General features: G+C 43.5%; 1 non-coding gene across 2 annotated transcripts; it reads right to left on the bottom strand.

The window, feature by feature from the left end:
* Positions 1 to 28,157: 28,157 nt before the first annotated feature.
* On the bottom strand, positions 28,158 to 116,724 carry LOC118312954. Of its 2 annotated transcripts, XR_007031395.1 has the most exons (5): positions 116,498 to 116,724; positions 112,839 to 113,170; positions 73,054 to 73,109; positions 39,643 to 39,692; positions 28,158 to 28,710 (listed from the first exon to the last, which is right to left on the bottom strand). It is a non-coding gene; the product is annotated as an uncharacterized LOC118312954 (transcript). The 2 variants fall into 2 exon arrangements; XR_007031396.1 differs by lacking the exon at positions 39,643 to 39,692.
* Between the last annotated feature and the right edge of the window lie 17,067 nt (positions 116,725 to 133,791).

The raw sequence follows: 133,791 nt of genomic DNA, 5'->3' as shown, positions 1-133,791 counted from the left end.
CCTCCGATTCTCATATCATCTGGGTCCTTCTCCTTTCTCACTCTCCATATCTGGATTTTTGTTGTTGTTGTTGGCATCAATCTACTTTCTTTCTACTTTTCTCTGTTCCCTTCTTCCTCATGCCTGCATTGTTTTGAGCCCGCTCATCTCCGCTGCCTTTCAACTACAAAACCCCACTGAATGCGCTTCCAACGCCAAAACACTCCCTGACACCTTTCCTGTGCGCCGTCACGTCCCCCTTCCTCGCTGCTTTTATCACATTCTTGCCACTGGTTTTTATTTTGACGGGAAGCCAGAGGAAGAGACAGCCTCGGTTACCCCCCCCCCGCTTTCTTCTCTAAACCAGCCCGTCTTTGTGTTTAATCATTGTCCCACGATAGCTTTAATTAAAGCTTTGCATCTGACAAACAACGTTCTAATGATGTCAGGTCGCAGGAGCAAATGGAAAGTTTCCCAAACTAAGGGGAAAAAAACAACTCACGTGTTTTGTCTTAATTGGAGAAAAAAAAAATCACAGAATAAAGCAAGATGTTACAAATCTCAGTTTCGTTGTCAAACATGACAAATTATTATCGTTGCCATCACTCTGGGTGCGACGCTCAATCAATAGTTGCTAGAATAGTGACTCAGATTGGGTAAATGAATGCTTTTAAATTGAAAAAGCTTTAACAGATAATATGTTGGAAAGTCAGAAAGTGCAGGGACGTCACTTGTTCACTTTGGTTTAAAAGCATTTACCGCAAAACCCAACACCACAAGCTGTCACTTAAATAAATTGTACGTCTACCGAAGCAGAAACACAGTCCCTTCAAACTTGTGTTTGTTTTTGTGACACTTATATAACACACTTAAATATAAGTGAGGGGGGTGACACTGAAAAGCATTTACAAAAAACAACAAGAATGGCAGTGGTTTAGTAGATTCAGACCAAGAATTCCATTTGCTGGACGGGCCACTAGCCAAGGCGAGGGTGACACAGTATCACCACACGGTAAAGACTGACCAGATGCAACTCGTCTACAGGGCCACTGGTACCTTTCTCTTGTCAGCCTCTGAAGCGTTCGGCCTAATGTTCATCAACATATTTAAACTGGAGATGTCTACAAATGTGCCTGTTGGTTCCAGCCATATGAGGTTTAAAGGGCAAAGTCAACCATCTACCATATAGGGCAAAAGTTTATGCCCTCAGATGGTTTTTATTTCATGTTTTTATCTGCTTCAGGGGCTGAGAAAAAAAACGTTTTTTGTGAATGATGACAATTAAAGAAAAACCTCAGGTTGTAGGACCACAAAGTTCTGCATTTTTCTTTTGATTCCAACCGCCTACATTCCCAGAATGATTCCCAGCCATCATCTGGAGCTTAAAACTAAAGTTTCCCTTAAGCAGGAGCTGTGAGGAATCTATGAAGTGGAATTACCTCCCAAATCATCATAGAATCACTTTTTTGTGTTAAACATCCACGTGATGCTCCGTTTCCAGCCAGAAGGGGGGAAGGATATCAGCTAATATTAGCAAAGCACTGGGAAGTGAATCTCTGGAACGGAGAACTGACTTGTCTGACTGAATTCTAATGCAACGCAAACATTTGTAGACGCATACCGTTTAATTTGTTCATTTGCTTACTTATTGCAACTTTCATTTTCTTATTCAGATTAGCTGAACTCTCTCTACGAACTCTATCCGCCCGCGCATCAGTGAAGCCACTGCAGGTTGTTGGCCTGATTGACAGCGCAAATCTTACAGCAAATAGGAATGACTTTGTTAGGTTTCCTCCTGAGGGAGTTTAAGATAAGGTAAAAGCTTAAAAAGAAGTGGGAAAACATCTGAAAGGCGATTTGCAGCATTTCCTTTTATGTAATTATAAAAATAATGCTGTGAGTGATTGAGAAGGGGACAAAGGATCATTACTTGGGTATTCAAGTTTGGGGACATGCACCTAGTCCCCAAAAGGTTAGCCATTTATTTTACGATGTTAAGTATTATGAAGACGATAAGATTTTTTAATTGCGTTTAAATTAAGGTTAGGGAAAGGGGTTAGGATGACAAATTTAGTGGTCGTGATAATAAAAGCCTTGGGGAGAGGAGAGTATGAGTCAATACAATGTCCTCACAAGCGGAATTATGCAATCCTATTGCTGCCCAGAGTCTGTGCAGCGAGATTGGAGAAGAGGACAATAACAAGGAGGACAAGCTACCCTGGAGACCAGGTCATGACCCTTTCCACTGAGTGAGAAAAAAGAAGAAAAAAAAGAAAGACGGACAGACAGGATACAGAAAATAGTGGCATTGTCGACAGAGCGAAACACTAAGGGACATGACACCAAACAGATTTGTCTACAGTTTGTCAGCGGAGCCAGTCAAGCGGTCAGCCAATGATTAAGGAATCCAGCAGACCATGGCCAGTCGACCAGTGGGGTCACTCGGCTAGCCTGGCCAGCCAGCCTCTCGATTTGTCAGTCAGTCGGCACAACAGCAAGCCGATCAAGAACGTAACCAGTTGGCCACACACGCAGGCAGGTCAGTCTGTAGCTCAGCCAGCCAGTCAGTTGGCCGGTCATTCATCTAGCCAGGTAGCAGTGAGGGAAGCACCGTGGAGGCGGAGATCTGTGGGGCCCAGCTGGCCTAATACTTTACCTTCAAAGCTCCTGCACTGCTCTTTCTAATCCTGTGCATCCTTCTCTTGTCTCGTCCCATTTCTCTCAGGTTTAATTTTTCTGTTTTCTCTCTTTTCCAGTCTGCACCTCTCGCCTCCCCTTAGTCCAAAATAAAGGTTGTGAATTTCATCCCTGGTGCTGGTCTTTTTGCTAATTAAACAGAGTATTAAATTAAAGATACACAATGGTGTTTACAACAGATACAATAGCAACTGTAATCAATCTTCATCTTGCTTTTCTTTCATTTCCTCTCTTAGCTCAACCTACACTCCGTCTCTTTCTCGTCCACCGAATTCTCTCCACTTTCTGTTTAGAGGCTGTGTAACATCTGCCGCTGTCTACCAGACAAACTCCCACAGGAAAAGAACAGACCAGAGAGGAAGTTGTCAGCTGTTGAGTGCTTTTAGCCTCTTGCTTTGTTCTGCGGAAAAAACAACTTGGGTGGATTTTTCCAATACAAACTGTTGGACAAGTGGAGCATCATGGGACAAGCACAGCGAGCTGCCAGGCACACAGGCAGGGAAGTTCTAGGTCCAGTTGCGTCAATACCGTGCTTACACAACACAGACTCTACTTGTGCGAGTGCATGGCTTCAATGGCCTTCGCCAAAATTAGGAAACTTTTTTCCTCACCACATATATTTGGTTTTATTTGCTTATAGGTCTATCTATCTATCTCAACCTGTGAGATTTTATCACGATTAACAATTCAAAATCAAAGAATGTCTCCAGAAATAAATCTCACGTGGGAAATTTTCATTTGAACTAATTTCTACTGAAATAGTCTCTGATCTTTTGAAATCCTTGGATGAGTTGTGGGTTATTAAAAAAAGAAAAAAATCACCAAATTTGCAATGATGTCCAATTTACTTAATTGATTTACCCACTCAGACCTAATCGGTCTCATTTACATCTTCTACAGTCTGTGATTTCCTAAATTTCCTACAACACATTTCGGCAGACCTCCTTACACAAGACATGGTTATGAGCTGAGGGGGCAGAGAAGATCTGAACTGGGGTCAGACCTCCTGAGGCCTCATTCACACCAGTGCTAGACGGCAGCTTCTCCAGCTGCTTGCTCAGTCTTAATCCAAAACATGGATGCTCTTTGGTCTTGTTTGAAAACCGTGACCCCCCGGTGAGAATCTATAACAAGCCTTTGATCCTGTTGTGTCTCTGGATGAGGCTCAACCGACACCTAGTTGTGTTCTCATAAACTTAACCTGCAGAAAATTGGCGGGCAGTATTCTCAGTGATTTGAGTGATTTGTGTGAGTGAAGCCTACTGTTCCTCCATCTTTGTGAGGTCCAAATTAGTTAAAGACCTTAATATTCCAAAGGACTGTTTGAGGAGCACAACTTAATTTGAGCATTAATGTATGAGTAATGATTTTGAAAATAAAAAGGTGTTTTCAGCCAAGTCACGAAATTATATATTTTCCTACCTACCACCACAATTTGTTTCCATCTTGCTTGGATTAAGGGTCTACATAATGTCTCCCTGATGATTTCTTTGTCAAGCATGAGAATCGATGCCTCGCAACTTTCAGTCAATTAGGTTAGCATGAAGTATTTTTCAATACCCACTCATTTCTACTGTATCACACCGACACTTAGATTGTATATAAAGATGGACGTAGTAACCGGATCCGGGAAAAGAAGGCCAATGCGGAAGTGCCGGAGGCAGTCTCAAGGCTTTCAAACAGCAGCTCACTAACCAACCAACAAACCAATGCAGTTTGACTTTTAGAAACAACGTCATTGCTCCTCTGATGAATCACTCTTCACGCTAAACAGTTTTCAATGGGGCCATTTCCTCCTGAGGGCACGTCGTGATCAAAACAGTTCTGCCATCTGACTTACCTTCCTTTGAGGCCTACCTTGTGGGGTCTTTCACACTAAAAAATACATCAAATTGAATATTCACAGCAGCCTCCATTATAGCGGGTTTCCGTGCACGAGTATGTGTCATCATGCCTGTGTGTATACATGCCCGCTATACCTCTTTGTCTTAATTACTTTTTGAAACCCATGCAGAAGCTCTTCCCCCTCAGCTCTACTCAGCAGGTGTGTTGAAGAAACAGCCCTCTACAGGAGCGGCTCTCCTTGCCCACAAGGCAGGAAGGAGTGACTGAGTTAAACAAAAGGAGAGACTAAGACGGAGAAGGGATAGCAAATGAGAAGAGCGGATGAATAGAAGAGGGATTGTAGCATGAATTAATTCCTCACTTGTAATTCCACCTCTGTGTGATTCCAACAGGTTAACCCCACTGGGGTTTGAGGCTCTCTTTCAGGGTTGACCTTTCCATGGAAATGAGAGATGAGGAGAAGAGGATGATGGAGGGGAGGTGGAGAGAGGGTTTATTTTTTTCAACCTTTGTTTAAGGAAGCAAGTTGGAAGAAAAATGCATTTTTCCGACGAACCCCCTAGATTGGATCCTCTTCCAGAGAGTCCCTTAGTAAAATCTCTGAAGAAGTGGGCAGTCTACGCCGGCACCGCCCCTCGCCAGAATGCTCCGGGAATGTTTCTACTATTGTGAACGCGTCTGACTCGGACAATCTCCTGGTGCGTTCGTCATTTTTGTGTGTTTTTGAAGCATCGTAGGAGAGTAAGGCATGACAAAACATTCAAGCTGTGCGCTATTAGCATCTGACTACCTACTGTGTAAGTAAAGCACTCTGACGGTTGTACACAATCCCCCTGTAAGCAAATACATCACCTTGACAGCAAATGAGGAGCTTTCACGCTAGTGGAATCGAGCGTTTTCTACCGACTGTCACAAATCAACCGCTGGCCATTATCTATGGATAATGAGATGAAATCATCAGGAAAAATGTCAGGAAATACGATCAAATCAGCAGGTACTCGCTAGATATAGAGCTCCAGTCCAAAGACGAAGGAGGGGACACGGGCATGCTCGGATATACCAGGAGACACTGATACATTCAGAGACACGATGGGCTGTGAGCTCGGTGTCATCAGTCACTGTAATTGCATTTTAACAGACCGAGGTGTTTTGTCTTGTCCTGCTAAACGTGGAGCACTGACAAATGCAAACACATTATTCTTCACCAGACTGCATTCTGGGGAAGAGAGGAGAGAAGGAATGACCCCATAGGAAGGAGGATTTAGGTATGTGTCTTAGTATATATATACTGTATATCTAACTATTTTTGTAACCTGCAAGGACACTGGAAGATCGATGCAGTTTTCCATCAGATGCCAGGTCTTCTCCTTCCCAGATAGTGAATTCCTGACCAAAATAATCCAACAGCGTCATATGTCCATCAGGTGTGTGAAGATTTTGGTCTTACCCAGTTACAATTATGTATCTGTTCGCATGAAGGGCTCCTTGGAAATGTGCATTTTTGTGCACAGTAAAGATTTCTTGCGTGGTTTGAAGAAAAAAGAAAAAGAAATACCCCAAAACTCCAAAAACCAAAATCAGACCATGGTCTTTGCTGCACTTGAGATTTTCCATCTCAATCTCTGCTTTTACAAGCTGCCGTATCTTTGATTTTGTTTTATTCAGGACATGAACTCGAGACTGTTAGACTTCAAACCAGGGAGTAGTTTCTTTAAATATTAGAAACTGACTGATGTCTGATTATCCTTCACATTTCACTGTAACTATGTACTAACAGCTTTTTTAGCCTCGTTCAAATAATATATGTTGTGCATTCAGCTCTCAGATGATCAAAATTATGTAGTTGAATAACAGCAACACAGTGGAATCACTGTTTGTATAAAAACTGTGTTTGACTGATTAAAAAAAACAGGAAGAGCGTATAGCCACTGGGTCCGGAAAATGAAGTACCTGAAGCCTGTATTCTAGAATAACCCCTGTGAGGCGACTCCACTCACAAGAGTTTTGTGACATTGCAGCGACATTGTACTGATTCATGGTGCAATCACAAATATGTCCATGCACTCTCTTTCGTATTATTGCAATGTATAAGACATTTACTGTTTTACAAGAGGAAACAGAGAGGAGAAGAAGGTATGTTGTAGGGCTTTAGGTCCACAGGTGCATAAGTACCCAGAGTGGTTTGGTAAATTATAGGGAAGTGGACGAGCTTTGATTTGCAGATTCATAACCTGGAGCTTGTAGGAGATTGTGCATCCATGTTTGAGTGCGATGTGCATAGCAAATTGAGGTGAGGCAATACTGCGCTGCTTAAGTCAAGGCCCCAATGTGGTAATGTGACATTTGACTAGAGGCTTTGCGTGTTGGCAGCTGAGCGACAGAGACTTCTCATGCTCTGCTGTTTCACTGATTGCAAACCTTTTCGGTATTATGTATTTTTTTTTTTTTTTTATCTCATGCCAAAATAGATGCTTTGAACTGAAGTGGATTTGATTGGGAAAGCGCCTGCAGAAAAGAGACGAACAGACAAGCCCAGCATCTGCAGGTTTCAGAAAGACAAATTCAAACTTATAATGCAAACACTGACTTTAAGAGACTAAGAGTCAAAATAATGAAGTAACATTGTTTTGTTGTTGTTGGCACATTGCTAATGAATGTGATAAAACAACATTGGCTGCAAAATATCAGAAAATACGAAGTAAAATGCTTAAGAAAATAAGAAAAACTTTTCAACTAAGTAAATTATATTATATTATAATATAATATATAATATAATATATAACATATTAGATTCCTCCAAAATGTAATCTAGTTATGAATGTGAACACAGAAATCTGTGGATGCTCGGTGAAACACAAGACCTCTAGTGACTTGAAGACTTTTGAAAATATTACCCTTTAAAATAACTTGTATAATTAAAGGATTATCTAACGAGACTAAGAGGCTATACCCAAAGAGCATGGCCGTGATTTGAGCTTAAAGCTACCATCAGCACAGCTAAGGCACGCACAGTGTCAATGCTAACATGCTGATGTTCAGCAGGTATTTTAACCATGACAGTCATTGAAATTTAGCATGTTCGAATGCTAACATTTACTACTTAGCATTAAAAAAGGAGTACAGCTGAGGCTGATGGGAATGTCATTTGCAGATATTTGTCCATAAAATAAAGTATTGGACAAGTTTGGTGCTAGAGAGGGTCACCAATATTATTAAATATTAAAATTAAGTTTTATGTGGAGTCTTCCAATAGTTGTTAGTGTTGAGGAATTTCCGTCTATCCTTCCTGAGAAACTCTTGAGATGAGTCTTCTCAGGCAACAAGCAAGGCGATCTTATCTATGGCAAGCCGAAACAATCATTGAGCAGCTGAAGTCTCCCTCGAGGTGTCATAGTCGCGGGGAGATGACGACATTACTCAAAGCTAAACACTCTACAGAGACCGGGGATGGGCAGACTATCTCGGGACGCTGAACACTGTGAACCTGTTGATCTGTGTAGCGAACCGGAAATCTCCTCAATATTGAGCTCTTATAACAAATACTTGTGCTTAAGACGTCCACGGTTTCCGTCTTCCTGATTCAGCATCCACTCCATTAATTATTCCATTTCAGTGAGCAATGTTAGCTAAAAAGGTCATAACTGAATCTGACAGAGCAGTGAACACGACTTGCGTGATGTCACACGGAGGAGGAGCAACGAACCGAATTCTGGGAACAAGTATTAAAACACAGAATGGAATCCGAACCGGAGTGTGTGTTCCTGGCGGTGTTGTGTCCTGGACGACTCAAACCGTCCGTCTACTCCAAAGTTCCAACCTCTAGCATGAGTAGCGACAACATCATCCCTCTTGTGCTTCGCCGTGTTTACAGTTTTTGTGCAGAAGTGCGCTCTGTGCTCGTCACCCAACGTGTCGAGAAAGTTCTCATACTATACGAGAGAAGGTTAAAAATCTCTGACATGCTAGTGTTTGTGTTGGGATGTCATGCTACCTAACTACAAGACAGACGATCCATTGTTGCATCCAACTTCTATTCAAGTTCCAAAAGCCATCAGGCCAGGCTGAGTCTGAATGCTGGAGGAGCATGCGTCTAGTATTTTTGGTTTATCTCAATTCTTTATCCCTGTGTACTTTTTGACAACACCCCCCACTGTTCTACATCTGGGCCCTAAACATGTACTGTTCCTCCTTATTTTATAGCTCTCTGCAGCATCCTTCATCCTCGCCTGAAGACTTCTTCACTTCTCCACCTTTTGCGCTCAGCTTCCATAATTACCCCCCGTGTCATCTTAGCCTCAAAATTCATAACTCTTTTTTCTGCACCTCGTCTCTTTTTCTTTGATTCCCTCAAAGCTCCCCCCTCCCAAAAAAAATACACTGTTTTCATCTCGGCCTCAAATTAGGTGATGCTAACTTTTCCTTACAAGTATCACTCTTCTGGCACCTCCTTGGTGCCTGCTCCTTCTCCTCTTCTTTACTTCCTTCCATCTCTCCACAGCTTCCATTCAACCCTCTTCCCCTCACTCTGTTCCCCAAGAATCGGGACATCCCTTTCCTTCAACTGTTGCTCCTCTCATTTCCCTCTCTTTGTACCAAGATTTCTTCTTCCCTTTATCTGCCCGCCATTTAACCATCAATATCTGAGCTGCAATTGTGTCAAACAGCAGCTATGCATCTGTGTTTTGCTCGTTTTATCCTTTGTACACTTCATGTGAAATCCATCTCCAAAAAACCTATATTTAGACCGTCTTCATGGTTGCCCGGGCTGCCCATAACACAACACACACTAAAGCAGAACTCTCTTGCATTCCCTTTTCTTGCAAGTACAAACTGTAAGTACACTTTCCCTCCTTCTCCCCACCTTATCTCTCTCTCCATACAGTGTTTAATTTATTTATTATAATTTGGTCTGGGTGTGTATGAAAAACCTGACGTGCCAAAGTAAAGCTGGAGAAAGGCTGGAGCCTCGTTAGCGTGGGCAGCAAAGGGTGTAGCAGCAGTCCCCGCAGTCTGCTGAGTGGTCTCAAATGGGGCAAGAGAGATATGAAGGTTCTTGGCATCAACCGTGTACAAAGAAGTTTTTTTAAGAAACAGAACTTTATGAGAGAAAATTGCTGCTCTAGCTGTCAGACAGAGGATCTCGCTGTCAGCAAACCCATTCACCTTGATTCTTCGGCAGAAACTGAATGTGCTTAAGTACGTGCGCCAGCAGGTGTACGGTTGAGGAGCTGTACAGCCGACTTGGACAGCATCACAGGATTCCAGCAGTTTTGCTGTATCTCGTAGTAGGCTGGAAAAAGGTTGGATCCATTTCAATATTCACAAATCACACTTTTTCATTCAGCATATTGAATCCAGGCAGCAGTGTGTTGGAGTTCTGGGCCACCGCACGTATTGGAGGTCAGTAGTAGTAAACGTAGCAACGGTGATGCATTTCAAAAACGAAAATGTAGTAATGTGGATGTGGCCGAAAACGATAGAAGTGATTTCAATTCAATTTTGCAGAGGGGCTGGGACACTCCCTTCCAGTTTTTCCATGTTGTAAAGGAGATATTTTATCGTTTACTAATCTCCTTATTGAAACCGAGCCAAGATTTCATCCCTGTGAACCAAATACCCAATCACATTAAGTGGAAGACGGAGAAAAAACACCAACCTTAAAGACAGAGTCCAGGGTGGATCGTTATCAGGCCCTAGCGACTCAGATGTTGCCGTGCAGTTGTGTTGGATTCAGCTCCGCTACGCCACAGGAAAAGCTGAACATCTGGGACCGAATGAACAGCTGCTTCTCCGGTCGCAGGAGGCAGACCAGACTGGAGTCGCACCATTTCATCTTAAATGTCTGTTACTTCGGCCTAACGGACTCTGAAGGCCACACATGCAATCTGACAGCATTCACTTAAGAGGAATGGCTGCTCTACAACCGTTTCCTGGAGCCTGTAACCTTGTCCTTGGCCAGGGGCAGACTGGCAGGACAAAGGCCCTTCAGGCTGCTGTCTGGGATGGTTGATGACGGCTGCGAGTCCCGGGTCTGCACCCGCGTTTCGATTGCACGTCTGCGGAGTCGAACAATGCGATGACAGGGAGTTTTTCCCGTATGTCACTCCAGCTTTTTCAGAAGAGGCAGGAGGGGGAAAAAAACAACCATTTCCTCGTTTTACTGCTCAGTTCTGCTGGAAAGAAAAAAGCTGTAGAGTATCACAGTTGCAGCGAGATGTCACGGTAAAGGCTTTTCAGCAGGTCTAAAGTCTAAATGCTGCTGGTGATCTCGAGGAAGCCATCCATAAAAAGCTTTGCACATGGACCAGAAGATTGTACTGCTCTGCTAACCAACCTGAATTCAAAATGACCAACAGTCTTATCCCGATCGAGCAAGATTAATCGCTATGCACCTGATCTAAGATATATGATTACAAGCTTTTAATTCTCCTACATCCTTTTGATCCTCAGTAGCTTTCTGGCCTCCATGAAATGAATCTAACATCTGACATCCAGGGTCATCTGCCACATGCTTTCTGATTATTCCAAGCTGGCAGAGAATTAAGGCTGAAATATCATACATCAGCATTACTCAAAAGTTCAGACATGATTGCCCCTCAACACTGTTTTTGTGTATATTCTTTTCTGATGAACAAACGGTATGTTCTTTGACATGCCTGAAACGTGCTTGCTTTCTTGAGTGTTACTTTCGGGATTCACAAAATGAGGAGACGAAGGGAAAAAGGTCCTGACTCAGACTCAAACTTGGGGATGTTTCCATTTCAGGTTAAAATCCCCATTTCACCAGGAAACCCACAGAATACTGTTGTTTGATCGCCGCAGTCAAAAGGGCACACGCGGATCACACCTGGACACCCGAGCATCGCAACATTGCCCGTGCAGTCTTTTTCGCACCCTGACACCCCGGCTCACTTATTGGTCCTCTGTCCCCTGGTAATAAAGGTCAGTGGGAAAGACATTTACTGAGCTACACAGCTGCTGTCAAGACTAAAGCAGAAATCACCTCATTATATTCTTCATTTTGGGGCCAAAAGGACCAGAAGCCACAGTGAGGAATCGTTTTTGAGGATTTAATTGCATGTTGCAAAAGAGCTAATAGGGAGGCTACGGGAGGACAGAGGCAGTCTTATACGGATAGTCAATGTCCAAGCGATCCCTATGTGTGGACATATTTTCCTCTGAGGACAGAATCAAGTTTGCAGATTACTGCAGGTACCAGTGCTTAGAATTTGTGCCTTTTAACAATTCTCACATCTGCACTGCTTTAACACATTAATTAATTTATTCATTCATTCATTCATTAAGTTCAATCATTAAGTGTCATTTCTATCTTTCATTCTTGCATTTCCTCTTTGCTGAAGAATCCTCTGTGAATCCTATTCTCAAAAAGTTGAGTGAGCAAGGTGTTTATTGTTGAGCACATAGTTGAGTGCGAGTATTTGTATTATTTGTGCGAATGCAAATATCTGTGGGAACTATTGACACAGCAATGCGGATGAGGGAATAATTGAGCAGCACAAACACAAAGATGAATAACTAAAAATGACATGTTCAAGAGAAATCAGAAGCACGGATGGACAACCAGAAAACTACATAGTGAAGCTTTTGAAGGAATTTCATGAAATGTGTGACCAAAAATGTGTGTGGTGAGGTCATAGAAAAGCTGCAACAGCTAATCGATTAATCGATTAATAATCAACTACTAAAAGAATCGCAAACAATTTTGATAATCGATTAAAGAAGTTTTTGTGAATTTTTTTTTTTCCTTTAGCTTCTCAAATATGAATATGTTCTGGTTTCTTTGCTCCTCTATGACAATACACTAAATATCTTTGTGTGGACAAAATAAAACATCATGTTGGAGGTTTGGGAAACACGATTGACATTTTTCACCATTTTAGTGTTTAAAAATGTAAATAAAAAAAAATTGAAAAGATTCTCAATAACAAATGACTTGGACGAGGATGAGAGACAGAGACAGAAACACTCAACCAAGACCTCCCCAATCTCCCTGCCTCACAGTGGGATGAAAAACACAAGTGAGTTTGCCTGATGATAATCATCATTTTAATCTAAAGAACAAAACTGAGATAAGAGCTTTGGAGCTCAAATTTTGCCAAAACAGCGTCACAAACGTCTGCTGAACATCTGCTTTCACACAGGAGGCAGTGTGATGCCTCAAATATAAAAAAAAACTCACATTGCAATGAGCAAACAATTAAAATGAACAAAACAACTGGAGACAGAGTACAGGTTGAAAAGCAGGTTATGTGCACCAATATGCATTTTAACAAACCGGGGGTGGGAAAATTGCAAACATTCAAGCAATTGCAACAATTTGTGCAAGTTCAATAACAATAACCACACAAAGGTGGAAGCACTTTTGTTCAATTGTCATGGTTTTGGCATAAAATGAAAAGTCAAAACAAAATGTTAAAAAAGAACTCTTCTTTAACTGCGAGTGTCTCGGCAGTAAATACAAGAATTAACCCACTGTTTGGTATGATTTTTTTTTTAAAGGTTTCATGTATCAATATTCCGGCATCTGAGGAATTCTTTGTCAAAACTATTACTCTATGTCAATGACATTAATTATTCAAAGATGAACGTACAGCTGAAGTCATTACCAATGTCCTACGAGTAACACCTTACACCAGATCCACATGGTAGAACTCTCAGAGTCAATGATTATGTGTCAATGAAAAAAAACGTACAAACATTTTTTTATACACTGTTTGCATGCGTTTGCACGTATGCACGCAGTGAATGTGCATTAGGTGTGAGTGTGTGTGCACCTGTGTGTGAAGATATAAGCTGCATGTATCCAGTGTATGAGGTCAGTATGCTCAGAGAACAACCATGTGCAGGATTTATGTCTGATTATTTCTGTTTTACATCTGTAAATATGTGGGGGGGTTTCATGCATCGAAAGGCCCAGTGTGCATTCGTGGATTTGTGTATGCTTTTTCTTCTTATGTCACTTTTACATCAACAGGACAAACGTGTGTGTGTGTGTATGTACCAGCTGAGGGGCTGCTGCCTGGATTGCCTGAGGTGAAGTTTCTCTGCATAAACCAGCCACTCAAATGTCAGAGTACTTGGGGGGGGGGCTTTTACAATGTGTTTACATTTTTAAACACATTCCTTGAAACGCCATTAGTTTTTATTGTCAGTGTCCCACATATGACTTCTTATATTGCCTCTCACATTTTAATTTTGATCCAGCAAAACCACTTGTGCGTACAGAGTATAAGTAAAAATAAATTTAAAACAATGCTGGCCATTGAGGACGTGAATGTTTGAAAAGGCTGAGACGTTATCGCACCGACACGGTGCACAATTTAACATAAAAACAACATTACACTGAATAACATTTGTGGAAGAGATGTCCAGGTGTGCGCATCATTCAAAATGTATGTGCTAGAATGTTCCCAGGTTACTGTATGATGCCACACAGTTGAACACGCATGCGATGATCTAAGAAATGACGATATGATCATGTCAGACTGCAGCTGACTGCTTGTTACAGCGAGCGGTTTAACGTGCAATATTGTCCCCACTGCGAGAGAGAGTTTTGATTGCTTCGCATATTTGAATCTTAAATGTGTGGTTTCCCCGGAAAAGGCTCTTTAATGAAAATGCTGACATTATTTCATGTTTTTATTACCACTTTCAGCAATTCACACGAAAGGGCAAATCGAGAAACCAACTATGAATTCATCTTGCTGACAAATATAGAGTATCGGAGGCTGATAGTCAGTCGAGGCCTCCGTCACATTAGGAACAATTGCCACATATCCCTCCTTTACGGTGAAAACATAAAGTGAAGGTTATTCCTCTCAGATCATCAAATCTGGTTAAACCACATTTCAAAGCACATTACGTATAGTCGCATGTGCAAAGGGAACCATTAAACATCACTAGGCTTCCTGGCATCAACACTAAAGGGTAAAAAAAAATATGACACAACTTAAGAAACTTGAAGACAATTTTAAATGGCAATGATTCCTAAGATGTAACCATCAAACCCAAATGACAAAGGAATGTAATTGGGGCTTGATGTCTTACAAACTATGTGTCGGAAAAAAAAAATGCAACTGAAAATATATAACTTGAATCAAGACTTTTTTCTTCACATGAAATGTAAACATGAATGCACATCTTTTCTGATTTGTCCGTAAAATAAAAGTTTTCGTATCTACGCTTGTTTGCAAAAAACTTAAACACCAAAACCTGATACCTCGTATCATCCGATATTACTGGCCAACCGATAAATATGTATAGCGCTGTATACTACATAAATGTGTAAAAGTATGTTGTTGTATGTGTTTATACTATTCATACGCTCATAATATTTAGAAATAAAAACTGTGATTCACTCTTTCACTTTTGATATGGGGATGGATGATCCATCACGGCATTAATGCATCAATCCATACTTGTATCGACCCTCTCGCTGCAATGCATGGTCTGAAAATCATATATTTCCTTTGCATGTAGTTAAACACCGTTGGGAAAAAAAACCTGTGTGCGTCTGTGAAATCAATGTTTGTGTCTGAGATACACGGGTTCCCACAATATATACTTGAACACACGGAGAGTAATCCCGGTTTTTCAGTTATGGACAAATAGAAACATTGGGGCTGCGGCGGCAGAGATGAGTGCCCGTCGAGCGAATGTGTGATCTGAATTTCTCTCTCAGCGGATGTGCTTTGTACGAGAGCCAAGCTCTCAAACCAACAAGCGCCGCCGTCTTCTGCGGGGATGATTCACTGCTTGTGTGTGCATGACAAACTGAGACATTAGCCGAATGGCAGATGATCTATATCTTTGTGTTCAGATCAACAACAAAAAAAATTTATATGGCCATTTATAACCATGACAACATACATGATCAGACATACCGTCATGCTCGGTTACACTCGCACAAGCTTGCACACACCAACCCCACTGACACACACACACACACACACACACACACAGTCAACTCACACACTCAAATGCCCCAGAGCTTCGAAAGTGAATCATAGATGGAACAAATCACAGGTTCAAAATCGAATCTACCGAGCAGGAAATTTTAAAAAGTGGACATGCTACTGAAAGTACGAACAAATGGCTTCGAGTAAAGACATTGCCCGGAGCAACAGGTGGACAATTCTGCAAATTACTAACCTTGAATGAGGTTAATACTCATATTCATAGAAGAACATTAGACTGCAGGAAAAAAGGGGCATTTGACCCGGTTGATTCATAATTCATCCTGTGAGCTAAATAATGTAGCAAAACAATGAACTGTATCTAATAACAATAAGTGTTTGCTGCACAATGAAGAGAGAGTGATATTTTTTTTTAAAGTTACAGGACAACCCTCAGTTCACTTCACCACTAGTCTTCTGCAAACCCACTCACTCATGTGTTTTCAGAAAATCCAGGTATGGGGCCGTTATGAAGCCGTCACCACAGAAAGAGAAAGCCCAGTGAGCGGCCTATCAATAATCCAGGCGCTCCCGGGGAGAGAGGGAGGCGTTGAATATTCATAGCCGCATTCATGAATATTCTCAGGGCGATAAACAGAGGAGTGGCTGGAGTGATGCTCATTAGCAGGCATTGAAATCACAACCAAGCCACGTCGGCGAATAGAGACAATAGACAAGACATTGACGGGCAGGGAGCTGAGTTCTTGTCACTTTATCTTTTGGGATTTTAATAGCAACGTCAATACAGTGTGCAAATTTATTAATTGTAGCATTGGATACGATGCTGCACGTTCCAAGCAGCTTCACAGACGATTTGTCTGATTCTTGGTTGGCTAATAATCCATAAAGCATAAACATGTGTCATTTGGGGGAAGTTTTGGCAAACCAACATTCTGCAAGTGTCTAGTTTGAAAAACTCAGTCTGCCGTTCATGTCGTTGCGAGTAGCTTTTTGAAACTTTTCATTAACAATGTTTGGTAAAATATTGAATATTTTAATTTGGTATGTGGCTTAAAGTGAACAAGATCCAAACACTGAGCGGTGGCCATGGTAAACTTTGCAGAAGAACAGTGAGACAAACTACCAATAAGGCTTTTCTCACTATGTTGTTGATCAAAGAACAATGTAAACAAAAAAAAGCAATTCACGGGGAGTTCCACAAGGATCTTGTCTGGGGCCACCATTATATTAAGTATTCATCCAAAAATTGCTTGTTAAAAACATGTGGACAATGTTAAAAGGCAGATGAAAAAGCACAATTATACACAACCAGCTGGTATAACTTAGTGGGTTACACCTCGGACTTGGTACAAAAGGCCGGGGTTCAATCCCTGGATCCTTCAGTTTCTCCAGGTCTTTAATGACCCACCTTTTTTTAAGTTATCCTCATGACTGACAAAGCAAACGGCAATGAAAACATAACCTCCGGTTAGAACTAACTAACTGGAAAGTTTATTCAACAGGTGGAGAGTGCGATACTGCTCGGATTAGTCCCGTACAGTCATTTATCTAAATTTATCTTAATCAGAACAGATTAACACGGTTTAACGGTAGGTCTCATCAATTCATCAGTCATCTCTCCGCTGCAGATTCTACAATAAAGGCATGAAATGCCCATAGAAATTAGCAAAAAGGCACACAGGCAACAAATAGTGTTAGCGATAATCACTTGTTTTATCTTCCAGATTGTGGTTAATTTAATCTCATCCTTTGCTGTCCTGTAATTTATCTTCTCGATAAACTAATGATCACCAATGCGATATATTAATCATAAGACATCCTTTTTTGGAATTGTACTTTACAAATGTTAAATTATAGCTGATTGCTATAGACATCTGAGACTGGCCGTGGACGGCTTCATCTAAAACTGTGCAGCCCTTGTCGCCTTCCTCGATACCCCGCAGAGTGTACGCCGCCGTCAGCGGCTCGAGATTAACTCGTGAACGCTTGGCTGGCCAGGGCCATCTCCATCATACCGAACTAATAGAGTGACAGAGACGGAGGGGAAGAAGGAGAGAGAGAATAGACGTTAGAAAGTGAGAGGTAGGAGGTAGGTAAGTCATCAAATGACTTTCCGTGGCTGTTTTCTGGAGTACAGTCTACCCAGACTGCAGTGGTACATAGAGGGACAAAAAAAGGGGCATGAGATTAGTCTCAGGCAGAGATAATAAGAATGAGAGAGGGGAAAATTAGAGTAATGCTCTGAGAGGTTGACGGTGGGTAAGAGAGAAGCTATTACACAGATTCTCTCTTGCAAATGATACATCTAGATATAACAGGAAGCTGATGAAAGAATAATTGGTCAAGAGAAAAAACGAGAGTTAATTTTAGAGTTTGACATGGGTAGGAGATGTCTCGATTATTTTAACCCCTTTCTTGGAAACCGATGTAACCAACCTGGGAGATATTTCCGCGTATGTAATCTGATTAAAAAGGGGTGAAGGTGACCACACACTAGGGAGAGGAAAAGAAGGGCCGGGAGATGAGTTCTGCTTTAATGAAGACGACAGGAAATGCCGTCCGCCGCGCAACCGAGGTCTCAGGCTCTGGGACTCGGTGCGCGACGGCACTCCCCCGTCTCATTATTGGACAAGATGAACGAGGTGGGCTGACGAGAGAGGGGGACGGAGTTTGAAGGTTACCGTGTCAATTGGTGGTTTAGCCGAGTCAAGGAGGGAGAAGGGCGCAGACCCCGTCTGTGGTCTCCCCACAGAAACCGGATGACGGGTCGCGAGGAAGACGGAGCGCGACTAATAAGGAACAGATTCATCTTCTAACCTGATTCAGTCTCTCTGCCTGTTTGTCGTTCCAACCGCGTGTGATTAATCAGGTGCAGCTAACCTTTTTAATAATCTAGCGGTCAGGAAAACGTCAAAACCGACCACTCTCACATAAGTGTCTGGTGTTTCGCAATTTTGTTCATTCATTTACAGCAAATGCCTGAAAGGAACAGTCGTTATTTTCCGGATTAGGTATCGATAGTCTGGCAAAAAGTTCACGTCTGGCACATCACTGAACACAACGCGAGGATACGCAACTGTCAAAGAGTTTTTTTCCTCGTGATAAGGGAAACGCTATCAAGGCGCACAAAGAGGGACCCAAACCAACCTCGGCACGCCCTGTGAAGGAGGCTTACCGCCTCCTTCCCTTCCTCCGCTGTTGCCTATTTTTCTTTCTTCATTTGGGTTTGTTTGTTTCCCTCTTCTGCTGCACACTAATTATGGCAGCAAAGTGTCGTTTTGATTTGGTTATCAAGCTAATTAGGACAAAACCTCCTCCAGTACAAGAGCCCATCCCCATCTCACGGGCCAATTAGCAACTGGAAGGAGGATTTTGTTTCCGAGTGTTTGTGGGCATGTGTGCTCATTGATTTCCTTTTTTTGTACGCGCCAATGAATATCTTCCGCAGCTGCAGAAACTACAAATCCTCTGTCCGTCGCTGGCTCTCTTGAAGTTATTTGATCTCATCCGTTTCGTTCGTGCTCGCTCCTTCGGCCGCCTCCGTTGCGGTCATTGCACGCCGACTTGGCCTGGCGCCGTTTTTTAGCCGTCTGTTTTTGGAAGCCTAAATTCACGACTGTTGAAGAGAACGAGAAGCTCTTGTTTTTCTGCCGCGGTTTTGAGAGATTGCACTGCGGCTGTGTGTGTCGGTCAACCCCCTTCAAGCAGCAGAGGGATACATGACTGAGAGAGGAGCTTCAGAATAAAGTGGCTGCAGAAAGAAAGAAAAAAACTGATGCTCAGCTGCAGAAAATCTGCCTGGAGGGGGGGGAAGATAAAGTTAAAGTTACTGTGCTAAAATGTCATCCAATAATAGTAGAACGGGGCATTTGTCTTTCTTTTTTTTTATTTTTGAGATGCAGAGATGATGATGGTTCTGAAATAAAATGCCCGGCAACACTCCCTGGATCCATAACGACCACGGAAGTGCTGCAGATTTATACCCATGTGAGCGAATGCCGTCTCCCAGTAGAGCAATATAGGATATGATGGCCAAACTTAAGATGCACTTATGCTCAGCGTTGCATATCAATAAACCGTAGATTCGGAGCGAGGTGTGGGTTTGGAATTCGTTCGGCCTTGTGTGCTTCCTTGTTGCTGGTTATTAAAGGACTTTTTTTTTTAAAAAGCGTCCGGGAAGCAAGTGTGTGAAATTACTCATATTGTACTAATATTTGCAAATGTACACACATTGAACAGCTTTCTTTTCGCGGAACATATGGTCCCTTTTAGATAAAATCTCACTCTGAGTCTGTGGCCGCAAGACTCTCCCACATCTTCTATCTCAGACGACCTCATCTGAAAATTTTAAATCTGAGAATGACAACCCTCGTGTTTTAGAACAGAGGCTGGGCAAAAACGGGAAAGTGCCTGCTGCGTTTTTAGTCACCTCTCGCTGCAGATTTATTTTTCTCCCCCCCATAAAGCCTGAACAAATTTATTTGTTGCATGAATATGATGGAGGAGAGGAGACTTATTTAGGCGGGCACGCAGCGGAGGTCGTACCTCATTCTCTTCACGCTCGCTCTCTTTGTTAACTTCACTCCCCACATTAATGCCCAGTGCAGATCACGTCTTGCCGTTGTCTGCCGGCTTCTGCTATACAGTCTGCATACTTCAAATCTGTAAAGCATTTCATCTCGGCCCATCGCTCCATCTCTCCCTCCCGTCTGCCGTCCCGCTCCCCTTTTTTGAATCAACTCTTGGTTTGACTTTAACCGAGGCCCCCCTGGTCAGAGCTGGATCCTTTGGAGAACTGACACACATTTCAACAGGTTTGGAAACCTGACTTAGTCCGCACGTACCAGTTGGTCGTGGTACTGCATCCATTTTGTTGTCAAGCCAATACCATACAGAAGTGCCTGAAGCCTGTGTTCTCGCAAATAACCAGCAAAGGGCGACCCCACACGTTGCAAAAAGAAGTACGTTTCTACAGAAGTCTTATGAGATAATGACTCTACTTGTCACTTGATTTATAACGTCGGTAAACATTTTCCCGAGGGAGTTTATGGTTCAATCTCTAGTTTCAAGTCGTCTTCGATACAGCACGATGTCGATTTTGTTCATTATGGTCCAATTTAGAGTAAAATAAAGATGATAAAGCACCGTGTGATTGACAGCTGGCACCGTCCAATGGTTGCTGTCGCAGGTGTAGGGTGGGGGTTTGGGGGGGGGGGGGGGCGCAGTGGATGAGGTATGTTGTATGTGGTAAAAAACGGTAACGCCACAAATATAATTTTTTTGCCTCAGAGAATCTTGGACCTTTATTTCCTTTAACGACAAGTGGTTATTGAGCTTGTAACGGTACAGAACATAAGCAAATCAATTGAAATGCACAAACTTGACGGACTTCCCAGGTCTGACCGCTGACCTCTAGTGGCCATGTACACAATGACCACTAGAGTTCTGCGATCTTTCAAACGACCACATACGTCTTCACTTTGGCACATTCGTTTCTCGGTTGCTCTTAACGTCATCTCAAAACTCTCCTGATTAAATCCTTTGTTTTTTACAAGTCTCCATTCAGAGAAAAAAACGCAAACGTCCACACACACTGTACACGCAAAAAAACTCGAAAAAACACCATATGCTTCCGTCTCCGCGTTATCGCACATCCATCGATCTGTCCCTCTACTCAAACAGCCACATTTCATCCCCGCGGAGAGCTAAACATCTGTTTATCCATCCATCTCAGTGGCCTATTAAATCTCCATGTATCTCTGTCAGTTCCCACATTTGCAATTCATCAGTCACCCACGCAGCCATTCAGTCATCCACCCTCCAAGGCCTCGCCCGCCCGCACACACACACTTAATATACTCGCCTGCACACATCCACATGTCCATGGAAGTCTGTATCACATTCAGTAAAAAACATCCGATTGCAATGCAGATAGCTTTAGACACCCGTACTATTTTAGTTTTGTGTTAAAAGTTCAACTCATGTACAGTCTGCATCAATTCCTCCCTCATCTCCAGACACCCACTCAGCATATATGACGGATCTACAGATATATACGACTGGCCATCCGTGAACCCTAAAAGTGTGAATGCTCACGGGAACAGGAGCAAACATCTATTGAGACCATCTCATGTCAATTAGAGAAAATGATTTGGGTGGTTTCTTTAGCCATGGAAAAAATAAAGGGAATATCTTTCTCTAGGAGCCGCATTTTCTGTTTGTATATACCCAGGCTATATATATATATATATATATATATATATACACTTATATTAGTTATATGTACATAACTTTGGCAATCTTAATTGTGCTTGTTAAGAGTGACAGTGGATACTGTCATCGACAATCAGTTTCAGCAGATTAATGGGATCTGCGGTTGAAACTTTTAGCCGATTCATGTACTTGTTTTGTATTTTTGTGTACTCGTACAATACAATTCTCAGCAACAGTGAACCAGAAGGCTTTTTGGATGGTTTTTTTTGTTATTTTTGGCAAGAAGGCTTCAAAAATAAACTTTGGTCCGTATTTTAGCCCAAAAACAAGAACTTGGGAACTCAGGGTTCCCTGAAGAGGAGCTGTGATTACAGCAAGCAAAATAGCTGCATCCATCACTGTATGGGTAAAAAAACAAGCTTTGATTTCGGACAGACTTGAAGGAAACGAGTTGAAAATACCAGGCAGATCTAATAATGACAAAGAACCAAGCACCAAGAGTTCTTCCCGTAGATCCGAGCTCTTCATTCACGAGTCAGCCCGTGTTCCATCAACCCATCTACGAAAAATCATCTCAGGGTGTTGAGTGAAAAAAGAATGAGGTCGCAGCTGGAATCGGCTTCCTTCGCTCAGTCCTCGGGGACGACGTGAGGCGGCGGCAGGTCGTGCAGAATGAGATACCAGATATCAGAAGGTGGTTTCCCTCTCGGACTCCGTCCACCGCTGAATGGCGGTTGCACTCACAACGTGCCGTCAGAGCGTCACGACCCACTCGGAACCACAAACGTGAGTTTTTGCCGCGTGGTTTTAAAGTCGCACGCCGGGTTCAAATAGAGAAAACTGTCTGCAAGAGTGAAGGAAAGGTTGGGGGAGATCTTACGCAGGATATTGCTTTCCACCGCGAGTGCTCCGGCAAATCTCTCGCCCCGCAGGAAGCTTCACAATGAGCCTCCGTCGAGCTGACGCGCGTCAAGACGCTTGCACCCCTGTCGAGTTGTGGCCACTCATGCCTCCACTTGCAAATCAAATCATTTCGGAGGGACGGAGGCGAGCGCGTTATGAAATGTTTCCCCACGCGGTTATTAAAATGTCATCTATTTCCCTTCCGAGAAAACTTTTTTTTTGTAATATTCTCCTGGCGATGTCAAATAATGCAGTTGAAAAAACAAAAAGGTGCCGGATTGGAAGTCATGAAATGCGGCGGGGAGGAAAGATTTTTTTCTTTTTAGAAGCTATGCTAAACATGTTTTTTTTTTTTGGAAAAAACAAAGTCTAAATCCTTTTATGTTAAATTTTATTACCCAACCTGATTACCCAATTTTTCCGGCAGTCAGCGGGGACGGGGTGGATAATCAGATTTCGGATAACTGAGCCCGGACCTCGGCTTAATGAGGCTAAAACAAACGATTTTGCTGCTTGCGAGCGCCGCCGTCGCTCCTGGATACGCTGCACGGGCGTCTGCTAATGAGCCTCCTCCGTCATTAAGGAGCTCTCACGCGGGCCGATGTAGAGCGGCGGCTTCTCGCCTCTGATCAAACAAACGTTCGCGCGTTCAGAGGGAGAACCGCTCGAGAGGCAGTTGTGAACTCTTTTGGGCCGGCCGAATGTTTTTACATTTGTTTCGGAAGCGGGCGTGCGGTGTTGCGCTCAGCTTCCTGCCGGTTTTCCATTCGAGATGCCGCCGAGCTGCAGGGTTTTTGTACCTTTGCCGGACGAGGTGCTGCTCACGAACAACCGGCGACACACCTGCACTCGGCGGCTGGAGTCTGGTTCCACAGAATATGAACTCCCAATATGGATGTTTAGGCATGGACACGAGAATATACAAAAACAATACCTAGCCGCATGCTGGTGGTTTATCTTTAGCTTGCACATTATGGAGGTTTATGGAAAAAAATGATGCGCAAATGTAAGAATGTACAACGGCGTATTAGGGCCATTGCAGGAAGTACAAAATGACGGAGCCAGGGGAGGGGGGTAATATTCAAAGAAAAATACTTTTCCGAGAAAAAAAAAACTTGGATATGAAATTTAGAGTCTCCAATGAACCTAACCCCATTCTGCATGTCTCTGGACTGTGGGAGGAAGCCGGACAACCCGGAGAGAACCCATGCAAAACTCCAGAAGATGCAAGCTCCACACAGAAAGGCCCTGGTTGATTCGAACCGGGACTCGAACCCAGAACCTTCTTGCTGTGAGGTGACAGCGCTGACCACTACGCCACCGCGCAGCCCCCTGATGTGATGAGTTAGAATTAAATCATTAAAAACCTGCAGCCCATTGGGTGGATTTATGCTTGGATTTAAGATATTTTGCCACTTCTCAATCTGCCGTTTGATCCCAGCAGGTGATTTAAAGAGCGATACGAGACAAACGAGAAGGATTAACAACATGCCGGTGGGAATCATCCGCCGAAGTCAAACACGGAGCGTATTTCTTGTTCTTCTTCACGTCGACGGAGCAGACTGTTGCTGCAGCTCCTCTCAGAACAGATTCAGCCGACGGCTAAAGTGGCTTCGTTGGAGTTGGTTAATTTTATATGATTCCACTCCGGATCACTATCAGTAATGTTTTTTGGCGCAAGAGCAAATGCTGCTTTCTAATCCTGTCAGGTGTTTATCTCCAAATTTGGGAGTAGAAACATACAAATAAAGCCGTTCTCCTACACGGCCAAACTAACAAAACCTTTCAAAAACTAATTCAAATATTTTTATTTAAAACTCAACCCCAGTGTGAACATGTCAAAACCTTTGGAGGGTTTCCGTTTTATAACTGAACGTGGTCATCTGCTCTCAGGAGACGTTGGCTGAACAGATGACATTTTTGGAGGAAACAAGGTTTTCGCCCAAAAACAGCCATATGTGAAAATGGACACTGGCAAATTGTGTCTTTCCCTCCTCGATCTCGCTCAGCTCCTCTCTCTTTCTCTCTCTCTCACCTTTGACAACGTGGCGGAAGTGTGAAAAGCGTTGGACTGTGAGATGTTTGCCTTTGAATTCGCGAGCGAGCGCCATCTGGGGACATGGGCGGCGCGGCCGCGCAGATTCCCCAGCGGATCGCGGTACATGTGTTGGCCGCGGCCGTTCGCTGCCCTCGAGGAAGTGAGGGGAAGGGAGACGAGGCAGAGACAGATGGAGTCGGCGAGACAGTGACGGCGAGAAACAGAACCCCCGAAGATTTATTTTTATACTTTGTTTTTTTTTCAAAGTCAAACTGTGCTCGAGACGTCCATCAGAGAAATAGCAGCTTCATGGTAAACTTTGAAATTGTGAAGTTTTTAAGTTCGAGCAAAGTTTCAGAGCCTGAAATCTTTTTTTCCTGTACGAACACAAACGCTAGTAATACGTCCGAAGCCGCTTCTACAATCCCATTCTCTTGGACTGTCGGCTTTACAGGAACATACATGTCTGCAGTCGGATTTAGTTTAAATGGGGGCGGAAATAACGAGAAGGTTGAAACTCTATGGACCATAGCCTGTAAATAAAAATGGACGCAGTCGCCGGGTCCGGAAAAGTGAAGCCAATCCAGAAGTACCTGGAGCCTGTGCTCTCTGGGATGACCAGCAGAGGGCGACTCTACTTCTCACTTGATTTATAATAATAATAATAATAATAATTTTATAACGTCAGTCAACATTTTCCTGAGGAGTTCATGGTTCAGTCTCTAGTTTCAATTTCTTCTTCAAGACAGCGTGATGTTCATTTTGTAAATTGTGGTGTCATCTAGAGTCAAACAGACGATACAGCACTGTGGCGTGGATACAGCGTGACTGACAGTTAGTAGCGTCCAATAGGTGCAGCTCACAGGTGTAGGTGGAACGAGCTCTCAGTCAGCCCCCACCCCCTGCTCCTACAAATATAAGCACTTCTGGTTTCAAAAAACCGAGATGGCGCTAAACTGGAGGCTTCAAAACGAGCTCACGTGATCGATTGTACAGTAGATTTGTATTTCCGTCTCCTTCTTATTTCTCTTTTAATCAACAACCCTTTTAAACACCAATATATTCTTCTTTCGTCGTTTGACATCTGCCCTAGTCTGCAACAACGACCCCGACCCCGGCCCTATTGAAGTTAAACGCTTTCAAAGTGTCAAATCAAAGTATACACATGAGATGTTACGTCGTCGCCATCTTTGGAATTCCAGGAGTCGTGACAACGCGCATGCGCAAAGCGCCGAACCCACGAAAGACCTCATTCTCATCGTGTTGTCGGCCTCAGACATACCACTTCAAATCCAATGGGCGGCGTCGCGGTGGAATCGCCACTTGCTATGGACCAATCGAAACACAATTATTCCCAACAAAGTCCTGAAAGTGCTCCGTGACAGATCGGCTGCACAGTAACGTTGGTGAACTCCGCCGCGTTGGTGAGACTTGAACGGAAACAGTGTGCAGATGGCTGCGCTAGAAATTTACACGTGTTAAAAATATACTGTTGATAATTGGGTGGTGGGGGGTGGGGGGGGGGTGTTGAAAAGGGAATGATGAATTGTAGGAACAGTGGCCTGTTGTTCGTGTGTGTGTGTGTGTGTGTGTGTCTCTCCGTCAGATCCTAAAGCCGTCGCTTTGCCTTAATGAATGTCTCAATTTGCATCTAATGAAGGTGTTGGCTCGCTCGCTGTTTCCTGGTTCTCGTACAGAGGACGTGCGGCGGCGGCGGGGGACAAAAATATACTGAATAGACACAGCCCTCCAATTATTATTTAATTCCCTACAAAACTCCCTGAGAGCTATACCGTTGGCAATGTGGTATGAGAATTCATATTATTTTAAAAGCGCATTTTCTGTAAATGTAATATGTCCTGTTGACTTTGCTTGTTTTTCCCAGGGCTGAACTACCGTACATTAGCTGCTGTGCACATAATAAAAGCCATATTAATATTTGGGGGGAGGGGGTGGGTGGGTGAAGCCACTTCTGTATGCAACTCGAACACAGTATATCAACAAAAATATGTTTGGAATAAGATTATTTCGCAGCCCGTCACTATTTTCGCTCCGAGACGCTCCGCAGGTGCCTGAAAAGCATCGGGCGTATCCGCAATGCAAATATCAGATCTCACAATGAGATGGTCTCACTTGCTCTTTGGGAATCGCGGTCGTTGAAGTGTGTGGAATGTTGTTTTTCTTTTTTCTTCATCTCGACAACAACCTGAAAATAGAGCGTTTAATTATTTTCTAACGTAAAAATGTTTGTTTTTTTTAAATTGACGAATAATGTGATTCAATAACAGTCCCGTGTCTCTTTCGCTTGTCACTGTAACTGGTGTGTGTTACACGTACACTGTGGAAGGAGCTTAAACAACTCTTTTCAGTATTTACTCTCTACAAGAACAGTGTGTGTGTGTGTGTGTGTGTGTGTGTGTGTGTGCGCGTGGCGGCCGACGTGCCTACAGGGATTCTGTGTAGGACTGATTGGGTTGGTGGCCTCCTCTCTGAGAATCTGCTGTAATGGTGCCAGGATGATTTATACCAGGCTGAAAATGGCTGTTTCACGAAAAACGCACGCACGCCAGATAAGCACACCCACACACACACACACGCACGCACGCACACGCTCACACACGCCCGCACAAACACACACACACACGCACACACACACACACGCTCACACAGGCTCACACACGCCCGCACGCCCGCACACACACGCACGCACACACACACACACACACACACACACGCACGCTCACACACGCTCACACACGCTCACACACGCTCACACACACACACACACACACACACACACACACACACACACACACACACACACACACACATCATTGCGCCTTCTCCTTTCTCTTCCTCCCTGCTCCTCTCTCCCCTCCTCTCATCCCAAAGAACAGTGATTTTGGGGTTCTGGCTCGCAGAGACGTGCCCTCTATTTTCCACTTTCTCCTCCCTGACATTTTAATCTGCTTCTCAGTCGCTCACTGACCTTCTTCTTCTCCTTCTCCCCACCTCTTTTCTCTCCCTTCAGCTCTTTTCTGCACTCCCCTTCCTCCCCCACATTAATCCTTTTCTCTCCGCACTTCTCTCATCATCCCGTCATTGTCAGTATTCCTTTATTCGTCTCTGATCAGTCCACCGTTTCCCTTCCAGCCTCTCCTCTCTTCCGCTCATCCCCTTTTCCACCGCCCAGTTGCACACAGTTGAAACTGACTCTTTCTGGCCGTCGCCTCCTCCTTCTCACACCGGCCTTTTTTTAACACCACCGCCGCCACCTGTGCTTTTTTTCTTTCTATACATCCTTTTCCTCCATTGCTCCTTTTTTCGGTCCATCTCCGATGTCTTTCTTTCTTTCTTTAGGTCCTCTGTTCCGGGCGCACTCGTCTGACAGGAAGATACCTCACTTGTTCAGAAGTCAAAATTTGCTCTTTGATTTTCAAATGAAGGTATGTGATTTTGAGAGGGATATATATATATATATATATATATATATATATATATATATATATATATAAATGTTGTTGTTGGCTTTGTAAATATTTGGATTATGGTATGAATGTAAATAATTTGGTATAATTTGGTGTAAATAGGTTTTTATAGCTGCTAATGTTGGACAGAAATTAAGAGCAGTTGAATAACGGGTGTGAATAAATCAGCTTTGGCTTCCTCCTGCTTTATGTTCATTTGTTCCAAATAAAGAATAAAAGGAAGAAATAAGAAAGACAAATGTCCTCGACCCCTGACTCACTTTCCGAATTCACCACCGCCAATACTGTTCCCACGTGTCCCCCCTTTCTTCTTCTATATCTCTGTTTCCATTTCATCCTTTCCTCCCTTCACGTCAACTAGAAAAGAAATGTCTAAATTCTACAATACCAGAGAGTTTTACATCAGCTGAACTGGACGTGCGGTGCGAAGGGCGGTCGGACTTTCCGAGGCCAGAGGCGTGTTTACACAGCGGAACCGACCCGGGGCCTCGCGGATTCGTCCGGCCCGAGGAGTGGAAGCTCTTCTCTCTCTCTTCTGTCCCGTGGCGCTGGCCGCCGCCGTTTCTGGAGCAAAGTCGAGCGACTTGTACCAAAGTGGGGCGCCGAGCGTCTGCGGCAGAAATCGGGGGGGGGACAGAAGGGAGGAAGCAACGAGAGAGAGAGAGAGAGAGAGAGAGAGTCACTTCTAGCCGGATCTCACCTCCGATCTGGTTCTTCTTCCCTCACAGAAGTTTCACTTCAAAGTTTTACTCAGAAACTCTCGGGGCCGCCGTCAAATCAAAATGCGTTCTGCGTTTCATCATCTCGAACCATTGTGTTATTTTTTTATCTTTCGCCCCCTCCGCCGCCGCCGACGTGCTTTGATTTTCAGCCAACGGTGGGGATATTTCGCGCTCACGACAACCAGCACCAGAACTGCCTTTTTGGACAGTTGCTTTTTCCTTTGACAGCACGCTGTCGGAGTGGATTTAAAGATTGAGATCGGAGTCCACCCTTTGAAGATACAGAAGAAGTTGAGCCCCCTTCGCCGCTGATCGGCGGCGAGACCAGAAATAGACACAGCAGCCGCTGAGCATGGCCGGGAGATGGCCGGGCTGGAAGCCGCCCCGCAGAGTCGGGCCGACACCGCCGGACTGCTGACGGGGGGGGGGGGGGGTGGGTTCTGCTGTTCTCACATTTGGACAAACTTATCCTCGTGTTGCATCTCCGTCAGATCACAGCTGAGCAAGATCTTTCGGACCGAGACAAATAAACTGCTGACGTAATAAAACATAACATGAAAAAAAGAAAACGGGAGCTGACTCAGAACCGACTGATTTATCACAGCCGGGGGCCTTCGCTTGGACAAAGTGCGGGAAAAACCCTTCAGCAAAGTCAAACTGACCAACGTGATGTCTAGCGGGAGGTTTTCGGTTCGAACAGCTCTCTTCATTCATCAAGTCAACGTAGGGACGGATGCTCTGCCTCGGTCTACCGCCAGTGTTGCACTGTAATCTGTGTGTGTGTGTGTGTGTGTGTGTGTGTGTGTGTGTGTGTGTGTGTGTGTGTGTGTGTGTGTGTGCGCACGAGCGAGCGTGTTAAAGAAATCAAAGTATATCCGCAGCAGCGCCGCGGCACCAGGACGAACGAACAGCCGCCCGGAAGCCAAGCGCGCCGAGCCGACACGTCCGATCGGCCGTTCCACCCACTCCAGTGAAGGGACGGTGTAAACTGTAGTGTGCCACAACGGAGGACGAGACATACGATCCTTCTTTTTGTGGCTCAATACTGTGCTCGTATAGTTGCTATGCGGAGCTCATTGGCGGAGTTCATATTTGATATTGATTGTTGTGATTATGGTCGATGCTGTACGTGTTAAAGCCTGCGGTGTCTCGCATCGGAGCGACCCAAAGGACGACGTCACCGATGAAGACCACAATGGAGAATGACATGAACTTCAAAGGGGCAGTAAGCGGTTCTCAAGCGACACACGTTTTGTAAAAAATCTGTGGAAAGTTCCTCGTCGTCCGCCAGCTGTCGGTTTCGCGCGTGCGCCCGGAAAAAAAATAAATCAGCCCGGAGCGCCGCAAACCAAAATGCGCGGCCCGGTGAGCGCTGCAACTCCGTGGTTAGTGCGTTGGACGGCAACGACTAAGAGAGAAAAAAAGCTCTCTCGGGAATCGCTCGCTGTCCCGTTAAAGCGGCATGAATTTCAATGGCAAGAGTACATCTCTTTGCTGATCACACATACCAACCGGTCTGGACCTGCAGAGTTCCCGAGCCGCGAGTTTCGGTCGAGAGTACAATGTTTTCGCAACGTTTTCATCCGGAACAATGGGATTTGTTGGGTTTTCCCTGTAATATTGGCATCACTATGTAAAGTGTCTTGAGACAATGTATGTTGTGATTTGGGCGCTATACACATAAAGTTGAAATCAAAATTGAAATAACATTGGTCTTCAGGGCTGCTGTAAATACACAGGGGCACGGCGGCTAAAACTTTTACTGTACAGGCCGTGATGGACAAACTGTTATGTAATTTTTGGCAGCATGTCCCTTTAATGATAAATTACTGGTAAACCCTAATGAAGCATCTTAAAACAAGCACAAAATGCTGTCTCGTGATGCGTACACATTTTGAAAATATTTATAAAAACTTCAACCTCCAAACAGCCTGATTCATTATTTACTGGACACATAAGGAATAGGCTTGATGGTTTATTTTTTCTCCCCGACCTTGACGCGTTCCCTCCTTGCTTCTAAGGCTCCGGTGGAAAGTGTCCAACCTTATCAACTTGTTCAAGATACGTCGCGAGCGATTGCGGTGCAGAGGTGTAGCGTACAGGCTTATCCTCCCTTATCCCCTTCCTCTCCTATCCCTCCTGTTATCAGCCCCCCAACCCCCAGGGAGGGCATGGGATTAACAAGTCCCGGAGAGAGGATGGTGTAAGTGCAGTGGAAAGGAGAAAAACTTGTACATTCCCAAACGCGCTTATCCGGCTGCTGGCTTTTGTATCAGATCTGCGGATGATTTATGCCGATACCAAGTGGGTCAAGCCGGAGAGAGGAGACCTACATGAGTGGAGGATGAGAAAAGGACGGATGACGAGGGGAGCGGGGTTAAAAGAGATGACTTCAAAGTGGAGTTCTATTTGCAGATGGTGAGAGGGAAGCGTGAAGGAAGGAAGCCAAAGAGCGAACCAACTAGGAACTATAGGGATGGAAAAAAACATTGGGCCATGGCAACTAAAACGGCAAATATTGCTCGCCGGGCCTCTTTACTAACATAATGATACTGCAATTTTTTGAACAACAGAGCTATTTCTCTCCCCTTCAGCCAGACTATCAGCGCTCTGATGAAGGAGCTCTGAAAGCATCGACTCACCTCGCGACGGGGAAAACAAGAGTGCCAGTAAGGGAGCTGCTGTTGACACAGGTCGGTCAGTCTGACATTCAATCCAAGTCAAAATAGGTTTGCGGATTTTTCACATGAAAACATGAAACTTTCTAACAAAAAAAAACAACAAGGCCAGACAAACACGACATGTGTTCTTTCTGCCCGGACCGTCGCAACCGCGTGACGTATGTTCCATACGTCAACAGGGGGATTTGTACTGAAATAACATTTTGTACTGTTGTATTGAAATAACACTTTGCACTGAACTAACATATAGCTAACTAATGACATATAGCTAAATAATGGAATAACATATAGCTAAATAAATACTGACACACGTTATACTTAAGATTTTATAACAAATCTTGCAGAGCCTGCACTACGTGCATTAGACTAATTAACATACAGACAGTAGATGTCACAAGATGTTCTGTTCAGACCAGACGTTTCAAACAGTCTCCGATTTGAGAAAAAAGACGTCGTAATTTTCTTGTGTTCCGATTAGGGTGATTAATCGATCAGTTGATTGGTCCGTAAAATGGTGAAAAGTGTCGGACGTGTTCGCCAAACACCTCAGTGTGATGTTTTTGTTTTGTCCACACACCAAAGAGATTCAGTTCACTGTCACAGAGGAGCAAAGAAACCAGAACATATTCACATTTGAGAAGCTGAAATGGGAGAATTAATTTTTATTATCATAAAAACTACTTTATTATCAAAATAGTTGGTGATAATTCAGTCATCGATGTGTTAATCGATAATATAGATAGATGGATAGTTACTTTATTTATCCCAAGCTGGGAAATTCCGTTGTAACAGCAGCACGTTTCACACAGCACACTTTAAAAATATATAAATACAATACATACACAAATGAATGTAAAATGTACAAATTGCAAAAAAAATATAGAGAATAAGAATAATAAATATAAAGAATTTACATTAAATGTTAACAGTGGAAATAGTGCAGTAGATATCGATTAACTGTTGCAGCTCGTGTTCTGACTTTAAGGGATAAATAAGAATCATGTGTGATGTATCAATTCAACCAGAATGTGAAAGACTATGTTTAGTCTTGGAAACCCCTTTTTTCGTGAGGTAATGTGAAGGAAAAAAAAAGCTTTGAAAATACTCTGCTAGGTAATAAAACATTATGGTTTATTACACATAAAAAAAAACAAGTTAAAAAAAGTATCCCACATAATAAATTCTTTGTGAAAGATTCAGGTTCACCTCAAGCACATAAGATGATATTAAATCCTGTTTTCCATATTATGACTGTTGCATGCATCGCTGTGAGAGAGTTTATTATTAGTTGCATTTTATTTAATATTTATTGTCTTCTGGAAATATTCTGTGCTGATGCAAAGATTGAAGAAAAAAAACAACAGGGACATTTGTCTTTTTGTCCCTCCCGAAAAGAACGAGAGTTCACATCCACTCCATTTAATGCCAATTTTAGCGTGGAGGCTTTCAAAAGCAGATTCCTCGCAATGGCTTCAGTAAAATGTGAACAAAAAGGTTGACGGCGAAATTTTAATAGGACCGACAGGCAACGTACCGAAGAGGTAAACTGACTCATATCGTATCCTCGCAAAAGAGCAAATCAAGAAACACATGACAGCGGATGTTCCTCTAGACCTTTCTATGCTCCTGTTTTTAAGTTGTCTTTTATCAACTTTGGCAAGATCTACGTGGATTTGGTCTGCACATTGTTTTTTTTCGTGTGTGTTTGTCAGTTAATGAACCCCCTTGTTCCCCCTACTGCTCCTGATCCACAACGCTGACCTTCGGCGAACTCCCCCCACGGCTCGTGCAGTCGATGTCAAAGTTCCCTGAGACCACGGAGAGGCCCGTCGCCTCCGGGCGTCAACACCGGGTTGCAATGTGGAAAAAACTCGCCTCGGAGTGTGAAATGCTGACGAAGGTCCGCTGCGATGCCACGAGCCTCTCAGCCTCGAGCGGCGCTTCCAAAGGCGCCAAGTGTTTGTGCGGCGATAACAAGTTGAACTTGTGAATTGACCTGGGTGTTTAAACATGCGGGGGTTATTATCCTGGGTTGTGGGGTTCTACTGCTTAAGGCCGGAACACACACTGTATGAGTAGACCACATTCTGGAAACTCTCGATCGTCAGCAGGACCCTCACCCTTCATCCGGAGCAGATACAGTAGATGTTCCTGTCCCAGCACTTCCGACCCCCCCGAGACTTGTCAGTCATCTGGAGGAGCCGTCTGCCTCTTAAAAATAGGATCAAGCCCGCGGCCGAAGGCACCGGCAGACACGGAGCCAAACAGCAGCAGCTCCGGGGGGGGGAAATGGTAAAACCGAGATAATCTGTGAGTGGGAATCCGACAAAACCTGTCGGCTTCCAGAGTTTTTCAGTCCATTTTCATTTTGTCCATTCGTGAGCAGGACTTTAAAAACTTTATAGAGAAATTTTAACACAAAGTTGTGAGAATTTTTTATTTTTATGCAGATCTACATCCGGGTGCGATTCCAGGAATTAAAATCTTTTTTTTTCCAACAATTATGACATTAAGATTATGTGTAGGTTTTTAAAAAAGTGTGGCTATATATATATATATATATATATTCATTGTTTTTTTGATATTTTAATCCACATGCTCTTTTCTCTGCAATGCACAGGTCATAAATTAAAGGAAAAGCCTGAATTAAAAAACATGAGAGTTCAATGAGTGTGTCCTGAGTGACACAGAGTTTGTGTCTCTAACACATCAGCAGTGAGAGTTCTACACTGGTCTCACATTTCTGTCCGAACCCGACCCAAGCCCGAGAGAGTAGCAACTGAACACGATTGGTGTTCGGACTTTTCCCCGATTCCCCGAGCCCCATTGCATTTCATAAGTTTGCCACCCTGTCACGCAGTTGGTCCATTTCGCACCGTTTCATTTACTTCGCACGAAAGCAAAATGACGTGATCGAACCATGAACAGATCATTTCACATTCATGTTCCAAACTCGGGTCCCAGCAGGTTCCGTCGGGCCCTGGCGGGGGTCTCCACGCTCCATCACAAATGCAACATATTCCAAAAATTTCTTTTGGTCGCCATGGGTGGGGCGGGAGGGAAAGGTATGAAAGGAGATATTTTATTTATGGTTATGAATGAATGTACATATGTGTATGTACTGTATATGCAGGTTTGTATATGTATGTGTGTGTATATGTATATATAAATTTGTGTTGGACCTCCCCATAATGAAAGCTACAAGAATGTCTGCGACGGTAAAATAGAAAAATAAAATTTAAAAAAATGGATAAAAAAAATCAGGGATCAAATGTTGGTCAGTTCAAGTTGGAAACAACGGAACAGACTGCGACTGCTTGAGCCAGTACACGAGGCGTCACATATATATATATATATAGATATAGATATAGATTATAGACTGTTTATCGTCCCTCCATATTATACAATATATAAAATAAAAGTCTGCTATAAATAGCTGACCTGGATCACACTAACCCACACCGCTCCTGAACCCCTGCAGCTCGCGGGGAGCGATATCGACTGGCGGGTGCATCTCGTTAGCGCGGCCCACTGGAGGCCTGTGCTACTTCGCCAACACCTCCACCACGCTGCCGCCACTATAAATAGAAACCAATCTGCAGCCACGCCTAATGAGCACGATCCACGAACCAGCCACGGAGTGTGTGTGTGTGTGTGTGTGTGTGTGTGTGTGTGTGTGTGCGTGCATGTAAAAGATACAGCTGACCAGGCTGTTTTGATCCCGGGTCTATACCGCAAATCACTTCGCTGCCAAGAAGAGAGAGCGTGTGTGTGTGTGTGTGTGTGTGTGTGTGTGTGTGTGTGTCAGCTGTAAAGGTGGGTGTGTACGTGCATTAGGGCTCTCGCTATCTTTTGTTGCTAAAAATAGACAAAAGCAATTTTCTGAGTCGCCTTGGCAGGATGGGGGGACAACAAGCAACACCATCCCTCCTCCTCCACCTCCTCCTCCTCACTCCGTCTTTGCTCTCCCTTCTTTCTTCCTCATCGCCTGTTTTTTTCCCCAACTCTACACTCAAATCTTGCTGACCTGTCTTATCTTCGATGCAGGAGCTCGTGTGCGGCTGCGGAAGTTTAGTGCAGAGCCCGCATGTGTTTATTGTGTATTCACATAAGTGTGTCATTGCGCAACTACACTGTAAAACGTCAGGATTAAATTTAGTGAATTCAGCAGCCAGATTTTTTTTTTTTTTTGCAAGAACTAGATAAATTATTCATGACCAACTTTCAGAAATCATGACTTGAATGCACAGTATGTAAGTCCTTGGCGTCTCCCCATCACAGCCATCACAAAAGATGACGTATTGTGATATCGTGAAGAAAAGCGTGGGATCACGGGGGGTGGAGTCTTCACCACCGCTGTCGTCTCTGCGTTCAGCTTTTGCTTATTAGCATTAGCAGTGTTGATCGTTCAGGAGGGTTTTTACCGAAAGACGATGAATTGATAATGCAATCCAACAAAATTAGAATTTTTTTACAAAATATTGAACTTTTCATGCAGTTGTTCACTGTTCGTGACAGAAACATACAACAAGTACTACGGAAAAAAACATAACAAACCTGATGTTATTTTGTAGCTACAAGCAGAAGATACTGATCGATTAAACCACTATTTCCCAGCGAGATGTTTGTTCAGAAGCTCTGGTAAATGTGTTTGTGTAGAAGGATAATAGATCTCCCCGTGTTGAGATGAAATTAGACAGGATTAAAAAAATTGTCAAACGGCGCCGAGGCTCATGACTTCAGAAGCTGCGGCTGGTGGCACAAACAACCCACACGGGGAACTTTGGACAGACCTGACTAGAATGTGGTGTCAGTCAGTACCATCACGTTTTTAAGGAATTAGCTTTACTTGTGATTTTTAAGTAGTAGAAATAGTGAAAATACAAGTGTTTTGCTTGTGACACACTAACCGGACAGGATCTGTATTTCCATTATATTTGCGCCATGTCCCATATATAAGACACAGGAGTCCCCAGACCAGAAATACGTCTTTCATCAGGTCATAATAGTTTGACATTTTCTACAATTATGTCGAAGCCTGTATTCGCCTCAGGCGTTTTCCTTTCCGACACCCTCAGTCAACAGTAACATTGGCCTTCCTCATCTCCACCCAGGCGGTGAGATCCGATTGGCCGTCAATAGCGGACGGTCGAATTTTCTCTTCCCATCTCGCCTTGTCCTTTTCAGTGGGCTTAGCGTTTCATACCATCGCTAATTAGTTCAGTCGTGACTCCGTAGCTGTGGATCAATGGTGCTCAGCCCCCCCCCCCCCCCCCCCCCGACAGGGAGCAACAGATTCCACAGATCTCTTCCCTACGGGGGAATACGACACAACAGAAGGCCCGTCAGCCCAGGTTACGAAATTAAAGGGAGGAGAAAAATAATAGAGATCACTGTGACCCATTCCAAAAGACCACATATAGGCAGAAAAGGCAGCCGTCATGCTTATTTCGCGTATCCGCTTTACACACTTAAAACGGTGATCTCTTAAGATTCTTGCATCTGCCATTTTTGTACTGTGACATTGGTAAACCCCCAAAGATCACTTCCTTTTATTGGATCTGTCGGCAGAATTTTGTTTGTTCAGCTTCAGCGGTCGTCATTGTGCACATTAATAACCTAGGAGGTATTGTTACCTGCGCCAGGGAGGTTATGTTTTCATTGCAATTTGTTTGTTTGCCTCTCAGCAGTATTAGTCAAAAACTACTGGACCGTTTGTCCTGAAATTTAATGGAGAGATGGAACATGACGCAAAGGAGGGACCCATAACATTTTGGAGTGGATCTGGATAAACTGCCATTTTTTTTTGCACTTTCTTCAACATTCAACATTGCAAGATTCTAGTTTGTGTATTTTTGTAGTTTTTGTATGTGCGTAGATTGGTGGTGGACCAATAATTGTTGTGGAACATGTCAACAACTACTGACTTGATTGCCAAAACATTTGGTTCCCATAATCTTTTTTTTTTTTTACCCTGACTTGACATTGTTGGTTTAGTTCAATTGCCAATAAAATTGGTACTGACATTCATGTCCCCAATTGTATAAATTGTGACGTATTGTGACCCTTTTCACTACCAGTGCCACCAAGAGGTCAAAATTTTAATTTGTCAAATTCTTTGCGTAATGCGTAACACACTAAAATCGTGTACATGTCACACCGCCAGAGCATATTAGCATTGTCACTGAGCTGGTTAGCATGCACATAGCACGTGTGCATAAGCCTTGATTTAAAATATCAAAGTCAGTATTAAACTACATGGATTAAAATAATACAAACAAAATAAATACATAAAAATGTATAAACATAAAACTGCTGCAGTGTAACACAGCCAGTGTAGTTTCAGTTGAAATGTATATGCTGTACAGATTATCTGCGCTATTCATTCATACACTGCATCACTGTGCAGAAATCAATGTTTTGCCTGTGGAAGAAGTCCCAGAGCAATTCAAAACGCATATAGCACAGTGTGTTGGTTTTAATCAGTGCGCAGATTTACACAGATGCTCTGGGAAATACGTTTCCTGAAGTGCTCAGCTGCCACAAAAGTCTATTAACACTGTAAATGTAATCTGTGTGTTCTCTTCACACACATCTCTCCCTTATCGCCCTCCTTTAAGTTCGTCTGGCTGGTGAATTTCATCTCATTAATTTGTTCTTCCCCTTAAGAAATGTATTACATATGTATATATGTACGTATATATAAATATATATAAACTGCAGGCGCAGCCCATACAAAGTTACCAATATGGTTTAAAGCCAAAAGTAAGTTTGTCTGCCCCATAAACATTATGCTTCCATTGTGTGCGAGCGAGGGGGTTTTATTGTGGCGCAGCAAATCCGCAGTTCAACTTTGGATAACTTTGACCGCCAACATCACGGCCTCAACCAATAGCAACAACGTTTGTTTGTGTGGTTGACCCCCACTTGACTGTCATTGGCTGTAGTTTTCGTAAAGACCAAAGATGGAGTTTCGAACCAGCCGGTAATCTATGGTGTCGCATATAAAAATTATAAACTGGTCCATAAAAGAGAGGCCGCCTGCAAATGGATTGTGAACGTTTTTCACAATGATCATTTTTACCTGATTAAATGTGCCAATTCCAGATTGAAAATCTGTCCGCATTTCGGTTTACTAATACTAATAACTACATTTTACCCCCCCCTATTTTATATAGGGTGCGGTTTGTTGTAGAGACTTGGTGACCACATAACCACCGAGGCGTTGCAGGACGACAGAACAGAGCAAGAGTACGATGTGGCGTCACCGAGGCATGCAGATTCCGGGACATTTCCACGACCCGGTTTTATTTGGGCGCCGGTTCAGGGGAAGATTCTGCTCCTGTCAAAATATTGACCTTAACTTGGCTCTCTACAGGAAGTATTCATAAAAAGAACAGAGCTTTTGCTGCCAGTTGACATCACCCTCGCAATTTCTTTTTTAATATTACAGTACATCGGAAGAGAGAAAACCCACTAAGAGCTAAATAGATGACCAGCTGGTCAAGCACACAATAAGTGTCTGCTATTAACTGCCCCAGATAAAGCTCCAGACTTGCCAGAGGCATTCGAACAGCGTTTCAGCAGAAGGACACATTCTGCATGATATTTTTTAAAAGGGTTTTTTCATTAAGATGTATTTCAGATTTTTTTTCAGACTTTTTTTATTCTGTAATATTTCTACAAGCTTAAAAAAGGCCTCTGACATCCAATTTGATGAGCTTTTTTGTTTGCCGTAGTGATTTGCAACAGCTGTGCCACCGTGTCGTGTGGCACGAACAAACGACAGGAAAAGTCAGTTAAATGCCCGATCAGAAAAATAAGTTTTCAATATTGAATAGTTTCAATGTGGGAAAAAAAGGCTCCATGCTGTGACCTTCAGTGATAACTCTCTCACAGATATCATCAATACCAATAAACAATGTGCAGAATCAGCACAGCCGCAGGGGCTGCCATGTGTTTTGGTCAAAGACACTGACAAAATCAAAATATAAAATGGATGCTCTGGCTTTAAGTCAGCAAGATGGTGACTCTACCCGCAGACGCACATTGCTTTCGGTTGGTGTGCACCGTGGTGATGTCTGTGTGCAACGCAGGTGTGTGCCTGTACAATCTGTGGAAGACAATGGGAATAATTACCTCGAGTTTCAATGTCCTCAGATCGTCTGCCAGTCGTCAGCGGTGGCAGCCTGCGGTAAACGGGGGGAAAAAAGCCGGAGAATAATCAACCATCGGCGTCACACATGGAGGAAGGGGGCAGGTCCCGCACGACGGCGAGCGGCGGACAATTAAAAAGGAAATGTCCCTGATTGGTGCGTTTGTGTTCATCAAAGGGAAGCTGAGTAAATGAAGCAGCTGTGCAGGCTTCACACGGTGGACACAAAAGCAGCCAGAAAGAATCATGGAAATATTGGAAAAGCGAACAAATAGATTTTCCCAGGACTGAAATCCGCCTCACACTTGAACCCGCAGCTTAAAAAAGCGAATTGTGACATTTAGCGAATGCCCTTGTGTTCCTCATTTATGGGGAACGTGTCAGTTCAAGCCCAAAAAAAGTTAAGAGGTTGTGGGGGGGGGGGGGGGGGCAGCAGAGAATGACTATAAAAATGGGACTGTGACGCAAAGAGCTTTGGTCGCGCTGTGAGGCATGCTGGGAAGCTCCGAGGCTGGAGAGCGAATGCGTAATTCGGACTTGCTTTTCCCAAACAAGCACCGTCAGACTGCTCAGTGTGGGGCTGTGGCAGCGGCGAAACACTCGCCAGTGTGAATCAATGAACTGGGATCAGTGTGAGACAGAGCGAGAGGGCATAAAAAAGTCTGAAAACACTGCACTTGTCCTCCTGAACTGCACATTATATGGGATTATTATTATTTTTTTTTAAAGGCTGATGAGGCTTAAATGCTTCTTTTAAGTATTTTTTTTAAGTTTTTCTCAGAGTGGATTTGGCTGTTGAAGGTCTCAGTTGAACGTGGTGTGAAAGCAAAGCGTGTCACGACCGCAGTCCAGAATGTTGATTTCGAAAAGCTGTAAGGACATTAGTGAATTTGACAATCAATCAGTGGTATTGTGGCCTATCGGTGCGTTCCATTATACCTCGGAACTCTGAATTACCAACCTCTGAGTTCACAAGTTGCAACTGGAATGCCCCCCCTAGTCGGAATTTTCGACTTGGCAGTTTGTAGGAGCTTCACCAACCCCCGAAATCCAAGATGGCTGCTCCATGTATCAAGTGTAACAAGTTTTTTTACTGTTTATTAGCACTTCTGTCTCATTCGTGTCTCATTAAATTTGCCGTACACACAGTACTGTCCAATTACCGTCTGTGGACGTGTTACCACGGCGTTAGCATGCCTGAAGTGGCGCGTAATGCGTTATAACTGGTTTTGCCAACAACAGCTAGCTGGCTAACGTAAAATGTGTAGGTTGTTACTCGATCTTCCGAATTAATGTGCAACTGAAGTGCAATCAACTCTGGTTCATCGGGTGCGACGCCATTCCATTTTTTTGTGCAGAGATCATAAACTTCTTCATTAAAATGAAAGCTGCGAAACCCTCATTTGTCACACAATGATATGAAACGGGGTGGAAGCAGTTGGTGTCAGTCAAAAGACCCGTTTTGGGCAGATTTATTTATGGTAGCCTGAATTAATTCGTACTGGTCCGGGTTGGTGAGTTTAATCCCATCTGTTGAGCCTATGTGCGTAATTTTTTTAAGCACCAATCCGGAGCAACGTCCTTGTTATTCAGAGTGGATCTCTTAGGGATTTTTTTTTTCATATGAGGAGCTGCTTATCCTTACTTGTCCTACTTAAGACAGCTAACTCCCAAAATTATTGTCAATCTTGATTGAAACATACTAAAACCAACGTAGAAGCCTCTTTAGGAATCGGTGTGATGACAATATAAAAACGAAGTCATGAAGACGGCAAGATTTATATTGTCTGTGTTTTAATTTAGGGGTGACGTGATATGCTGTCTATTTAGAAAAAAAAACGTCTTTCCCACTTTGAAAGTAACGATAGTAGATCACGTGATTGACATGTGTAACCATATATCATCTCTCCATTATATCCTGTTATTTCTCAATGGTTACAGTGCCGCCGGGAACAGTGAGTTCAATTACCCACTGGGCACAGTGAATAATCCACACCTTCCCCGGCAGTTTTCGCGCTGCCTGAATGGGGCTGAAGTGAGAGAGTTGAAAGCTCTCGAAATGCCATCAGGTGCAAGTCAATGAGACGGCTGAAGCTGAAGCCGAGTGGTGGTGTCAACCCCTCTACAGTAGTTCTGAATAACGTGTCGCAACACACAATAATAACAAGGTCATCTTCTGCCACGGCACCAGTGCTGTGATTTCACAAACTGTGATTGAAACCTTACAAAAATTAGCTGCCATATCTTTAATTTTAGCCACTGTTATAGCTTTATCTTTCAGCATCAGTTCTAGTTTGTTGATGAGGATCCAAGTAAACATGTATGTAGTCAATATGTTGCTTTTTTATGATGAAAAAGGTTACTTTCTGTGAATTAGCTTTTTAAAAATTGTATTTTGACTCTACTTTGAAAATATCTAATTGTGACCAAAACGCAATATTCTTTAGAAATGTAAATCTATGGAGAAAGTGTTTATATTGTTCCATTGAAACCATACACTACACAATAGTAGTAAATTACATTACATTACATTAATTTTGCTGACGCTTTTGTCCAAAGCAATTACAATCGAGGCAGGTAGCATTAAGGGCCACACACTGGGATGACCTGGAATCTAACCCCAAATCTTCTGTGCCCAAAGTCGGCGGTGCAACCAACTAAGCTTTACCAGCTGCTAATTATGTTACAAATACCCATTAGGCCAAAAATCCACACAACTTCCATCGGGTCAAATGCTCCAACCATGGTGGTTGGGGATCAGTCACTGAGTTTATTGTAAGACCTCATCAGCAAGGGACGCCGCGAATGGATGGGTCTATATTGAAATCACCGATCAGTCATCAATCAACCGGCGCCTGTCGGGCCATTCGTCAATGAGACTGAGTGGAAGCAAATGCGGAGTGCATTTGTCTTCGCCGGACTTCGACGTGAGTTTGACATGTCGGCGATTTGAGCAAACACAAGATGAATAGATCTGAAACACTAGGAAACACACACACACACACACACACACACACACACACCCTAACGACCTTACAACTCTACAACCTGCTGAACTGCTGCTCACATTGGCAGGTGATCTGTTACATTTACTGCCACTGTATTTCACCTTGATGAAGCTATTTGAGTTGCACTGCTAATCAGCAAAGGCTTTGAGATGTTAACAAGAAGTGGCAGTTGTGTGCTTGTGTTCTCATACCTTTATCTTTGTGACGATCGACTTTAGACCTCAAGAGTGAGGAGGGTTTGCAATGTAAGGACGTGTTGAGGACATCTTCAAAGTACTATTTAAGGCAAGATTTTAGAATGGTAGAAGCAGGTTAACCTAACCTTTGCCAGTGACCGTGTTTATACCATCTATGTGGATAACACAAAGTTTGTTTTTCCATTTACACAAAAATTACATTTCTGCATCGGTCTACTTCGGGCTCTTTCAACACTTCCTCTATTGTTCTAATGAATTCAGTTCATACATGAACACTTGCAAGTGTCCATTGCTTTGGCGAGAGCTTCAATAAATCTTTAACCATTTCTCGTTATTGATGTTATATCTTTCATACGCTCAAACTGTTGACCAGTTTTGCTTTGAGTTAATTTGACATGAACACGTTTAGCAAATTATTTATCTCTAGCACAGTGTGAAATGTGAAAATTGCAGGCGCTGTTGAAGACTGTTTTGATAGTAGCGATTGATAAAAAGCTGCAATTAATGCATGAAACATGTAATTTACTGCTATGTAACACGAGTTGAAATTATGTTATATTATAATTAATGTTTGTGTTTCCAATCCAAGCAAGTATAAGATAGCATTCGAGCTACTTATTGAAAAAGAGAAGCAGTTCGTCAATACCGTGTTTAAGAGTTAGAGAAAGACTATTGTCATGGTTCAATTTAGGGGTTAACATTGCTTTCAAGGTAGAAAAGGAATCCATTATGACATTTAAGTCAATCAATAAGGCTGGCAGAGTCTGTGCCTTCTTTTAAGTCACTTTTAAAAACCCATTTCTAAAAACTTGCTTTTATGTGATGTCGTCTTTTTATATCTTTTTTTTTTTTACAGATATGTGACCTGAAAACCGTATTATTGTTGGAATGCTGATTTTAATTGTCTGGTTTTGTGAAAGCACTTTGTGAAGCTGCTTCTGAAATGTGCTTTATAAATGAAATTATTATATTATTATTATAATAAGAACACGCATAAAGAGCATCTTGATTTAAAGCATCCAGATAATTGATAAATCTTAAAGATTATCTTATCTTTTCTTATCGTAGGATATAAAGTGGTTAGCATCAGAAAATAACATTTATTTAAATTGCCACAGGTAGTTTTTGTCTAAATGATAGAAGGTGTTCAGCTTTTGTCTCTTTGCAACTTTTTTCACACGTTGAAAACTTCAGAAAGAAACTTTCTCAGTGGAAGAGTGTAACTTTCCCAAAATGTTAAACCCACATTATGCAAAAACAATTTAGTGCACTTCAAAATAATCCATCCGAGTGTGTGAGAAACAGACTCAATTCTTTGACTTCCCCGTAAACAAGTGAAACAAGTTCCGAGTCCGCTATAGAAAAACCTCCCGCAGAGCCGAACATCACGTCGACACCGTCGGACGACTCCCGCTGCGTCAAACTCATAAACCGCCGGGGTCCCGCAGAGCTGTGGGTTTGTTTCTCCCTTCGCTGAGCCATCAACACAAACACAAACGCACAATTTGTATCACCTTACACCTTACTCGGAAAACTCATCTTAACCTGGAGCCTCTACGTCAAAGTGAATCCAAATTCCTAACTTGAGATTTTGACTCGAGGACTTGAAGAGTGGCCAAAAATCTCCTCTTTTGATGAACATGTGGCTTCCGTTATTGATGTGTGGCTCATGAATGAAGCAGAGACTTGGCAACAGATGGAGCTGTCAAGGGGTTATGAGCTGACTTTTTCTTCCTTCTTAGCACAGAGCAAAGCAAATTATTGCAGGTATATTACGGTCACAGCTTTTGGTTTTAACTGATTGTCCTTCAAAGATATTGAGAGGACAGATTTATTTTACCGGATTTTCGTGCCCATTTATTTTTTATTTTACCATGTGCCCGAATGTTGCATTTCCTACTGCAAAAGTCTTAATAAAAACGGTAACACAAATTTCATTCGTAGTTGTGATTTGTTCAAATTCTTTTATCCAACTGTCCAAAAAAAACCCAAACAAAAATAATCATCCCCATTTCTATGACTTGTTATTTCTTAAACAAAACAAATTCTAAAAAACACAGCGTCGTTTTTATTTTGACCCCTGCTTTACTATTCCAAATGTCTCCAAAAAATGTTCCACATTGTGTCCGATCCAGTCCATTTAACAAGAGTCCTACTGCCGCTGTGTCCATCAAAATTTCACACAGCCACCTAATGCGTCTGTTTCTCGCCAGCTCGAGACTCCACTGTGTGCTTCGTTCCCACCTGCGGGATCTAATCTACGACCGGGGGGGAGACCCCTTCTCATTGAAACGAAGCGCGTAAAAATCAGAGAGTCAATACATCCGAGACACATTTAAGAGACGTTTAATGACATCAACAAAAAAACTATGAGCACCGAACCGTTTCCGCTTCAGATACAACCGCCCGACGGGAGACAAACATTTGTCCACATTAATTTTTGTTTGCACGCTAGGGATTTTCACATCAGTCCATTAAAAGAGATAAAGAAAATTTGAAGATTGGATAATGTCTTCTTTTTTTTTAGGTTTATGGATGTTTTAGTCGCATAGCAACAGCAGCTCCATACAAACAGCTTGTCCGCTGGCTAAAAACACATTCATTCGGTGGTAGAAGTAACAGCAAGCAGCTCTGACCCTCACGATCTCCTCCACCGTCTCCGAAATATCAGCAACAAATAGGCGAGGACTGGAAAACTTTGACGTCCTATAAGACCTCCCGAGGAGCGGCGCTGGAGGGAGGTAAAGCCGAGGCAGGTACAGCGTGAGGTGAGCGCGTGGGGCATAATGACTGGAATTCAACCTCACCTCCTGGGTAAAGTGAGTGAGGGCGGACGTTTAAAGCTTGAATCGATGAGGGCTGGCTGGGGGGGGGGGGGCCAAATTCATGGGGTCAACGAAAGAGAGAGAAATGGAGGGAGAGCGGTGAGAAGAACGACGTGCGGGAGAAAGTACGAGAGCGTCAGATTGGACGGAGCTGGGGGAACGAGTGATGGACGCAAATAATATGGTTCCCTAAAAAAAACTCATGGCCCCCGACAACACACACCCGTCCTCCGCCGAGGTGATCACAGTCACGCGCACGCACACACACACACACACACTCCGGCACGGCGCTAACATTAATCACTGCTGCAGTCGAGGAGGGAATATCCAGCAGTGTATTTCCCACAGGGCAACAGATCTTCCACAGTTTCAGCTCAGCGCCCTCACTGAGCAAATGTAGCTTTTTCACCCCTTTTCGTAAACGCAAATTGGGGGGTGGGTTCTGACTCAGAGCTCATCCACACCTACACCTGCAACCAATCACCAATTGGACGGACAAGCAGCAATACAATCCAGCAGCTCCCCTCCACGATCAATACTGCGCAGACTCCTGCTCCAAATGACGTCACCCGCGCAAAATCGCAGCCACTGCATCCTGGATATTTTGGCAATACATTGGCCAAATTGTGTGTCATTGTAAAGCTTTTGGTTTTTACTCCCATATGGCATTTATGTGGATGGACTCTTCCCTCCAGGTGGCAGCTCAAGACGGACGGGAAATTCAAACATCCGTCAGATCCCAGGCGTTTTTTTCCTAAATGCAGCGGTTTCCTGTACTTTTTCACGGCGACACCACACTGTGAGTGGAGGAAAATTATAGAAAAAAAACATTCAGCTTTGTTTACCCCCGGAAAGTGCAGCGATGCGGTTTCTCGCCCAGAAACCCGCCTCCACGTTTTGACACTGTGTTTGAGGAAGAGGGCCAAGTGGAGTGTGGTAGTTCTTAACCTGCGTGTCTCGCTGTCTCCAGCTGCCTGAGTTGTGTACTCAGAGCTCAGGCACTTCCTCCTGAGCAGGAAGGAGGGGGGAGGGCGTATTTGTAATGCATACACAGCCATAAGTGTACAACCATGTGCAGAGATAAGAATTGGATGCACTCAGACATTGGCCCGGACATAAATCATAAACATGGAGACCTATTAACTGGCCAGTAATGATGTGACCCCCCCATGTCAAGATGGCTGAGCGGCAATGTTTGGGTACAGAGACACAAATGAGACTAAACAGAGTGTGATTTAGCGAAGCAGCACAACAGCAAACAGTTCATGTTAGTTCATTATTCGCGAGGTTAAGGAGGCTGGCCCTCCAAATTTCATTGGCAATGCCCTGTGAATTTTAAAGACAGCGAGTCGGACAGTAGCTGCTCCGGAAGTGGACAGCGGCCGCAGTAATGACTTCTCCGGGGTCATCCCCTCAAGAAGTCGGCTGTCAGATTGTGGAGAGAGATGGATGGTGGGAATTTGCAGCAAAATGCTTAGCGTTTTTTTGTGAAATGTGTCTGCTCAATAGTGGCAGATAACAGCTCACCAACGAGGTTAATCAATTTAACACTATTCAGATTTTATCTATACACGTTCTCCTGTTTTTTCTTCACACATTATATTATTTCACAATTATTCAGGCTTTGTAACAGTTATGCTTATGCATTGGCGCTCACCAAGATTTCCATCGTCACCCATGGCCATGAGCTCCGGTTGATGACAAATGAGGGCGAGACCACTAGCAGTACAAGGACTCGAGGACTCGGATGCTTCCTGAATACCTTTAGATAGAGGATTTTACATGTGCGTTCCAATGGGAAGAGAACCGTGGGCAGATACAGGACATGCAGGAGGAGCGAAATTTCTGATGCAGTGTGGAAACACCTCATTATCCCCCGGGGGGAGCGGAAGGACGTGACTAGAAAGGATGAGGTACGGGCAACTTTTCTTAGCCTGTTGCCACCGCAACCTGAGCCCAGAGGAGAACATGGAACGGATGGATAGTTTTTCTCTACCAGCAACTCCACCAGCTAATCTCAGTCTTCAGTCGATGGCCCAGTGCCTTGCTCAAAAGTAGCCTCCAGCTGCCTCCAACACAATCTGACCCCCAGATGTGCCACTACTGTTGGTCCATTGCAATATAATAATCTGGAATCTTCGAAAAAACAGAGGCAGAATGAGTCGGTTTGACTGCAGAGACCAAGTCCCTGAGGTTCCCTGCCGGTTTTCTGACATGCAAATGCTGCCTCAGACTCTATATCCTCTCACTCTCTAATTAGGCTGTAATTATGAAGTGCAGTGGCTGTAATTGAAAGTGTCAACTCATTTTCCTAATATAAATACGGCCGCTATTCAGAATGCAATGAGTGACAATCCTTTTGAGCCTTTCCTGAATGCGTGTGACTGGAACTACTCCAAACGTGCGTTGATGGCGCCGGTAAAAGCGCACGGCTTTTGAAAAGCCTGACCTTTGGATCTGTGGGCAAAAAACAAATACACGCGAGTATTATCATAGGGTGTGAGCACACTCACACATCTCAGACTTCCGCACACACCATGATTTATGGCCTGGGGCTGCCTGCTGTAAAATACGGCGCAATTTTCACTGAAAGCGATGCGTTGCCACGGCACAGGTGCACTAGCGCTGCGTGGAGCCCGGTGTAATGAGGAGTGAGAGCGGATTAAAAAAGTGCCGTGTCGGATAATCCGTTTCATAGTGAAAGGTAGAGTGAGACGGTAAATTGGAAATATGACAGAATATCAAAATACCAATCTTGCACATTTTGTCCATTGCTCGGTTTAAGCTCTGTCCTTCCCTCTACTCTCCTCAGTTTGAGCCACTCCATCAGGTTGGATTGTGAACACCTTGCTCAAAGGTATCTCAAAAGATTCACAAGTCCTGATCCTAGCCTGTACATAAAAATGGACGTAGTCACTGGAAAATGAAGCCAATGCGGAAGTGAAACCTGTATTATCTTCTATCCGTTTATGGTTCAATCTCTAGTTTCAAGTCTTATCCAAGACAGCATGATGTTCATTTTGTAAATTGTGGTCTCATTCAGAGGATTGACAGCTGGTCCATCAAATGGGTGTCAGGTTGCATGTGGAACAAGATGGCGCTGGTCAAAACGCTTGAGGCTTCAAAAAAAGGGCAGCTCAGAAACCAACGGGTGACGCCACGGCGGGTTGCCACTTGGTCCTGATACCCAATTAAAAGATAGATCCATTGGTCACTGCCTTCGATCGAAAAATGAATGTGATGAACATTTTCTGGCCTCTTTTTGAAAAGCTGAGCAGCCGCCAAGCCTTGTTCGATTTCCATCTCCAAGGTCATCAACGGTCGAAGACCGAAGTGCCTCTGGGCGCAGTTCAGAGCGAGGATATGAGTTACGTAGCATTGAGCCACAGCAGTCTGGAAACATGCAGTTGTGTTGTTTCCGTTTAAGAAAGAATATATGCTAGGGGACCAGATCCAAACATGAGCTCGCTGATTAGTCTGGTTTTCAGGATAGCAGTCGCATTCATGATTAAACAAAATCGATGATGACTGATAGTGGAATACAGGAAGTCAACTGCAGTTTTCTAGGTTGAAGTAAACCCATATCCTAATCTCAAACATCTGCCTAATGCCAGTGACTGGATTATTGGAGTGACAAGGGTGTCAGTTATTTCTTTTCTACTCACAGATTTCACAGAGTGGCTTTGGGATTTGAACCTGCCACCCTCTAGTCACCGTCCACGGCTGCTTAAGGCTCACAGCAAGAGTCTTTTTCAGTTTCCAAAATTATATTAAAAGTCGTATCTGAGATTAGACCCCCCTTTGCTCCTCATATTTCAACTGATTCACACGTTTTGCACAGCATTAACCTCTCATTTCCCGTATGCTTGTCGCAACCCCAGCGCACGAAACAATATCCATTTCATGCTTAAAATAAAACATAAATTTGAAAAGGAGTGCTCATAAAAGGGGAAGTAAAAGTAAAATTAATGGACGGTTGTGTTTGTACGGGGGTAGATTCTGAACCTGTTCCTGCACATTGCTGTGCAACATGAGCTTAATAGGGGAGCAGGGAAGGGAAGAAAGGAGGTTGGGGGGGGGTGGAAGGGTGGAAGGGTGGTAAATGAGGTGAAAACAAAAAATATCCCGGAGGCTGAGGAGTTTAATGTTCTCTACAGTAACTGCAAGAGAAAGACAGAACTGACAGCAGAGGACGGTCGAGAAAAGGTGTGTGTGCGGGGGGCGGGGGGGGGGGGCAACAAACGGGAAGCAGAGGGAATGTGATCGACTATTAAAGCTGAGGAGAGACTCAAGAGGCGGGAAGCGAAGACTGTCAAGGGTTTGTTGATGCCGACACGGAGTGACAGGGCTTCATTTACCCGTCAAACAACACACACCCCAACACACACGACCCGGGCGGCTTGTGCATTGGAAAAAAAAATAAAATGCTGTTATGAAAGATACATAATTTACCGATTACCAGTAATTACAATATATATCAAGTTCCATTGAGAATGACCTGAGTCCCATTTCAATTTCTGAATACTGCTTAAGCAGGATAATATGATATAATATACAGTGTTACATATGCGCTAATATAATTTCATTAGTGGTTGTGTGCTGCCCTCCCTCCCTCCCCGTCTGGTTTTCTCTCATCGATGCTGCTCCTATCAGTCTCACACTTGTTTTCAATGGGCTCTAACTGTACAAGTGTTTATTCTCTTTTGGTCTTCAAGAAGGTCAGACGTGTTTTCAACCCAATGTGAAGTGTGAGTAGCAGGAGCTCATGACGAGAAACTAAAGGTAGTTCACAAACCAACAGGTGACGTCACGGTGGGCTGCCACTTGGATACGCCCCCATAACTTGAACTCTGAATGAGCTTTCATCAGCACGGTAACAACGTTAAACCAATGTCATTTACCCGAGACACAACTCAACATCTCGGGATCAGTGTGACATCTTCCGTTTTCCTACATCACAATCGGTCTACGTTCTTTTTTTCATTCCGCCGCCTCGCGAGACAACAAAGCGCTGACATAAAGCGCCAGACATTACCATTCAATGTCACACTTCAATGTCAGTTTTTTATCAGTCAAGCTGCAATATCGTCATATTTTTTTATTCCGACACAAACTTTGGTACTTAATTAGTTCCAGAAATGTGGTTTGTGTCAAAGTCCTGAAGAATAAACTACTTCAATCTTAATTTGGATTTCATCCATTGAGCCGGACGAATAACTTTACAGTAAGATTGGCAGGAGCTTAAAAAGTAAGTAGCCCCACCCCCACCCCCATCTCTGCCTTTATAGAGCATGTTCTGTGTAATGTGACTCTGGAGAGTTTTTTTTCACATTTTACCACCTTCTCTGACATTTATCCATGGTCGTTTATCATCAGAAAACAGACATTCTGCTGAAGGAGACAGCGGCAGATGTGCTCGATAGAGACACTGTGATGACGTTCCGGTTAGAGTGTGAACATTTGACCTGTTGGTCTTTATTCTGTTCCGTCAGTGCAAGACATATCTTTGTTTCGAAATTGCTCCAAATGCAATTCCATCTCCTTCAAAAGAAGAACTTTTGTCAAAGGGATAAAAATAAATTTCTAGGAAGCTACTTTTCTTTGCCTTCTTTATTGATTTTTTTTCTTCCCACTAAAATCTTCTGTTTCTCCGTCATGTGGGCTCCGTGCAGAGTAACCGCTCACCGCTGCTTCTCTCTCTTCATCACATCCTCCTCTCTATTCATTTTGTTGTCCATCAAACTGGCTAATGTATGCCGCCCACCTCTCCTCTGTGCGCTCGCCCTCGGTGAGCAGAATAGGCACGAGTGCCACTAAGCAGAACGACATTTACATCTACCATACAGCATGGCGCGCTGTCCTCTCTCCAAGCAGCTTCTGTATCTTATAATGAACATAAGAACATGTTCATTTTGAGGGACAGAATGCAAAGAAAACTCAACAAACATTTGCTCTTCCAAATCCATATTATACTTGCAACTTTTTAGGGACTCAAGAGAGAGATTGACTGTTTCCAATTTCAGCTCCAAGAAGATTTTCATGAACTAACTTTCAAAGTTATTGTTTATTTATAATTTTGGTATCAAGCGTGATTTGACCCGGCGAGGCCCAAAACCGGTCTTTTTCATCACTGACTGTTTGAACCTCTGTTAGACCGAAACAGTTTTTCATAAAGTACTGAACATCCCTTTTTCCTGGCAGGAACAGCAAATTGACTTGTATATTATGTCCATCTGTGACTGTGTTTATTCCTAAATCCTCCATTTGTTACATACAGTAAACTGGCAGCTTTCAACTCAGTTGAAGAAGCCCTTGTGTAACCTTTAATCATACTTATATGACAGCTTTCTTTAAAAATGTTGTCATTCATTACATTGATTTACATTGCGTTGTGATGTTACAGTCACAACACCAACATAGAACCTTAACGACCCTGATAAAGTTGAGTTTGGGTATATTTAAATTAAAGTATAATAGTGTATTTCCAGTGCTTGCTGAGACAGAGATCATACTTAAGGGCTACTCCCTGGTCAGCTAACAGTCAGTGATAAGTAAAACTTGCCAAATAGTCGCTTCTCAAAATCCTAAATCATCCCGGGACGGCTTCTTTTCCTCTGACCTTGTTTAACCCCTTAATCGTCTGGTTGCTGGAGAAGTCCAGCAGGGAGATAAGTTCCGAGTTTACCTTTTTTTAGCCCGTGAGTTTACATCTCGAAGATAAACTTTGCTACAGGGCAGTATGCAGCTGCGCTGGCATGCACCGAAAAGGAATCTGAGATCTGAATGGCTTCTCTAACCACTAAGTCAACATTTACCTCACAACACCTCAAAAGGTCAACGTAGCGCAGGGTCAGCATACAGAGACAAACAACCATTCATTTTAGAATCCCCAATTAAACTAACCGCAAAATGGGAGGAAGACGGAGTACCCGGAGAAAACCCAGGCAGACACAGGGTAAAATCCACACAGAAAGGCCCCCGGACCAAGATCCTTCTTGCTGTGAGGCGACAGCGCTAACTGTATCAAATATCAACCTTTGTCCTGCATTTTATGCTTTCCAGGAAACAAGCCCAGTCCCCCCCCATTTTTCGGCAGGTCAAGATTTTCTGTTGTGGCCAGAGAGCGGCGAACCTTCTGGCTGTTGAGGTGGGTCGAAACAGTGCGGTCTCTCTGGCCTTGGGATATACAGTACGTGAGCTGTTTCTCAGTTGCGGAAAACTGGCTGAAAACTGACTTCTCGGCAGACATTTATCCACTCGACATCATTGGGGGAAATAATGGCTGGAGTATGGATGGATGGTGGGTTTGGTTCAATGACAGCTGTCGCCAGTGGGAAGAAGTATTGATGGAAACCATCGGCGTACCCATAATCACTGGCAGCTCATATCTGCCTAACACCTGACTGGATAGTGTGTGTGTTTGCTATTTCTCTCTCTTTCTGCATGTGTCTACGTAGTTAACTTGGGCGCATTTAGGTGTCTTTACAGTGTGTGCGCGTCCCTAGTCAATGGCATTTCCTCTCGGTAATCAATGCGTGCTGATGAGGTTTTAGTTGAATGCATCTCTCAGGAATCCCCTTAAGCTGTGTGTGTCATTTCCTGAGCGCCGCACTCCATCAACGCCACCGATCCGTCCGTCTGCACCCGACTGTGGAGACGGAGAAACCTGTTCTCAGCATCGGAACCGTACGTGAAGGATCAGTCAATGAGCTCGACAAGATGACAGGCTGTAGCTGTGACAACTGCATGTGGTATATGCGGCGAAGACTTTTTTTCCCCAGGATGATTTCACATGTACGACATGTAATTGTTTATGATTGTGGGCGGATATTCCAACATGCAAGAAGAAATGAAATATATCCACTGTCCCTTTGTGACATCTAACTTTTGAATATGTCAATAAGCCAGTTTTACTCGTACAGCAGATATAGCTAATGCATGTCCTACACTGTCGAGTCTATCAAACAGAAGCAGTAGTATGAGTAAGTCATTCAACAAACCAACAATCAGCCAGGTGGTTCCCTGTTTCACCGCGGAGGAGCCCGGCTGTGTTTGAGACCTGACCCTATGATTCTCAGACGGACTGACTCACTGGTAGTTTAGCTCGTGTCTGAGCGGTGCGACGCCAGATGGTGAGCGCTGACGGTAATGACTCACAGCGGCGGGATGGCGAGCTTTGATGTGGTACACGAGCACACACACACACATTACTGAATTGTGTGACACGGTATTATGAAAGCTGTATTTCTGTAAATCCTGTATCTACGTATGACGACGAGGGTGAAGGGTGGCAGTAGGTAGCAGCCGTAGACTGTATATAAAAATGGACATGGTCACAGTGTCAGATTTATATCTCACAGTCTTATTTGATTAGGCATGGTCAACGTGATTTTTTTCCTTGTCCTCGTCCGCTGAAGTGCATCAACGCGGCCAGGCATTGTAAGCGAAAACGATGGGTGGCCCTGCGATGTTTTTTCTACTCGAGCAGCGGCGTTTTAAAGGCTGTGTACAATGTTTTGGGCCCAGAGAGAGGCTCGATTTAATTTCGCCGCTGTGATCAGAGCTGACGCAGTTCAGCGGGGTAACTGAGAGTGAGGGAAGAAAAAGACAGGAGAGGAGGAAATCCAACACAAACAACACGGGAGAGCTGACGGACTGACTGACCTCTAACCAGCAAACTCAAAACAGGTCCGATCAGATACAACGAAAAAGAAAAAGTCCAGGAAAACAAAGGGAGGACTAGTGACCAATTTAAAATCTCTCCTTAAAACCCATTTGAACTATTATTTGATTTTAACGCTTCTACTTAATCTAAATCTTCGCATGTGATTCTGATTGATTTTTTATTGATTATCATTTTGCTGGAGACGCTGTGATTGGTTGTGCTTTATATTAACGGCCGTGATTGTTTGATTCTTATATTCTTTTTGACTCCTATATGATTTCTCCGGTAACGTATATTGCAGTTGTTTTCGCGTGTCGCTGTTCAGGCTACTTGTTTTGTGTGTCGTGCTTGTTTTAATTTGCCGCTCTGCATGAAGCACTGTGTTATACGCGGGATTTGAAAATGAACGCTATTATTATTCTTAAGTAGCCTCCAGCCAAACAGTGGTCATTTTGAATCTGCTGTACCTGTTCTCCTGTACTGTTGGTCTCTGTGTGAGTAATTATGTGTTTGCCACTGTGTGCACAAAAGGTATTCTCATATTCCCGTATGGTCAGCACACCAGAGTATTACTGGGCTGATTTCAATACAATCTATCCTGGAAATTGAATAGGGAAAGCCAAAACTGGTGTGAAGTTTTTACAGATTTAATCTTCACTCGCTGTTTTATACAATCACAGTGATTTAAGCTCGTAATCAGGCATCATACCAGAGAGTTCAGATTGTGGATGAAGGCGAGCTCCTCAAGAGGCCACATCACTTCAGGCCCACTATGGATCGTGGGCACCCACAAACTGGTGAAGGAGGGACAGTGGCCAATCCATCGTCTCAGCCACCAAAGGCTATTCAGGATTGTGACCCCCCCCCCCCCCCCCCCCCCCCCTTTCAGAAGACATTTTGCATTGTTCTGAGCCAAACACATAACCAGAGGCACATTACTCAACCTGTGGGAAACCTACTCCAGGAAATGCAGAAAACCGGGAGAGCAAAGGAAGTCATGTTTTCACCCCTGTTCCTTTGTTTGTCGGATGGTCGGTTGGTTGGTTGGTTTGATTTGCGGCAAGATTATGAAAAAAAATACTGAAAGGATGTCAATGAATCTAGATGGAAGGATGAGACATCCAAGATTTTGAATATTTTTTTTCCCCACTTAGTTAAAATTTGCGAGATGTTTTTACCGATTTCCCGGGAAGGATGCATTGATCTCGATGGAAATGATCGGCATATTTAGGGAACTGACATCTAGAAATAGATAGAAATCTGTATCTTTAAGTGTTTTTGTCATTAGTGTGTTTTTTATGTTGTGAACATCAACCTGAAATGTATATGAAATGGACGTACACCAGGTCTGGACAATGAAGCCAGAAGTTCATGAGGAGTTCATGGTTCAATCTCTAATTTCAAGTCTTCTTCGACTCATAAATTATGGTCAATTTAGAGTCAAAAAGACGACAAAGCACCGTAGCCTGGATACAGCGTAATTGACAGCTGGTCCGTCCAATCATGGCATAGCTGCAGGTGTAGGTGGAATCGCAGTGGACGAGTCCTCAGTCAGACCGCACCCCCAATCCTATCCGGTTCCACAAAATAATCAAGATGTCTCTGTTTCAAAATGGCAGTTTGCAAAAAAAAACACTGGCCGACGTCATGGTGGGTTGCCGTTTGGTTGTGAATAATGTTTCGTGTGTATTTGGTTTGTCTTTTTATCAACCCATCATTCTTCCGTTATGGAGATTACGATTTCATGATCTGCATTGTAAGGTTGGCTCGGCCATAAAGCCTGATTGAATTTAAGGAGACCGTTGGGCCCTGGCAGAGGTACGAGGTCTTCTGAGAGCCATTCTATTTTTTTTACTGCATTTCCTTACACGGCTTTGCTAAGCACTTTGAATTACATTGTGTCTGAATGGGGCTATAAATAAATAAACTCACCTTCGTAATGTACTCACACTGGTCTATTAACCGTCTGTATATACAATACATTCGACATCTGTACATTCACGCTGCACCACCTTTACATTCTAATCACCATCTTCTCCTCCATCTTATATACTTATCTAGATGATCGATGCCCCTTCCTCTAAAAACTCTTCATGCATAGATTCTCTCACACAAAGAAGCTTTTTCAACTAAACTTTTATTAAGGTCTGATTCAGCATTTTAAAGGTTTTTCCTTTTCCCTTCCGTCCATGCTCACTTGTCACTCGTGTTCACCGGCGACGACCTGAGGGACTTTTGTATAATGTGCTCAAAAGGCTGCTTTGAAATAATCCGCAAAGGTGAAAGGTGATTCCCAACGGGGGGACGGGAGGAGCACAGACGCCTCATCAATCACTGCAGGTTAAGGTGGCCGCAAAGTGACCTGTCAAAATCCCTCACGGCAAAAAAAAAATTTAATTGCTGATGCATTTATTTGATCACAGAATGTGACTTTCATCTGAGGACAGGAGTTATTGATGGGAGAAAAAAAAACATCTTTTCTCTTTGGAAATCATCAATCTGAGCAAGAATTTTGTTAATTCTAAAGTTCAGGCTAAAAATGTTCTCAGGTAAGTAGAAGAACTGATGTGGCTGGTGTTGCTGTTTCAGGCCTGGGAAATAAACCCATGCATTAAGGTCTTTAGACACCAGGAGAATTCAAAAATAAAAGACAGGAATACGAAAATATATATATGCACCGGCAAATATTTTACGTCCAGTGATGATGATCTTTTCCTCCTCCTCCCAAACAAAAAGGGAGGTTTTTCTATATTTTACAAAGTAGAGAAAGAGAAGAAGAGGTTCCACCACATCCCCTGTCCGGGACATATTTTAGGAAGTTGGTAGGACAGTTTGAAATCCTGCTCAGGATGCTGGAGCTGCATCAGAAGAGGCAGCGGATCGTACAATCACACTACTACTGGTTGATGCCATCACATGTCACCTTTCAATCACACGGTAAAAGGCCCAGCCGGAATGGGAGGTGACTGGTTGCCATATACATATTGAGATATATAATTTCCTCAGTCAGTATCCCACTGTGACTATATAATCTCTGTTGCATCTAAGAAAAGAAAGGGGAACCTGTCAAGTGACTTTGATAATAAGGGGGGGGGGGGGACCAGTTAAGTCCTATTATAACCTGAAATAAAGATATTCACGACTTGACAGATATATCGAAGCCAGATAAGAGGAGGCGGAGAGACGAAAAACACCCGAGGAAGAACGGGGTTTGAGCAAACGTGCATGGGACAGTGATGGACATGTCAAATGAAAGAAGGAAGTGAGGGGCGCTAAGAGGACGACAACATCGAGGGTGAGGGAGGAAGAGGCTATCGCACAAAATATCATCGGAGCGGAGGTTCGAACAGAAAAAGGAGGAAAAAATAAAGGGGCGGGAGAACGGAGGAGCATGAGAAAAGAGGAAAGGGGAGGACCGGCGGGAGACGAAGGGTCAAGAAAAGAAAGGAGGAGAGAAATGTATAGAGCAAGAAGATAAAATGAAGTATTTCATACAATTTCACAGAATCGTCAATAACAAAATGGGTAAAGTAAAAGATGAAGCGATTGAAGAGGAAAGGGGAGCGAGGGGAGACAGGTGCAGGAAAAGACAAGCGAAGGAAGGAAAGAGGGGGAAGAGAAATATGTATGAATAAAGGAGAAGAGGGAGGTGGTGGCAAAAAGAAATGCCGAAGGGAGAGAAGAATGGTGCAAGAGGAGAAAACGGGCTGAAGGAAATGAGAGAAAAGAAAGGTGGAACGGGGGAAGATGTATAAATCGTGATGGAAAAAAAGAAGGCAAGAGAAGGTATAGAAGAATAAAAGAAGGGAGAGGAAGAACACTACGAGGAGATTTGAAGGGAGCAGGGGGAGCAAGAGAGAGCGAGAGAGAGACAAGGAGGGTGGAGCGAAAGGGAGGAAGAGGCAAAATAAGGGAAGAAGGACGGATGACATAGAGGAAGGCGGAGTCTTGGCACAGATGATGTCATGCACATAAGAGTCTCTATACGGCAATGAGATGGAGATAAACAGCGGCAGAGGCGAGAAAGAGAGAGAGAGAGAGAGGTGTATCAGCTGTGAAGACAAAACAGAGAATGAGACTGAACGGCGTAAAGCAAACGAGGAGGGAGGTGGAGTCGGCCGACAGGAGTGCGAGCGATGCCGTCGCTGAGCCACGTGCCCCGAGCGAGGGGGGCAGATGGGGCGGGGCTGCGACGCAGAAGGCGATCAAAAGAAAATGAGCATACGAGTCAAATAACGGTGACAGACGGGATGAGAGGGGGAGACGATGTCGGGATGATGTCTGACAGGAAAGGAGGGAAAAGGTCTGGCGGTAACCTAGGATAAAGTAGGGACATGAGACGGGAGACGGTGAAAGGGACAGACGGAGAGCGAGGTCTGAGGAATGTTTCGGTTTTCATGGGCCGTCGGCCTAATGACACTCAGGTTTGCTTTATTGAGGCGCCCTGCGTCCCCCAGCTGCTTCTCTGCTCGCACCGACGTAGATGGATGGACGTTCACAAACCCACAGGCGCGTTGGTGCAAATTGCCAAAAAAGCGCGAACTGCAGACACTCTGCACTGTGCGTAACACTTAGTGCAACTATGGCCACAAACCTGCGTGATAATCAGTACGGTGTAATCCGCCTGCTCGCTGCTGTGCTGCAAAAAAATGACTGAGCTGATTTAGAATATTAAGACAGAGTTGTTTCAGAGTGTTCATGACCAGCACAAGATGGTGGCGCGTGTGTCCAGGATGCCTTTGGCTTCATTAAGGCTTCCTACACATCACTGTGTTCTCCAGTCTCCTGCCGTCACTTGATTATGGACTTCCTCACAAACAAGACCACAGAATGTCAGAGCGGGCGACAGCACACCCTTTCAGCCCGATCCGATCGACACAGGAGTTCCGCAGGGCTGTGTGCTCAGCCCCGCCCTCTTCACCACTGCAAGACCGCGCACTCATCCAACTCCTCCGACACTATGGTGGATGGAGTTCGCACGATGTCACACCACTGTAGCGGGGACTGATCTCATTAAAGCGAGGAGACTCTGGTAACAGTGAGGAGGTGAATCTAAAACTTAAACTTAAAAGAGATCGTTGTGGACTTGTGGCGAAGCGGGGAGATCACATCACCGGTGAAGAGGTGGAGAGTGTGAACGACACCAAATTCCTAGGGAACTCACATCACGGAGGATCTGACACGGACCCTCAACACCTCCCACCCGGTGAAAAGGGTTTTACAACAGATGCTTTTGTTCACTCTCAGCTCCTGGTGAACTTCTACAGGAGAGAACCGGAGAGACAGGACCGCCCAGAGGATTGTGGGAACCAGACTCCTAAACCTTGACTCTAGCCGTCTTCATAAGACAGATGGACACATCCATCCACACCAACAAACCTTCTCCTACTGTAGCACACACACACACACCTTATTCCCTCCTCTGCTCCCATTATAATTACGACAGCCACTTGAGGTCGCCTCACAATAAAGACCAATGGACGTAAACCGAAGAAGCTGCTGTGAAGCGCGTTATTCTTCACATGATGTGCAACACAGTAAAGCAATTTCTTCTGAGAGCCTGTCGCTCTTCACAGAAACCAACACATGTAAATCTGTTATGAACTGACAGACTACTTTCCCCCCCCCCTTTTGACACAGCGAAGGTGTCAGATTGTGGGACCAAACACGGCCGCATTACTTTGTGTTTCCTCTTATCGTAAAAAAAAAAGGCGCCGTCAAATTGCAGAAATTTGATCGTGAGTTTAGAAGCGAGGCGCGTACGGCAGTTCGTTGTTCATCGTCGAGCCCTGTTGGCCTCCGGGCAATGATATTTAGGGGACACGCGGACGATTATGCTGTTTATGTTCACGTCAATTAATCAACCGGGGGTAATTTGTTCTCTGTTAATCTGGCATTTCACCGTGACACTTAATTACTTTTTTTTGTCAAATTGATTTTGTTATGGATTCATTTTGTTACTGATCTTTTAGTGATGTGGCTGTGTTCTTCTTTATTTTTTTCCCTGTTGAATTAAAAGAAAAACTGATTTGGTTTTCAAGCAAATCTCACAATAATATTAAATATGACATTAGAGAACTTATTGAGGGTTTTTATATATGACGGAGGTGCGTTAGTATATTTAGTAAACGACCGGGAGACAGAGGTGAAGAATGCTAACGTGGACTAAAGTGAACGGCGGCACACAAGAGAGCAGGAAGTGGGTTTCTCCACTGCACTGTGGTGGCAGGTAAATTGAGATGGAGCGAGTTGTTACGGCAGACAAGAAGCAACGTGCGGCGATAACCTGAGCCACTATTTGAATGAAGAAAGACGGGACTGAGCAACTTTACAAGCTTTGCTTCGTTTTTGTTTTCCAGGGCCTTTCTAGTGGAGAAGAGGGCGTTTCACAGGGAGTGAGAGGAAATGCAAGTATCTGAAGTATCTGTGACCTTCAGTAAAGGAACCTAAGGAAGCGAAAGAGGGCGAGACGAGAATCAAACGGAGTGTCATTGAGTGGAAGGAGGGAGCGGTGGAGAGGATGGAGGAACGGGGGACCGCGAAGACACAGTGGCAAAAACAATGAAAAAGAGATGAGTCAAGAGACTGATCTCTGGGAGCCATATTTAGAGAATGAACGACGCGAGAAACTCCATGTTTGGATTAAATATTAAAAACGGCAAGGGGGAAGGAGAGACAAAGCCTTGTATCTTCCCCTTTTCTTCATCTCCCGTTCCCTCACTCCGATACCCGAGTTTCATCCGAGGTGCAGATGCAAACGAGAGGGGGGGAGGTGAGGCCTACAGGGAAGACAAGTGTGAGAGAGAGAGAGTCTGCTCTGTGTTTTGTGGCCGCTTTCAATGTTTGATGTAGCTGGGTGCGAGCCCATTCTGGCATTCCCAGTATTCCCCGTACTGGGAACAGCGCCACCTACGGGGCTTCACGTGCACGTTGACAGATGAAAGGAAGCCGCAACACCCTTACCCACCGTACTGAAAAGCCTTGGTAAACTCTTAAAAACGCACAGATAGGGTTTTGATCCAGAAATGTAATTTACTATTCCAGTGAAACCCCCCAAAAATCAAGAATAACGAAGTGAACATGTCTGTCAAGCTACAAGTTCTTCTGTTGAAAATATAAGTCTCCAGGTTAAAGGATGAAATCATCTGGGATGTTCCTCCCACTTTGGAGACTTAATTTATGCACACGGGACTTAACTGTGTAAAAGTCCATCCATCCATTATACCTTTCCTCTGTATCCTGAGTCCTTGTCCAGTCTGACCAAGTTCCTACTAAAAGCCCAGAACTTTGCTCTGTAGATACCACGATTACTCATGTAGACTTCGTGGTTGCAGAGATATACTCTTTTCATTTTGGTCATTTTTTCGAGAAGCGACGTTCAAAAAGGCAATCCCAGGTGACATTGGGGCGAGAGGCGGGGTTCAGCCTGGACAGGTCCCCAGCGGATCTCAGGTCCAACATACAGAGACAATCACCCATTCACTCTCACATTCACAGCTATGGTCCATTTAGAGTCTGATCCAATCGACATAATCCCAACCCTGCATTACTTTGGATGGTGGGAGGAAGCCAGAGAAAACAGGAAACAGAACATGCAAACTCCACACAGAAAGGCCCTTCAACCAAAGGTGGTTGGTTGGATCATCCAAAACCTCGATTCAAACCAAGAAGCTTCTTGCTGTGAGGCGACGGTGCTAACCACAACGGCCTTTGTGAAGAAGTCTAATGAGTATAACTACCTTCAGTGATGTAATGGTGGTGTCCACGGTTAAAAGAAGACAACAATTTGTGTATCCTTGACCTTCTCCCTCTTTTTTTTAAAGGGAACATAAAAATGTCACTCTACTTCCGCTGTTTCTAACGACGGCAGTTCTTATTCGCCTGATGACTTTGTAGGAAACATAAACATGGGTTGCTTAAGATTTTGGAAAAAGGCCAGACTCCCTAAAAATAAAGCCTCCACTCGCGTTTTCTAAAAGTGAATTTAATTCTCGGAAAGACACCAGATGATGCATTTGTTGTGCTGAGTATTTGTATCGTGTTTTGTCACCGCGCTGCCGGTTTACACTGTGATGGATGTAGTGTAATTGCTGTAGCATCTTCTGAGCGTCGCGAGCTAATTGACCTCATGGTTCCTGCTCTATTAAGACGGAGGGAATCCATTTAGCCCCCGCCCGGCTCCACACTCACACGCACACACACACAATTGTACAAACATATCTCTGAGCATTAGCAACCATGCTGCGAATGCAAATGTGAACACACACACTTCAACACACAAAATGAACATGCACACTTCCAAGCACAGACATATGCAGAAGTATACGCACATGCTTTCACAAAAACCCATGAGTCACACACACACACACACACACACACACACACAAAGTCTGGTACACAGTCAACAACCATCCATATTTTGCAGCAGCTACGACAATGCAGAGAATCAAACACTCAGGCAGGGACACACATTTCTCAGGGAACACACACACACACACAAACACACACACACGTGAATCCCTGTAGATGAATAACAACACATTTAAAGGCATCATTTATCCCCCGTGGTAACGCACACACACTCTGTATCGTGCACGCTGACGCACACTGGGAGCTCTGCGGCGAACATCTGTATCACTGTATTACCCCTTCACACGTTCGCTCTCGTGCCCACATGAACATGTGTAGCGGCGCCTATGGGAGCTTCCCCGTATGCAATGTCTCCATCACCTCGCAGCGGTGTGTTATTCCGGGTTTTTTTGCACATGCCGCCCCGTCTAATCCGGTTAGGCGCGTCGCAGCAGACGTTTCTCTTTGAGCGAACTGCAAGTTCAAACAGCCACACGAAGGCCCCCGCCACGACGGGGATTAGACACTTTTTAACCATTTATGGGATTACGGGTGGGTTTTTATTTATTTTTTGGAACGCCAGCCCTCCCCGAAGACACAAAGCCACCAGGGTGTTTGGCTTCGCCACTGTTTTGTAATTGAAATGCTAAGCCATCACATGGAGCATGTCATTATACCTCGACTGAATATCTGTGAGCGTCTTTGGGTTTGATGGCAAATCAGGCCGCAGGAAAGGAATATTGTCAGAAATGAGAAGGGGTAAGCCCCCCGCAGAGAGAACAAGCAGCTTCTTTGGGAAAGTAATCCTCGGATACAAGCGGCTTTCTGTCGACGTTGTTCATTGTTGACCCGTCATTGTTGTTTGCTGTTTACCTGCTGGCATCTGTGTGGGAGACGTTCCTGTTGATCCTGGACCAAGGATGGATATGATCTTCCCCTATCCGAGTGTCTATGGGGGCAACCTTGACTACCATCCATCCATTATCTGTAGCGCTTTATTTTTTAAGGGTCGCAGGGGGGCTGGAGCCAATCGCAGTTGACATTGGGCAAAAGGCGGGACAGGACAGGTCAGACCATGAGAGGAGGTGGATGAACCCAGTTACATATCAGAGGTAGGCAGGGATAGCATGAAGGGCCTTGCCTAAGGGCCATCACTGGATTTTTTTTTCCTGACTGGGAATCAAACCCCCGAAACTGTACCAAAGTCAGTGGAGTAACCCAGTGAGCTACGTTCATGGTTTTCATGGTTTGAAACCAGTATTCAAAACTACCTTCTCGCTGTGATGCAGCAGCGCATTACTGTTCTGCCCACCCTGACTCTCATACGTTGTATAAATCATCTGGATCGCCCCCTTGGTGGCAGGCTGAAGTATAGGTCATAAACCCCGCCTCCTCCACGCTAGCAGATGGGACATGGAGCAAACGGAAAAAAAACAACTAAAGTAATCGTTTCATGGATGGTTTCAGTCATTTTAGGCAGTTCTTCTCCACGTGTTCATGTTTCTGATAAGTTTGTTTTTAACCGAGTTATTTGATGCTATAAAAACTGGGTGAATCATCATGATTGACAGCTGACGTCAATACCGTGGCTCCATGCTACTTCCACAAAGTGCAAGATGGCAAGCACCACTGTAATACAGGGGGAAGTGGGGACGCGTCGGCCATCTTCATATACTCTCTACGGCCTATACAGAGAGAAACTGAAATTGTTGGAGAAGGAAAAAAAAATGTAAAAGTATATTCTATTTAAATAATGTCAAAATGGGAACTGGTGCCAAAATAAGAGTTCTATGCAAATGAGGCGGCTCAAGGCAGAGTGTTTTTGCTATTCCGGTGAAAACAGGGTCTTATAATGGCTTGTCATAAGAGACCGGCTGGAAGAAAGATGATTTATCACCGCAGCCTCTGCCATGTATTCCAGTCGCCCAACGTGCAACCGTGCCAAAAAGTGTGCTCGTTTTAACCCTCCTCTGTTACCGTAGTAGGTTGTGATGCCTGTTTTCCACTCTATGAGGGCGGTGCATTGGTTACTCCTCATCTTTTGTTGTCCTGAGAAAGTCTTAGTCCGTAATTATTTAAAGTTTTAAAGCATTTGAATCGCTCGTGTGGCATAGCGACTGCTTATGTTTGGGATTTGTTGGGTTTTCCCTGTAATATTGTAATATTGACCTCACTATGTAAATTGCCTCGAGACAATGTATGTTGTGATTTGGCGCTATGCAAATAAAATTGAGTTGAATTGAATGTTTCATTTTCTTAATGTTTTAATTACATCTATTTTCCAGATGCTAATCGCGCTTAGCATTTCCCATTAAGAAACATCGTAAAATGAGCATAGATGCTAGCCAGATCATGTTAACAGCTACTCATTTGTTTTATATTGTTGCTAGACGCGTGTATATGCTGTATGTTGTATATTCGTGTACATGAGCGGACTGTAAATTTGTGTTTATATGTTTTTACAGTTTTTACCAAATGAAAGGAAGTGCTAAAGACAAACCCTTATCGAAGGCCCCTAAACCACTCCTGTATCCTATAGGTCTTTAATTCAAGGGACCAACTTCATGTTAGCTATCCGCTAAGCTAACCTAATCCAAAGCAAGAGCAGAATGTTCACCTTCATCTAGTTGAGTAGAGTTCGATGGGGGGAAACAAGTTTTCTTCGCAGTGTTTGTTTGTCGTGGTCGAAAGCTTTAACCGACATGCAGTTTTCTGGTAAGAGTGAGGCAGCGGCGCCCTCCCTCCACACTGGTATCCAATGGTAAATGTGTCATTAGTAAATTAGCAGTGTGGTTGATTGATATTGTAATAGGCAAATCAATACCACTGCATCACCATCAGGTTACTGATGATGCACAGGCTGCAGCACCTGCCGAGCTTCCTTCCCTTCTCTCCGCCTCCTGCGAACTCTCCCCCCTCTACTTGCTTTTTTCTTTTTCTTGTCTTTTATTAAGCTATTTCTCATTTCGCTGACTATGTTACTGTCGCGCATTTCCCACAATGCCCGTCCGCTCTGCCGCCGCCGTCACCCTTGGGGGGCCTCCGAATCCTCGCCGTTTTGTACTTACGTATATTTACCTGTTATGAAACTGAAAAACACAAACACACACACACACATAAGCGATAAAGACTCCTTTGGGCTGGCTAAAACAACCTCGAATCGTGGAAGGCAGACGAATAAATCGCCTGAACACACTTAGAGGCACAAGGAAGGAATGCGGCGAACATCACAAAATGACAAATGTGCGAAATAAGGAGGTCATTTAGAAAACTAACAGCCTGGCGCACAGAGACAGAAGTGTTCTCTTTTTCAAAATCCGGCCTGGTCTTGTCCCATTGTGGTGTTTCAGAACTTCATTCTGTAAAGAGTGCAAATGGAAATAAACTGTATATGAAATTTGAGTGCGCAGCATTTTTATGATCATGGCCGCAAGGGAACACGTACCAGCGGCAGGACTACGACAGGCCCTTTGGAGGCGTTAAAAAGAACCCGAATGGCTTTAAAATGCCCATTCTGAAAATGACCAAAGTGACAATCTGCACCACACAGTTTAAATTTTTTGCAGCCGGTGACATGCCCTCTTGCATGGGCAGAAAGCAAAGGGGTGGTGGAGGTCAGGAGCAGATCCACACTTCAAACGGGAGAGCAGAGCTCATCCCGTCACAGACCAACAACGATTGATTCGTGTTATTTGAATTTTTCCTACATTTTTTGGTGTTGTTTATGCAGGAAGTGTCATCGTTTCCCCAAGAGACCGTCCTTCTCTCTATGAGTTGCGTATTCCGACCCATAGTTACAGTTTATTGTGAGACGGCCGCTGGCCCTTCCTGGGTGTGGTCGGATTGTCAAATTTGCTTTGGAAGGTTCATAACCAGCCATGATAAGAGCTGTTCAGATTCACTAAATGCTTAGGAAAGGTGCTTCAATGCTTCATTTCCTTTATATCCTTTAGCATAGGGTACACTGGAGCTTCCTACAGGAGAATTTAACGGCCCCATAGTTCATTGCGGCAGCGACATTTAACGTGACGCGCCATGCATGGACGTAAACGATTAAATCTGAAGTAGAAGAGTATGAATATGACCCAGAAGGCACGTAAGTCATCATGTAAGTTATTGTTGCCTATGAAGCATTTACATCTGATGGCACACGGTGTCATGTGAAGACCTTTTCCTTTCAGTTTCATAGCCACTTCCTGCCTCAAGTCCTTTCCACGTCGACAGCTCATGTAGAAGAGACCACGGCAAAAACAAAGGGCTCGCCGTGGCAAACCGCAATTCACAAATAGCGGCGGTGTAGGCGAGGAACCTTAAGCGCCGCCATCGTGAATCGGAACACGTGCGCATAGATATGATCATGAAGACATATGCGACTGTATTGTATGGGGGAGATTGTAGTGTATATTCACGGGGGTAGAGAGCATGATCCTGGATCGAGGATGGATATGATCTTCCCCTATCCGAGTGTCTATGGGGGGTACCTTGACGCATGAGCGGATGACGCACACACAAACACACAGGCTGCTTTCCACCAATCTAGTAAATATCTGCTCAGGCGTGGTGGCATACAAAACTGTCTTCTCTGCTTTGCCATCACCACCCACACACACACACACACACAAACACACAGACACAGACAGACACAGACACACGGGCCGCATACTTGAAGTCCATTACGGTAAAGTAGGGCCATTTGTGAATTATTGTTATAATATTTTTTCCCCTCCATAACCAGACAAATATCAAAACATTACATTCGATTGATTCTGACGTCCTGGAGCCGACAGCTGTCACGTGAAGTGTTCACTTCACCCGGTGTTTTGCAAATTGTTTTTATTGCGACTCTGGCTCGGATTATGAACAGTCTCCGTGTGTTTACAGTGAAAGTGCGACGCCTCGCCACTTGCCTCATTAGCACCACTTTCCACTTTTCATATCACTCAGATATATATGTATATTTTTTTATTATTATTCACCCTTCAGGAGAAACTACGGCAGATACTGATTGAATGTCACTATGTACAGGATGACTGGAATGAAAGTGTAAATCACCAAAATATGAGCTCAGTTTAAATTCTTAGGGTCACGCTTTGATTTAAAATGTTCTCAAAGATTTAATAGCGATGATTCCATCTTCATATGTGCAGCCAAATATCATAATTCAACATTGTTTTGCAGAAGAATGACGGCAGTATACACTTAGTCGTCAGAGAAACATTCCCAACATCCTTCCTCAGGAAAAACATCGTTACTAGTTCTGGTCGATTTGACGTCCGTCCAGAGACGCCGTCCACTATGTGACTGGTCGAATCTGCGCCGGTGGTTTCTCTTGAACCATCGTTCCTGAGAGCTCGCAGCACTGCAACTTAAGAAGACGCACGCGAAAAGACAAAACACGAGCAGATTCAGAAAAAGATCTTCGCCAATTTGACAGCACGCGCGCAGCATTTAGATAGGCCGCAACGAAACGGAAGTGTTTCCAGAGGAAACTCAATAGTGATGCACACGTCTGTATTATGAGATGACAAAGATTAACATCGATCAAAAACACTTTTTCCAACACCACTGACGGAAAGACAACCTTAACAGCGCTGTGAGTCAAAATCCGCATCAAACAACAAGCGTGTTCAGACGTGCGCATCACTTTTAAGTGTCCTCTGGAAACACTTCCGTTTCGTTTTTGTTGTGTTGTGTTGCATTGCGTTTTATTAAAATGCTGCGCATGTGTTGTCAAATTGAAGAAGATGTTTTTCTTAAAGTGCTTGTGTTTTGTCTATTTGCATGCGCGTTTTTTTTTGAAGTTGCAGTACTGTGAGCTCTCAGGGCCACCGTACGATGACGCGACACAAACACCGCGAGTTTGCGCCGTTCGCTCGAGTCGAAATCTTGGAACCCGAGTGAAACATTTGCGCGAGCCAACGTTGGGAGTCCCCCGACTTCAACTGCCAATGATCCTGCGGCCGAACTCAGCTCCGTGTGTTTGGCGTGAACGCACCTTCGGATGTTTTTTGTGTTTTTATGCCATTGCTGTGTTCATACTGTAAAATTCCAATCTGATGAAATCCCTTCTGCTCACCTTTTCCTCCGCTATACGGGAGCCTCAGTTTCCAGGGGTGTTCTTGCTGAGCCAGCACATGAAGAAGAAGAAAAAAGTGGGCGTATTCCTGCGCATCAAGGGCCTCCACAAAAACCATTTTATCTGGCTCCCAGCAGTAGGTGTGAACGCACCGTTAATATGCCCAATTCACTGCATCTTCTACAATCCCCCCGTAAGGACGGGAGTAGGCATGGAGTTATATAACTTTGGAACACTTTTCAGCAGCTTTTCGACTTCACACACCCTCCTCAATCCCCATCGCTCCTCCGCTCGCTCCTCATCCTTTTATCCCCCCCCCCGCCGCCTCGCTCCGTGTCCCCCACATTTGTTCTCCATCTCTGGCTCTTTCAAGTCATCCTCAGCCTCTCTCTTCTCTCTCCCCTCCCTCCTCCTCCCACCGTGGCGTCACGCCTCATTGCGGCCACAAATCTTTCACGGCTCTGCTCGCTCTCCACTTTGCTCGGCCGTCGCCCGTCTCGCAGGCCCCCTTTTCGTTGCGTCCCCTTCATCTTCCTCCTCTCTGATCTCCATCTATCGTCCCCTCGCTCCTCCGGCTTGGTTCAGGGGTTTCACACTATAGACTATATGAATTTTCCCCCGACGATGAGAGGGAGGACAGGACATACAGTCAACCCCCCCTCACCGTCTTTTTCTTTCTCCTTAACCCTTTCTTCCACCTCCATCTTCTGCAGTCATATTACACCTCGGCACTTATGTAGCCTCTAACCTCTTCAACTAATTTCCTAAATTGTTTGAGGTTTTCTACACACGGACACTTCCACCAAGGGATTGTTGCCTGTCGCGGCAGTAACTTTACTTTTTCCTGGACAGTCTCCCTCTAATGCCCCATTACAAAATTAAAGCTTCTGCATGTTTAGCTGAAGATAAATTGTATTTCAGAAGCTTTTACAGTCTCGCCCCTCTCGGGCATATTCAGTAATTGGACACAATGTGTGTCTCGGTGCCTCAAAGTACAAACGGGCTCAAAACCTTTTTTGTGTGTTAAGAGTCGTTTTGCACAAATTGAGAGTAAATAATTAATGAAACAAAGTAGAAGCTGTGCTGTAAAAATAGACTTCAGCTCTAAAGCCATGACAGCTACTTTATTTTAAAGTTCTTTGTTATGAAAATGGGTTTTGGTTGAAGAACTTCTTTTTCTTTCCATGCCGGATGATAAACTACGAGTTTTCAAACAAGATATTAGACATAATTTAATCTTTATGCCATTTCAGTTTCCTTTTCCATATGGCGCCGTCATACTTCCTCTATTGGCAAACTTTAATACTGTACCATCTCCCCACCACCTCTCCATTCACCACGTCTTCCCGTGACGGCTGGTGTCATTCAGTAATGAGCCGAGGCTCTGTCAGCCGTTTGACTGCCCATCTCTTCCCGTCCTTCAGCCTCTCATCAGTCTCTCTTTCCATCTCCCCGTACATTTGGAAACGCATCACTCCCCATCACATCTCCTCACCTCCTCCTCCCAACAAGTCCTCCAACTCATATGTCGGTCGCATGCGCTAAAAATGACCAACGCTGACCGTTTTCTAAAATAACGCCTCTACTGGTGACAGGCGGTACGCCACAAATACTTTTGCCGCCGCAGAGCATTGTGGCCCTTTAAACACATGGTAAATGAGCTTGTTAAGGTACGGGTGATGGTTAGGGGTTAGGCTGACATAGCAGACAATCAGCATGATGACTTTACAGAATATAAGAAAAATATATTTAAATAAACAATCTCGAAGGACTTACCAGGTCCGCCGCTGACCTCTAGAGGTCAGGCCGTGTACATAGCTACCGCAAGAGGTCTGCGGTCTTAAAAACGACCACAAATGTTGTGATTCCCCTCCCGCCTGCTTTGATTCCCAAAGACGTGTACTGCTTCACAAAAAAAAGAAAATAGTGCACTAAAGGTTTAAACTTTCCAAATGACACTGGCCTAAGTTGCATAATGGACCATAATGTGCTTCCAAGCCAGTTATGATGTCCCAAAAAACTAATTTAGACTAATTTAGATAGTGAGACTCTTTCCCCAACTCTGCACCGGTGAAAGACGAGTAGGCAGGAACACATTTTACGTGCGGGAGGCTTTGGACGGCTGAAACCGTAATTCTTGATAAACCTTAAAAAAATAACCAACCCATTGCAAACAGAGACCAAATGATCCTGTTCGACAAACTGAAATGATTACCGTTGTTGTGCCTGTTGAGGGGTGAGTTTCTGCTTCTTTCACATCATGTATGATTTTTTCCTTTCCTGTCTCCTTTTATTCTCAGCATATTTGCACATCTGAGAATTTTTTCACGAACTACTGAATTTTGTAATCTCGTTTATTAAATGTAATAATAAAATGTTAAGTGGCAATAAAAAAAAGGGTTCTGGGCTGTATTTTCTTAGCGCTTGTATTTAGATGGGAAAAAAATGCTTAAAATGTCTCGACTATTTTTTTTGTTGGAGTGAAAGTGTGCAGATTTATTATAAAGAACAATGATATAATTTCATCAAGACTTGCTACTGCAAGTAAAAAATAGACTAGAACTATCAGAAAAATGCCTCGGAAGTGTCCTTTATTTTCCCTCTAACACATCTGTGCACACACATACACATCTGCTTTTCCCTCCCATATCAGGCTCACACTGGCTTTGCCCTTTTCCATTTCTCTGACTACCGCTTTAACTATCATTTTCCCCTCATGTTGGTCTTCTCCTCTCCGTCTCTTTCCGTCTCAGCGGCTGTGATTAAGGCAGCCCTCCCCACTTCATTATCCAGGGAGTCCTGCTAGATACATTTACACTTCAAACACTATGGAGGGAGGGAGGGATGGAGGGAGAAAGAGGGCAAGAGACACAGATAGGCCAAGAGGACGGCCGGACTGCAAAGGAGGAGTAAAAGTCTGTAAGACAAAATAGGATTGAAAACAGGAGGAGACGGTTGCGTGGGAGAGATGGAGTGATGGTCCAAGGGGTGGCAAAAAAAAAAAATTCATAGGCGAGTGGAGGAGGGATGATCGAGAGAGTGGAACGGACAAAAAGGGCGAGGGAAGCTATAAATTGGCTGGAGGAGCGAACAGATGAATGAGCACTATAGAGGAACTGAGGAAAAACCCCATGTCTCCAAAAGAAGTTCGGAACAGCCGCCGTTAAAAAGCAAAAAAGGGAAAAACATCACTTGTTGTTCGAATGAGCATTGAGCAACTTAAAGACAAATGACATCCTTTTCATTTCATGTCAAAATGCCATGAGACTCTACTACACAACTGAGCCACGGGGGAGATTCCAGTGTGGTGTGATGATCTCGATTGGTTTTGGTTTGTTTCAGGCCGTTTTAAAGTCATCAATACAAACCGGGGGCTGGCGACGCTCGACAGTATCACGCAAAGCGCTCTGGATGATTACACACCTCGCTGCCCAATTCCCCCGTCACCCCTGCTGGATATTAGCAAGATTGTTACCCCTCCGCAGCACACAGCGAATACTAGATCGGTGGGGGTCTGATGGGTTTGCTGATTAATTCCAAGGAATCTGTGATTACCTCGCCAGCTGGTTAGATATCTGACTTCCAAAACACCCTGTCTGCGAAAGCTGTGCTAGAGGAAGGAAGCCCCTGCTTAGTTTGGATATGATTTTCTCCCAGTTTGTAGACGCTTTGTGGAAATCAAACATTTGGCATGTTGGAGCTTCCCCACCTCCAACCACAATCTTCAAGCTTGGCATGGCTTCCACATATGCATTCCCACCCCTGCATATTATAGAATCAGCTTAGGCCAATTCGACATCTTACTTTTACTCTGTGATGCACAAATGTGAGAGTATTGATCGTGTCAAAAACAGGCACCTGTACCTCAAAAAAGACTAGTGAAGAAAGAAGCCGCCATTGCTGCAATACTGGCGGCCAAAAGATGTCAAAGTTGACCTAATGCTTCTTTAATATCCACATCTTCTTCAGCTCTCATAATTAGTGGTTTAATTGCTCATCCAGGCAGCAGGCCAACGTCACATTAAGAGGCTTCAGAGAGGGACAGTTATCCAAATGATCACACAGAGACAAATGAGTCTAAAATATTCATTTTTAAACTCTTGTCTTTGGTTGTAAAAAAGTTCCAGAGTGCGCAATTTTTTTTTAATCCAGCAAAATAGGGCAACAAGAAACAAACTGTACCAGCAAGCTTTTTTATATATATATATATATATATATATATATATATATATATATATATATATATATATATATATATATCGACATTGAGCTTACCTTGAGCACCTGGGTTTGCACCTGGCCTGACCACTGGCAAAGCAGGTGCTGACCACCTGCAACAACAACAAAAAAACAGAAGACAAAAGTCTATGAGTTGGGAGTTGCAGTAGAAAACAGGAAGCGCTGAATAAATAAGTCTGGAGTCTGGACATAAATAGTAGGATACAAAAGAGCAGGCTGCGCATTCATCACCATGAAGGAAAAGAACTCTAAAGTTTGACTTTAGACTTTTTATGTTCACATTCTGCACAATGATGTGCGTTTTTCTCCCTGCATGGGGGGGGACTACAAGTCCTAAAAACTCCCATGGGTCATAAAGCCAAGAAGAGGGGTTTCTTTGTCTGAAGACAAAGTGTACCACTCCACAAAATTGGGTGTATTTAACGTTTATGCAAAGTGACAATAGTAGGTCTATTTGGAGTAACAAACACGAGGACGTGCGAGTTGGTAAATTGAGCATCTTTATGAGTGTAACTTGGGCGACTGCCCACAGGTTGGACACCAGCTGGCAAACTGTACGGCAGTTTACAGAAAGGAATAACGATGCGTCTTCCCTTTTCCTCCACAGCAGTGGAGCTGCTCATTAGATTGAGGGGAAGTTAAGATGAGGGAACGGTGTTTTTAAATTCCCTTGAAAAAGTATTTCTGCATTGATTTAAATCTTTCAGCCTTCTGGTTGCCCTCTAATTCGAGTGCCCCTTTTTTTCATCTGGGCTAATGACGACATTCTCTTAATGGAGACATACTGTATTCGGCTCATATTCAGGTTCGTAATGTTAATTTGGTTAATTACTTAGTTAGTTTTAGCTTCTGTCTCTTTTAGGCCCCTCCCCTCCCAATGAAGCCCAGTCTGCTCTGATTGGAAGTTTTCTTGCTCCTGCTTTACCTGGCTTTGTTGACATTTATGCACTTCTTTAACATGGTGATGTCACCATCTTACTGAAGTAGCGGCGGGAGGAGGTGTTTCAGGAGCTTCAGAACCAGTGTTTTATGTCGGGGAGAGGAGCTTACCCACAGACTTAGGGCTTTTTAACTTTGCGGACCTTTTACATTCACAAAAAAACTATAAAACATGAAAGGGAAGAACTAAAAAGCGTAATATATCTCCTTCAAAGCAGTGCTACAGAGTCTGCACATGTTCTTATCAAATGCAGCATAGTATCACAAAAAGACAAGGTGTTTTGGATAAGAAGGAAATTAAAGCCGGCATCAAGATAGTGAGCAATTCTTCACGCTGGGAAACACTAAAACAGGAAAGTCGATTGCGGATAAACTGAAGTCAGAAATGCTGCTGATTCTCATCAGTTTCCTCCTGCCTGTGCTTTTAACTGGTTTAAAAAATCCAGACAAGCTGTGCTTGTAAGTCAGTCACGCTTTGCTTGAGCTACAAGAAATGGAATCAGATTGAGTTTGATTCCCCCCTCCCCCGCTGCAAAAATGTCAAAGCAGGGCAGAATGACAGGTTAACAAACCTCTGTGCGGTAAATGAGTGACTTGTGAAGTCCATGCGACCTTTGTTTACAGGCCTTGATTTGGTGGCTGCGGTCCATGAACCCACACCGGCACACTGCCGGCTGACTGTGGGCAGAGCTTCTACACTTGAGGTGCCATAAACGCTTGTTTGTGCCAACCTGAACTGAAGGGGCTGAGTGGCAGGGAATTAAAAAATGCCTCATGTGCCGACAGGGGAGTGATTAGCTCGTATTAGTTACATCTTCGGAAACCTCGGAAGAGGTGATTCCCAGGTTGAAAGTTAGCGGCTTCAATTTGGTTGAGAAGTGACAGCTGTTCAGATAACCGGGCTACTTAATGTTCTTTGAACAAAATTTAAATGACTGAACTTCAAATGTGTAGTTAGGACTTATATTTGGAGGGGCAGGGGAGGAAAATGCGTGCCCACCTAGACCTATGACCTGCACTCATTTGACAGTACAAGCTGAAAATCATATGTTATCCATGAACCAATGCATACTGTGCTTTATCATCTATGGGAAGAACCCATGGAATTCTGGTGCCTTAATGCTATCTGCCTACCTTTGATACGAGTAAAAAAGAAATCGATGATTGTGAGTCACTTTGGACGTGAGAAGACTTCATATGTAGGCCTCATCCTTAAATGTCTGTTATTATGCAGGTATTAATCATTAAGTTGCAATTTTGCAGGTTTAAGGACTTGTTGCTTGGACATCAGTGCCAAAAATTATTTCAAAACAGCTTTTTAACAATCCATCGTCGTGACATTGTCCAAGTAGAAAGAATGATGGGAGCAGGAAAGAGCAGTCATTTAGTCAGTGACCGTGACACTTATCTACACTCTTTAGCTTGAGGATTCTGTGTGTAGAAGATGTGGTTGATAGTGTACTGAGACGTTTCTTATCCAGTTTGGACTGAATGAAACACACCGTGATCAAAACTCGGCCAGTTTGATTGAATTCAACATGACTTGGGGCGCTCCAGTATCACTCGTGCTCATCACTCGCCTGTGTAATTTGTCGCATTAGGATTCTGTCCCTGTAATCCCCAACTATCATCACAGGTGGATGCTCCTTCCATTTCTTTTTTTTTTTCCCCTCTCACAGAAACAAGATAAGAAGTTTGGGAGCACCTAATCTCTATTTTCAAACACTCTCCTGGCTCCTAAAGTGCCGTGTGTGAACAATCAAGATTTTCCGTGGATACCGTCACCCCGGGACGGATTTATCTCGATTACCATCCAAAAGCTTTTTTTTAAATTTTTTTTAATGGGAGTTGGAATTAATTCCCATCTCCCGCGGAGAAGGGAACAGAGTGAAGCGGCGCAGGTTGGTTGGTTGCTTGGTTGAACACAAGATCTGAAATGAGACTGAGATGGTTGGCGGGGGGATGTTGACAGGAAGGGAGAACCCTCCCCCAAAAAAGCAGAAAACAGAAAGCGATTGAGATGGTTGACAGAGACTAGAGGATGAAAATTAGAGGGGCAGGCCAAGCGAGGAGACGTTCTTTAAGTTGTGTTTTACTCTTTTTCTGTGCCTCCATTGTGCTTTCTCCCTTTGCTGTGACTCTCTCCCTTCAAACCCCCTCACATAAAAACCCCTTTTGATCATATCTTACAGAACAGCTTGCTCTCCACCTACACCTGCCATCATCTCTCTCTCATGTGTTCCTCAATGCCTCTCACTCATTAACCATCTTTCCAGCGGCAACTTTCATCACTTTCCGCCTCACAATCTCGCGGTTTCTTGCTGATCTACCGAACTCAAACAACACCTCTCCGTCTTCTCTCTCTCTCCTTCGTGTTTGTTCGACTGTCAGTGTGTTTGAATGTGCACCAGATTTAATGTGATTCAGCTCGACTGTGCTGACATGGGAGGCAAAGAGCAGGAAACATTAAACAAGATTATGTTAAAATTTGGAAAAGGCATTAACAGATGACGACGGGATCATTTGTTGTTTCCGATGTCTGATCAGATCACCTCAGTCCTTCTCTCCGTCTCCTCTTTTTTTTTTTTTATCAAATATCATCTCCCCAACTCCTTCTTCATCTGTCTTCCTGCCGCCCTTGATCACATTTTGATTCCGTTTTAGAAGCATCAAGATCTTTTGTGTTTAAAGCATAAATAGAGAGAGAGAGAGAGACAAAAAGAAAAGTGTACAAGTACACAAGTAAGAAACTTTGTTATTTCCCTTGCTTGATCTCTGCTCAATTATTTATGCCCGACCCCGTCTCCTAGAAAGTATGTATCCATACAAACAACTAAACTGCAGCAGCAAATACAGTTTGTAGGAGACACAATCAGTGGCCAGGTTATGTTCATTGTGTTCGAATGTTACATTAGTTTTCGAGCCCGTATACACTGGGAAATTTGGAGAAGCTACTGGCCCTGTTTTATTTCGGAAAATGCTGTGGTTGTATTTTAGTCTGGACCGACATGAATGAAACGACGACACAGAGATACCAGCTGTGAATGCAGAGTGATGCTAACACTCCAGTAACAGCTCTACTTTGCCGTAGATCCGACCAAAGAAATCGCTGCTCTGACTTTTATCCATTGTTGATTGCATGACGATTTTTTTTTTAATAACATCTGATGCAATCATTTTATTGTACAATATATGTGCATGGTAGCTTGCTATGGCTATCGTTAGGGAAATAGTTAAGGTTAGATAACTTGAACATTTATAAAATAATGAAAGTCATGACATTTTTCTTAAAGATTTATCTTCTCTTCGGTTGTTCATTTTTCCCCCAGTAAGTTTGGTTTCAATTAGTTATTTGATGCTTCAAAAACTGAACGAAACGTCATGATTGACAGCTGACACGTCGAGTCGTGATTGGTCCAGTGGTGTGCATCGGCAGGTCCTCCACGATCACTACTGCACAGACTCTGGCTCCACATGATGGTGCCCCATACCCAAGATAGTTTAGCTTCATTTTAGTACAACGGGAGGAAGTGAATATGTGTCATCCACCTTTGTATACAGTCTATTTTAAGCAGTAGAGTAGTGTCAGGGTTAACTGGACATCAAAAACAAAAATTTGCTAAATCTAGCTGAAATATTTATTTTGAAATGAAAGCCCCAATAACTTTAAGTTTTGACAACCACTGTTTGTTTTGTGTCTCCTTCCTCATCAACCACACGACTCTTGGCCTGAAGATCTGGGACCTCGGGACTTCAGCAGCCCTGTTGGTTTTCATCACAGCATCTGATTAGAGGCTGGTTTACGCCCGACATCCCAGGTGAACCAAATCACCAGCAGCTCAGATTGTAAGATCAAAGGCTGATATTCCTCTGGGGTCTCTTCCACAAGCCTCCCCACTGCTCATTGCTACGGTTATTGACATTTCTCGGGCCATAAATGATGAACCATCTGTTTGTATTCTCATCATCGGAAAGCCATTCGCAGGCAGGTCATAGGTCAATGACAACCTTACCAAAACAACCATGTTTCACCAGGCTGACAAATATACACATAAGCGGAACAATAGGGGGCGGACAGCAGGAAAAACCCAGAGCAGCTCATCAACAACCTGATCTCGATAATATTTGCTCACAAACACAAAGCTACTTTGTTAAAAGAAGACACTTCATACATCTTCTGTGAATAGAGAATCCATATATTTGAGGCCATTACCGCTCCGAAACAATGTTCATCCAATTTATCGAACAGTCTACCAAAGTAAGGAGTCAAAAACCTTTAAATCAGTTAGTTAGTGCCTCCTGTGTTTATTTTGCCAATATTAATAATGTGATTACTTGTGTAAGACCAGAACTCACATACAAAGGCAAAGGAGGTCCAATGGTATAAAATCATAAAACAATGATGAGTGGCTTTAAGTACTGAAACTCGATAGCCTGCCCTTCACTAAAACGGAGAAGAAACTTCATAATAAAGAGAAACCAATCAAGTAAGTTTGTTCAATGGACAACATGTCATGGTATGAGGAATTTTTTCTTCATGATAGACAAAAAACAGGAAAACAAAATAGTTCAAATAAAACACTGACCTATAAATACATTATCATCAACACCTCGCATATTAGGGCCAAAGTAGTAATGTAGAATATTCAGAGAAGAAAAACTCTCACTCTTACTTTGAGACCTATCACAGCCCAAATTTGCTGTCGTAGTTCTTGTTAAATAAAAACTTTGCTTTATTTGTTTCCAATATTAATTAGCATCTGCTATGTACTGTATACATATTGCATCTTGCAAGTGCTTGTGGTGAGCAGCTTCGCTGGGACTAGTTGGGTTTCTTTAGGGCATCTTAGCGATTCCCAGCTGTCAAGTACAATTTTCCCAGCCGGCCAAGTTGGTTACAATCCGGAATCTTAACCCAAAACCTTGCAACTAGGTGGTTTGCCCAGGACAGCAGCAATATGTGCTCCTTTTGTAGGAACATATGTCTTTGGTGCTTTGGGTGAATTGGCCCACGATGTACTTGGTGAAGGCAGCCATTTTCAGATGTAAAACTATTTAAAAAAAACAAGCGAGCTGGCTGCTGGGAGAGATGCGACTTGACTCTTTAACCTGCCACCATCTGTCACTGCCTGGATCAGAGGAACAACCGACACCTTGGCCTCAAACACTTTGATTATGCTCTCTGTAATTAACAGTAGCAAAGGTTTATTGATCCACACAAGAAAAATGCAAATGACAGTTAGCCGGTGAAGTCACAAGGGTGTCTGGGAAGTTAGAAGAGAGATACAGGAAAGTGAGTACAGGTTAAACAAGGTCGACCAATCTATTCAACAGCTGGTATTACAGAATGAGACAGATGCAAATTCCCATCACAAGAGATTACAGTCAAATCGCCATTACTAAAGAGCCTGTAGCATCAAATAGAATACAGTAAAACATATGATACTGACAAAAACCTCACCTCAGTCTCACCACAAGATCCATACCTCCTGAAGTACATCTCCCTACTCTTTGCAATCATCCATGGGCAGAGATTTTTTGGTAAAAAGTATTTTTTTACATGAATATCAAATTAACTTAATGATTCTTTCTTATGAAGGAATATCAATTGATATTCATTAGAAATAATCACCATTTATGCCTGACGCTTGCCACATAAGACTGATTAGCTTGTAGCCAAAGTAGCTAAGATAAAATTGTTGTGATTCTATGATGACTCAAGTGTTTAATGTTTGCTTAAATTTCACCTAGCCACCAATGAAAACCAATGAAATCAAATCACAGCAAAAAGTAAGACTTTCATTAAATTATTTCATGGCTTGAGTGGTAGCCATTACAGTAACATAGGTAACGACAGTAACAAGGTTTTTCTACTTTTGTTAGACTAAGACCAATACCTGAAATCATTGGTTGCCCTTTGGGTGATCCCCTTTGGTGCTTCTGCAACCGCTGCTGCGATAAGACGGGTTGGGTACAACCATGTCCTCCAAGGGACTGAATATAGAAAACTAAAAATGTTATCATGTTTTGTCTTTGGAGATTCTCAATCATCCTGGTCATTGTTATCCAAACCGTCTCCAGGAGTCTACAATTGCAAGTCCAGTTGCTCCTTATTCAACGCCCTTTTGGTTTATCATGTTTTATAACAGCTAATATTTTTATTCATCCAGAGAGTCTGATCCTCCCTGAATCCAACCATTTTGGATGAACATCATTGAGTCTATTTTGGGGTCCATTTTAAACTGAAAATCTACAAACAAATGAATGTCAACATCATCTTGCCACGGTACAACCCAAAGACACATTCCTGTATCAGGAAAAACAGGAATACAGGATTTAGTGAGTAGACATTGATTTGAGGAGGACTCAAAAGGTGTCAAATAGAAATTCAGCTATCTGCTGGATGTCTCTACTGGGGCCTCATCCTACGCCTCACGAGCGGAGGAGCCCAGGGCCAATGAGGCCTGCATGTAGACAGTGGATGCGTAATTTGTCTCTCAACCGTAAACCGAGCGGGTGATTGAGCGAGAGCGAAAAAGCAGCGTACACGAGTCGAGACGCAAGGAACAGTCTGTACAGATGTTGATGTAATGGGAACCGGTGATCCAGTGAAACCGTCACTGATGGGCAGATCAATACGCAGCGCGACAGTTGAAAGCAATGTGTTTGCAGGTCTGTAATATGCCCACGACCTCTCCAACTCAACCTATCCACCTCTATTATGTCTAACTCTGGTCCCCCCACCACCTCGTCACTCCTTTCATCTCCGCTACCTTCTTCCCGTCTTTCATCCACCTCGCCTCCCTTTTCTTCCTACTTCCCCTGTTCATGTCTTTAAATGTTCTAATCCTTCTGTTTGCCCATCTCCGATCCTCCTTTACCGCTCCCTCCATCTGTCCTTTTATCAGCTACCACCTCCACTCCCATCCTCTCCTCTCCCTCCACCCTCGTTTCGCCCAATCCCCTCTCCAGTCGTGACTGAACCCCCCTCCGCAGCTCTGCCTACACCGCCCTTCATTTTTCTTCCACTCCTTCACCTTCAGTCCAGCACACGACTGGCACGACTCTCTGGCCAGAGGAAGCCAGCTGGGAGACCTGAGGCCATATGCTACAAGAGGAGAGTGGAGGGAGGGAGGGATGGAGGGAAGAGGGGCTGGAGGAGATAGCTAGTATGGAGGAAGCAGACGGAGGAGGAAAATATTGTGAAAAATGAGAAAGGATGGAAACTGTGGGGAGGATATGGAAGGATAAACGTATAGGACAAGAATTAGGTTAAAATAAAGCTACTTAGAGAACAGATCCTAAATTGAAGGGGGAAAAAACAAGTAAAAGGTTGTTTGCCTGATTTTTCTTTTGAAGATCCAATTTTTTACACTTACAGCTCGACTTTACTGTTTATGTGCGTCTATTAAACAAATCAATCATATTGATAACAAAAGAATATTTACACTTTTTCTGAGGGCTTCTTTTTTACAGACATACATAATTCTCTCTGGAGTCACCTCTTCTTACACACACAAGTATGTATTTATGGATTCATTTTGAGTCCTCCCATTTACATAATAAATTGCCCAATGGCCATAACCCTTAATCATCACCATGCTTGACTCTACCTTCAACCCTGTGGCTAAAGTCATGCTCTCGTGACCTAGAATTTAATCGAAGACCATGATGGCGCCTTCCGATAATGTGCATGAGTGTAAGCAACTTTGTCCCCATAAACGCACGGGACCCTTATTTATATAATCATAATGCATTCTCTAAACCCTAACTTTAAATCCTGGGACCCTTAATTATCATAACATAACTGCAACCCCAACCTTCATCTTGCTTGACCTGCACCAAAGTCCTTAATACCAAATATTAACCCTATATTTAATAATTTACCTTTGCGAGGATCGGTTTTATTCCCAGATTGGAAGTTGCTGTGGGAACAGGTTATGCTTAGGTCATATGAGTTATTGACATAGCTCTAGCATGTGACTCTAACATGACACTACATCCAGCTCCCAACCCAACTTCAAGCTAATTTTTAATATTAATCTACAAATCTGAGCTCTTAAATAGACAATTGAATTACAGGATCCTTCACAAAATGTCACTTTTTAGGTCCTATAACTCCTATTTAGGTTTTTTCCACCAAGCTCATTTTTCATATCCTTTTTTTATTCCATTATCTAAATAACTGTCAAATGCCTTCCATTATTTTTTCCCTTAAAATCTCACAACATGCTGCCCTAAATCAGCGATGACTCCATTCGCTGATTCCCTGAAGGGTTTACTCTCTGATATCAAGAGCAGAGTGTAATACGTGACTTAAAATTAAAATGCTGCAAAATTAATGCTGATTCTGATAAACAGCTGGCAGTATAAAACGATTGCCTGAGGGAACATTGTCTCAAGGCGTATACAGACCGTGGGATTCATCCTTTACGTTTATTGCAAGCCTACTGTTTTCAGCATGGATCTTATTAACTCAGGTATGACATGAATTTTGATATATGTACTCTACAAAAGTCAATATACAAGATTAAAACGTCACCATAGTGCGACTGTCATTATTGCAGTTCAAATCAATGAGGACCCAAACGCGGACACAAGGTGGCTGATGCAGCGATGGACTTACAGGTATAGATGCTGGATAACCAGGCAGTTGGCAAGCACGAAACCACAACTGGCCGACCCCGAGGAAACACGCAGCTACATAACCATGAGCGACAACAGACCGACGGACAAACGAGGGAGGGGAAACGCAGGAGACTAAATACCCTCATGAGGGGAAGACAATGGCACACAGGTGAAACTAATCACCAAAGTCCAGGAAGGACAGATTGTGACAGCGTCATCCATCTGTGCCGCTGTTGAACAATGAAGCAAAAGCAAGGATTAAGCCCCTTGCAACAGTGGGATTTTAAGTGCATGGAAAAATATTCAAAGCGAAAGAGGAGACTGTGGAGGCGTCATTCATGCCTTGCATAATTTTGTTTCGTGGAGCCGAAAATTAATGTTAATCAATAAAAAAAGAAAAAGACAAGGTTGAGATTGAATTAACGCCTCCGTGCCGCTCTGACAACCTAACTTTATCGACCCGCTACACTTGAGTTTATACTCACGCCATACGGCGTTATAAATTGACGCAACTCACCTATCAAGTCTCACAGTAATCCACAGATCAAAGATTCTTCAACAAATACAAGGAAAAGAGTGTTATCTCTTTTTAACCAATTTCTAAGGAATTGCAAGAGACCCATGAGAACAAGTTTTGAACAGTTCCTTAAACAAATCAACAGAGGATTACTTTTCTAATACGTAATGGGGCAACATGTCCTCCAACTCCTTCGGCGAGCCGTGTTGTACGTGGTAAAAACAACCACATCGACGCCACAAATACTTTTTTTACTGCCTTCATTTGCTTTACCAATGCATAGTGGATGAGCCCAGAGAATCATCACGATACTTTGCAGAATACAAGCAAAAACATTTACACACACAAACTTGTGCATTAAATGCACATAACTACCGCTAGAGGTCTGCGGACTTAAAAACGTGCGACATACGTCGTACAAAGCGACTTACCTGGTCGTTTTTTGGGTGGGAACAGTCTCGTAATCGGAGTTTGTTCCAAAGTCTTTGGTGCACCACAACAGAAAGTTCACCAGGGACAAAAAAACTCTAACTCACACGGACAAAAGTACAAAATTAAACAAAAACTTTGGCTGATGAGACATAACTACATGTTTCCCGTCTTTAAACTCTCGCCGTCTCCGAGTCTTTCATCTCTTCATCTTCTCTCTCTTTGTCAAACACATACACATAAGCTTTTTCCTCGTTCACCGCAGTTAGTGTACACATCAGTCTAATCTCTGTCCCCCCTGCTGTCCAGAGAAGCACGACCGGTCTTTCATGTCTCTAAGTCATTAGCCGTGTGGAAGCCGTCACTGGAGCAACACATGTCACAACATCATCTACATTTAAACACACACACATGTATATATATATACAAACATATTAAACACAGGCTTCATACATGAAGGGTCCTGACATACGTGTTCAAAGTCGAACAATACACATCATCAGCAATGATGACTCACACACACACACACACACACACACACGCATCAAGAAACTTCGTGCTCACGTTGGCTATAAACACCGGCAATGCAGTGTAACCACACGCTTTGGCCTTGTTGCCTGGTAACAACAACAAAAAACTTACTTAACAAAGGTCATTTCTTTTGAACAAAGTGAAAGGAAGATGCAAAAATGTGGAAGAGAAAGAGACAAGAGGGGGATAAACATGGTAACATGGACGAATAATGAACAGAACGCAAAAAGACGGGCGTAAGTTTGAAAAACAATCACAAGTGGGCGTTGGAAAGGTTGTTTTTAAAAAAACTCCTTATGAGAAAGAGGAGACAAAGGAAGAAGAGTTGGCGGTGACTGGTGAAAGGAGCTAAGAGAGACTTTCTTTCTAAATATGTCCACATAATGAGAACTAGATTATTTGAACTAATTCTTAGACTGATTTACTGTCTTTTCATTTCCTCTGGATTATGTTCTCCGTTATACCCTCGGTTTTACTTACTGCCAAATAAATCTTTTATTATTCTATTATTGTTTATTTATCTATTCTTATTTCTTTTTGCATTTTATGTATCTTAGGCCTATCTTTTACCACGTTTGTTTATCTGCCTTTGGTGTTTCCTCATTGCAAATTTATGAGATTGCCAACAGCATTCCCTCAGTGCCTGTTATTATTGTTTTACTGTGTGTGTGTATGTGATTTTTATTGTTTTAATTGTGTTTTGTTTGAAATTGTTAGTATGAAAAGTGCTTAACAAATAAAATCTGACAGATTCATTGATTGATAATTGAAAAAACAAGTTCCAGTTGATTTTTATTTTCGACAGCCCTTTGAGGCACCAAGGACGGTTTACACACACACACACACACACACACACACACACACACACACACACACACACACACACACACACACACACACACACACACACACACACACACACACACACACACACACACACACACACACACACACACACACACACACACACACACACACACACACTAGTCAGTTGCATTGTTCTCTGGCAGCTGTTTAGACTTTGATTGATCTTGTCATTAAAATTAGTTTTTGTATCAATTTTGGTTCGGACGCCGTTGCCAATTTTGCAATAATCTTTTTTTTATATGTATTTGCAACCCACAAAACACATACACACTACACATTTTTAGTGGATTAAAAAAATTTTTTTTACACAAACAACCTGCAAGCATTTTAAGTATCTACTTCAAAAACATCCACATCCCCCGGGAGACATTGTAGTGCATCTGCTTTAGGCCTGACATTTGCACACACACACACAAATTAACAAGGTGCTGGTTCGATAGATTTTAGTGTCTTACTGTTAGAGAGAAATTCTCCTGAGGACAACCTGCGAGCGCCGGGGGGGCAGACGACCCCTTCCTCAGCCCAGCATCCCTTTCCCATCATGACCCCGTTGCCCCCCGGGGGCCGGCGCTCTTTGATAGTGTCAGAGCTTCCGGTCTCGCTAATTGGCTATCTGGCACGGCAGATGACTTCTAATTGATTCGGACGAGTGGTAATTGGAAGTCTTTGGGAAGCAGCAGCTCACGAGCTCAACGCGGAACACCAGAGGGAAGGGGGACACAATGAGGGAGAGAATAATAATTATGTGTGTGGATGGATGCCGTTGCTCTAAAGGGCACAGGTTTGATTCCACTCAATGCCTAAGGAGATGTGAATCAGGAAGAACAGAGTCAGTCAGCAGCTCATTTCTCCCGTTTTAACAGGTTCCAGCAAAGTGCCACTCGTAATCCTTTGGCGCATCGACGGTGCAAATTCCCACTTTTGAATGTGCACGATTTTAAGCGCTGTTTTCAAATGTGTTTCTGAAATAGTGGTGTCTTGAAATTCCGCTGCATGTGCTTTTTCTAGTATTTTAGTTTAGAGGATTAGAGTCAGCTGGTACAGCTCAGTGGGTTTCACCGCTGATTCCAGATCATCCTAGTGTGGGCCCTTAGGCAAGACCCTTAATGCTACCTGCCTCGATGATTGGACAAAGGCATTTGCAAAAATGAATGTAATGTGTAACATGTGGGCTCGGACAGCAAAAAAAAAAGAAAAGATTCATTATTGGTGGAAAATACCTCAGAAAACACGATACATACAATGTGCTAACACTTGCAGGATAAGATTTTGTAAGGAGCTTGTGCTGTATATCATATGTCCATGGATTAATCCATGTTCCTCCCAAATGGATGAGGACCGGAGAAATTGATAGAATTAGTTCTCCAATTTCTCAAATCAATGCCTTGTAGAACAAAAGAATACAAAGCCCATTTGCAAAATACTTTTCCTTTATTTTCCTACAATTTCCCTATAATGCACTATATGCTCATAGCAGCTAAAAATAAACTTTTTTTGAGTTTGGGGCAACTCTCGGCTAAGGTTAGGGAGAGTTTTTGGTCTTGGTTAAAAAACTGGAAAAACTCAACAGTGACCTGAAGGACAGGGCCAAACTCCATGAACATATTGACCAAACTAAGATCTACGCCCACGATCCACCCCCGACCAACCTCCTATGAGCTAGTTGCAGAACAAAAATGAAGTACTTCTCTCCTCATATGGAATGCAGTTTCCTTGTAAATACAAGACAAAACGAATTGATGGATCGTGGATACGATTTCTGAGAAATTGCCATTGAGGGGATTGTTTGAACACCTCGTCAAACTGGGATGAGACCTCGAGATGGACCAACAACACGTGGGAAGTATAGCACAGGGATAGTCTTGGGTTCAAATTGCAACCGCAGGACCCAAAATAGTATGGAGAGTAAATATGGAAAATCATAGGTATGTTTCCATATGCAATACAGCAGCCGCCCAGAGGATCAGGAGCAACAGCGAAGTTGGATCCTATTAGGACTAATGAATAATAAATCATAATTAGAATTAGGTTTTCAGTGATGCCTAAATCAGTCTTTCTCCTGCACTGAGGAGGAGAATAGTTACAGTGATTGTTGTGGGGTTAGATTTTCGGGAAAGACGCGACAAAAACAGGACGGGACCAGTGAGGAACATTCAATTTGAATTAGCAGGCTTGCTGAGTCTGTGGTGGGCGGGCAAACAGAGAGTCCAGGTGGAGACACAAGGATTCAGAGAGGAGTTGAACAGAATCGCACAAGGTCCAAACTGAGTACAGACAAACGGGAGCAGGGGTAAGACCAGACGGGAACAGAAGTGACAAAGAGGCACCAGGGAACACAGAGACTAGATACACAAGGGAGTTCCGGGGTGATTGGACACAGTTGAGACACGTGAGGGCGGGGCAGGCTGTCCCAAAGGTGGGACACTAGACAAAGACAGGAAGTGAGACAAGCCAGACACACAAGGAGAGCAATGTCGAAATAAAACAGGAAGCATAGATCGTATAGAGTCCAAATGTCCTAAAAAGTCCCGTTAAAGTCCCTGAGATGGGCAGATCGCAACAGCGATATGGATGCAGAAACATCAGTAATACACCATTGCAAATGAGACACTTAATGCAAATTTACTCACATTCCTCAACAAACAAATTTAGAAAATGTATTCACATTGAAAACCACCTGCAGTGCATACACACACACACACACACACACAAACACACACACACACTCCGTGAAAGATTAGCTTCGTACACGTTCGCGGTTCAATCCTCTTCGAGGGACTTAAGCTTTCTCATGACAAGTATACATTGGGATTTCTTTCCCGACGCAGAGAGGATGATTTATTTTTCCGCGTGTGAGTAAACGAGGAACACAAAGATAAAGGAGAGGAGGAAGGAAAGCAAGAGAGCACACGGAAGTTAGAGTTAGAGGCGGCCCGAGAATGGAAAGGGGAGAGGAGGGAGAAGTGGCGAGAAAGAGAAAGTAGGGTGCTAAAAGACAAGGCGAGATACAGGATGAGAAAGAATGAAGGAGAGGAGGAGGAGGAAGAGGCCATACACACAATGAAAAGGAATGAAGACTGTGTGTGTGTGTGTGTGTGTGTGTGTGTGTGTGTCTGTGTCACCCTGACATACAAAGAAGACCGGAGGGTAATCAGCCATATGGCAGGTGCGGCACAAGGGGAATAATAATGGGTTCACATACACTTGAAAATAAACTTGTGCAAACACACACACACACATATATGAAAACTGCATACTACATGTTGAAACACACTAACACATACTGATATCAAAGAAGCATGCAGGGACACACACACACACACTCTTCATTTACTGTGAGCAGATAAGGAGGTCGGTCTCACGGGAAAAGAGAAGCTGATGATTGAGAAAACGTTGACTTTATGGACACGACCACAAGCGGGGACACACCGGCATCTAAATCTCTTTATCCGTGGTGGCTTCCGATCGTGAGTTGGCCTGTTTGTGTTGTCTGCACTGACCGAATACGTGATTTCTCAACCTAATGACTCTTTAAACCCCAGTTAAATAATGTAAAAAGAAAAAAAGGAATCTGGTGTTGATTACATGGTGATTGAAAAAAATTGGCGACCGGATCTTAGGCATCCTGTTACGCGATTTGTCAATGGGAAATAGTGAAAGGAGGATCTTTTGGATCTCGTTTTTTATATTTTCAAGTGGCGGACCTGTAGACTGTTTATAAACGTGGAAGCCTGTATTCTCTGTAATGACCAGCAGATGGCGACTCCACTGGTTGTGGAGTCGCCATCTGCTTGATTTTTTTTCACTTGATTTATACCATCAGTAAAACATTTTCTTGAAGATTCAATCCCTTCAAAAGTCTTCTTCAACACAGCGTGATGTCCATTTTGTAAATTGTGTTCTAATTTAGAGTAAAATAGACGTTAAAGCACCGTATGCATTGGAGCGTGGATACAGCGTGATTGGAAGCTGGTCAGTCCAATCGGTGCACGGTTGTGGGTGTAGGTGGACGTGAAGGGGTCAAGCTCTTAATCAGACCACACCCCCAATTCTACGTGTGGTTGCAAAAAACAAGATTGCACTGGTCAGAATGCTTCAAATCCGCAGTTCACAAACCAATGATTGACGCCACGCGGTGGGTTGCCACTTGGGTGGCTCGCATACAGTTTTTCTAGTGGCCCATTTCCACTATGTGCATTTTTCTTGATCCGTTCATAAGGAATTATGGGACACAATGGGAGGAGGTAGAGATGTACAGTGCAATAAGCTAAATGTCAGTTGGATAACATCCCATCAATCTATCAATGTAAATGTCTGAAAACGCTACCTAGTCTTAGCTACGTCCTCATCTCTCTCTGTTCACATATTCACTATTACAAACACACGCACACATTTCCACTGCTCATGACTCAATGACCTTTTGATCCAGGTCAAAGAAGTACTGTGTTGCCAAGGGAACTGCGACGCCCCTATCAGACCTGTGTTTCCATGGTGCCAGTCGGTGCTTTGGCACCAACCGCTGCTTGGTGGACACTGACTGTCACACTGATTGACTGTGAGTTAAAACATGTCGTACTGTTTTGAGCGTTCAGGTCTCAGAGAGTTGGAACAAAACCTCCAAATATTTGAAACAGTGGGACAGATTACCCTCGTCTAGCCATAACGATGCTCTCTGGGTAAATCAGCCCACATACCAGGCGATTCTATACATGCAGTTTAAATTTTTCCATCGACCATCGAAGGTGAATTTGGGGCTCTGTCGCCAATTAATTGACATTGGCTGCTCCACATGGCTGCACGCTACGAGGTAATATAAGGAACCAAGGATGTTTGCGGGTGTTGGAGAGAGTTTGTGGCAATTAAAAAAAGAAATTATCCCAATATCTTTTTAATAAGTACCGAAGAAAATTTTGAGCCATCCTTTTAAAAATGTCCCTGAGACTTATGACGGAGAATATTTCATTGAAATTGTTTCAAGGTTACAGGATCCGTGAAGCGTGACAGTTGATGGGGATCCAAATAAAATAAACATGAGCTGCTCAGATTTTATCATTATGAATTTGACTGAATGTGCTAAAGAAAAACTTATATGAATAATAATTACCACAAACTCACTTGTTTCCCATTTGCAATAACCACAACAAGTTTTTTTGTTTTTTTTTACTGAAATGTTTTATAGTTACTGCTGCCAACCCATTTTCTCTTTAGGACAACTTAAAATATTTACATTATTTCTGTGGGCTGGTGATGAATTTTATTGTTAACGTGTTTGTGATCTCTCCTGCTGCGTGGTAAACAGTCCATCAGTCGCTCTACTGTATGTTGCATTTACACTTGCAGGCATGAAAACGCCTTCTTTAAAAGAAATCTGTGACCCTCAAAAGGCTTCAGGAAATCAGGTTTCTCTTAAATGATTTGTGATTAATCCTGCAAGGTTAATGTGTTTGGAATAGCGAGATTGGCTTTTTGACAAGTGTTTTTGGGGGGGGGGGACCATGTATTTCCAACCCACTCATTTTGAGTAGGGCTAATGCTCAGCAAAACACCCTGCTTTAAATTCATAGCATTGCCCTTTATTCCCAGTTGGGAGCCTTAAAGTACAACTCCGTTTTTTCCACCGTTGGACACTGCCGAGCTCCACCGGGACAATTAGCAGCTGAAGGAGAAGAGAATGTGTCTAATTAATTTTCATTTCATAATTGGCTCCCATTTTGTTTGGGATATGAAATGGCAACTTTACTCTGCGATGCCCCCCCGGAGCACCGCACGAGCCCTCGGCCATTCAATGGATTCTCTTAGAGAGATTATTCTTGGCACATCCTCGGGTGTAATGTGGAAAGCGCACTCATTAGGGAGCACTGCCTGTTTGTTGTAGTGTTTTTTGTAGAAAATTATACAAAAAACACTACAACAAAATAAGTTTGGTCACCAGGGGGCTGGTTGCACCAAAATGGTCTTAAGCTAAGTCGGTTGTTGACCTTCTAAGTCCAACCTCATAAGACCAGTCGTAAATATTACAACGGGTCAGGAGCAGGCGTACATTTTTTTAATTATAATTATCTTTTTAAAAGGTAGCAGGCAAAGGAACGGACATGTTCTGGTCTGTATGTCTATGATGTCTTCTGCTCCGTTTCTGTATCAGCGGACACCTGCACACAAGGGCAGTCAGAGTGATGTTGGACAGTGTGTTTGTCGACTTGGCGTAGCGAGAAATTAAATTTTATAGTTATTCATAGGCAACAGCGATCACTCTGACCGTCATTAATCACGGGGCTCCTCGTCTATCGGCACAAAATTGCGGGCTTACATGAACGGACATTGCTTAGACCATGTGTCGTTAAGACGAATCTTAAGTTCGGTTGGTGCAACTGATGTTAAGTGCATTCTAAAGATTGGTCTTTACACAGTCTTAAGACAGACTTATGCCAGCCTTACACCAAAGAAGTTTCCAATGTCGGTATAAAATCATGAGAGTTTTGCTGATCGTAAGTTTTTTTTGTCTTCACTCACGCAGATAGTGACGTGAACATTGTCAACAACCAACGGGGAGCTCTTTCCAGAAAAAGCGCGTAGGAGAACACACGCTCCAACATCGCATGGAGACTCCGATGGAGCCTCGAAAGCCTCGAAAGCCTTGGTTCTTTTTTGAACAGTACAAAAGCTGCTGTTTCTTCTACAATTTATCATCCTGTAAACTTCCACCAGGAGCATGATGGGAAATAATCTAAAACGGAATCTAGTTGCAGTCTTGTAAATTAGTGACCCTGCAAGATCTCCATTCAATGCAAAAATCCTAGACTTCGACTATAAACTCTGTGACTAATGACACATTGTCTGTAGATGTGAGAGGGTGTCAGACTTATTTAAAAGTCTTTTCAGTGTTTTCTCAAAGTCGTCTAGGATCTGGGAGGGATTAGCAGTAAAGACCAGTCGGTGCAACCGGCCGCATGTTTCCTCTGAGGCTTTAAAACTTATGATGGAATTTTCTTATTTAGCTCAAAGTTTTTTGGTCCCTGATTGTTTCTGAGGTTATTTGGGGAAGATGTTTATCATTAGAGATGCATTCACAAACAGTGTTGATACAAATTATGGAGCATTTTCTAATTTGCCATCACTTGCGGAGAATATTGGATATTTCTCTCTCATTATTTCAATAGCAATACAATTTGTTATTTCTTTCTTCACATTCATTCTCACCCGCAGACCAACACATCCTCTTTCTGACCGGCATAATTCTCACTCTGTCAAACATAATTTGACACATTCAGCTAGAAGCATTCGTTTTCATTAAATGGGGTGAATGTCTTCTGCGCCTGGTGCAGTAACTTGGCTTTGATCGGACCCAAGAGCACAGCGTTAGAAAAAATGAATCCAGAGACACATTTCTGCAACTAAATCTGGATGGATGAGCTTGTTTTTCATTGCCTTTTTCTATAACTTGAAGTGTGATTGTACTGTTGACCTTATAGACTGACGCGTCGTGATGTCACCACCTTTATCCTCGCCCTTAAGTCTTTCAGAGCAATATCAAACCCTTCGAATCCCTCGCCGAGATTTGACTCACGGGTGTTAATTCAGCGGCCTGCGTACAAAAGGTTAAAATGGGAACCTCGGGAGCAACTGGTCCACCAATTCCAGAGTGAAAGCGAAGCCTGTGAATTGCACTTGAGAGCTGCACTTTGCGTGTGAGCAGTAGGATGTGATGTGTGTGTCTGTGCTGCGGGGATCTGAAGGGAGCCGTATTGAGCTAATAAGGCATAGTATGGTGATTTAAGAGAAGACTCCTGTGCCTCCCAGGCTAATTATCCAGGTCTCCGCATGTCCAAACCTTTGCGTCAACGAGTCTCTCCTTCCATTTCCGGGCTTATTCCCTTATTGCCTGAGTCTTTTTTTTCCATTTTGCCTGCTGCCTCCGTGTTACTGCTCCCCTCATATTCTTTTCCACTGATCGCTCTGATCTATCCACCTTTTACTTGACGTGAGTTTGTTTTGCTTATTACGCCTCGGAGGAATTGTGGGGATTTCATTAGGCTTCTGTTGAACCATGCACGTCTAAAATGCCGCTGTGTCTTAGCAGGCTGACGGACCGCAGATTGCTGCCGCTGCTGCAAGTAAGAGGTGTTTGTCTATTGCAAGTTTCTTTACATTACCCGCGGCTACAATTTGTAAGACAATGCTAGTTTCACAGCTTCATTTACATCTTGCATATTGTTTGTCAGGGCTCCTTTTTGTGAGTTTGGCCCAATGCTCAATGCTAAGGAGGCAAATACATCAGTTTGGTTGGTTGTGAAGTTGTAGTCAGGGCAAAAAAATTGATCATAGAACTGATTATAAAGAAAGTTAACAACACACTAGGGTACCTCTTGTCCACTGTCAGCAACCAATCACATTGCGATCTCTTATTGTGTTCTAGCCCCCCTAACACGTCCGCAATCAGAGCTCTAAAGTCAAGTTTAGAGGCCAGGTCGGCGGACGTGCACGCCAGATTTTCATGCAAGGGACCGGAGTTTGCATCCTATCATACACCTGCATTTAATACATTCTACAAATTGTCAACCACACAAATGACGCCAAAAAATCCCAAGTATAAGTGTTTGGTAAACTTTTAGCATTATAGTTCAGGTTTGATGTTCAGGCTTCACTTAATTCTTATTTGGTAATAGAACCTGTCCTTCAAAGAAGAACAACGGCGTCGGACATTTCGCCAATTTGCCCCCAAAAATTATAAATGTTATGGTAAAGCATAGGCTTCTAGAGGCCATATAACTCTGGTCCATTGGTAGATAATGACAAAGTAGTCTCTGGTTGTTACGAAGCCACTGCTTGGTTAACATTTTGGAAAGTTGTGTTTATTTTAAAACATATTAATACAGAATACTGATATTTTTAAACTCAGACTGGCCGATGCCAGCACACTAATCCACCACCTGGACCGCCACATCCGTTCCTTTCTACTGCATGAATGTCACTCCTCTTCCTGCAATGCCACTGATCATAAATCATTCATGCCGAGTGGCTGGTTAATTTGTAAATGACAGGTATGGACAAACATGTAACCAGCACGACGCCGCTTTTTCAGTCCATTAACATTCCACTCTCTCATCTCTTAAGATTCCAGCCTTTCCCCCAGACTTCCTCGCGCTCCTGCTTTGTCCTCCTCTTTCCCGCCCTGAATCTTCGATTCATCATCCTCCCACTCGCCTTCCCCTCCATCATTGTCTCCCCTAGTCTTCCCATTAATTTGTGTTCCCACAATCCCTATGGCTCCCTCCATCTCATCTGTTTGCCTTCGCCTGTCCACTCCCCACGGCCCCCATTACGGAGGAAACAGAGGATGCTGCTCTTCCTCATGGCAACGGTGATCATGTGCTGTTAAACCTCGGAGACAAGAACAAAGCTGTGTATGTACACACACACACACTGTATATATTACTACTACGCAATACATGTATATACATGAATACACATGCAAACACACACTGCACCTGTTCAGATTCACATCCTTCAATTGTTACTGTATGTCAATCATCCTGTTGCCTGTTGACTTACTAGTAGAATTCATGCATTGTCATTTTTTTTTTTTATTTGATGCACATGCAGTATATGTAAACATGTGTGATTTTCTCCGGGTGTCACGCAGTGCAAATGGAATCCACTCTATCCAACAAATCCTATCAGCACCAGGATAGTAAATCTCAAGGCCAGTTTATACCTGCTGGTTACTCCCAGGTCGTAATGAAGGTCGACTGGGTCTGATATTAAAGTTACTCCCACGTTATGGAACTCTCTGCACATTGAGCTACGGACAGACAATGTCTCGAACTTCTTGAAATCGTTTGTTCAGAAAAAAATCCTTCGAGATATAGAAACTGAAACTCCAAAAGGAGAGAAATGAGCGTCTGATTTTGCGCCATATAAGTAACTCAAATTAGGATAAATAAGGCAAATGCAATTGTGCTCATTCAAATCTAATTTTCGAATTATTTTTAATGATCAAAACTTTCAATTAAAAGATTGGTGTGTGTGTGTGTGTGTGAGAAAGAGAGGGACTATTTTCTTCTGTCCATCCATGTCCATCGTCAGGGTGCGCTTGTGTATGTGTGTGTGTGTGAGTGTGTGCGTGTGTGTGTGTGAGAGTGTGTGCGTGTGTGTGCGTGTAATGAAGATAGGGAGCCTCATTAATACTGGTCGTTAACAGGACCTGAGGGCTGAGCCAGCAAGAAAACACCAGGCGGCTAAATGAGACACCAATTGGAGACTCGGCTCTCTTTTCTTTTTCTATTGTAATGTCTCTCTCCCTCTCGCTCTCCTTCTGTCCATTTATCTTTGTCCTTCTCGCTACACTTTTCCCATTCCTTGGGCTGTGTTTCCCCCCCCCCTCCCCCTCCCATTCAAGATGGAATTGCTAGAGAAGGCGTGAGGAGGAGGAGGAGGGAAGGGAATGGAAGGAGAGAGGAGAGGAAACAAGCAAAGGGGAATGGGAATGAAGGTAATTAGGTATGGAAGGAGGAGGAGATGGAACCGGATAAAAGAAGAGATGAACAATTTGTGGGAGAGTGTTTGTCAGGCAAAGAGCACAAGAGGCGGTGGGGTCGGGGCAGAGGAGCAGGAATAGATTTTCTCCGTTTGTTTCAGTGCACCTTCGCCTGCGGACTTCCCCGGTGTGTCGGACAGGGTTGGTCCCTCTGTGCCCTGGTTGGCAGAATCCTATAGTCGCGGGAGGTTACAAGTTATAAAACATTGGATAAAGCATCGTCATTGGATCCAAAATTGGTGAGCACCCCTGAGTCAACAATCAGTCGAGACTGTTTTTCATGGGGCCTTTATGGATAAGATAAGATTAGATAAGATAAGATTTACCTTTAATGATCCACTGCAGGGGAAATTCTTGTTCTTCTTCTCAGTAAGAATTAAAATAATGTGGAAAACTGGAAACAAATAAATATATATACAATAATGGATACCGTTCAAAGTCGCTGTTACGCAATATCCAAATAAAATGTTGTCCTCATCCTTAAAATAATAACCATGTGGTGAAGATTAAGGAACAATGGTCGTCATCTATAAATAAACATTGACTGTCTCTCAGTCTGGAACAAGAAAAGACCGGGAGCCTCTTTTTTCTCAAAAAGACAAGAGGAGTTTGATTCAGAATAAATTTTAAGAATCAAGGGTTGAATTCAGTTATTTTAGTCAATCCAGTGCCCATCCTCCCACCCTGACGGTGACAGAAATACTAATAAAATAAACTCTGACTCAATATAGTTTTCACCTGCACTGGGTTTAATATCCCATGTCTTGTGCCTATCTTGTCGTATCCCTATATTAGCTGACCCAGTTTCTTCAGTGAAAAGTTTTCGTTTGAACTCTCTTCTCTTTTTGGGAGGAGGTACAGTAGAGGGCTGAGGCATGGGCCTGGTCTTTGGAGGCAAGCAGGGAGGAGGGAAAAAGAAAAGAGACGAGATGGGGGGGCCTGAGATGACAGGACGGAGGGAAGACTTCGGTCCCCCACGAGGGCAGGAGACAGGCGAGAGTGGGGGAATAAACAGAGGAAGAAGATAGAGGAGCGCCTGCCTTCGGGGAGTAGCGTAATCTGGAAGCAAGAGAGCAGGCTCAAGGAGGGCCAGCTGATGAAATCTGACAGAAAGAAGGAAGAAGAGGGAATGAAGAAGGAGAAACGTGGAGAAGGACCTTAAAGAGTTGTTGATGGATCATTAAAAATGGCTCTTGTCTCTTCCTCTTTCTGATGTAGATGTGTTTCTGTTCTCTAAGGGACGTGTTTCTTTGCGAATTTCCTCCTCTTAATGCCACACAATTCCTGCTTCTTTAAAAAATTGCATCAGGCTCCAAGACTTTTCAAACCACATCCTGTGGCGTCTGCTGAGCCTTTAAAACATCCGAGATTCTGCACGTATAAATAAGTTGTGCACAGTTGGGCAAAGAGAGACTCAAAGACTCAAATCTAAAACCCATCTCTAAATGTCTGGCTGACTTTTCTCAGCGGATGTCAACGCATCACCTAAAGCTCAATCTGGACAAGACCGAGATGCTTTTCCTTCCATGGAATGAAGGCGTCTCCCGCCAACAACGTCTCCATCACCATTGAGAAGTCTGTGGTGAATCCAGCTCAAACTGCAAGGAACCTGGGTGTGACACTGGACGACCAGCTGTAATTCGCTGCCAACATCCTCTCCTGCAGATTCATCTTCCACGACCATCAGGAGCGATGCAGGAATTGGTACAGGCTCTTGTCATCTCACGCCTAGACTACTGCAACGCCGACATGTGCCATCCGACCTCTGCAGCTCATCCAGATTGCAGTGGCCCAGTTGGTCTTCAACCGCCCAAAATTCTCCCACACTACACCGTTCCTCCGCACCCTGAAATGGCTTCCGGTGGTTCCTACAATTACATTCAAGGCACTGGTACTCGCCTACCGTGCTGCGAATGGCTCAGGCCCTTCCTAAATCCAGCATATGGTCAAACCTTTACACCCCAGCCCCATCCAGTGCGCTCTGCTTCTACCAAAAGGCTTGCTAGTCCCTCACTGCGAGGGGTGAGCAGCCAACGATCAACTGAATCCACCAGGACCGCAAACAGACGAATCTACCCACGCAGGAGGTTGACAATCTCAGCACGACCCAACCGAGCTATTAAAATATTCCTAAATATGACATTGCGACGATTTGATATTTAGATTTGATCATCGCGTTTGAAACAGCATTACAGATGGATTTACTGTATGTCTGTCTCGTGTTTTACTCTTTCAGAAGCTCGGTGGATGTGCTGTAGTCTGTAACGGCTTGAGGCGGAATTCGTTTCCAGCTAATTTGATGACAGGTAATTACGTTTATGTGACAACTGCGTCCCCAGGTCCAGTAACTGATGACTGATGATATTAAATGTTCAGATGTTGTGACTTGACCATTTTCTTGATACTTAGCCGCAGGAGTCCATGATACATATTTATTCATGCACTTGATGGTGATGATGAGTCATGCAAATCTGTGCGTGACTCACGCAGATCTTTTTGTATGAGCTCGTCTTTGATTTGCACTAATCAAGAAGGAGCTGTTTGCCTTATCAAGGGACATAGCCAGTAAATCATGTTGCTAATGAGTGAGGGCCCGCCTGCATCTTCACAGGCTACTTATCAAGTACATGTATGACTCATGTATTTGATCAAACATTACAGTATCTATTTTTGCTTTATGTGGTTGTTGGATCTGTCACAGATGTTGATGGATCCTGGAATGTACAGATACAGTATAGAAATATAATGACTATAACAAATGTGATTCAAGTTTTGGAGTTCAGTCAGTTTGTGCTGAACCTTCACTGAGATCCTGCAGCGGATGTAAAAACAGATAGAATATTGTAAGAACAGGAATAATAAATGTTTCTGTCCTCTATATCAAAAATGTTTCCCCCTGGTGGTGCAACAACCCAATTTACAACATGAATGTGTGAAGGAAAATTCAAGAAGGTCTCACATCTTCCCATAGAGAAGGTGACCAGCCCATTCATCCTGAAAAAACAAAAACTGGACACCTTGAGTAAAAAGTGCTTTCTGACGTTTATCTAAAAAGGAGCGGAAGGCCAGAGAAGAAGCCACCTTTTTTTTGCATCCGGTTGGAAGTGGATCGCCCCAAGTACAGGTTTGAATGCACCCGAGACGTATTGAGATTCGATCGCCGAAACCACAATCGTAGACGGTCTTCGTCACGTATGGCCGTGTCCTTTTAGCAGCTTGTGACATGTCACACACTGTTACTCATTCATGCTCTCAAATCGGGGTGAGCTGGCTTTGTCCACGAGGTCTCGAAATTTCAAAAAGCACAGAACACACCAAGAAGTAGATCCGAAGTGCAGTCGGATTTTCTTCGCACCGCTGCTGTCTTTTCCTAACTCCTCACGGATTCTCCTTCACATCTAGGCCTTGACCCCATGTCACTTCCCATCGGGGGTCGATGGAGGATCCAGTCTGCACTGTTTTGATTTCTTCTTCTTTTCATTTCAGACAGGCCACAGGAAGCACATTTCTGCCTAAAAAGCAACAACGTTTTCCAAGTGGAAGTGGTTTAAATGTTAATTTGTATATAAAGTGAAGTGAGACCTGAACACAAATGGTGAGGTGTATTTCAACACCAGGCGTGAAGAGATGTACTTAGTGCTGTCTACTTGTAATCAGATCATCCATATTAATGTCAGGTGTGAACAGCGCCCTCTGTCAGATAAGAAAATAATTCATTCATAAATTCATGAACTTGACTTGCCAGAGAGACACGGAAAACTACTTGTTGGACACTAATACATCATCAACGGAGACTGACCTCACTTGTTGCACCTCGCAGCACCAACAGATTTATTTACATACTGTATGTAAATTAAGTTTTATGAATGAAAGTGAAACTTGGATCCCTTCTTCATTTCTCTGCTCTGAATCTGGGATCAATTATTGTCGTTGCCAGTTGGTAAAACAAGGCAGCATACTGTACATGCACATATGTACAAGAGGGAACATTGCACCCGCAGGTGTGATGAATCAGATGTAATGCTCCTGATCCAAGGGGGATAGCCAAATGGTTATCGTGCATGTTCACTGAGATGAACTGAAATGTTATGGTCAACGCTGATTATCTCATGTATGTCATTGTTGGAGACATGGTTGTGTCCAGAGCTCATTTCATGTTCCTAGGACCTTTTACAGGGCTGAAAACTGTGTACTCTGGTCCAAGCATTAGTGTGTACTGCAGCAGGGAAGAGGAGCCAGAAAGCAGCTCATGGTTTAATAGAATAGCCATAAACTCAACAAGCACTTAAGTGGGAAAACCTGTTCACCTGCAGTCATGTCCAACATGGACTGGAATTCAAAAGTATCTTGCAGAAATCCATGCCACAAAGAAATGAGGCTGTTTCAATAGCAAAGGGGGGCTCCAACCATATGGTGTGTATCTGTGTGTGTGCATATAAAACATAAGAGGCTCTGTGTAGTGTTTGTGTCAATCACATACAGCGTATACTTGTTCTGACGAAATTAGATTTCTGAAAACAAAGGTCAGGAGGTACTTTCCAACTGGTGCAACTTACATCAGACTGTAAACATGAATCAGAAACTGACTGACTCATCCGCTGACGTAAGAGTCAAGGTTGTTGCTGACATTGTGGTCCCATTGCCTCACTTTGCTTGCGTTGTGTCGTTGAGAAGAGTTCTAATTCTGTAAAATAAACGTTAATTTAAACATTTTTATTGCTAATTAAATAAACATCTAAACATCGCAATGTCTATGTGTAAGGACTGTCCTATGTTGACAAGCGTGGATCTCTATGTTCCTTGTTACAGCAGCATACAACTAATTTAATGAATAGAATGCAGATTTCTCTAATACCAGATCTTATTTATATCATGATTTCTTACACAACGTCAGAGGTTAAAGTAGTTCAGAGTCTTTACAGGCTGCACAGTCACTCTCTCCATAACAAATACCAAAATGACTGCTGGACTACGGCTATCAATATTTAATAAAACATTACCGTTTCATATTAACTTCCTGGAACTCTCAGGAAGTCCTTCAGTCTTCCGTCATTTGTTCTGTTCAGGCAGCTGCGCTCACATTCCACTACTGCAGCCCCCCGGTGGCCGTCAAGCGACTTTTGTTGTGTTAACTTTTTTTTTGTATTCATTTTATTAGAATTAGCTTATTTTATGTTGTTGTCCTAGTTGCCCAGAATCAATGTTACTTGAGTTTACCCTGGAATGAACTGCCTTCAAGTCTATTTTTGATTTTTTTTGCTAACAAGCAAGGTATTCTTTGGTTTAACCTTGTATTATTACTTATTAAAGTATTCAAAGCATGCTCATCACATTAGAAGTATTGACTCCACTTTTCTTTTCATTTGTTGCATGTGACCATCATCATTAAAACCACTGCCATCTTGTAAATAATAATATCACATTTGAATAAACTTGCCCTCGCCAGATTCATTCAAAAATCATCTGTGCGGCATCAGTCACCTCGGATCATCACCGCCGGGTTAAGCCAAGCCAGATAAGTCAAACAGCAGCCCGACTGTGACAGCGCGTCGAGCCCCTGGCAGTAGTAGTCCCACGCTCAGTGAACACAACGCAACGCTACAGCACAACAGTTTATCAGACGCGTGACACATCCGCAAATATTTTATTTACGTTCACAGCTTTGTCTTCCTCCCCTCGCCACCTGTTTTCAACCTCGCTCGGCAAGTTGAGTTGTTGAAATATTTGCTCGCCAGATGTTAAACTTTGTGGGCTAATTGGGCTTTTCGTCCCGTTAGGATTAAAGTGTGTTCCCCGCGCGCCGCGGGACGTATTGGTTAAATGTCGTCTCTCCTAAAGGGGGTCGGCCCTTCGGCTCGTTGGTTTAAACGTACAACTATGTGCACACACGTACGCGTCGTTGACTGAACACATGCGAATGCCGTCTTCATTAACCGCGGCCTGCCGCTCCGTCTCCATCTCAGACGCGCCAAAAGCCTCCAGCTCTTTTTCCTTAATGATTCCGCGAAGGTGATATGTGCGACTTATCATTTTACAGATGCGGGATTCTCGCCCTAAAGGACGGCAAGAGCGCCCACACGAGTTCTCATACACACCACGCAAACACACATCACAGGCATCTCCATCATCCCCCCAGCCTCCACCGCATCGTGCCAACGTCAGTCTGGCTGGGTGTCTTCTCTGCCCATGTACAAGCTCTGGCTCTCTCCCCCTCTCCCTCACTTTCTCTCTGGGGCAGCCACGACAAGAAAAGTCTGCTGCTTGTTTGATGGATGGCAGTGACCCTGAGCGACTCCAGGAAAGAAAGAGAAGAGTGAAATGCTCCAAGAGCCCGCAAGATAAAAGATAAATGGCACGGGGGGGAACGTCAGAAAATATAGAACAGACGGATATAATAGACCAGGTTTGCCATTTTCAATATGAGAATACAATGGGTAAAATCTGAGGTGAGGGAAGTTATGAAATAACACACTGCCATCCCCAAATGTATGATTGTCCACCTCTTTCTTGACAGTAGGAAGTAATGGCCCATGAATAAAAACTGGCTGACTTCTGCAACATTGTCCTATGATTACTTTGAAATCCCCGAGCAGAGCGTGGCGGTGTTCCTCCGCAGCACTTTGCATTATGGTCAGTCATCACTTTTGTTTCTTGGACGCCCCGAGTCACCCGAATAATAATGATGTGCCGTCGTCATTGTTATCACAAACACCACAAGAGGCTCCGATTAAAAATGTGCGTCGTCGCAAACTCGGATGTGACGTTTGTCTGCTGTTAGCTACAGTAGCACAAAGACAACCTGCACTTTGAGATGATACCCCGACTTTTCCATCCGTAATGGCTACTGAAAAGTTTTATAAAAGTTTTAATAATAGTGAAAGTGCTTCAAAGACTTACGGAGAAGGCTGCGACAATAGATTAGACCCCCCAAAGAGCCTTTCACAGACATGTCGTAACGTCAACGATAATGTTTGCCATTGTGCGCCTTTTATTTTACAGAATAAACGAAGTTCACATTGAAATTTACATTTTCCAATTTCAAGTTCTATATTCTTGATTGTATTTCTTTTCTTCTTATTCATAGTTCTTTATACATTTCTTAAGGGTTTGATAACAACGTCTGCAGATATATCGGAATCATACTTTTTGTTTTCCTCCCTAATATAGTTATCAGCATGGGACCCCAGTAATCCATATCGGTCCAATTCCAAAAAAAACCAAACAATTAGAGGAATAACAGAAAAAATGGAAGACGTACTCAACCATGTAAAGTGCATAAACACCCCCTGGCACCTGAGATGTGGCTAAACAGTGTTTACCCTTCATTACACCTCATTACAGTTGTTGCAGCGCCGCACACTGGAGTTCATACTCCACATTAATGCCCTAATATTTACAATGAGATGGGACGGAAAACACACGAGAAAGGGCCAAAGAAAACGAAGGGGAGGGAAGTGGCGGAATGATTAGTAGCTCCGGTATGAATCATAACTATTCTCTGACATGTGATAGGAAGAGAGAGGAGATTAAAAAAGAAAAGGCAGAAAGAGAGCACTTGGGGTGAATCATAATGTTGATGTGAATTAATGCCTCGCTGGGTGAATGTATCGCCGACCAGTCAGATAGAAGGGGGAAGCGGCGGCGCCGATGGGAAGAGAGAAGAGAGACACGGAATGAGGCAGCAGAGGAGGGGAGGGAGGGAGTGAGAAAATGATGGCAGCATAAATTAATAAGCAGCATGGGAACTGGGGAAAGACGGGATGAGGAGAAAGAGGTGGAGAGAGATTGTGAGAGGCTGAGGTTGACAGGAGAGCAGCAGCAGAGAGAGTGAAGTAAAGCCAGAGTGAGATCAGAAAGCAAAACTGTAATTTGGATGAGAAAAAAAACATATTTCCAAGTACGATGTTGTTGCCTACAAGACTTCCTTTTTGTCAAAGGGCTGTACAGTGGGTTCCATCAGTGTTGTTCCATCAGCCAATCTACAGAGAATGGCACAACTGACATTTGCTATACGTTTGTGGATTTGGTGATTGATCGCTTTGACATTTCCTCCCCTCATTTTGTTTCCCTCATATCGACGTAAGCTCCCACTGGCGTGGTTCTTGTGAAAATCACTGTCACACTTCATTGGTGCAAGTCTCAAATAACAATATTCACGCTGCGTACGTTAACCCCACAAAACAGCCAAGAACCGGACAAGAAAAACTCTTAAGACCTGGATGAGAGATTAGATGAACTAAGGCTACATTCCTACTAATATTTTTAGTGTCAAAATAAAAAAATGCCCTATGTCAAGACAAGTGTTTTAGTTATGTATCCAAAGTGATCTCCGTCTCTAGCACACCTGAAAATGCACTTCACATGACCGTGACGTACACTGTCCATGCACGCGCCGGTGTTAACAGGAAGCATATTGTCGCCTCTGCAGTTGGTTGTTCATTTGCAGAAAAATACCCCAAACAAGGAACAGCAATGGTGAAAAGTAATGACAGGGATCTATTTTTTTGGGGACCGATAACGAAGCCGTTGCCAGGCCGAGATGACGAAAATGCTCTGACGCAGTCTTTTATTAGAAGCGAAATATCCTGACTCAACGGTCTATGGCGCAAGGTTGCCCAATTCATATTTAATCCTAAAGTAGAAGGAAAACACGAAAGAATTTATATTGCATTTTGTTTGCGAGTCCTGACTTGCCCGACCAGGCTGAAACAAAGCCCCCGGAGGTTTTTCAAACTAAAACGAGGCCAGCAGTTAAGGGGAACTCTGAAATGAAAGAGGTAGTAATGTGGACGTAGCCTAAAGCAAAGAGTTAAGATGGATCAAATACATTAAGGCAAAATGTTAATTTAAAAACAATAAATTCATTGTTTGCTTTCAGGGAGAGGAGCTCCATTTACCGCAAACTTTCCTCTTTTTGAACTTTGCTGAACTTTTACATACACAAAAAGCCTACATAACACACTAGAGACAAGAGAAAAACTGAAACAACATAATATGTCTCCTTTAAGGTCCAGGATTACAAAGCAGACAGTGTATGCATAGTCTACAGCGCTTTTAGAAGGATTTAAGAATAAAGTCGCAGGTTCAAGGAAATGTTTCATCTATTTTAATGTGTTTTACTTTGGCAGCCTTTATGAAAACTGACACAGACGAGGGAGGTGAGGACACAGACGGGAGGAAAGTGACAGCAGTCTTTTTCTCCAGGTGATCTCCAAAATGCCATCTGACATCATGAATCTGAAGGCAAAGTAGAAGAAAGTGAACAGACATTTCTTATTTAAAAATCTTTTTCAAAGCTAAAGATTTTTGGTAGGCCGAGTTTTACACCTCACCACGGCCCAATGATGGTGAGTCCGTTACTCCGGGACAAGCACTGAGGCCTACACGAAACGAAAGAAGAGAACGACGAAAGAGAGACACAGCAAAAGGTCATCCGTGTGACAAAGTGAAGTAAATGAAAACAGACAATGTAAAGTGGTGAGTTGCTCAGGGGGTGAGTCGGGAGATCGAAGGCCATGGAAATGAAAGGGGTAAAATACAATAAGCATAAGGACCTTTAAAAAAAGAACCCACAAACAAAATAACAAATAATTATAATAATAATAACTCTTGCCCAATGTTAGCTGCGATTGGCTCCAGCGCCCCCCAGCGACCCTTGGGTGGATGGAGCGGTAGACGATGAATGAATAATAATAATAACAATAAAGTCAAAAATAAAAAGCCTCTTCCTCTTTCATGCTCTCATGAGCAGTGCGATGAGAGGAGGAAATCGGACAGGCGCGAGAGAGACCTGTTGAACAGAGCGGCACCGGTCCGCCGGGGCAAGTTCCTTGCTTGTTTCACATGTCGTCAGCATTAGAGCGATTTGGACGGCGATTCTGACAAGACGACGCGGATAAGCAAGTAAACCGACAGCTAGACATGCCAATGGTGCAGCGCAGGCAAAAACAAAAGGGGGGAAAAAAAAGATGAAGTAGAGGAGCGAGAGGAACGGCAAGAGAAATGGACAAATCCAAGCAGAAGCAAAGAGGACTGGAGGGGAGGAAGAATTACAAGAAGCAGAGACAGATCTGAAAATAATGGTGAATGAAGCAAATAAACATCTATAGTGGTTTCAAATCAAATAAACCCGGTTAATAAGAATTTCAACAAGACGGAGGGCTCTATTTGAACGGTCTAACCACACGGTCTAAATCAAGTGGTGCGAGTGCATTTAGGGTAATGTCCAAATCCACTTTGGATAGTTTAACGACAGAAAAAAATGAAAGGCTGCTGCAACAGGCAATTGCTAAATGTGAGAGGAGAGAGGAGGATATCGGTTTCATGGACTTCTGTTACAGTGTCGTATGTGATTAATTTGAACAAAACTGTCCGAAAGCTTTGCTTGTTTGAATAATGTGCAGGAAACAGAAAGGACGGTGGAATAGAGCGCTGCAGGATTTATGCAGCCAGTCAGCCATTAGATGTCCTTCTCAAGAGATTTAGCCTTTTGGTCTTTAATGAGATATCACAACAAACAGAGCAAACGCTTATTAAAGTGAAACTTTAAAAACCCACTTGGTCCCAGGGACAAAAAAAAAACAAGAAACGGTAAGTAAGGCTGACACCAATGAACCATAGACAGTAAAACAACAGTCTGCTATAGACAATGATTCAAAAACTTAAGGGTTAGAAGCCACTGGAGCAGCAGCAAAAAAAAAGCAAGGAGAAACTCCTCAGGGAGAGGCAGAGGCGAGAAAGGGACAAGGAGAAGCAAATTAGAGAAGGGATGGAGAAAAAAATACGAAGGAAGGGGTTTGAAGAAAAGATAGAAATGCAAAAGGTTGACCAGCAACACCGAGGAACGACAGAAGAGCAGTAGTCGTTTTGAAGATGACAACCCCTTATGTTGGTTGGGAAGAAAGGATGAGAAAGGAGAAGGGGGAACGGGGGGAGGCTAAGCTTTTGTTTGGGCAGTCACAAGTTTACAAGGACGACCACTGAGGCTTCAAAAATATCTTGTTATGTGGATCCACATGGGAGGCTGCGAAAGGGCAGAGCTGCCATTAAGTGACAGTGGAGGCCGGGAGAAAGATAAAACATTAAAAAAAAGTGAGACAAAAGTGAGACGAGTTAACCTCTCACTTGAACAATTCCAGTCATTTACTCCCTCTCACCTTCATTTCGAATCACCTTGATCTCACAGACCACATGGCTCTTTGTCTTCCTCTTTGCTCCCAACTCTCCTTCTCGTTTTGATGCCAATTGAAACTCTTTTCTTTCATATTCTGTTTCATTCATGTCGCACGGGTAAGGCTTCAATAGCCTGTGCCGGTGTTGCTGCATGACCATTACATTTTCATTAGCTCCGTGTAGTTAGGTATAAATTGTCTTCTGCCATTTCCACTTATTTTTGTCCTGCTCTAATTGAATTGCCCATGGCTATCTTAAGTTATGCTTCCTGTCTTTCCTGATAAGGGCATTTGTTTTATTTTTGCAATTTCACGTTGTTTAATTTAGCCTGAGCGGGCAGTTTGTGGCACTTGTTGGAAGTTCTAACATTGTGCTGTGAGTAACTCTTGCTGCTGTAACTGAGCAATCCGGGAAGTGGTTTCTCTTTTCATCAACTCGCTCTTGTTCTCACCTTCCATCTATCCATTTTTTCCGCTTAACTGGGATAGGGTCGCAGAGGCAGCTGGCTAAGCAGAGGGTTCCAGACATCCCTCTCCCCGGCCACGCTTTCAAGCTCCTCCTGGGGGATCCCGAGTCGTTCCCAGGCCAGATGGGCTGTGAAGTCCCTGCAGTGAGTTGTGGGTCAACCTCCAGGTCTCCTCCCAGTTGGGCTACACAATAAACCCCCAAAGGAAGGCACCCAGGTGGCATCCTGACAAGATGCTTGAACCACCCCAACTGACCCCTTACAATGCAAAGGAGTAGCAAAGGAGTAGCAACTCTCTACTCCAAGCTCCCATCTTATCTCTAAGGCTGAGCCTAGCCACCCTACGGAGGAAACTCATTTCAGCCACTGGTATTCGCGACCTTGTTCTTTCGGTCACTACCGAGAGGGCATAACGTTAGGTGAGGGTCGGAACAAAGATTGACCTGTAAATCAAAAAATCTGCCTTACGGCTCTTCTCCCTCTTCACCACAACGGACCAGTACAACACACTCATTACTGCTGACATCGCCCAAATCTGCCCCTTGAACTTCCGCTCAATTTTCCCCTCACTCATGAACAAGACCCCGAGATACATCACTTCACATGGGGCAGCAAATCACCCCCAACCCTTGAGGACAATCCACCGAACCATGGTCTCAGACTCAAAGGTGCTGTTCCTCATCCAAGCTGCTTCACATTCGGCTGCAAACTGCCCCACAGCTCGCTGGACCTCACGCGCCGATGAGGCCAACAGAACCACCAGAACTTGTTCTCACTCCTGTCCCGCAGTGCCATCCTCTCCCTTTGCACAGACATTGATTTGCCTGTCTGACCTCCACTGAAGGTCGCAATGTTCCCACCTTCAACAGGCCGCATAAAAACGGCTTCAGTCTCTCTGTCTCCCTCTCTCTGTATCTGCTTCTTCCTATATTTTCAAACCTCTACATCCCATGTGACAAAGCAAACTCTTTAATAATATATGAGCTCCTCCGTCTCTCCGGGCAGTGGTGGCAGATTCCTACAGGATTCAATCATGGCCACACTAATGAGATTAGCATGGCTAATGCGCACGGCTCTCCCTCCCACCTCAGAGCCTTACCTCTCTCCCGGCAGGCTCTCCACACGTCAGCGGGGTACCCAGGATGTGTGGGTCGATTGCAGGGTGGCTGAACTAGGAAAGCCCCTCAGTTTCACCTGGGCCTCGCCACGAGGTGCCGGAAGAGAAGGGAACATCCCAGGTGAAAGGGGCAGCAAGAGTGAGCTGGCCAAGTGAGCAGAGCCTCCTGACGAAATTTGGCCTATGACAATTGTGAGGGTGTGTGTGGGAAGGAGGGAAGGATGCGTGGAGAGTGTTTGGCAGTCTTCCTCAGCCTCTCCCTGTGTACGAAAAGCCATTGTAGAACCTGGCACTCAAGACTGCCAGAACGGAGAGGAAGGGGGGGGGGGGGGATTGGATGGCTCGAGGGATGGAGGGATGAAGAGGTGATGAAACAGATTAGCGCAGACTCCTGGGGGCTCATTGTTCAGCCACGCTGGTCAGAGCCTGGACCACAAATCTCTAAACACTGGCTTTTAAAGCACACGGTAAAAAATTAAATTTAGTTTATACATTTAGCAGCTGCTTTTATTCAGCGTGACTTTGCTGTTGCAACTGTAGATTGGCCTAAAATGATGAATCACCAACGTCTGAATCAATACGTCGCCTCTAACCAATACACATACAAAAAAAGAAGGATTGGAAGGCAGGGAGAGCAAGAACCATGATTACTTCTAGCCTTTATCCTGTGTCCTCTGGTCGTATCCTGATCTCAAGTGTATTCAAATTAAGTGGATGCAATCCTTCACGGCTATGATTGATTCCTCAGTCAAATTAGCTGATTCGTTAATCTATCAGAGAACTGAAGATGCATTACCCAAAGGTCTGTGGGACTTCCATTCAGTTTAAAGATATATTACTCAGAGGGAAGCAACAATCCCTCAGTTGTGTTACATCACTCAACCCTTGCCGAGGCGCATTCAAGTTGAGACAAACAGTGGGATTAAAACGATTCATAACTTGGAATTAAGTATGTATTTCTGAAAATGGAAATATGGAGAAAAGGAATAAGGGAGAAATTAGCTGGCAAACTGGTAATTTCAGTGTCCGTCGTTCGCACACATGCACTAACATGTTCACATAGACAAATGGTGATGTGCTAAGTGCTGCTCAAGGTGAACACTGAGTAAACTAACCTCTGGCTCTGGGAGGCTTAACCATTTAATCAAGTCACGTCGGGATATCACAGACGTGTAGCATACTGAAAAGACGGGGCAGCGCTTCATGCATGTATGAGGTGAGCAATTCTATCTGAGGAAAATGTATAAATTTCGACTTGTTTTTCTTGTATAAAATTCCGCACCGGAATTAAATTTAATTTATGGTCTATGGCAGATGTCTCATCCAAGTTAATGAGACAGTAAATCTTGGACTTCATCAGCAAAATGGCCATCATTATACGAACACATGTTGTTTTATTATTAATATGATGCATTAAAGAGCTCAAATAAATCATGTTCTACATCAGAGGGACTCTGAGGAATGAGGAGCCCCTGAACAGGATGGACGTAGTCACCAGGTCTGGAAAATGAAGCCAATGCGGAAAGTGCCCGGAGCCTGTATTCTCTGGAATGACCAGCAGAGGGCGACTCACTGGGTCAGTTTCTATAGAAGTCTTTGAGAAAATGACTCTGCTTCTCACTTGATTTATAACGAGAGGAAACATTTTCCTGAGGTGTTTATGGTCCCAATCTCAAGTCTTCTTCAATCCAAGTCCCACGAAGCTCGGAGCTTCAAAACGACAGTTAGCAAATCAACGGGTGACGTCACAGTGGGTTGCCACTTGGTATCGATAAGCTAAAGAACTCAAATTTAACTCTACTAATCCAACTATTATCAAATCACAGACATCAATGACATCCTTAACATGTTTCACCAGTTCAACAGGGTGTCATAAATCAAAGCAACTCAAAAGACATTGATTTACAAATGTGACTCAGCTGTGTGTAGATTTTGTTTTTATACAGAATTTACAGTAAAGATATAGATGTAATGGAAATGCTGTGTGGGCTGCATGAACTAAATTATGCACGAGTTCCAAATCATATAAATGATATACTGTATATGCTTCCAAGCAAGCTGGTTAAAGCGCCACTGCCGGCTTCATTACAGCCGCTTTCTTGAAATATGTTTTCTATGATTTCTATTCTGCCACAGAGAAAGCAATAATGGGAAACAAGGGCCAGGCTTTGCATCTAAAAAACCTCCAGGGGACCGACTCGTCTGACCTGCAGTTACTGTGAACACCAGGAGATGCTAAAAAACCTGTCATAATGGGAAATTAAACTCCTGTCGTCTGCCCAACACCCTTTCTTGCAAGATCCCCTCCTGATAGGTTTTAGTCACAGTTGCATTTCTGTAATTCAGACCTGCTCACACTGGAAAATCATTGGCTGAGGTTAAACTCCAATGAACAAAGTCAAAGATCCAAAATTTTCAACTCTCCAATAACTACTACGCAGAATCTGGCTACAGCTAATGTCTCCGGCGCAAGATGGTGCTGCCATTTTGTCTGAAAAATGAGACACTCGGGTCTAGGGAGGGTTTTCTATTTGCTCACCAGCTTTCTGCTCAACCTTTGCATCGCTACGCTGAGCGGGCTGCACTCGCTAGCCTCCGTCAACTGCGTAACACTGCCACAACCGGTCTTCAAATGCAACCTCCAAAGGACGCACCCGCTGAATTGGGACACAGCTAATTGTACTTTGTGAGAAAAGAGATGAAGCAAGGAGATCGGTATCACGAGATTAACAAAGAGAGCTCATATGAGCAGCTGGCATAATTGGTGTGGAGGAACATTCATTATTCCAAATTAAGCTGCTTCCACGGTGAGCTGCAGACAAGCTTAGGGGTATGTTTGATCAGGTGTTATTACACTTTGACTGTCCTCAACAGGAAGTGAAGTACGTTTTAGCGCTTTCAGGACACTTGAAATGTAGTTCAGAGCTGCTCAGCCGTCTACCGTCTCGATCCATTAACAGCAAACCCTGATGGGACTATGCTCAGAGAAATGTGTTGCCAGGTTGTTGTACAACACAGCAGGAAAAGGCATGTTGGGTCTTCGTATCATCCCAGAAATAAGATCAAAAAACCTTCATACAACAGGGAGCGTCAGCTTCCTGGAATTGGGTAAAAGAGGGAGAAAAAAAGAAAAATTCTACAGCACTTCATTAAAAGATGTACAGCCAGAGCAGTGTTCGGTCTGCAGGAGTCTTTATACTCGGTGTTTTGATCTTAATGAGTTTTTAAGCTAATAAATTAGGCAGGTATTCATGAAATGACAGCGAATAAGTGAAGTCAAAGCAGACTGGAAGGTTTTTTTTTTAGCAGATAGGCCTTCTGGGACATAAAGCGACAAAGGCAGTTAAGCCACATGCAGCTTTTCTGTTTATCTGAATATAAGGTCCACATGGTCACACATTTTTAAATTCAGACAGGATGCTGGTAAAATCATATAGAGTAACTTTAAAACTTAAAGAAAAGTCATAAAAATGTGAATAATGGAGACGGACTAAGAGAGGATTCATTGAGCGTAACTGGTGATATTATCAGGTTTCATACTTTCAACTTCATGTGAGGAATTCAAACTGCGGATGCACATTTTACATAGCGTACCGACTTAATGGTTCGTGAGTAATCACAGTATCTACAAAACTTAATGGTGGACGTGCACAATAATAATTGTGTGCCCGTCAGAGACTGTGATACTGGACTAAATAAAAGTCTGTATGTCCGAAAAAATTTGTGTAAAATATACTTATTGACCAACTCGGCTGCTCAGATTGCTATGAATATTGACAGAACTCAACTTTTTCAGCTTGTAATCGAGTTTAGAGCTATTTTGTAATTTCCCTAAAGATAAATAAGGACGGTGCAGTTTAAAGACAGATTTATTTATGAACTTGCAAAAAAAACCTAATAAGAACAACAAAATACAGCCCAGTTTTTCCCCCTGCAGAACTAGGACAGAGCCGAACATTTGCGCTGACAGATTTTAACCCAGTAAGGTCTTCAAAAAAAACGAGAACATTTCCGGCTGTAGCACTTTCGGCACGAAAAACCAAAAGTGGGACAAGAATCATAGAGGATGCAGAGGAAGCTCCGACCTGACCAAAATAACCACAATATGTGGGCCACTGCTAAAAAAAAACCTCACATGATACCTCTGTCAGCAGATGTCATTATTATGCAAAATGGGCAGCACGAAACTTCCAGCACGACCTTGACGTAGCCAAAGCCCCCGATCAGATCACAGATCCAGGTCCAAGAAACCGTTTTCGCCCTCCGCACGGTTCAGTTCCCCCAAAAATCACATTCCGCTCCTGCATAGGGATCAGCACCTGCTGCTATGGCAACAGGCCCGCCCGAATTGGCTGTACAATTTTATTTTTTTATCCTTCACATGCCGCTGCTTTTACCGACTAAAATGCCACCGGGCATTGTCAAGTGCTCTCGCTAAAAAGAGCTTCGGTGGGTGAGCCGTCAGCTAAGGCTGGCTGCCCTGTCAAACCCAGCCCAGAGCACTGGACTTATTAGAAGCACCATGCCTCACTAGAATTGAATAGGAGTCAAAATGGCAGCTGATCCGCAACCAGAATGTAAGAGGGTTTCATGTTGGAGTGAACAGTGTAAATTGACTCACCTCTACTTTAGCAGATTACAGGTGAACTCCAAAGAGAGGGAGACGTCCTGCCCCGGTCGAGGACACCGGTGGCTGGGTGGAGCCTCGCCGAGCCTCCTCGTATGTGGCTGGTGACGGGTTCTCGACGAGGTGTCGCTTCAAATGATCACACGTTCGCTGTATTTTCCCGAGGTGAGTGTTGCAGAATCGCAGTCTTGGTGGCGACAGCGGGGCGGCGGCGGCGGCGGCGGCGGCAGGGGTGCGGTCCAGCTGGGTCTGATTTCCCTGCGTCCACGGGGGCGAGGCGGCAAAGCGGTTGATCTGCCAGCGCAAGAAAAACCTCAGAAGTGGAGCTGCGAGGAGAGGAGAGAGGGGAGAAGATAGACAGACGGAGGTGTTAATAAAACTTTAAATTGCATTCGAGTCAGAGAAACGCGCGAGCAGAGTGGGAGACGGAGATAAAGATTGAATCAATGCAAAACTTAAATTAACCAGACGACCTTGATTAGGCGCGCATACCAAGTGCCCTTTGCCTGATTGAAAAATTGTGTTTGGTCAGATACCTCGTAATATTTGTTAGCAAATTCAATACCAGATTTGAACAAGATTGTGCCCGATTATGTATGCAGGCACTGTACCGTGTCTGTGTTTGACTGATAAAACAGACAGAGAAGAGGAGTTTACCTTTGAGATAAGTTCACAGCTTCCCAATTCTAAGAGGGAATTAGAGACTGCCAAATGACTGGAACCTACAGAGACGAGACACTTATTTCCAGCAATATACAGAGATTAGAAGAGTCAGAAAGAAGCTCATACCCAAGAAATATTGGTAAAATATGAGGATAAATCGCAAAAACTGTTACGACCCTTTTACGATTTATTGGCAAATGCAAAATTTCGGACCCATGCCTTGTTAAGGTAAGGAAGCGATGGGGGTGATTTTTCTAAAGGAAACCCACACTGAATATCAGAAAAGGAAACGGGAATCGTTTGGTTGGCCCCGTCCAACCCCCCTAACCCCGTCTGCTCAACATCGAACATCTCACGTTCTGTGTCGTCCACCTGAGGATGTTCTTTACTTCACCTCAAGTACGTGTCTCGCATGTCAAAAAGATCCACACAGGGAAGGATGAAACAAGAGGTACTGGATCAGCACCCGGCAAACATTACACGCGCCGCACAAAAATATGCAGCTGCCGGGCGAAAGAAGGGCCCAGTGAAATGTCAGCGCACAGGGGACAGACAGCGGCAGCTCGTCTGGTATTGAAAGGGGAGTGGGGCCACAGCAGAATTTAAGAAATATCTTCTTCATTTTTATATATATATATATATATATATATATATATATATATATTTCCTCCATCAGCGTGAAAATCCTCTGGCTTTAAGGGAAAGGTTAGACATGAGGGGGTCGCAGGGAGCGTTGTCTGTGTGTGTGGAGAGGAAAGGGGGTAAAGAGGGTCGATCAGCCTGGCAGATGGAGAGAATAATAAAGTTAAATGTCAAAAACGGGAGGTTGCCGACTATAACTCCAGTCTTCGGCGTGTGTGGATGTGGCAGGAACAGGGTAATTAGAGCGCCAGGGTGGGTGGACGGAGTAGCAGAGGGGCGGAGAGAAAAAGAAATAGCCAATGATTGGGGGAAAAAAAATGTGTGTTAAAATAGAGGATGAATTTGCTTTAAGCCACAAAACAAAGGTTCATCAAGGCCCAGACTGCAGCGGCAGCGTGACAAAGAGGGCAAATTAGAGGCAGAGTTTCGTAAGCGAGAGACGTGACAAAAGGTGCATGATGGTGAAAAATATCGGCCTGGTTTCTCCGAACTAGAACAGAGCGGGGAAGAGAAAGAGAGAGAGAGAGATGGTGTTGATTTAGGCCAAAATAAATGGTGGATTAAATTGTGTTTTGATCCACCGCGGTGCCCGACGGCCCGCTGGACGCCACGACCCGTCCAGGCGACGGAGAGAGGAGGGAAGATTCAGAAGGGAAGGGACCAGAGGGGGGGGGGGGGACACTGGCGAAGAAGGTACAGCAAATGGAGTCTGGGGATGAAGTAGAGCAGGAGAACTTAGAAGCGAGGGCAGCCCCTCAGACCGACTGAAACCAAGATGGATCCACACTGAGGGCCACTGAATAATTTACGAGGAAGAGATGAGGAATTAAATCCGCATTAAAAAAAAAAAAAAAGATCTGTGCATCTGGAAGAGCTGAAGCCGCGATTAGCTGCACTCAATAGGAGCGAAAGAAGGATTGTTTGATGGAGAGAGTGTATTTTTAAGTTGATAACAATTCAAATTTCAGTTTCACAAAAACAGCCGTTTCCAAAACACGGTCCTCGGCCGGACACAGCGCGGCTTCCTGTAACCGTCAGCCAATGGCGTCAAAGCGGAGCACTGGCTTTCACAGCCTCCTAATTGGTTGTTATGTGGCACAGGGTGTCGCCGTCTAAACTTCTATGAAACCGATAATTAACTGGCACAATGTGAAAAGAAGCTTTATGGGTTTGTTTTTTTTCATGCGGTGACACTTGAAAAAAGTGTGAAGCCCCAAAATCCCTTTGGCCCAATTTACTCCAAATGTGACTTGAATTGAGATGAAATGGAGAAGTCGTTTTTTCAAGTGCGTTCATGTGTGAAATAAAGTCACCCCGGGGATTCACAGGGTCCGGAGGTACAGTGCGTGTGAAACTGAGATCTTTGAAGATTGAAAATAGGGTAATTATCTTTGTCTTCATATTTAGCTTGATCGTTTTTTTAATATTTAATATTGATTTCATGTCTTTGACAGATTTGTCGTCATGTTGTTATACATCCCTGTGATCTGCATGTTTGCAAATGTAATTTCCATCAGCATAAACTTTATGATAAAAACTACAATAAATACTAATAATTAACTACATGAAATAGTAAAAATGTCAAGACCGATATTTCCAGGGCTAACTTTAACCTGCCATAGTCGGAATGAGCAGAGATCCAAACTTTGGCACTGGACAGTCCGATATTTATTCATTTTACTGAGCCATCAAATATTTGCTTCGCCAGGCTGTTGGGTAAATTATATGATCTGGCTAAAGAATAAGACAGAATAATAATTTTTCTGGCCATTTTTTTTCTCTTCAAAACTACCCATTGAACAATAATACTAATTTTGAATGATGAGGTCAATATCTGCATGTTACTTAGGGGGCAAAATGTTTTTTTTTCATTTTAATTAAATAAGTTACTGCAAAAAATATTGATTCTAAGTCATTAAATGACAATAATAATAATAGCTATTTTTATTTTTAGAGCACTTTTCAAAATTAATATTACAAATTCACAAAGGCAGGTTAAATCTTAACAACTCAGATATTAAACGTCAAGTAATATCTGGAAAGGCTTGCATGTTTTAATAGGTTGAGCGGGTGACTACGTGTTTCCTATTAGTCCGTTGTCCTTGGCAACCATATATTCTTCTTCCCTCCCCTTTTTTTTATCTCCACATTTTCTCTTTTGCTCGCTGTAAACCAGAAGATATCGCTCTTTTTTACACTCGGCGGCAAACCCCCACAGTCGCCCACAGCGCGGCGTCCATTGAAATTCCTCCTGGCGCCCGGCAGGCCCACGCCGGTCGGCTGGTTTGTCAATGGGGGGACAGAGTCACACCCGCACACTGATTAACACGAGCAGATGCAACACTGACCTTATCTTCCTCCGACGCCCAAAATCGATGACAAACTGGGCGACGCACAAACACACCCGCTTCTCACTTGAGCAGACGTCATCCGGAACGACCGGTTTTGGCGGGTTCACTCAATCTGTGGAAATGCTCACATGAGCGTGAGCATATTTAAGTAGCGATGCCCGAACGAGTGGAAGCTCAAAACATAACCCAGACGACGGTGAATTCTGACCAGAAGCAACGCTCGGTGTTCATATGCATTCGCAAAACAACAACAAATGGCAAATTTGGTCACAGCTGATGTTGTTTTCACCAACAGCTGTTCCCCCGCCGTGTTGAGCGAACGGCGGTTGGACACATGACGAGTATGAGAAAAGGAAAAAAACAAGCTCTTTGCTCAATGGAGGAACAAAAACTGATGTAGAGGGACACATTTTGAATATTGAGTTGAATGTTGACTTTATGATTTGATTGGAAAGAAAAGTCGTGCCTTTTTTTGGATCAATGCAATGAGACAAGATAAACAAAGAGCTTTTCAAAAGTGGCCGAACAAGCCTTTTAACCTCGCTCCTCGGTGAGACAAGACTCTTGTAAAGGAATCTGTGAATTTGTTTCTTCACTTTTTTTTTTTTTTGCAAGTCTCGAGTTGGTCACCAGAATACAAGCTAATGGTTTTTTTCTCCCTTTTTAATGCCGTGTCTCGTATACAGCAACACAAAGAGTCGACAACCAAGTACTTTTATCCATCCATCCATCGTCTACCGCTTTATCCATGTAAGGGTCACGGGGGGGGCAGCTAACATTGGGCGAGAGGCGGGGTTCACCCTGGACATCGCCAGCCTATCACAGGGCCACATACAGAGACAAACAACCATTCACTCTCACATTCACACCTACGGTCAATTTAGAGTCTCCAATGAACCTGACCCCATTCTCATGTCTCTGGACTGTGGGAGGAAGCTGGAGAACCAGGAGAGAACCCACGCACACACGGGGAGAACATGCAAACTCCAAACAGAAAGGCCCTGGTCGGTTTGAACCGGGACTCGAACCCAGAACCTTCTTGCTGTGAGTCGAAAGTGCCAACCACTACACCACCGTGCAGCCCAAGTACTTTTATGATTCAGAATATTAAATCAAAGCTGAATCAGCTAGTAACTCCAACTTAACGATATTTTAGAAAAGCTAAGGAGGAGGCTTTTCTGACCTTGGTGCTCGCACACTATTTGAATTGGTTCATCTGTTCCTTTTTTTTTACTATATAAAGTTATTTCTGATAAGTCAAAGAGACAAATTATAACTTATTTTTCCTTTTTTTAAAAGTGTTGTTGTCTTGGAGCATTGAGAAATTATTCGGGCACTGAAGACACGCCTGCGTGTGATAACCAGCCTTTATCTGAAAGTCATATGTCGCAAATTGAAGCTTGTGCTTTCACAGTTTCGGCTTCGTTTTTTTTCCCACTGAAGCGAATCTGTGGAGTTATGAAGCCACTGATGATTGAGCTCGGAAAAGTGGGAATGATCATATCATTAAGACTGCAATATCTACAGCAGCGACTTTCATAGAACGACTGCTGCCCTGTTGCCGTTAGAAGATCCCGTACGCACAAAAGGTGTATTTATACGTTCACCACACAGGTTCTTGGAATGTCGCTGCAAGAAAAAACGCCTCTGGTTCTCAGCTCCACCTCCATCGCAGCCGTTTTTAGCTCCGCTTCGTGATCGCAAGGTTCAGCTGCCAACGGGCAGGACGGGTGGGTTGTGGACGGAGGAAAGAGGAAACAGTGGAGGGACGGCGGAGAGAGGAGGAGGAAGTGAGGCGCGCGTCAAAACAGATGAGTCAGACGAATAAAATGGGGGATTAAATGCAGCCAACGCAAAACCCTAATGTAAAGAGAGATGTAAAGTGGAAGGGAGAAGAAGAAGTTCTAACAGAAGAAGTGAAAAGACAAAAGGGGGGACAGGCCTGATGAGGAATTTTAAACTACAGTACAAATGTGAAAAAAAGAAAAAGAAAGAGCAGATGAGAAGAGGTAGATCTCTTTTCACATCTGAATCGCCCCTTTCACTTGAAACCATCATCATCTCTCTCCGTTTCTGTCATTTCCTTCCATTTACGATCTCGCCTCTGTACTGTTCCTGGGTCTCTCTCTTGCTGTCTTTTTCTATTTTCTCAGAGGAATATCACCGTGGGACGACAAGATCCGCCTAATGGTTCGGGCTCCAGGCCACACGGGGCGCACGCGCCAAGTCAGCATTAAGTCCCCGGTTCGACTCCCACCCGACCGCGGTTTGGCCGCATGATCATTTGTGCTTATTCGCTTTATTCACACGGATAAACGTGGTTCGCCGACGAACAAACTGACACACACTCAAAGAGGCAGCGAGGAATGCCAAAGGGAGAACCACTCAAAGCCACTGAGTTAACTGGGGCTAAAGCTAGAGTCCAACCCCCTCGCTCACTTCCCGCCCTCTTCCTCCTTCGCGCGGTCACTTGCGTCATAAAGCTCGGGCTGCCCTCACAGGGCCACGATAGTTTCGTCCTCCATTTATGATGCGACGTCGGGCAACTCGTCACGTGAATATTTGCTTTTTGTGCTTTGTATGTAATCTCGTGTCGCGGAACGCACCATTACTCTCGCCCCTCTCGTTTCCTGTCACTCCATCACTGTGTCTGTTAAAGTAAAGGGCAAATGCCAAAAAAAAAAATCTATATACATACACTTAAAAATCACCATCTCCGATGGGATTGTGAGCATTCTCCCTTGAAATCACTCTTTGTATTCTCTTTCTTCAGCTTGCGTTGACACGTCTGCGCAGCGTCTTAAAACGTAGAAAATCCAGATACGGACGCGAGATGCATCATTCTCCTGATCGGTCGCCAAAATTGGATCAGAGCAGTCTCTCAGTATCATTTTTTTTTTATGTTCCTATCTATCAGACACGACAACTGAGACTCCCATCAATCAAAACTGCTGCTGCCTTGAAATCCGTCACCTGAATACATTTTTTCCTCTGCTTATTTCTATCAACTTTTCCTTTTTGTGATTCTGTCATTTTCTTTCCCTTTGTCCTTTAATCATCGTTTTACTCTCCTCATCATCTTCTTTTCCGTCATTCTCTCTTCACCACGTCTCTTGAATCTGCCGCAGGAACCAATGCATCGACGAACCAAGCCTCTCTCTCTCTCATGGTCACATTACTCAACAATGTTTGTCCATGTGTTTGTTCCTATTGATCCCGACGGACTCGCCATCAGACGGTTTCTGTGACCCTTCCTTAATTGGTCCTGACAACGCACTATGGTTAATCTATGGTTGGGATCAATCTGACAGTAGCAGAGAATTAAGAGTCGAGCAAGTGCAGCTGTGCCGTACCATTTTCTATCTCGGTCAATATGATCGGGATTAGTGCACGTGCAGCACATTGGTGGACTGCTCGGATAATGAGGGCAATGTATGTACGCCTAACTTTATCGTCAGCTTTTATATTAGTTTAATTTTACCGAGCTATGAGTAACTTCACATTGGCATACAGTAAATGTTCTAAAAAAGAGCTTTTATTCAATGAAGGCATATCTCAAATAAATGAGGTATACCTGAATATTGTTGTGGACTTAAATTCCATTGTGTGATGGACTTATCACGACAGCAGGTGAGTTTTAAGTTCAGCAAACGAACACCAATGAAAAAATTAAAATGGTGGCCCATCAGAAAACAAACCTGTCGTTCTCACTGAAATATGTTAAAATATACGTATGCATGTATAAAATATATACAGTCAGGGTCAGTATAGTTCAAATTAATTTATTTCAATATTCGTGAAAAAGTTCTGGCTCTGTTCCGGGACCTCCACGCCCCTTCCAAGTACGTACGTGGAAAGCCTGAGGTAGGGAAAGCACATGTCCCTACCCTTCTATGAACCTTCATGGAATGTGAGAACTACTCCTTTAACTAAATGCAGCGTATGCAGGAACCAAACATCAACTACATTTAGCAGGACTCTAAGAAAGTAAGTGACCTTGAAAGTCTTCAGGGAAAATCTGTGCACACACATACTCATACCCCGGAGGTGTGCCAAATGGACATAATGAGTATACGTTGATCGAACGCTGGGCGGAGCAGACTCTGAAAATTCTGCCCAAAAATTGCAATTCATTAGTCTGATTTGATGGCATAACATCTTGCACATGTTCTCGGTAAAGTGCTCTGCATGGAAGCTTCCGTCGAAGGCTGTGCCAATTGAAAGTGTGTAGAAGTCACATACACAAACACGAGATTGGAGTGAAGCCACAACGCATGGTATAATGATGAATGAGCCAAATTAGGTGCATTAATATAAGCGGGGGGAAAGATGAAATTGATTCCAACAAATGACCATTAAACCACTTCATATCTACAGAATTAAATTCATTGTTTTTTCCACTAATTAATCATTAAATATGTGGATGAATGAATTTTGTTTTTGTTTTTAGTCTTTGTATGCTTTTTTTCCCCTCATAAATCACCATGACATGGTCGCTGGCCAATTAGGGCTGCTGCCTGGGGTGGAAGTTGGCATGGAAACCCCACACGGCAGGCCAGCGTGTCAGTAGGGGGCAGGAGGTGGGCGATCGTAATATAAATACCGCAGCGTGTGGGAAAAACAACAACAAAAGCATAAATCTAAACAGAGTCAAAAAGCATATGGCAGCCCTTGCGGTGCCGAGTAGGTGGGGGACACATGCGGGAGCTGCATGACAGACTTTGGAGGTGGAACCAGAACAAACCCCAGCTATCTCAAAAAACAAGAATCAATATTAAAGGATTCCCCCCCCCCAAAAAAAAATTATATATTAGATTATAATGTGTTGTTTCAGCTTTGCCTATAATAAGCTATGGTATAGGTCACTTTCTGGTCCGGTCTGTTTATAGAGTTATTTGTTTCAATTGACTTCTCCACCACTGCCAGCAACTTGTCGATACTGCAATTCTTTCTTCGCTGATGGAGGTCAATAAAAGTAATAGATTACCGGCAAGTCACTTTAAGCTGAGCACTTAAAGATCCCGGCTGCTCCAGAGCTCCCGGTAGCCAACGACGCTTCATTGAATGTGGACAAAAAGGTGCAGTTGCTTAACTAACTTTTGAAATCTTGCCCGTGTTAATAGGCCACCTCTTGATTTAAAGATATATATACGTGATCTTTCACATGCGTCATTTTTATTCAATACTAAACGTTGATGCATCAAATTGCTGACTGGGTGCAGCAGCCACGTGATTGTGAAGATTATCTGCATGGATTTTGATGGAAACAGAGCAAGCAGATCTGCAAAAGTGCCATTGATAAATACAGATTAAATAAAAAAGTATGTCCTTGATTTATTGCATATAGCGTTTGAAGAAAAGCTTTCCTTTTCATTTTCTTTCATCAGAGGAATCCAAGCTGCTCTAGTCATGAGCAGCTAAACATGATACAGTCTGACCAAGTAAATCAAAGTTCAGAGTTATTATTGGCTTATATTAAATTCATCTCCTGTCGGCAAAGCACTCATCACACAATCTACTTTGTTGTATTGCTTTCAGCGGAAATCTTTCAAATCAAATTCCAAATCTGTTTTTATTCACAACAGAAGGTCGTTTTAATACAAAAGATTCTTGGAAGTGGTTCTGTGGAGAACACATGACCTCAAGAGGGGGAAAAAAAGACAAACACAGAAAAGAATAAGCGAATTACAAATTTTCCAGTTGGGGTAGGGCCTGTTGCTTTTGTACTTTTGTCTATAGTCGTATACCTTTATGTTTTTAAAGATGTTCCCCCGCCCAGAGTGAGGTTTTCCTTCTTCTGCAAGGTTGGCGGTCAGAGGTCTGCTGGGTGTTTGCAGTGTAAAGTGAGGCTTCAGTTGACCGAGATGTTGGCAACAGCCCAGATAACTTCGCCCTTTTCTACGGGACAGTAGGACGAGAGTCCAAAAAAATATATTTTTTTTGTACATCTACTTTGTCATAGTGCTAATGTGTAATTATGTAGGGTAGTAGGTTAAATTGTCTACATTGATTATAAGTAAGGCTGTTAAATGTCCCATATGGGTGAAAATATATGGACGATTAACAATCTTATCAGCTAAAAAAGTTGAACATGCTGAGCCGGTAAACCGACGGATTCATCAGTTTATGAAGAGCTTTGAATGCATTCAGTGTCTGTTTAATCTTGTACCCACACAAGGACACACAACACTTACATACTCGTGGTGTAACTGCAGGCTCAACAGTTCCTGATCAATAAAACATTGTGTATTTGGAAATGTACATTATTTTCTAAGGTTGCAATGACGACAACGACGACGACGACGACAACATCGCAACAAGCAGCAGCAGGCCGACGAACACCATGCAGCCGGGCACAGGGTGAAAACAAACACCATGGGATCGATTCCTTTTTGCAAGTCAAATGAGCAGATCTACACGCTTTTGTTTTTTGTCTGTCCATAAATAGAAAGCGACGGCCGTGTGCTGGTCAGCCTATAGCATAAAGACTGGAAATGGGGGGTCTGCTATCCTGGCCCTGTCGAACACCTTAAAGGCTCACTAATTAACACATTTTATCTCATTTGTTTAATCCACGCTAAAGCCAAAGTGTAAAAAATGTATTTTTTTTTCTTTTTCTTTGAGGGTGAAGTGATTTTTTCCCCAAAACTATCCCTGCAAGTTAAGTTCTCATGACTGGATCAAGACCAGAAAAACCATGACGTGAGAAAAATAATAGTATTCATGATCGTGACGTCTAAATCGTCTGCCATGTCTTTGGGGAATATTTTCGTCCCCACTCTCTCTGTACGAAGTGCCTTTTGTGTGGCGCAGAAGTATAATACCTATTATTTCCAGTTTCTTTCATCTACGTGTACAGTCACACTACAGTACTTTAGACTACACAATCGCACACCTCTACCCCATCACCATCCCCGGGGCATCATTCTCATATGTTTGTTTTGATGCATTTCATGAGGCTTCATTTGCATAATACTCATTTGAAAGGCTGATTGTCTGCTGATAGGACTGAGCGCTTCTTCTGCCTGTTTAATCATTCATCTGGATGACCGGCGCTTAATGGACACGACCGCCGCCGCGATGCGCTTCACTTGGCGCGGCGGCAGCCCGCGCCCGAGAGTTCGGTCCACTAACCGGTGACATATGGAAAACGTGTTCCAATCATTTGAGCCGTCAACGCTCAATATGAGGGAATGGTAACAGAAAGGTAGAGGGCAGAACACAAGTGTTCATTTTCAGCCAGAAGCTGAAGGGACGGATTTTCTTCATGGCTTCCCAAATTCCTCTCCAAACTATTTCAGATGATTTCAACCAGCGGTTTAGTCGGTTTGCTTCGGTTGCATTCTTTATTTTATTGCTCACTGCAGGTAATATCTGCAAAGTGAATAGACTTTAAACAAAGGGGGTTATTTCACCTAAGTAATATCACTGCAGATTCATTGCAGTCGTGCTATAAATTCCCATGAAACACATGTTATGAGTGTGACATTGGTTGCTGTGGCAACTCCTGTTAACCTGGCAGCTACTAAGACATAATCCTGTTTGCCCCTTTTCCCTTTGTTTTCTACTTTAAGATTTCTCTTTATTCATTTTTTTCATACACTTGTGTCAATAACCATTATGTTAAAGCCATTAGACCCTGGAGGGAGTTATTTGCTGTGATTATGGGCGTAAGAGTTACATTACATTTACATTCACTCGTTTGGCAGACGCTTTAATCAAAAGCAACTTACAGCTCACAGTAACAGTTGTTGTTTGCCACGCAATTTTTACCGACAATCAGAACCAATCATGTCCTGTTGGGGATTCCTTGTTAACTACCAGACTGCTTTTTTATCCCAGTGTTCTGGAGAAGTCTGGAAAAATAATGACCTTGTCGCTAATTGCCCTCTTCTGCGCTCTTTTGACCCACAACAGCACTCAACACCTTGAGTTTGGAAACATTTTTGACATGTAACGTCTCATCTCAAGTAGAGCCGCTTGTGAAACCACATTTCAATCCGCTGGATCCAGATTGCTGAATGGGATCCAAATTGCACAAATCACATATCAGTCCCCTAAATATACCAGATACTTTTTCATCATCAACATCTATGAATTATTACCTCCACCAAAGGTTATGTTGGTTGGTCGGTCTGTTTGTCAATTGGTCAGTTGGTTGGTCGCTTTGTCAGCAGGATTACACAAACTACAGAACGAAAACCTGATGAAAGGATGGGACATGGGCCATGAAAGAACCCATTACATTTTTGCAGTTAGACTTATACATGAGTAAATGCAATTTGGTAAGGCTTGGTTGAATTTAAGGGGGCACGTTGGGCCTTGTTGGAGGTATGTGCTCTACTGAGTGACATTCCAGTTTCCTGGGAAATCAGTGAAAATGACCAAAAAAAACGTTGACAAATAAAGTTAGGGTCAGTGGCGGATGATTGCATTTGGTGTAGCAGGCGAAGCAGAATGCAGGTGTTTCACTGTGAATAGGATCATTTTCAGCATTACTTCATGCATTTTAAATTACATTTATGTGGCAAAAAATTGTTAAAAATTCAACTTGCAGGCAGCAAGTTAATCCAATATGAGATATTATAACCAAACTAGAATCGCACACCGTAGAGCACATACCTCCACCAAAGGCCCAACAGTCTCGCCAAAACATAATGGGTTCTTTTTTGTCATAAAAAGAAAAAATGTTCCATCCTTCCAACAAGTTTAGTGGAATGTGTTTTTGCATAATCCTGTTTCCAAAGAAACCAACAAACCACATGGACCCGGGTGAAAACATAACCTCTATGGCAGAGATAATGACAGATTTGAATTTGATGCAGCCAAGACTGAAACATATACATAATACGATTTAAAAACTGAACGCCTGTTGTATAGTTGTGTAATGTTGCCTTGGGTTTCCAACCGTCAGCACTGCAATGCAAATTGGATTTAATACTGGCACTAGTTGCAGATAGAGAGAAGTTTAATTTCACCTCGGTTGGCATACAACACCGGGAAGATTCAATTTCCCCCCCTTGAGCTTTTTTAATAAATATATATTGATGCATTATACTGTGCCAGATTGTGCCTCTAATATCAACCTGGACACATTCAGCAATTTTATACGGGAGTCGGTAAAGTAGATTTGGGAGAGTTTTGGGGACTGACAGGAAAAGTTTTGTGGGGGGTGAAATTGGACCTGTCCATATCACAAATGGCCTTAATCCGCTAAGTCCCCTTAGTGCAGCCACATAACAGACTGATAACAGTTCATGGTGGATTCACCGACATGTATTTGGAAACAGACCGCACATCCTCCAGGTATTATACCGAACAGGAAAAATATGTGGCTTCCTTCCTGTGCATTAATGCCTGGTTTCCTGTTTCTGTTAATTGATTCCGACACGACTGCTGCTACATCAATGAACAGCAGTGCAGTTAATGCAATAATCCCACTAACTCTGCTCCAAATTAATTATATTTAGTTCCCGGATTAGCTTGATTTTTACTGGGCATGCAGCGGTTAATTGGCTGTGTTTTTACCTTGTCCTTTTGTTTATTCTTCTTTGTTTCAAAGGTATACTGAATATCAATGCCCTACTGCTGCAGTCACTACATCTGCTCAGATTGCTCTATGACTTTGGTGCTGTGGGATCACAGTGCAAAACTCTGCAAATTGTTTATAACAGCGTTGTATGCATTATAGATGAGAGTTATGTTGTTCTTTCCTGTTGCTCTCTTTGCTTTCGTGCTGCTCGTTTTGTTGTTGCTGCTGTTGCCCCGTGTCATTTTATGTATGCACTGTACGTACAACAGGTTACTCACTTCACCGAGTTGGTGCTAGCATCAATGATAAGTGACGCTTGTCAAACTGGACAGTTTAGCTACTTCAAAGTATAGGGAATTATCCTTTACAGCAAAGGTTGTGCAGTTGAATTTGTCAGAATAGACTCAGCTGGGAGAGCCAAAACCCATATGATAAATGTCTCTGTGTAGTAGTCCCCTGGTCCTCTCTAACTATAACTATACCACAAGAAATCCTCACCTCTATAGATTGTAACCAAGATGTGCCTCAGCTCCTTAACTTCTACGATAACCCCCGGCCCAGGTATTGGCTGTCTTCACAAGCTTACACAAAAAGAGACCTTGAGATGAATCAAACATCCCCCTCTTTACACAGGCTCAGTCAGCAGGGCAGGAACATTTCTCCAACACCCAAGTACATGTACCTGAGATTTGAATAAAGTCAACAACAGGAATATAAACTTAAACCTTAAACCTTAAATTTAAGACTACTGCGGACCTGGTCTGATGAATCTGGATTCCTGCAGAGCCACGGCGACGGCATGAATGAACGGGTCCAATCTGCCTCGTGGCAACAGTCCAGGCTGCTGGTGGAGCGGGAATGGTGTTGGGAATTTTTTTCCTTGACACATTTTTGGTCCCTTAATACCAATTGATCATCCCTCGAGAATTGTGCTGTTCACCATGTTCGGCCGTTTATGGCCACAGTTTAACTTTATCTTCTAATCTGCTACTTCCAGCAGGAATCTCAAAGGAAAGTTTCCAACATCTTGTGGAATCTATGCCTAGAAGGACTATTTTCTATTTTAAGAGCAAAGGGAGGAACCACCCTGTGTTAGTACAGTGTTTCTAATAAAAGTGCCTGATGAGTGGAGCTGCAGGCTGTCACAGGTAAAACAGCTATTTATAAACTTCGTTTGTCTGCTACTTCTGACCTTCAGGATAATGCATTCATTATTATTGATGTGGCATTGCAGTGCTCGATAGCTCCAGTGGCGTGCGACAATGCATTGCATTGCGTTGCATCAGGCTGCCGCCCTCTCGCTCTGCAGTGCCACGACGCCTTTGACAACACGCTGGGTTAACGCTTCTCCCGCCCACTCAGTGTGGACTCTGGCCTCTCGCCGAAGCAAACGCACGCTTCATTCCCAGGACTGGGATGGTTAATTGCCGAATCTCGTCAGCGTTTTTGGGCCTTTTGCGCCGCACTGCATCGCACTTCAAGAAACTCTGACGTAACGCAGCCGGCCCACAGATAGTGTGCACAAGGTGCGAGCAGGTTTTGACGTGCACATAAATAGAAAATCACGACAGCACCCAAAATAACAAAAAGGTGTCGACTGTTCTATTCTTGTATACCACTTCCTAACACCTCACTTCCTTTCTGTTCTTAAACATACAGACACACACACTCAGCTTTTTGTTCATCCATAAATCACACAAGGACATGCAAGCTCAGATGGGCCACCTGGGGACACAGAGGACGGTGTCGAGGGAAAAGGATGGCCCACCCTTGGGCCATTTGTTTTGTGCGTGCCTGTGCTTCTTTGTGTCGGCATCCACTATAGCATGTGTGTGCTTGTGCTCATTGTAAGTCTCAGTAAATAAAAGCATCAGCTAAATGTAAATGTGATACATGTACTTGTGTTTACATGCATGTGTGCAGTTTGGAGTTCATACTGGGCCCTGGGGAAAAAGCGTCAGCACACGTCCTGCTGAGTGGCCTTTGTGTGTAAGTGTGTATGTACAGTGGCAAAGCATATGCTGACTCTATTATGTGCATGCATTAGGGGGGTAAGTCTTATGCTGTGGGCAGTTATGGTGTGAGGGCAGCTGCAGTTCATGCTTTGATTGCGCCCAACACAGTTTCACATTCTCAATATTTTAGTCTTCAGTGTTTTTCAGCCCCCTGTGGAGCTTAAACTCATGTCCTACTGCTGCGTTCACACCAACCGTGAAGCAAATTTTAGCGTCACGTTACCTGCACAAGTTTGGCTGCAGGATCATTTTTGTTAACTCGCGCGGTCTGTTGGACGCAGACGCCAGTAGGAACTCAACGTCACGCAAATGTTCCGCTCAAGTTCACATTTTTCAACTCAAGCGAGTGAATCGAATGACATTCGCGACGTCCGGCGTCTACTTGCGTCATCGGTCAGTGGGTTGGTTGGCAGGATTATGCAAAACCTACTGAATACACTTAAACAAAGGTTGGGACATGGGCTGAGAGAATGTAGCTTTTTTTTTGTCTTATCGAACATTGAAAGTGCTTAAGCAGCAAAAGTCACATTCACGCGTTCATACCGTGCGTTCTCTGTCACATTCATGCACTGCCGGAAGAGGCAATTTAGGGTTAAGTTTCTTGCCCAAGGACACATCGGGTGCTGTCTGGGGGAAGCGGGGATCCAACCGTCAACCTGTCTCTACCTCCTGAGCCACAGCCGCCCCCGATCCGGACAAAGGGGCCGACTCCGGAATTGTTAAAAGATTTCCCTTTCCTTTACATAACGAGGCAAGGTGTTCTTTGACCTTTTCATCAAGTTCCCAGGGAACCGTTCTAAAACATCAGGCACTGATATCTACGACTGAGTGCAATTTGGTGCAGCTGGATTGAATTTAAGGGAACTGTTGGATCTTGGGGGAGGACTGCTCTCAACCGAAATGCCATTCTAGTTTCCTACTGGTATTGCAGATTCCTACGCAGTAACCAACTCTCATAACACTAAAAGTAATCTTCTGAACATTAAATACACTGAGATAGGAACACACAAACAAACACACACGTAATAATAATAATTTTTGCTGTCCAAAAGTGATTCATCATCAGCTGATAACCTCATCCATGTCCCCGCCCTCATCCTCCTCATCCTCCTCATCCTCGCCGCCCCTGACGGTTCACCGATCTTCGGGTTAGCGATGACGAGCCAGCCAGCAACGGCAACAATCAGCCAACAACAGATTATTTGTCCTCTCGGCCCTGGTATGACAAACATGGCGAGAGGCCGCAGTCCATGAGTCAACACACGACTACAGCGACTAGACTGATGGACAGTGCCAACGCTGAAACTGTTTGCACTGGAGCTTTCAACTGTGTCAAAACCGGCTCATAGGTCAAAGGAGGTAAATCACCGCAGTCCACAATAACACATCGTAATGGAATCATAATAAATCACGTCGTTGGTGTTAAAATGCCGAATGTCTCCTTCTTCAGATAATTGTGTTCAATTAAAATTCAAATGTGCTTCATTAGTCGGCTGTTATTTTTGTGTGTGTATTTGTGAAATTGAGTAGTCGACAATGGTTTCTGGGCCACAATAAGTATTTAAAAATTTAACTGAATTATTTATTTTTCCTATTTTCTGGCCAATTTGCAATTTAAGCACCAATGAAAACAGCGATATAAACAAAGAAGCATATGTTTCGCTAATATTCAAATAGCTGGTTTGCAGATCATTATTCCTATCGTATGTGTACAGTGGTGTATATTATTTGTTTTTATATTCCATACAATTTTCTATTCATTTAAACATTACTGCGGGCGTTTGTTATGCTTTGAACCATTTTCTAAGTAAGCTGATTTTCTATAGTTTTTATTCATTTAATAAACAAAATATTATTAATTGAAAAAATCCACAGCTCTGAGCAGTCGCCTGTGACAGATGAGCAAGATGTGTTGTCTTGTATTGTGTGTCCCCATGTAAACCGCATGGTGGCTGGAAATAAAGAATCTCTGAATATTGAAATTACCCTCATCATAGCGGGGTGATTTGGATGGTAATTAAATCTCATTGTCGGGTCAGAACTCTGGCGACATAACACCGTTTAATGGCGTGTTTGACCAGAAGTGGATTTGAACAGAGGGAGACTGATGAATGAAGAAGAATGGAAGTGAAACGACCCGGAATAAACTGAGACGACGGCCCAGCGTTAGCAACACAATGCAGTTATTTACAGCAGCATGTGCACCGCCGGGCGAGAGGGAATATACTGCAGCATTCAACAAGTGAGGTCCTGTACTGCAGTGTCGTAAATCCCAAATCCTGTGTGTGTGTGTGTGTGTTACTGGACTTTGAAATTACCTTTGACAGGGTGACGACCAGACAACGTGTCCTCGCTCTCATATTCCTCGCAGTTTGATTTTCAAGACTTGGTTTTAATGGTCACAGGGAGAGTCAGGTGTAATGTAAAGGTTATTGTATGAGGAGTCGGGGATGTGGTTGTAATGATTAATTTTTTGCAGGGACTGCCCAGTAGTGGATCAAAAAACAAAACATATTTGATGGGAGATGGGGCATGGGCCAAGAAAGAAGCTATTACAGTTTGGCACAAATCTGGACAAAAGGGCCGATCCAGGATAATTGTTTTTCATCACTTTCTTATACATTGTGAGATATAGATCATTATTTGACATTTTCACTAAATTCCCAGGAATAAATTGAATTTAAGGGGACTGTTGGTATACACTCTACTGAATGCAATTCTAGTTAGGTTATAATTTCTTATATTAGATTAATTTACTGCATTTGTAACTATTTTCTGTCACATACATGCACTTAAAAATGCATAAAGTCCTTCCGTTTTTTTCTTCTTCTTTCTTAATTTCTCTTCAGTTCTACTATAGTGGTTTGATTCACAATCAAACACCTGCACTCTGCTTAGCCAGCAACAGCAAAATACAATCAGCAGCCACCGACCGCAACTTCATTACTACCTGTGAGGAGAAGAGAAAGCAGCGTCGCACACGGGGGATGGATTTGTCTCGGAGATGGATGAGCCTGTGCCACTGTCTTTACACACTTGGGTTACGAAAAGGTTGTAAACGTTTTTTTTTATTGTTTTGCCCAATATGAGGAGAGAGGTTAGTGCAAGAGACAAGAGTTTATCAGAACACCAATAATGTTTTGTAGAGGCCACCAACAAGTCCATAAAAAATTTGTCTCAGTCTGTTCAATTATCTACTCCTGTATACCCCACCTGCCAGGGTATTAAATAAAATAACAAAAATAATTACAATAGGTCCTCACTCTGACTTTGTCAGTGGAACTCGGGCCCTAATAATAAGGATATGTATTTTTGCAGAAAATGTGTCCCTGTTACTGAGATAACTGATGACTTTTAACGACTTTTAATTATTTTCTTTGTGTGGAAATTCATCCCTGTACTCCTCTTCAGTCCTTACACTTAGAACGACTTGGACCTTATACATTTAAAATGTTGTCATTTGTGATAATAATCATTTTTACGTGCGAAAATGTGAAACAGCTCACTTTGCCTGGAACAGACCCGGCAAAGGTCAACAGCCCCGTTTTACCCATAACAAAAACCCTGCCAATATGTCTCCACGGCCCTATTTTGCGCAATGTGATATTCCATAACCTAAAGCCACGAGGCAAAGGATTAAACTCCAGCCAGGAAGCAGGGGGACTTTTACTGCTTAGCAACAAGCCTCGTTCGCAGCAGACAAGTCAAACATATCTCAGAGAATCACCATCACCTTGGAAACACTTTAGTCAGTGTCACGACTTCCGTCCATGTATAGCTTTGGGCCTCCGCAGCGGCTCAGGGTGAGGTCACTGCTGCGTGAAGCCAATCAAACAAAACCAACGCCTGTATATCTGTAAAAAATAATAACTTTCATGGCAGGGCCAACTACTGAGGCCGCTGCCAGGCTGATGACATGTCCAGCCCTGGCAGCCATATTAAAAATTGATAGAGCCTGCCAGAGATGGAAAATGCGAGAACACGGGGGTGGAAAACAAAGCAATAAGCACAGGGGGGGTGAGACATGAAAAGCTGACAGGATAAACAAAGAGAGGGGGGGGGTCGAGGAGATTGTGATCACGGGGAAGGTGAAGCATCGGGCATGAAGACTCGGCTGGATTATGACAGTTTTGTCAGCCGCAGACGCGACCCTTAAGTGTCCAAAACAAGATATGTATGTTTCTGTGAGACGGCTTGTTCCCTCTCTTCTCCGCCGTCCACGCCGCAAAACCCGTGTGCATCATTAAGCAACAGCGAGAACAAGAGGTGGATGGGAGCAAAAGGGGCCTGGATGCCGACTCCCGTTGCCGCGCAACTCGAAGGCGCGAGTAGATTAGCATTAGCTATGTTGCCCGACGCTCAGTGGTGCTGGTGCATGAATTAAAAAAGCAAGCAAGCTCTCTGTTCGCATGTTAATAAGGATATTATGAAGCTAAAGCATGAGTTTCATCTCAGATGTCCACCTACGAAAGGTGGTGATTATGAAACGGTATTTTAGCCACAAGAGTCCCAAAACATGAGGCTCAAAATGGAGGGAAAATGGCTGCTACAAATGAAGTAAAAAAAAAAAAGGTTGAGTCATCGTCAAAGAAGCGTGTTACTGACTGTTCTTCCATATTGTACAAAATGTGGTCTAAATATATAATCTGTATCAGGATATTGCAGACAAACAAATCCATGAAGCAAAAAAATACATTGGGGAAAGGAAGATGTTTCACAGTCCATCTGGTTGACGATGTTATTGGAATCCATCAGGGTGTAAAGTTCGGACATAACGCAAAGAGGGTAAAAAAAAATCGTTACCCAAGAACTTGGGTGGGAGAAAACGGTGTTAATGGTTGAATCCAAACAGATTCTCCTGCCTTTTTTTTTTGAATATTGAGATCTTATCGCAGCAGTACACCATTAATAACGCAATTATATTGTCTTTAATCCAGACAATGTACCCAGATATAGATTGTGTTTTGATTGGCGGGTTGCGATAAGCTCCTCCAATCGTATGTTTCTTGATCCCGAACCGAAAATGTAAAAATGGACAGACGAGCACAAAAAAGTGGTTGAATACAACTTTACAAATACATACGTTACATTTCACGAATAAAGCGACGCACCCCCTAACCAATTTGCAAGTAGCCAAATTGAGCCAGTTAACAAATTTAATTAATTGCACGGCGTAACCCGTTTGCCATGACAGGAAGCCAACATGCACAATGACAGAACCCTGCAAAGTAGCTGAACTAAACACAACACACTCATTTTCAAATGGCTTCAATTAATTACACGCGTGCTTTTCTGGCTACAAAGGCAAAATGTCTTCCGTGAAGAGGCTCTTCAGTCGTGACTGAGCCAACGTGAACAAACCACCCGGGTGCCCGATTATTCTTTTTACTTACACCTGCGCGGATTTTTTTCTGCTCATACGTCACGTCACACCGCGCGACTGTGGACAAAAAGCCTTTTTCTAACAGTCAAGGCTGCGGCGGCGCTGATACTCGTCGACTTCATTGAAGTCTGCAATCAGTCATCAGACTCGCTCCATTATTTTTCCCCCACTCGCTACCTCTCACTTCAAAAACTTTTCTCCGTCTCCCCTCCGCCCTCTCACCTCCTTCAACTTCCGCAAACTCGCTCACGTCCTCCCTGCACCTCCTGCCTCCATATCCGGCACATTTTGTTTACCGCGCTGATCTATCGCCTCATCCGCCGCGAGCCAGGGTCGGACTGATTGTAATGGCAGCATAATT

This window comes from Scophthalmus maximus, chromosome 8 (assembly GCF_022379125.1).
Source record: "Scophthalmus maximus strain ysfricsl-2021 chromosome 8, ASM2237912v1, whole genome shotgun sequence".
NCBI lineage: Eukaryota > Metazoa > Chordata > Actinopteri > Pleuronectiformes > Scophthalmidae > Scophthalmus > Scophthalmus maximus.
This window is presented reverse-complemented; position numbering and strand designations above follow the sequence as displayed.